We start from the raw sequence: 143,089 nt of genomic DNA on the forward strand, positions 1-143,089 counted from the left end.
CGCTACGTCGCCATATGTGACCCTCTGAGATACGCCACCATCCTCACCAACTCACGGATCGCTAAGCTAGGGCTAGTGGGTTTCATAGGAGCTGTTCTCTTGGTTCTGCCAGAACCCCTGCTACTGAGGAGACTGCCATTCTGCACCAACCGTGTTATCCCCCACACATACTGCGAGCACATTGCTGTGGTGAAGATGTCCTGTGGGGACACCACAGTCAACCGGATGTACAGCCTGGTGATATCATTAGGGGTCATTGGGTTAGACCTCACACTCATTGGCTTGTCCTACGGGCTGATCATCAGGGCCGTCCTCAGGATCTCCTCCAAAAAAGCCAACCGAAAAGCCCTCAAAACCTGCACACCCCACATCTGTGTGATGGTTATGGGTTGTACTACCAGCGTCTTTTCTATCCTGACACACAGGTTTGGTCAGGGCATCGCTGCCCATGTTCACATCCTTTTGGCCAACCTCTATCTCCTTGTGCCCCCCATGTTCAACCCTATCATTTATGGGGCCAAAACCAAAGAGCTTCGTGACAAAGTGAGAAAATACTTCTGCAGAATGTGATCGATGAGGCCATTGATGTTATGCCTGTGTCAAGAGGGGTAAAAGTTGTGGCCTCATTAATCCAGGGTGCTTTGTCCCAATTTGGCTGAGCTTTGCCTGGTGGCAATTCACAGTCTCAGAAGTTCTTCACAACTGACATCTTATCACTTCATGACTAAGCACTGCCCTCTCCAGCCATCATCTGATCTCTTTCAGAGTCGTCACCCATCATCCCCCAACCCCAAACACACTGTCACTCAGTCTTTCCATGACTCCTCGACCTCCAGCATTGGTGACGTCTCATATGCACTCAGAACTATTTGCCATCAGTATGGTTGCTGATTCTCACCATTCCTCACTCTCCTCCATCTTTCACTCTTTTGCTCCTCTCTGCCATTAAAAGTTCGCCAGCTCTGCCACCCACCACGCCCCAACAATCCCTTCCACTCTTGAGAATCCCCAAATCAGTCACCAGAAAGGATGTGGACAAATTGGAGAGACTCCAGCGGACGGTAACTAAAATGATGAAGAGGCTGGAGCACATGAATTGCAACGAAAGACTGAGGGAACTCGGCTTGTTTAGTCTGCAGAAGAGAAGAGTGAGGGGGATTCGATAACAGCCTTTAACTACATGAAAGGGGGTTCCAGGGAGGATGGAGGTAGGCTGTTCTCAATGGTAGCAGATGTCAGAGCTAGGAGCAATGGTCTCAAGTTGTAGTGGAACAGCTATAGGGAAGCGAGAACCCACCTGGTCCAGCTGGGAGGCTGATCCGGTGGTTTGTGCTCTGCTCTCTGTGTCAGGAGAGCTGGGTTCATTCCCTTGCACTGTGTGACTGTGGACAAGCTCCAGAGTGTCTCTGAGCTTATGAACAAGCAGATAATAGCCCTGCCCTGCCTCACAGAGGTTGCGGGAGGATGAATATGTTCAAGGTGCTCAGATACTCTGAGGAGGAGGCCAGCGGAGACCCTAAGATCACGTCTGTCAGGCATGCAAATAGGAACACCCCTGACATTTGTCTGTTTGTTGTTCCAATATGAGGGCCTACAGCTGCCAGTACTGATGCAATGTACTGGGAAACATTTGCAGACTATATATCCCCTAGAGATGCTGATGGACTGGTTTTGATAACACTCAGTCTGAGGCCGATAACTACAATAGTTTTCATTCCATGATTCTGTAAAGTCAGCTGGACAATAGGATCACACTCCGCACATGTCAGCTTCCAACAACAGCAGCTTCAGTGCTTCCATCTTCATCTTGATTGCAGTCCCAGGTCTCAAATCAGCCCATGTCTGGCTGGCGTTCCTTCTGTGCTCATTGTACCTGTTCTCTGTCCTCACGAATTGCGGCGCTATTCGTATCATTAAAGCCTAGCAAAGCTGGCAGGCCAGGTTTGAGTGGGTGGCTTTGCGATCCCATGAAAGAGTGGGGTTGCCAGTGGGCGCATGGAGTTTCCCCTGGCTGCTCCTCCAAGAGGCCAGCAGAGAAGGGCTGCATTGGTACAATACCCTGCTCTGGGTGACCAGAGGTATGGGTCAGATAACATGAGTGACAGCAGCTCATGGTTTGAACTAGAGCTGGGCTGGAAAAGGGAGGAATTTCCCCAATGAAACATTTTGTCCCACAGTGAAATGTTTCCTTTTCATCCATTTTTGCGGGTCGGTTTTCATAGAAAACTGATTATTTTTCATTGAAAATTCAGTTGCCATGGCCATGCCCATATCCCCTGAAGATTTTGGAGTCTTAACATCTGCCTCTTTCTCGCAACAGCAATTAATCTTCCACTGACTGAGTCTATGGCTGCTCTATGGGTATGGAAAGTGTAATACTCCCACCCAATTTATCTCTCACCAGCTACTCTAACCAGCTCCTTCCCATCTCCTTCCAGCCCCTCCATTCTCTACAACGGCCCCTTCAGCAGATCCTGAGGCCTGTGGCTACTGTGACAGGCCCCGGTAGCACATCTCCGATGAACCTGTGCTCCCAGGTAGCTGGAGATGATCTTAGAGCAGTTCTGCAGGTACAAAGAGTGTTCAGAATGTGAAAACCCCAATACCCTGAGCCCTGAGTCAGGATTTCTCAATAGGTCCCATTTCCAGAGGCGTAGTGTGCTCTGGGATGGAGAAGAGCCCATGCAATATCAGTGAGTAGCTCCTAAATCCCTTAAGGTTTATTTTCTCCTTGAAATTTAATGAGCAAATCCATGTTCAAAGCTTTTATTCTCTGGATCAATTATGAATGTAGGAATTCAGAGCTGTGTTGCTTTGTGGTAATAGGTCAGATTAGGCTCATGGAAGAGTTTTGTTTCCTGACTGGGTGAGGGCTCCAACATTTCTGCCCTGTATCAGCCACTCACAGTTACAGGGCATCCTGTATCTCCGCCCCATCTCTGGTCTCCCAATGCCAGATGTCAACCTCCTCCCATTCTCTCTCTTGGGGTGAAATCCCCCCATTCTTCCACTCTCAGACTGGGCCCTGGGCTACAACGCACAGAGAGTCAAATTGGTTTGCCCAGCAGCAGCAGGTTCTGCCCCTCTGGTTCTTCCCTTTAGAAGTCTGTGACTTGTGGTGACAAGAGGGACCAGCCTTCCTGAACCAAAGTATTGTTCACTCCGGACTGTAGGAATAAAGCATCACATGAGACAATAAAAGAGTTTTAAAACTAGTCTGTACGTGTCTCTCAAGCTGTGCAACTCAGATGGGCAGCCAGGCAGGCTCAGTGTCTTTTGATTTCCCCAGCGGTGTCTGTGTCCGTCAGTATGATGAGCTTCTCAGCACCAGCTGCCCCACCTCTGCACAGACTCCCAGCACTTGCAGAACAAGCTGTGTGACTTGGCTGGAGCCCGGAAATGGGGTCTTCACAGCATGAAACTCAGGGGTTGTCTCTCAACCTCCCTGAAGTGTTTAGTGAGCGATGGCTTTTCTTTACCTATTGTTTCCCTTCCTGCTTGTTTTCTGGTAGCCTGCTATTCAACTAAGACTAGCCATAATGGTAATATCCTGTTATTTAATCCAGTATAGCCATACAATCAACAGGCCAAGAATTGGGTTTCACATACACTTTCATAATCATGGCAGCTCAGCTCCATGTCTGTCACAATACCGTTCCAGGGAGGCGTGTATTTTATGAATACAGTACAGAGACAGTCAGAAAGTGAGCAATAGATGACTTTCACGTGTGAAATGAAGTTTGATGTCCATAAATATTCATGCACTACACCTTGAAACCCACTTCCCGCAAACCCCTTTTGTAGCTGAATAACAGGTGCTGGGGTTACTAAACCAGTGGTTTTCAAGCTGTGGTCCACAGACACCTGAGGGTTTCCAGATGATCTGTTAGATTTCCAAAGTTATTCACAACTTCATCTGAAATGTTGTAGATGTTTGGACATGAAAAAGGTTGAAAACCAGTGTACTAGAGAGTGAGAGCCCAGGGAACGAGTATTGTACCTGCCGATCCCATTCTGGATAAAGGCTGCAGACTGACATCCCAGACCCTAAGGGGAACCAGGCAGTTATTGACACAAGGATAGAGGAGCTACTAGTTGCAGAGGATTTCCCAGTCTTTTGTTTGCCGACAAGAGAATGAATGAGGGCTGAGAGGCTGCAATCTTCTCAGTTTTGGAAGGAATCCAGAAGACCCCCCCTACATTTTAGGTCCCCCTCTCACCTGAGAAATCACTACTGAAAGAAGATCCATGGGAAAAGAATGGGTTTACATATGTTTGGTAAAGAATAGATGCATCAATGTATAAATGTTATGCCAAAACGTTTCATTGTAATACAATCATTACAAACCAAATTTTCATTCCATGCATGTCTTTGGAAAGCCAGCCACGGAGTTGTTGGAATCTGAGGGAAGGTCAGAATAGCAAAATCACACAGTGCTGAAGGAGGCTATGGAACTCATAGCCACAAGATAACAATGGGGTCACGTCTGTAGTAGGATTTAAAGAGGGAATCATAGAATCATAGAATATTAGAGTTGGAAGGGACCTCAGGAGGTCATCTAGTCCAACCCCCTGCTCAAAGCAGGACTAACCTCACCTATATCATCCCAGTCAGGGCTTTGTCAAGCCTCAGCTTAAAAACCTCTAAGAATGGAGATTCCACCACCTCCCTAGGTAACCCATTCCAGTGCTTCACCACCCTCCTAGTAAAAAAACTTTTTCCTAATGTCCAACCTAGACCTCCCGCCCTGCAACTTGAGACCGTTGCTCCTTGTTCTGTCATCTGCCACCACTGAGAACAGCCTAGCCCCCTCCTCCCTGGAACCCCCTTTCAGGTAGTTAAAGGCCGCTATCAAATCCCTCCTCACTCTTCTCTTTTGCAGACTAAACAAGCCCAGTTCCCTCAGCCTCTCCTCATAAGTCCTGTGCTCCAGCCCCCTAATCATTTTGGTTGCCCTCCACTGCACTCTCTCCAACTTGTCCACATCCTTTTTGTAGTGGGGGGCCCAAAACTGGAATGGATGTTTATATGGGGAAACAGAAAATTCAATTACAGTAGTGGGGATTTTTTTATAAAAAGGTTTTGGAGTTCTATTAAGTTTCCTGATTTACACCATAAAATATGTCTAAGTCAGGAAGAGACTTTTCCTGGAAGCAGGTTATATCACAGCTGTCTACGGAAGGGCTTCTTCTACCTTCCTCTGAAGCATCTGGCTCTGGGCACTGGATACTGGGCTAGATGGACTATAGGTCTCATGCAGTCTGGTAATGCCTATCTTCCATACTAGGTCAGACCAATGGTCCAGCTAGCCCAGTATCCACTCTTCTGACATTCACCAACGGCAGGTGATTCAACGGAATGAATAGAACAAATAATCCTAAACTGTAAATCAAGGGCTATGTTTTTGCTGATGTTTTTTGAGATCCTAGAAATCTCTAGACTTGCATTCAGAGCAGAATGATGTCTCGTTCAATATCATCTAGTCTCCTGTTACTTTTCCTTTTAGGAAGTAAAGTTCAAAATTCCTCAGCCCTGCCCAGTGCATCATGTTAGCTGTCAATGACACCAAATTCCAACCGTCTTCCTTCTCACCGGAATACCTGGGCAGGAAAACATCCATGTCTGGATTTCTATCCCATTCTTCTTAATGTATGTTATTCCCTTAACAACTGTGTCTCCCATATCCGTGTCATCCTGCTTGCCTACATGCCAGGGATTGGCTTGTCCGTGATATACAGATTGATGAAGAGCTCTTCTCCCTTGCTTCAGAATGTCCTGGGCAACGTCTCTATGCTGATCCCACCGCTGATGAACCCAGTCGTGTACAGCATGGAAACCAAACACATTCGTGCCAAGATAATGAGGGTGTTCATAAAGTGAAGGGTCCTTTTGTCATCCAGCTCCATCTCTGGTGACACAAAAGATGAGCTACTGATCTCTCTCACCAAATGCTAAGGAGGACAGCGCACTGGGGGAAGGGGACTGAGGCAGGCAGCAGCATTTAAAAAATGACCGCGTTTGTGTAGAGCCAGGGGATGGGTGGGATGTTATCACATGAAGAGCTGTATCGGTGTCAGCTCACACCTCAGAATTGCTGTCTAAGTCAGGAGGAGACTTTCCTGACAGTCAGTACAGAGAAGGAACGTGCATGTTTTGTGCCATTGCCCATAACCTGTCACTGTCCCATCTCTGGTTAAACACCCCAGGGCCATGAGAAAAGCTGTAGAGCTGTCTTGCAGTCACAGTCCTGGACCTTCCTGAGCACTCTGGCTGCTGCGTGATCCATGAGAGCAGCATCAGCAATGGAAGCCAGTGGGATCAGTCAACCCCTTAAAGATCCTGGGAATTTCTGAGCTCACTGAGGCCCAGCAGAGGGTTCTATTAAGATAGGAGGAGATGGTCCCAGCTTGAGAATAGTTCATGCTTTCGGAAATCCCAGGCTACAGATTCCTTAAGGGCCTGAGACCGGGTCCTCGTAGTGCAGGGCAGGGCCTGGATCCCCTCACTCCCTGCCACCCACAGGAGCTATGGGAGACAGGGTCAGCTGCCTCTTCTCTCAGAACATGGCGACAGCAGCAGAGGAAGGACGGCTGCCCTCGCTCAGCCTGCGGGGAAGGGACTGAGTTACTGAGGGGTCCAGCTGCGGAGGAGCCAGGAAATCTGTGGCGAGCCTGAACCAATGCAGACCCCCACAAGGAGGGCGGGGGAGAGGGGCTCCTGGGCAATGGAGCAGGGTGGGGCGCAGGCTAAGAGAGCCTGTGTTTGGGAGAACAAATACAACCCCACACAGGGGGATCTTGTTTTCAGTCACACAGGGTGAGAGTAAGTCATTGCAAGGATATTACAGGGAGGGGCTGGGTGCCAGCAGGGTACCTCAGGTGCCTCAGGCTAGAAGGGACCATGTTGGGGTGGCATCCATCGCAGGGACTTGACCAGAACGTGCTGTGCTCTGTGAAGCTGTTTAAAATGTGTGGGTGTCAGCTCAGGTCCCAGGTTGTTCTACACTCCACTGAGGCTGGTGGGGAACTGACCAGAGAATCAAACCTCTGTAACTGGCTCCTTGCTACCCTACTCCCCACAGCACAGGGGGGCAGCTCTGGGGCAGCGAGACTCCAGCCATTCCAACTTGGAGGCTGATCCTGTGGTTTGGGATCTGCTCTACATGTCAGGATCTCTGGGTTCATTCCCTTGCCCTATGAGACCGTGGACAAGCCCCTGACTCTCTCTGAGTTTCTGCACAAGCAGATAATAGCCCTGCCCTGCCCTTCCGAGTCTCACAGAAATGATAGGAGGATAAATACATTCAAGGTGCACAGATACTCTGAGGAGGGGTCAAGGGAGACCCTAAGATCAGGTCTGCCAGGGATCCAAAATCTACGCCCCTGACATATGGCTCTCAGAGGTCACACAGCCTTTCCATAGCCCCCTGTGACAGCTGGCCTCTGGGAATCTCAGTGACTCCGACTCCTTTGTGTCTGGGGCAGATGTAGGGGTGCTCGGGGGTGACTGTTGATCTGCTCCCCACAGTGAGGTTTAGGTGCTGGATCTCTGAGGGGAGGGTTGCAGTGTCAAGTGGAAGTTAAGGGTTTCAGGCCACGCACCAGACTGGTGATCTCAAGCCATTGGGGTTGAATGGGTCTAACTGACAAACTATGGAGCAAAGGCCACAGGAGCATCATCTTAGATGTCCGGTCTGTGAGAAAGCAGTCTCAGGACAAAGGTCTGCTTCACCCCTTGGGTAAGTAACACAGACAGAGCTGAGCACGATGGTGACTGGGCCGAGGCTCACACAGGGAGGCTTTGAAAAAAGGCTGCTTCCTTAAGAAAAGGGTAAGCAAACGGGATGCTGCTCTCTCAGAGACACAGGGAAACCAGGCTGAGGCTTTGTCTGCTCTGGCGATTGCAAAGTTCCCGCTGTCAGATAAACTTATCTGGATTCAGTAGTCATACTAAGACCATCTTCTCAAGTGGCATAGCACAGTGCAGTAAAGATGGCACGCAGAAGAGAAGCACAGAAGTTGACAGTAGTTAACACAGTTTTTTTGCGTAACTATTCACACCATCATTTGAAATTTTGTAGCCATCTGGAAATGAAAAAAGGTTGAAAACCAGTGTACTAGAGCGTGAGAGCCCAGGGAAGGATGATCATATATGCTTATTCCAAGCACTGTACCACTCGGGATAAAGGCTACAGATTGACAACACAGACCTTACGGGGAATCAGTCAGCTATGAACCCAAGGATAGAGGAGCCAGTAGTTGCATAGGATTTCCCAGGCTATTCTTTGATGACAAGCAATTGAATGAGGGCTGAAAGGCTGCAGTCTTTTCAAGTTCTCCAGAAATCCAGACATGACATATTTGATCCCCCTCAAACCCGAGAAATCATAACTAAAAGAAGATCCGAGGGGAAAGAACAGGTTTACTTGTGTGTTCTAAAATATAGTTCTATAAATGTTATGCACACACTGGAGTCATGACAAGAGACTCAGACCCAGGGATCCCTCATCCAGGGCTTAATAATCAAACCTCGCTCTTATCTAGCACTTGTCATCAAGAGACTGGCAAATTAAACTGTAATACTTGGGCACTGTGGTTCTTCTTTTCTCTCTGGGGTTTTAGCAGTGCAGGACAACTCTAGCAAGTCTGCAAGTCTCAGTTTTCCCTGACAATCTGAGCCTCTGTTATCAGTGCATCATTTCTTCACTCCCAGGGGAGGCTCTTACACTAAAATTCTCCAGGGTCTGTTTTCGGCTCTTCCCACTGCTCATGGAGCACAGGTAATCCTTCCGTAGTCCTGGCCAACCTGAAACTCCACAGGGACTGCACAAGGTCTTCATAAAGTTCGCTCTCCCGCACTGTGACTTTCAGACGTGAAATTCGTACACTGATTTTCAGGTCCAGTAAGGAGATTTCCTCTCTGCTGCAGGGATTTTGGTGAGTTGCCTGTTTTTCCAATGTACTTAGTCCTAAGGGCTCAGGAAGAGTTCATACTGAAGAACAATCTGGGCAGGAATTCTCCAGCATGTAGAGTGGAACTGTTTAGTATTGTCAGAAACTCCATGGGATTTAAATAGGGAGCTAAAGATTTATTGTAAGTCGTTTAGACAAATATTTCTTTTAAGATCATTTCCTTGTCTCTTATAGTCTCCTCCTAACTGACTTAGTATCTTCTTTTTTTGGTCTGTGTGGTTTTTTTTCTGGGTCTCTCAAGTTTTCCAATTCAGCAACTTCACTGCCAGGTTAATACATGCAGTCAATGACTCTGCGGTGGGTACGTGTGATAGCTGAGATTTCACAACATGAATGTGTCACACAGGCCTTTACAGACTGGCCAGATTCTGCTCTCACATTCTGCCTTCAGTGGCTCACTCCAGATTGACACTAGCATCACTGAGAGAAAAATCAGGCCCACTGTCTTTTGAAATCCCCATCTTGCATGCCCGGTCTCAGAGTGCCACATAAACTGGGGATCTTCCTTCAGGCTCTTTCAGCACCGTAACAGAATAGCTCTCGTTGCTGCAGGACCTGAAGTCATGATTTTTACAACAGGGAGCTTAAAGTACCACACTTAGGGTGAAATCTTGGTCCCATTTACATCAATTCAAAACTCCCGTCAGAGCCAGGATTTCACCCCAAAACCACATTTAGGGACTTAAGTAAATGGCCAGATTTTCACCTGCCATGAGCCTCCAGTGACGCCTACTGGAGTCCTCCTACGACCTCTAAGGATGGGTGAGCTCATTTGGACCTGAGAAGAACTGAGAGGAGAGTAGCTGAAATCTTAAACTCAGAGTTTAGAGGTTCAAAACTATTAGTTTAAAAATTTGGGGGTGGTGGATCTGCTCTGTCTGTTCCCCTGCGTTTCTAGTTCCATGGAGGATGAGAAATACCACAATGCAGTAAAAATAAAAGCATGTTTCTGGCTTAGAGGAAACCAGGCAGTGTTGGAAATCTCACTGTGGGAGTTCCAGGCAGACACACTGCATGTGGGGTGGGACGTGCAGTATCCAGATCACAGTGGGACAGGGTCCTGAAACAGGGCAAAATAAAGAATGGACATCCTGCCTAATTCACACACCAAAGAGGTGTAACTAGGCCTCCTGCAATCTCCTGAGGTAGGGTGTGTCTCAGGCTGTAATGTAATGTGGACACACTGTAGTAGATTGTATCTGACACCTTCCTCCAACCAGCCCATCCCTCCTCCTGTGACCAAACTTCAGCAATTGCCAACATGGAAAAGCAACAGCAGGAAGTTGTGTCTGGGTTTCTAACTGGTGGGTATATACTAAAGCTTTGTGTCGTTTTATGGAAGAGTTACTTGCGCTGGCTCTTTTTAGTCTCCCTGTCCTCTTGTTATACTTGTAAAAGAAAAGACTGGCAGGAGCGTATTCAGGGCACAGGGCACTATGCCACGTCTATTATGCATGTAAGAATATCAAAAAGCCGTCACATTCACACACACATTCATAAAGTTCTGCAAGCTGCTGTGATACAATGACCAGTCCTTTTATGCATTGCTTGAACCAGCCCAGTGGCCGACTAGGCTGGGCACGAGGAGGGAGCCAGGCCTCTGTCAGTCAGGAATCCGATGTTCCAAGATGACAATTGCAGAATGAGACCCATAGTTTCATGTGGCTGGAAGGCATTCATATTTACATTTCACTTTTCTTTTTTTTAACAGGCTTTCAATTTTATGGGTTTTTTTTTTCCCTGGTCATCTCTTACCACCCACAAAACAAAGCCCATGACCTTTCTTTTTTTTTTTTTTTGAGTCCTTGCTATAAGATCTTCCAGCATTCAGAGGTTGTTAATCTGAAACACAAAGCAGAACAACCTTCCCCCTCCGTATATGGGAGGTATCACTAAACATTTCAGCTAATTTAATTAACTTTTATTCTCAGAGACAGCCAGGCCTCAGTCCCTTTTACCTTCCCTTTTTCCCTGGGAGAGGACTCTTGAGCTTTTAACTGTGCTTTGAGTACCCTACCCATATGGGGCTCAGCAAATTCATCACAAACAGTGGCTGGTGGTTAGCTTAAGGCTTATTGAAATTTTCAGAGTCTTCTAGGGTGTCACAGGAGGCATTTTTCATAGGACTCTGATAGCAAATTTAACTGGCACTTTTACTTCTGCCAAGACGTCTATTTTCAGGACCCCTTTTCCTTCCAAATTAATTGAACTTGATTTCCCCTTTATTTCTCCCTTTATTTTTCCTCTTTCCTACCTGATAGAGGATGTTTTTGTAAATACAGTTACAGTGCTCATTGATTTTTTTCTACTTCATGCAGTACCTCACTTTTTATTTAAACACCATATCATACACAACAATGTTAGTAACAAGAAAAGACAAACAACACATAAAACATCAAACACAATCTTTGTTGCAACAGTAGATCCATGGTTTTGTTCTTTAGCTGTTTTGCTGACGCCAGCTTTCCCTGAAGTTCTGAAAGGCAAAAAGAACATTCTTCTACCCCTTTTGAGGGGATGGCAGATTATTGTTTAAAATACCCCTTTCTTTTACAAATCTCCTTTCTGATTGCAGGCAAAACAGAGGACTTACCCTCATATTTTCCTGTGTTTTTGTTCTATAGGCAGGCCAGGTTTGTAATGGCTTATACCTTTTAAGGTTTTAGGGTGAATCTTCCTTTTTTTTTTTATTCATGAACATCATGAGGTGGTGTGCCTCAGTTTCCCTTTTTTATACAGCAGGCCAGGTTTGTAATGTTTTCTCTGCCCTGCCAACTTTTCAGATTATCTGCAGATAATAGTTGAGAAGTATCATTACCATAAGGCTTTTTAAGATGAGGTGTGTTTTCAATTACCATTTCCCCCCCCAAAAATATATCCACATTATACATTGTTACAGAGTTACTCATTAATATTAAATGTCTTTCAGAGTTTAATAATAACAATAACGTTAGCATCAAATTTCTGACAAGTATTACAAGTGGGTGTTTGTAAGTATCTTGTTATACCATGCCTTTTATTTAGACAATTTGTCTCTGGGGCCAGGGTGTTCATTATCCTTTTGGAATCTTTGAATAGGCTTTCATTTAATTACATCCTTGCAGTTCTGGTGGGGTAAGTTTGTAAGGGACTCTTGTTAGCAGGGACTTGTTTCTTACCTTTCTTTTGTGTCCATTATCTGCATATAGCCCCTTTCTGCTGCCATCTCTGGACAGTTCTCCTCTTTCCCTAGCATATCAGCTATGCAATTTGCATCAACAGACACCACTGGTTGTCATTATTTTGTCTGTTCTTAAAGCACACAGTGATCTGAAAAAGAAAACGCAACCTATCCTGGCTCCTTTATGAGCTCTTGTATGACTTTAATTAAGTAGCAAGTTTGGTTTAGATTTCTTTTATAACTTGTGCAATATACACTACATATGTCATGGGAAAATGCACATTTCTTTCATAGTTTAACATCTCTATGACGTTATATTAGCCATATCGATATTTACATAAGGTGTAAGTGTTTGTTTTGTGCTTAGAGTTTTCATGTACCCTTACCAAAGTGATAGTCTGATTACTCCAAGGAGACACTTTCCTTTTAATTTCTTAATATTTTACTGCAGCTCTGTTCTGCTATTTTGTAACCAAAAATAAAAAGAATCCAGAATCTTTTTTCATTCTCCTGTTTTTGGCTGCTCCTCCACAGCCACGGCCACATTCTTTGGTTCTTATTTAAAGAGATATTAAACCTATAAAGCATTGAGGTACCTCTCAAGGGTTAAATGCTGAATAACAAAGCCAAACAGCACTAACTTATCTGTGTCTTGAAAAAAAGTGTTTGTCAGGTTGGCAACTTTGAATAACAGATTCAAATGGAGTTTAGTGGTGTTATTTAAAAAAACAAAACAAAACCAATTCATCTTAAACTTACAAAACAGGGTTTTACAAACCAGAAATATTAGTTTAGGTCCTTAAAACCTTACAAATTTACACAATGTATTTGCACTCAATTTTTTTTTTTCCTTTTATACATTTGAAGGCAAACTTCCAAAAAAAAACCCTTTTTTTTCCTTTAGGGATTTTACCTAAATCATCCATATTCAAATTATTTCAGTCAGGATTCACAGACCATTCCTTTGGGGGAAAAGGCCCATTTTTCCTTTTGAATGGCTGCAAAGAAACCAAAAATTATTTCCCTATAACACTTTCCAGAACTTTCAACTGCAATTCTATTAACTCTTCTCTTTTCCTTTCAATCACTTACTTTTGCCTTCAATTTACTGTATCTTAGCATTATGATGATATTCTTTGCTGCCATAGCTTTTAATATTGAACTGGCAACATGGTTTTGTAATCTTAAACTCTCCATTCTCTTACTCACAGTGCTGTGTTTTTACTGAGCTGATTCAAATGTATTTTATTCATTTCTTAAGGTGGCATATTGTTCTTGTCAAACCTGAGCCACCAGGCACCAACTTTGCAACACAGCTGCCTTAGTCTATGCTTTGTCCAAAAAAAACCCAACATTTTTTTTGGACTTTGAAAATGTGTCCAAAGTTCCTTCCAACAAAATCTCAGAAAAACAGAAGTGCAGAGGTGGGGGGAGGAAGGAAGAGAGAGAGGGAGAGAGAGAAAAGCAGTAGCAGAGGAAGAAGGAAAGCCTAAGCCAAGAATAATATAGACAGTATCAAGTGGGGCTTTCTGGGCCAGAGCACCTGAACCTACACACAAGCCCCGATCCCAGCTGGTGTAGAGGGGCTGTGCCCAAACCTTAGCAAATCCTGTTGAAAGGGTGTAAGTTCTTGTACAAAAGGCAACGCTTCCTGCATTTCCTCAGGGATATTTCTAGGCTGTGTTTACTTAAACGTTTTCCCTAATAAAATACGAACAACAACTAACAATGACACTAAAACTTATATGTGTATATATATATAATATCAACTCCTGGAAGAGCAAATACAAACTCCTGGAAGAGGAATTTCTTTCATATCAATAACACCCAAACCTAAACTCCTGCATCCTTCAGAGTCTGTCTGGTTAACCGAGAAAACAAACAAACAAGAACAAACAAATTTTCAGATGTTCCTCTATACTGCCAAGCTTACTAATGCCAGCGGTGTGCACACCGGTTTTGACAATATTCGTGGGATACTGCAATGCTACACCCTTTCACAATTCTCCACCAAAATGTTATACTCGTAAAAGAAAAGACTGGCAGGTGCGTATTCAGGGGCACAAGGCACTATGCCACATTTATTGTACATGTAAGAATATTAAAAAGAAGTCACATTCACACACACATTCATAAAGTTCTGCAAGCTGGTGTGATATAATGACCAGTCCTTTCATTCGTTGCTTGACCCAGCTTAGTGGTCAAATAGGCTGAACACAAAGAGGGATCCAGGCCTCTGTCAGTCGCGAATCCGATGTTCCAGATGACAATTGCAGAACGAGACCCAAAGTTTTCATGTTTTTATCCATCTTTGATACTTGCTGGCTCTCATGTCAGTCTATGGCCTTGCTGAGTCATGCTGCCTCTGGGTTCAGTATAGTTGTTAATTACCAGCTAATTGCAAGCATGATGAGCTTCTTATTTCTGAACATTCTTTGTTCTCAGGGTGGATCCTTCTGTACTTTAGGGTCGTTAATTTGCACTTTAGGGTCGTTGATAGGTTTTCTTTGGTCTTCAGGGGCAGGATGGCAGTCCGTGTCTTTACTCCCCTTTCTGTTGTCAGAGCAGCTTAGGTCGGTGTCTTTATATGCCCTGCATGTACATTCCTCACTCACACAAAGAGAATTTATCAAGATATTTTCAGGTTCATTAGTAAAAGATTCAAGAAAGAGTTCACTTCAAGAAACTAACAAGATGGAGCCACTTATGCTCCACTAATGTCCCATTATCATAACAGGGAAGGAAAAATGTCTCTCTATCTCACTTAGGCAATAAAACAAGGAATCTACATCTGATTTGTTTGCACAGCTCCTGGGGGTGCATCACACTCTCTCCTCTCCCCTCCGGTCTGTCCTACTCTCCTTCCCTGCACACACTGAGCAACTGCTGGGGTTCCCTTCACCCCGGGACAGGCTGTGAAGGCTGCTCCTCCTCTGTCCCCACTTTCCCTGGTGCAGCCAGATGCAGAGTTTAACCCAGGCTGTGTAGATATTTGTACGAGCTGTCACTGTGGGGTGTGTCTGGCACCTGCTGTTGGTCCTGGGCTAGTGGGATCACTGTGTGGCAGGACTGCGGGTTGTGGCTGTGAGCAAGGGGGTGTACACAGACAGGCAGAGTTTATTGAGAAACATCAAACTTGGTTTAGAAATTCTCAGTGACAGAAAGTAGGCCATGACCTTGGTAAATTGCCTCAATAGTTAATGACTCTGTCTGATTACAAAGTGCACAGCTTATTTATAGTCAGCATTTGTCTAACTTCAACTTCCAGCCATTGGATGATGTTAGACCCTTCTAGGCTACCCTGAAAACCTCATTCTTCAATATTTTTTACCTATGCGGGTATTTGTAGACTGTGATCAAGTCACCCCTAAACCATCTCTCTTAGACTCAAAGAGCTCAATCTATTTAGTCTGTCATTGTAAGGCAGGATATCTAATCTTTAAAGATTCTTCTGGCTTTTCTCTGAATCCTCTTCAGTGTATCAGCATCCGACGATAATTGTGGACACCAGAACTGGACACATTAGTCCAGCAGCAGTTGCACACTGCCAAGAAAAGAGGTAAAACAACTTCCTTACCTCAACGTGAGATTCCCCTGTTTATCATCCCAGGATCACTTTAGCTCTTTTGGCCACAGGCTTACACAGGGACCTCATGTTTAGCTAATGATTCCTTCAGGATCCCAAAATCTTGTTCACACTCACTGCTTCCCACGATAGAGTCCCCTTTTGTGTAAATATCGTCTTCCTTCTTTGTTCATAGACACATACATCTACAGAGCTATATTAGAACACAGATTGTTTGCTTCGACCCAGTTTACCAACCAGTCCAGATCGCTGTGAATAAGTCAAACGTCCTCTTCGTTATTTACGATCTCTTACTTCTTGTGGGATCTGCAAACTTTATCAGTATTCAAGCATGAGAAGGGTAAGGAGTTGGGTTGCTGTCAGGTGTCTCTGCTTACCCCTGTCAGTTAACAAGGCAGAATAAAGTTTTTCCATTCAATGGACATACACGTTGCACCTGTAGACTTTGAACAACATCTCTTATCGCTACGCTTCATTAGCACTCTCTGAGGACATCTCTTGACTGGACAATGGCCTAAATAAATTGGTGCCATCTGCAAATCATAGAATCATTGATTCTTAGGGTTGGAATGTACCTCAGGAGGTATCTAGTCCAACACTCTGCTCAAAGCAGGACCAACCCCAATTAAATTATCTCTGCCAGGGCTTTGTCAATCCGAACCGTAAAAATCTCTAAGGGTAGAGATTCCACCACCTCCCTAGGTAACCCATTCCAGTGCTTCACCACCCTCCTAATGAAATTTTTTTTCCAAATATCTAAACTAGACCTCCCCCACTGCAACTTGAAACCATTGCTCCTTGTTCTGTCATTGACTACCATTGAGAACAGCCTAGCTCCATCCTTCCAGGAGCCCCCCTTTCAGACAGTTGAAGGCTGCTATCAAATCCCCCCTCATTCTTCTGTTCAGTAAAATGAACAAGCCGAGTTCCCTCAGCCTCTCCTCATAAGTCATGTGCTCAAGCTCCCTAATCATTTTCATTGCCCTCTGCTGGACTCTCTTCAATTTGTACACATCCTTTCTCCAATGGAAACTCCAAAACTGCAAACAATACTCCAAATGTGTCCCCACCAGTGCGAATAGAGGGGAATAATGTTGCCACCTCACTGCTCACCCCCTTTCCTAGATTCTTAGTAACTATAAAATATTTACTATGGTATTTGTTACCAAGGGCCTAACCCCCCTCGCTGTGTTTCTCTCCCTTCACAGGCACCCTGAGCATTACTGAGCCTGATCGGTGCCACAACCCTCTCATGGAGGCTTTGAACATAACCCCCTCCGACCCATCAACATTCATCTTAATCGGCATCCCGGGGCTGGAAGCTGCCCACATCTGGATTTCCATCCCTTTCTCTATGTTCTACATCACCAGCCTGTTGGTAAATTTCATGGTTCTCTTTATTGTTGGCAAAGAGCAGACCCTGCACAAGCCCATGTTCCTGCTGCTCTGCATGCTGGCCCTCACAGACATTGGCCAGTCGACCTGCGTTGTGCCAAAGGCACTGTGCATATTTTGGTTTCGTTCCAAAGAAATCACTGTGGATGGCTGCATCACCCAGATGTTCTTCCTTTACGTGTTTGGTGCTACGCAATCAGCCGTCCTCGTGATAATGGCCTGTGATCGCTATGTCGCCATATGTCACCCTCTGAGATACGCCACCATCCTTACCAATGCACGAATCGCTAAGCTAGGGCTAGTGGGTTTCATAGGAGCTGTTCTCATGGTTCTGCCCCAGCCCCTGTTACTGAGGAGACTGCCATTCTGCACCAACCGCGTTATCCCCCACACATACTGCGAGCACATCGCCGTGGTGAAGATGTCATGTGGGGACACCACAGTCAACCGGATGTACAGCCTGGTGATGTCATTAGGGGTCATCGGAATAGACCTGATACTCATTGGCCTGTCCTACGGGCTGATCATCAGAGCCGTCCTCAGGATCTCCTCCAAAAAAGCCAACCGAAAAGCCTTCAACACCTGCATACCCCACATCTGTGTGGTGGTTATGACTTCTACTACCAACGTCTTTTCTATCCTGACACACAGGTTCGGTCAGGGCATCGCTGCCCATGTTCACATCCTTTTGGCCAACCTATATCTCCTTCTGCCCCCCATGGTCAACCCTATCATTTATGGGGTCAAAACCAAAGAGCTTCGTGACAAAGTGAGAAAATACTTCTGCAGAATGTGATTGCTGAGGCCATTGATTTTATCCCTGTGTGACAAGAGGGGGAAAGGATGTGTCCTCATTAATCCAGGGTGCTTTGTCCCAATTTGGCTGAGTTTTGCCTGGTGGCAATTCACAGTCTCAGAAGTTCCTCACAACTGATGTCTTCTCACTTCATGATTAAGCACTGCCCTCTCCAGCCATCATCTGATCCCTTTCAGAGTCGTCACCCATCATCTCCCACCCCTACACACCCTTTCACTCAGTCTTTCCATGACTCCCCGACCACCAGCACTGGTAGCGTCTCATATGCACTCAGAACTATTTGCCATCAGTATGGTTGCTGATTCTCACCATTCCTCACTCTCCTCCATCTTTCACTCTTTTGCTCATCTCTGCCACTAAAAGGTCGCAAGGTCTGCCACCCACCAGGCCCCAACAATCCCTTCCACTCTTGAGAATCCCCAAATCAGTCACCAGAAAGGATGTGGACAAATTGGAGAGAGTCCAGCAGACTATAACAAAAATGATGAGGGGGCTGGAGCACATGAACTACAAGGAAAGGCTGAGGGAACTTGGCTTGTTTAGTCTGCAGAAGAGAAGAGTGATGGGGGATTCGATAACAGCCTTTAACTACATGAAAGGGGGTTCCAGGGAGGATGGAGGTAGGCTGTTCTCAATGGTAGCAGATGTCAGAACTAGGAGCAATGGTCTCAAGTTGCAGTGGAACAGCTCTAGGGAAGCGAGACTCCAGCTGGTCCAGCTGGGAGGCTGATCCGGTGGTTTGTGCTCTGCTCTGTGTATCAGGAGAGCTGGGTTCATTCCCTTGCCCTGTGTGATGGTGGAGAAGCCCTAGAGTGTCTCTGAGCTTATGCACAAGCTGATAATATCCCTGCCCTGCCTCACAGAGGTCGCGGGAGGATGAATATGTTCACAGTGCTCAGATACTCTGAGGAGAAGGCCAGAGGAGCCCTAAGATCACTTCTGTCAGGCATTCAAATAGCAACACCTCTGACATTTGGCTGTCTGTTGTTCCAATATGAGGGCCTACAGCTGCCAGTCCTGATGCAATACTGGGAAATATTTACAGACTATATATCCCCTAGAGACACTGAGGTACTGATTCTGATAAAACTCAATCTGATGCCGATGACTAGAATAGTTTTCATTCCATGACTCTGTAAAGGCAGCTGGACAATAGGATCACACCCCGCACATGTCAGCTTCCAACAACAGCAGCTTCAGTGCTTCCACCTTCATCTTGATTGGAGTCCCAGGTCTCAAATCAGCCCATGTCTGGCTGGCATTCCTTCTGAGCTCATTGTACCTGTTTTCTGTCCTCATGAATTGTGGTACTATTCGTATCATTAAAGCCGAGGAAAGCCGGCAGGCCAGGTTTGAGTGGGTGGTTTTGTGACCCCATGAAAGAGTGGGGTTGCCAGTGGGCGCATGTAGTTTCTCCTGGCTGCTCCTCCATGAGGCCAGAAGAGAAGGGCTGCATTGTTACAATACCCTGCTCTGGGTGACCAGAAGTGTAGGTCAGATAACATGAGTGACAGAAGCTCATGGTTTGAACTAGAGCTGGGCTGGAAAAGAGAGGAATTTCCCCAATGAAACATTTTGACCCACAGTGAAATGTTTCCTTTTCATCCATTTTTGCGGGTGGGTTTTCATAGAAAAATGATTATTCTCCACTGAAAATTCAGTTGCCATGGCCATGCCCATATACCCTGAAGAATTTGGAGTCTTATCATCTGCCTCTTTCTCGCAACAGCAATGAATCTTGCACTGACTGAGTCTATGGCTGCTCGCTGGGTATGGAAAGTGTAAAACTCCCACCCAATTTATCTCTCACCAGCTACTCTAACCAGCTTTCCCATCTCCTTCCAGCCCCCTCCATCCTCTACAACGGCCCCTTCAGCAGATCCTGAGGCCTGTGGCTACTGTGACAGGCCCCGGTAGCACATCTCTAATGGACCTGTGCTACCAGGGAGTTGGAGATGGTCCTACAGCAGTTGTGCAGGTACAAAGAGTGTTCAGAATGTGAAAACCCCAATACCCTGAGCTCTGAGTCAGGATTTCTCAATAGGTCCCATTTGCAGAGGTACACTGTGCTCTGGGATGGAGAAGAGCCCATAAAATATCAGTGAGTAGCTCCCAAATCCCTTAACGTTTATTTTCTCCTGGAACTTTAATGAGTAAATCCATGTTCAAAGCTTTTATTCTCTGGATCAATTGTGAATGTAGGAATTCAGAGCTGTGTTGCTTTGTGCTAAAAGGTCATATAAGGCACATGGAACAGTTCTGTTTCCTGACTGGGTGAGGGCTCCAACATTTATGCCCTGTATCAGCCACTCACAGTTACAGGGCATCCTGCATCTCTGCCCCTTCTCTGGTCTCCCAATGCCAGATGTCAACCTCCTCCCATTCTCTCTCTTGGGGTGAAATCCCCCCATTCTTCCACTCTCAGACTGGGCCCTGGGCTACAACGCACTGAGAATCAAATTGGTTTGCCCAGCAGCAGCAGGTTCTGCCCCTCTGGTTCTTCCCTTTGGGAGTCTGTGACCTGTGGTGACAAGAGTGACCAGCCTTCCTGAACCAAAGTGTTGTTCAGTCTGGACTGTAGGAATACAGCATCACAGGAGAGAATAAAAGAGTTTGAAAACAAGTCTGTACGTGTCTCTCAAGCCGTTCAACTCAGATGGGACAAGGCAGACTGAGTGTCTTCTGATTTCCCCAGCGGTGTCTGTGTGTCTGTCAGTCTGAAGAGCTTCTCAGCACCAGCTGCCCCACCTCTGGACAGACTCCCAGCTCTGGCAAAACAAGCTGTGTAACTTGGCTGGAGCCTGGAAATTGGGTCTTCAAAGCATGAAGCTCAGGGGTTGTTTCCCTTCCTTCTTGTTTTCCAGCAGCCTGCTATTAAACTAAGACTAGCCATTCTGGTAATATCTCAATATTTAACCCAATACTGGCAGACAATGAACAGCCCAAGAATTGGGTTTAACCTCAACATTCATACTTATGGCAGTTCAGCTCCTTGTCTGTCACAATACTGTTCCAGAATGACATGTATTTTATAAATACAGTACAGATACAGCCAGAGAGAGAGCAACAGGTGACTTTCATGTGTGAAATGCCGTTTGGTTTCCATGAATACTCATGCATTTCACTTTTAAAAGCAAGTTCACCAAACCCCCATTGTAGCACTTTCACAGAGGCTGGGGTTACTCTCTATTAGACCATTTTGGACTGCATTAATAGGAGCATTCCCAGCAGATCAAGGGAAGTGATTATTCCCATTTATTCGGCATTGGTGTGGCTGCATTTGGAGTATTATGTCCAGTTTTGGGCCCCCCATTACAAAAAGGATTTGGACCAACTGGAGAGAGTTCTGCAGAGGGCAACAAAATGATTAGGGGGCTGGAGCACAAGACTTATGAGGAGAGGCTGAGGGAACTATGTTTGTTTAGTCTGCAGAAGAGAAGAATGATGGGGGATTTGATAGCAGCCTTTAACTACCTGAAAGGGGGTTCCAGGGAGGATGGAGGTAGGCTGTTCTCAGTGGTAGAAGATGACAGAAAAAGGAACAGTGGTCTCAAGTTGCAGTGGGGAAGGTCTAGGTTGAATAATAGGAAACAGCTTTTCCCTAAGAGGGTGGTGAAGCACTGGAATGGGTTACCTAGGGAGGTGGTGGAATCTCCATCTTTAGAGTTTTTTAAGCTGTCTTGAGAAAGCCCTGGCTGGGATGATTAAACTGAGGTTAGTCCTGCTTTGAGAAGGGGTTTGGACTAGATTTAAAAATTGTCACTGATGGAGAATCTACCATGAAGCTTGGTAAATTGTTCTCACTACTCTCCCTGTTCAAAATGTATGCTTTATTTCCCGTCTGAATTTGTCTGCTTCAGCTTCCATCCTTTGGATTGTGTTATAATTTTCTCTCGTAGATTGAAGGGCCCATTGTTAAACATTTGTTCCTCGTGCAGATACTTACAGACTGTGATCAAGTCACCCCTTAACATTCTCTTTGTTCAGTTAAATAGATCGAGCACCTTGCGTCTATCAGTTTAAGGCAGGTTTTCTAATCCTTTCATCCTTCTGGTGTCTCTTCTCTGACCCCTCTCCAATGTATCAACATCCTTCTTGAAATGTGGACACCAGAAATGGACACAATATTCAAGCAGTGATTTCACCTGTGCCATATACAGAGGTAAAATAACCTCTCTATTCATAACCCAAGACTCCCCTGATTGTACATCCCGCGTCACATTCGCTTTTTTGGCTCCAGCATCGCACTGGGAGCTCATGTTTAGCTCGACCCCAAATCTTTATCAGAGTCACTGCTTCCCAGGATAGAGTCCCCCATCCTGTATTCCTTGATCCTTGATGCGTACCTTTGCATTTAGTTGTACTGAAACACATATTAGGGAGGCACAGGTGGACGGAGTGAGTTGCCCAAGGTTACAGAAGACGGCTATGGAAGAGCATGGAAGGGAAGCCATTTCAGAGTCCCAGGTGAGCACTTTAACCACTGACCCATCCTTCATCTCTAGGGGCTAGTGGCTGGGGTGCGTGCAGCTGGCAGCTCAGCATGCTACATTACCGAATACTCAGGTAATTAAACTCCTGTAAGATCACTAAGTAAACAGGAACCCACGACTAACTTCTTTCCCTGATAACAATGCCGAGTCATGCTTTTTCCTGAGTCTGTTACAGGACAAATCATCCAACAACCAGGGCACAGATCAGAAGTCAGAGTGGACAACCCACCCAACATGAGCTTCCAGTATGACACGGAATGGGCTAAAGTGACCCATAGGAACACAGGGCTGGAAGGGAGCTCCTGGGTCAGGGAGACCAGTCCCCGGCTATCGCAGGTGACCCCAGCATATCCCCCAGGGCAGAAACATGCCAACACCCACCTTAAAACTAGTTGGGTTTATTGCCCCCCACTGCTCCTTCAATAGATCTTCTTCCTCCCTGGTGTTTACCCCGAGATATTTACAGAGCAATCCAACCCCCACTCAGCCTGCGTTTTGTTAAGGTAAAGCAGCCAAAACTTCTCTGCACATGGGCTAGTCTGAATTCATCTTTCTTGAATATCAGTGACCAGATTTGCGCAGTTTTCCACAGCAGGGCTCAATCATGCCTTGTATAATTATATTAATATTTCCCTGTCTGACCTGATACATTCTAGGAGCTCGTTTGCCTTGTTCACAGCCACATCACATTGGTGGCTCACAGTCATCCTGGCACTGACTAACACACCCAGCTCGCTCTTCTCTTCTGTCCTTTCCAACTTACCCTGGGCTGTATGAACAGAGGTGTAGTGAGTAGAAGTAGGAAGGTGATTTCACTTCTGAAGAAGGCGTTGGTGAAACCAGTGCTGGAATACTGCATCCAGTTCTGGTGCCTACAATTTTTTAAAGGATTTTGAAAGATTGGAGACGGTGCAGAAAGAGCAACAAAAGTTTTTGAGGGGCTGGAGAAAATGCCTAACTGGGGCAGCCTTCAGGAGCAGAACATGCATATCTTATCCAAAGAAAGACTGAGCGCTGACTTGATTACAGTATTCAAGCACCTTCACAGGGACAAAATACCGGGTCCTAAAGGGCTCTTTAATCTAGCAGGTAAAGTTACCAGAAGAACCATTGACTGGTTAATTTAATTTGGAAATTAGTCGCACATTTTTGGGTGATTAACCAATGGAACAAACTCAGAAGGGAAATGGAGACTTCTCCTGATATCTCCAAATCAGGTCTGGATGCCTTCCTGGAAGATATGCTTTACAGATGAACACAAGTTAGGCTTTCATCAAACAGCAGCCAACAGGCCAATAGAGGTAAAAATGGGTGAATTCTGAAGCCTTGGATATAGAGGGGTCAGACTAAACTATCCTTAATATGCCTCAATTTCACAGAGCATAAACCCTCAGGAACTCTGCTGGCCCCACATAGGATCCTGATTAGCTAACAAAGCAGGCATAGCTACAACATTTAGGTGAAGACTATTTCTTTCTGCTTTCCTTGTCCGTTCAGGTCCTTGCTCTATTTTCTGAGTCCCTTGTTGTGGAGTCTTGGTTACCCCGAGGCCCTCTAGTCCTAAAGTCCCTCTTTGTCCAGCAGCCTCTTTGAATATATACATGTGTATACTTACATGACATGTGATATTCTTATATTACACCCTTTCTCCAAAATAGTCACATGTCCCCAAGCTGTGCACAATATGCTTTGCTAGCATATTATCTAACATAATAATAAATAGTCCATAATTTGGAACAGAACTAAGGGATGGGATGATATTCACCTTTTCATTAACTACTCACCTGGGCACCTAATGTCCACAGGGTCAGCTGACCAAGGCCACTTAGTCCCAGATTGACCATTACCCACCTCATGTCGGTGCCAAGTGCGAGTTTGGCCTTTTCAGTGATTTTCCACTGTCTATTCTAAGAGGCCCTGCTCCCAGAATCCTCTAGCACTCAGGATCACCAAACTTGTCCATTGCAATACTGTATAGTGGTTCAGCACCATCAGAACAATCACTACAGGCTAAGTTAGACAGGCTTTGCTCTGGAGATACAGGAATAGAACTGGCACAAAGGAAGCCAGGGAGTTTTGGGACCCAGCCTGGTTTCTGAGAGAGAACCTTCCCATTTGTTTGCCCCATTATTTGAGGAAGCAGCCTTTTCTCAAACCCTCCCTATGTGACTCTGGGTCCAGTCACTGTCGTGCTCAGCTCTGTCTGTGTGACAGGCCCAAGGAGTGAAGCTGACCTTTGCGCTGAGACTGCTTTCTCCAAGACAAGACATCTAAGATGACGCCCCCGTGGCTGTTGCTCCATTGTTTGGCAGTTAGACCCATTCATCCCCAATGGCTTGAGATCACCAGTCTGGTGCGTGGCCTGAAACCCTTGGCTTCCCCATGACACTCCAACCCTCCTTTCAGAGATCCAGCACCTAAACCTCACTGGGGGGAGGAGATCAACAGTCATCATGAGCACTCCACTTCTACCCCTGACACCCAGGGGCTGCAGTCACTGGGATTCCCAGAGGCCAGCTTTCACAGGAGGCTGTGGTAAGGCTGTGGCCTCTGACAGCCAAATGTCAGGGGCGTTGCTCTTTGGATCCCTGGCAGACCTGATCTTAGGGTCTCCCCTGGCCCCCTCCTCAGAGTATCTGAGCACCTTGAACGTATCCATCCTCCCACCAGCCCTGTGAGGCAGGGCAGGGCAGGACAGGGCTATTATCTGCTTGTGCAGAGGCTCAGAGTCTGCCAGGCCTTGGTCACAGGTGCCTGGGTGAGTGCACAGGAAATGGTGGGCAGCCCTGCCCCTGGAATAGCCCCAATCACAGCTGGTGCCCCTCCTATGGATCATGCAGCAGCCAGAGTGCTCAGGAAGGGCCAGGACTGTGACTGCAAAACAGCTCTGCAGCTTTTCTCATGGCCCCGGGGTGTTTAACCAGAGACGGGACAGTGACAGGTCATGACAATGGGAGAAAACATCCACGTTCCGTCTCTGTGCCAACTGTATCCACAGCAGTTCTGAGGTCTGAGATGACACTGATACAGCTCTTTATGTGATAACATCCCACCCATCAAATGGCTCTACATAAACACAGAGTCGTTGTAAATACTGCTGCCTGACTCGCTCCCGTTCCCCCAGTGTGCTGTCCTTCCTTATCAGCAAGTGATGGGGATCAGTAGCTCATCTCCTCTCATGTCCTCTGAAAGTCTCTAGAATGGAAAAGGTTTCTCATGTTTTTCATCTCCTGCATTATCAATGCTGGCGCCGGGCGATGAACTGACCCTTCACTTTACGAACACCCTGATTATCCTCGCACGAATGGCTTTGGTTTTCACGCTGTACACAATTGGGTTCATCAAAGACGGGACCAACAAATGGACGTTACCCATGACAGTCTGAACCAAGGGAGAAAAGTTCTTCACGAATCTGTATCACAGACAAGCCAATCTCTGGGGTGTAGAAGAGCAGGACGACACAGACATGGGAGATGCAGGTGTTCAGGGCCTTGAGATGATTCGCATGGGATGTGATGCTCAGCACTGTTTTGAGGATCATCACATAAGATAGGAGGATGAGCAGGACGTCCAACCCCAGTGAAGCGAGTGTTCCAAAGAAGCTGTAGATGCTGTGGATTCTTGTAGCTGAACAAGCCTTCGTCATGACTTCCTGGTTCAGGCAATAGGAATGGGAGAGGACATTGGCGTGACAGTATCAGTACTGTTTCAGGAGAATGGGGAGTGGGAATAGAAGGACCATCCCACTTAGCAGAGACCCCAGTCCCATATTGGCTATTCTGGATGGTGTTAAGATGGAATCCTATCTCAGCGGGTTACAGATCGCAACAAAGTGGTCAAAGGCCATCGACAAGAGCATGGAGGATTCAATTAATGTAAGCGAGTGGATGAAGAACAACTGGGCAAAGCAGGCATCGTGGCTGATCTCCCTAGAGTTGAACTAAAATATGCCCAGTGTTGTTGGCATGGTGAATATGGATAAGTGAAGGTCTGTGACAGCCAACATGGAAAGGAAAATGTACATGGGCTCATGGCGTGATGGATCTGTTTTTATAATGAACACAATTACTGAATTTCCTAATATGGAAAAAACGTACATTAAAAAGAAGGGAATAGAAATCCAGACATGGACGTCTTCCTGCCCAGGTATTCCTGTGAGAAGGAACACCGCAGGTTGGAATTTGGTGTCATTGACAGCTGACATGTTGCACTGGGCAGGTCCGAGGAGTGTTGAACTTTACTTCCTGAAAGGAAAAATAACAGGAGACTTGATGATATTAAACAAGAATTTATTCTGCTCTCAATGCAAGTCTAGAGACTTCTAGGATCTCAGAGAAAATAAAAAAAAACACAGTCTTGGATTTACACTTGACAATTACCTGTTCCATTCATTCCCTCTGAAGCATCTGGCATTGGCCACTGTTGGAACAAGATACTGGGCTTGATGGACCATTGATCCAACCCGGTATGGCCGTTCTTATATTCTTATGTACACCACCGTTCAGAAGATAGGCACTGTCAGACTTCATCAGACCTGTAGTCTATCTAGCCCAGTATTCAGTGGCCGGTAAGAGATGCTTTTTCTGCAAAGGGCCTGATGGAGGGGGGGAATTCGGCTGAGTGTCCGCCGCTGAAAAGGTGTAAACAGCGGCCGTGTTTCGGCGGCGGGCACTGCCCCCTCCCCCGGAACCCCGCCGCGGCGCAATTGCGCCACCGCCGAATTCCCCCCCGCCGCTAAATTCGCCGCCGAATTCCCCTCCACCGCCAGGGCTGGACCAAATGGTCCCGCGGGCCGGACCAAATGCTTTCCCCACCCCTGCTTTAGAGAAAGGTAGAGGAAGCCCGGCAATAGACAGCTGTGAGATAACCTGCCCCCAAGGAAAGTTTCCTCCTGACACCCACTGGTTAGACATACTTTATAATGTAAAACTTTATAGCTCTTTCAAACCTTTTTTAAAAAAAGTCCCCACTATAATAATTGGATTTTATGGTTCCCCATATAAATAACCAGTCCCTCTTTGTATCCCACTAAGTTCTTCGTGCAGTTGATATCTTTTGGTTGTGAGTTCCACAGCCTGCTTGAGCACTGTGTGATTTTACATTTGTGACCTTTCCTCAAACACACTCTCTGGCTCTCCACTTTTGAATGTGTCCCATTGTATAATGTTTATACACATGGGAAGCACGTGGTGAAAATGGTCATTGTATTGATCTTGCCTCCCTTGATGTTATTTAAGTGTGTTTCATTGCCTCCACCCCAAGAGCCCAAATAACACCACTGCCTCTTTGCAGGACATATGATAAATTCTAAGGCCAGGTTCTGAGTTCAGGAACATTGACTTCAACAGTGTCACTCCAGATTTACATGTGTAAATTTGATTGGAACTGATCTCTATTTTCCTTTACTTTGCAAACACTCCCAGTAATACACTCTGAACCCCAAAAATCGCTCCAAGAAAAGTTAAAAGGAAAATTGAAACTTTTCCTGGCCAGTGTTGATTGAATCCAGAGAGGTTGATCATCCTACAGACTTCTATTTACCCTTACAGGACCCCATCCTCTCCCCAGACAAGGGTTCTGTAGTTATTTGGCACGTTACAAGCTAACACAGACAGTTACTTCATCTCAGTGGGAGAGTCATTGGTGTCACAATGAACAATGCAAACGTTAGATTTCACTCATATGCAGCTGAATGTCCAAGTAGTTTAGCCGTATTCGTGTAACAGGTCATGGGTGTAAATTACAGATAGCCACTATATAATCCCCTTATCTGCACCTCATCTCTACTCTTTGCTGAAACACAGACCAGCGGTTCTGTTGGCTCATGACTTTTGGAAAGTCTCACACAAGTATTGTAGAGTTATTGTTTACAGGACCCTGAATTTAAGTGTTAGGAAAAACTTTTGGTCAATTACCAGGAGACAGTGTCATGCAACTGCTCAGTGAGGAAAAAATTAAAACAATAATCCATTGCAAAGAGTAGTTGAAATACCACTGGAATACTTTCTAAACAAAGGCCATTAAGTAGTAAAGTTACCCCTGCTTCTTCCCGTACAGATTCCAACAACTCTGCTGGTGGCTTTTGATAGACATGCATGTAATGAAAGTTTGGTTTCTAATAATTGTATTACGATGAAAAGTTTTGGCATTACATTTAAAGTACTATCTTTTAAGGACCATGTAAGGCCATTCTTTCCCCTCCGTTCTTCATTCAGTGATGATTTCTCAGGTTAGAGGGGGACCTAAAATGTAGCGTGGGTCATCTGAATTTCTGGAGAATTTGAAAAAATTGCAGCCTTCAGCCCGAATTCATTCGCTTGTCATCAAAGATTAGTCTGGGAAATCCTAAACAACTAGTAGCTCTTCTGTCCTTGGGTTAATATCTGACTGGTTCCCATTAGAGTCTTTTTTGTCAATCTGCAGCCTTTATCCAGAGTGGTGCAAGCTTTGGGATCAACATATACAATATTCGTTCCCTGGGCTCTCACTCTCTGGTACACTGGTTTTCAACTGTTTTTCATTTCCGGACATCTACAAAATTTCAAATGATGGTGTGAATCTAACACATACTCTGCAGACCCCCAGGGGAACAAGGACCACAGGTCTAGTACAGAGTAACCCCAGCCCTTGTTCTAGTGCTACAATGGGGGTTTGCAAAAAGTGGTTTTAAAAGTGAAATGCATGATTGATTTGATTTGATTCATGGAAATCAAACTTCATTTCACACATGAAAGTCACCTATTACTCTATCTCTCTCTGACTGTCTCTGTACTGTATTGATAAAATACATGCTATCCTGAAACGGTATTGTGACAGAGAAGGAGCTGAGCTGCCATAATGATGAATGTGTATGTGAAACCCAATTCTTGGGATGTTCATTGTCTGGGTATATTGGGTTAAATATCGGGATATGACCAGTATGGCTAGTCTTAGTTTAATAGCAGGCTACTGGAAAACAAGCAGGAAAGGAAACAGTAGCTCATGAAAAGCCATCCCTCACTAAACACTTCAGGGAGGTTAAGAAACAACCCCTGAGCTTCACGCTGTGAAGACCCCATTTCTGAGCTTCAGCCAGGTTACACGGCTTGTTTTGCCAGTGCTGGGAGTCTGTCCAGAGGTGGGGCAGCTGGTGCTGAGAAGCTCGTCAGACTGACAGGCACACAGACAATGCTGGGGAAATCAGAAGACACTCAGCCTGCCTCGTCCCCATCTGACTTGAACAGTTTCAGAGACACGTACAGACTTGTTTTAAAACTCTTTAATTCTCTCATGTGATGTTTTATTCCTACAGTCCAGACTGAACAACACTTTGGTTGAGGAAGGCTGGTCACTCTTGTCACCACAGGTCACAGATTCCCAAAAAGAAGAACCTGCTGCTGCTGGGCAAACCAATTTGACTCTCACTGTGTTGTAGCCCAGGGCCCAGTCTGAGAGTGGGAGAATGTTGGGATTTCACCCCAGGAGACGGAAAGAGGCTGACATCTGGCATTCAGAGACCAGAGAGGGGGCAGAGATGCAGGATGCCCTGTAGCTCTGAGGGGCTGATACAGGGCAGAAATGTTGGAGCCCTCACTCAGTCTGGGTGGAGATGGGAAGGCTGGTTAGAGTAGCTCCTGAGGCATAGACTAGGTGGGAGGTTTACACCTTTCCAAACACAGAGTGCAGCCATAGACTGAGTTATTGAAGATTCATTGCTGTTATGAGAAAGAGTCAGAGGATGAGACTCCAGCTTCTCTAGGGGATATTGGTAGGGTCATGGCAACTGAATTTTCAGTGGGAAATTATCAGTTTAATATGAAAACTCACCCACAAAAATGGATGAAAAGGAAACATTTTACTGTCAGTAAAAACTTTTCAGAGGGAAAAATTATCTGTTTTCCAGTCCAGTGCTAGCTCAAACAGAAACTGTGAGCTTCTGTCACTCATGTTACCAGACTACACACCTCTGGTCACCCAGAGCAGGTGTTGTAACAGTGGAGCCCTTCTCAGCTGGCCTCATGGAGGAGTAGCCAGGACAAACTTGAGCGGTGTTGCAACCCCATGCACCCACTGAAACTCTACTCACTCATGGGGTTCCAAAGCCACCCACTCAAACTTGGCGTGCCGGCTTTGCTCAGCTTTAATGATACAAACACTGCTACAATTCGTGAGGACAGAGAACAGGTACAATGAGCACAGAAGGAACGCCGGCCAGACATGGGCTGATTCTTGACCTGGGACTACAAACAAGATGAAGGTGGAAGCACTGAAGTTGCAGTTGTTGGAAGCTGACATGGGTGGGGCGTGATGCTAGTGTCCAGCTGCCTTTATAAAATCATGGAGTGAAAATTATTGTTGTTATCGGCATCAGATTGAGTGTTATCAGAATCAGTCCCTCAGTGTCTCTAGGGGGTTTATAGTCTGTAAATATTTCTCAGTAAATTGCATCAGTTGGTCTGCATATTGGAACAACAGACAGACAAATGTTAGGGGTGTTGCTATTTGCATGCCTAAAAGATGTGATCTTAGGGTCTACCCCAGCCCTCTCCTCAGTGTATCTGAGCACTGTGAACGTATTCATCTTCCTGCCTCCTCTGTGAGGCACTGCAGGGCGACTATTTGCTTGCGCATAGGCTCAGAGACACTCTGGGGCTTGCCCATAGTCACACAGGGCAAGGGAATCAAACTCAGCTCTCCTGAGTAGCAGAGCAATGCCCAAACCACAGAACCAGCCTCCCAGCTAGATTCTCACTCACCCAGAGCTGCCCCACTGCAACTTGAGACCATTGATCTTAGTTCTGACATCTACTACAATTGAGAACAGCCTATCTCCATCCTTCCTGGAACTCCATTTCAGGTAGTTGAAGGCTGCTATCAAATCCTCCCTCATTCTTCTCTTCTGAAGACTAAAAAAGTGCAGTTCCCTCAGCATCTCCTCATAATTCATGTGCTCAGGACTAGAAGGGATTGTTGGGGCCTCGTTGGTGGCAGAGTTGGTGACCTTGTGGTGGCAGAGAGGGGCAAAAGAGTCAATGATGGAGAAGAATAAGGAATGGTGAGAATCAACAATCATAGTGGTGGAAAATAAGTCTGAGAGCATATGAGATGCCACCAGTGCTGGTGGTTGGGAAGTCATGGAAAGGCTGAGTTACAAGGTGTGTGGGGGTGGGGGAAGATGGGTGATGACGCTAAAAGAAATCAGGTGATGGTCTGAGGGAGCAGTGCTTTGTGATGGAGTGATAAGACATTGTGTGTGAGGAACTTCTCAGACTGTGAACATCAACACGGCTGAGCTCAGCCAAATAGGGGCAGAGCACCCTGGATTAATGAGGACACATCCTTTCGCCCTCCTGTCACACAGATTTGAAGTCAGTGGCTGCAGGCAATCACATTCTGCAGGTGTATTTTCCCAGTTTGTCACGAAGCTCTTTGATTTTGACCCCATAAATGATAGGATTGAACGTGGGTGAAACAAGGAGATAGAGGTTGGCCAAGAGTACATGAACATGGGCAGCGATGCCCTGACCAAACCTATGTGTCACGGTGGAGAAGAGGCTGGTAGTACAAGCTATAACCATAACACAGATGTGGGGTGTGCAGGTGTTGAGAGCTTTTCGGTGGGCTTTTTTGGAGGAGATCCTGAGGACGGCCCTGATGATCAGCCCGTAGGACAGGCCAATGAGTGTCTGGTCTAACCCGATGACCACTAATAATATCACCAGGCTGTACATCCGGCTGACTGTGGTGTCCCCACACGACATCTTCACCACAGCGATGTGCTCGCAGTACGTGTGGGGGATAACGCGGTTGGTGCAGAATGGCAGCCTCTGCAGTAGCAGGGGCTCTGGCAGATTCAAGAGAACAGCTCGTATCAAACCCACTAACCCTAGCTTAGCGATTCGTGCATTGGTGAGGATGGTGGCGTATCTCAGAGGGTTACATATGGCGACATAGCGATCGAAGGCCATTATCACGAGGACGGCTGATTGTGTTGTACCAATCATGTAAAGGAAGAAAATCTGGGTGAGGCAGCCATCCACAGTGATGACTTTGGAACTGAACCAAAATATGCTCAGTGCCTTCGGCACAATGCAGGTAGACATGCCAATGTCTGTGAGCGCCAGCATGCAGAGCAGCAGGAACATGGGCTTGTGCAGGGTCTGCTCTTTGCTTACAACAAACAGAACCATAACATTTCCCAATAGGCAAATGATGTACAACACAAAAAAAGGGATGGAAATCCAGATGTGGCCATCTTCCAGCCCTGGGATGCCGCTGAGGATGAATGTTGACGAGTCAGAGGGCGTGAGGTTGAAAGCCTCCATGAGAGGGTTGTGGCACCAATCATGCTCAGAAACGCTCAAGGTGCCTGTGAAGGGAGAGAAACACAGCGAGGGGGGTTAGGCACTTGGTAACAAATAGCACAGTAAATATTTTATAGTTACTAACAATCTAGAAAGGGGGTGAGTAGTGAGGTGGCAACATTATTCCCCTCTATTCGGCACTGGTGGGGCCACATTTGGAGTATTGTTTCCAGTTTTGGGCCCCCCAAAAACAGGAAGGATATTCACAAATTGGAGAGAATCGAGCAGAGGGCAATGAAAATGATTAGGGGACTGGAGCACAAGACTTATGAGGAGAAGCTGAGGGAACAAGGCTTGTTCAGTTTACCGAAGAGAAGAACGAGGTGGGATTTGATAGCAGCCTTTAACTGCATTAAGCGGGGCACCTAGAAAGATGAACCTAGGCTGTTCTCAGTGGTGCGAGATGTAAGAACTAGAAGAAATGGTCTTAAGTTGTTTTGGGAGATGTCTGGGTTGCATATTAGGAAAACGTTTTTCACTAAGAGAGTGGTGAAGCACAGGAATGGCTTATCTAGGGAGGTGGTGGAATCTCCACCCTTAGAGATTTTTAAGGCCCGGCTTGACAAAACCATGGCTGGGATGATTTAATTGGGGTTGGTCCTGCTTTGAGCAGGGTGTTGATCTAGATGATCTCCTGAGGTCCATTCCAACCCTAATTTTCTATGATTCTATGATTAGCAGATGGCACCAAATTATTTAGGCCATAGTCCGGTCAAGAGATGTCCTCACAGGCAGCTAACGAAGTGTATTGATAAGAGATGATGTCCAAAGCCAAGAAGTGCAACAGTTATGTCCATTGGAGGAAACATCTTTATTCTGCCTTGCTAACTGACAAGGGTAAGTGGAGGCACTCAACAGCAACCCAGCTCCTTACCCTTCTCATGAATGCATACTGATAAAGTTTGCAGATTCCACAAAAATTGGGAGATTATGAATAATGAAGAGAACAGGTCACTGATTCACAGCGATATGGACTGGTTGGTAAACTGGGTTGAAGCAAACAATCTGTGTTCTAATATAGCTCTGTAGATGTATGCATCTATGAACAAAGAAGGAAGACGATAGTTACACAATGGGGGACTATCATGGGAAGCAGTGGCTGTGAACAAAATTTTGGGAGCGTGAAGGAATAATTATCTAAATATGAGCTCGCTGTGCGAGCCCGTGTCCAAAAGAGCTAAAGTGATCCTGGGATGATAAACAGGGGAATCTCACGTTGAGGTAGAAAAGTTGTTTTACCTCTTTCCTTGGCATTGGTGCAACTGCTGCTGGAATAATGTGTCCAGTTCTGGTGTCCACAATTAAAGTTGTATGTTGATACACTGAAGAGGATTCAGAGAAGGGGTAGAAGAATCTTTAAAAATTGTAAATCCTGCCTTACAGTGATAGACTAAATAGATTGAGCTCTTTGGTCTAAGAAAGATGGTTTAAGGGTGACTTGATAACAGTCTACAAATACACACAGAGGGAGGAAATATGAATAAGGGGCTTTTCAGGGTGGCATAGAAAGGTCTAACACCTCTAGTGCCTGGAAGTTGAAGTTAAACAAATTCTGCCGATAAATAAGGTGTGCACTTTTTAAACAGAGAGAGTAATTAACCACTGGAGCAATTTACCATGACAGATTTTCTGAGAATTTCTAAACCAAGTTTGATGTTTCTCTATAATCTCTGCTCTAGGAATTCCTTTGAGCAGGTCTCTGGCTGTGCTATACTGGAGGTCAGACTAGATGATCACAGTGGTGACTTCTGGCCTAGGAAATCGTGAAGACATCCCTGCAGCACATGCAGGATTCAGCTGGAGGTATTTTGCCTGCAAGCTGGTGCCTGGCTCTACTGAAGGCATTTTTTTACTTATGACAATGCTGAATTTAGCCCCAGGAGGAAAAAGTCTCATGTGACATTGGAGCCTTGAAAACGATACTCTGGTGTCTTTTTCACAGGGCTGAGGGATCCCGTGAGACACGGCATGGATGAATATTTCATATGAGAAAAATATTGACATGACCCCATAAAATCTCGGCCCTGAGGAATGTATGTACAACTGTCCCCATTAATGGCTAACAGAGCTGGCTAACAAATGATCCTAAAAAGTGCTGGCATCTGTGTCCCAGTGGTTTACTATGTCAACCAATGGCCAGGGGCTGCTTCATGTAGCAGCTGTATTTACCTAACACTAACATGATGCAGAATTCCTAGCTCTCATTATATACTGAGCACACTTCTCAGCTTGCTCGTTGTTGTTGAAGCCCCACAGTGTGTGTGTGAGAAACAAGAGCAGCAGCACAGCACAGGTGCCTTGGCATCTGTTACTCAGGGTGTGACTTTCTCACCGGAGAGAAACTGTCACTGATCCCCCCTAGACAAGGGAGAGGAGAGATGGGGGCTCCAGCCCTGCAGAGGAAGAGCTGTGGGGAGTTTGGGGCGGTTCGGAGGCTGTGGGGGCAACAGGTATCTGGGAAGACTTGAGAAGACACTGGAGCCCAGTGTAGTGTTTGAATCAGGGCAGCCTGGGAGTGGGAAGGAGATTATTGACGGGGTCAGATCCAATGGGAGATGGAACCAGGTGCAGAGCAAAGATCAATGAGGAAACCCCTGAAGTTGTGTAATTAACATTCAACAACCATAAAAAAAATGGGAAAAAAAATGAGGAAAGGTTGTGACACCCAGGCTGCAATTCTCTGGCTCGCCAGGGAAAGGAGGCTCTGAGACCTGCCCAGACACACTTATGGCCAGGAAAGCTCCCAGCACTGATCTGGGACCAACAATCAGAAGAAAAATTGAATTTGAGCAGTGCTGCCCGCCTGTCTGTCTACACCCCCCCTAATCACCCCCACAGCCCTTTGCCCTGCCGCACTGTGATCTCACTCACCCAGGACCAACACCAGGTGCCGGACTCACAACACAGAGACAGATCACAGAAATATCAGCATAGACTAAGTTAAATTCAGGGTCTGTCTGCGCTGGGGAAAGGGGAATGGAGGAGGAGCAGCCTGCACAGCCAGTCCGGGGGTGGAGGCAATCCCAGGAGCAGCTCAGTGTGTACAGGGAAGAGGAGAGGGACAGACCAGAGGGGAAGGGAGAGGGGAGGTAGAGACTAAAAGAAGCCAGCGCGAGTAACTCTTCCTCAAAACGACACAAAGTTTTAGCATATTCCCGCCAGTTATAAACCGAGACACAACTTTCTGATGTTTTCCATGTTGGGAATAGCTGAAATTGCCACGTGGCTATTGTAGGATCGGTCACAGGAGGAGGGATGGGTTGGATGGAGGAAGGTGTCAGAGACAATCTACTGCAGTGTGTCCACATTACATTACAGTCTGGAGATTGCAGGAGGCCCAGTTACACCTCTTTGGTGTGTGAATTAGGCAGGATGTCCAATCCCTATTTTGCCCTGTTTCAGGACTCTGTGCCACTGCGATCTGGATAGAGGACGTCCCGCCCCCCACTACACACACTGTGTGTGCCTGGATATCCCGCAGTGAGATTTCCAACACTGTCTGTTCTCCTCTAAACCAGAAACACCCTTTAATTTTTACTGTATTTTGTTTTTTCTCATCCTTTATGGAACCAGAGACACAGGGGAACAGACAGAGAAGACCCCCTCCAAAATTTTTACTCTAATTGTTTTGAACCTCTAAACTGTGAGTTTAAGATTTCAGCTACTCTCCCGGCTTCAGATCCAGCAGCAGTGAGAGCTATTCTGATAAGGTGCTGAAAGAGTCTGAAGGAAGATCCCCAGTTTATGTGGCATCCTGAGACCAGGCATGAAAGATGGGGATTTCAAAACACAGGGGCCCTGATTTTGCTCTCAGTGATGCCAGTGTCAATCTGGAGTGAGCCACTGAAGGCAGAATGTGAGAGCAGAATCTGGACAGTCTGTAAAGCCCTGTGTGACCCATTCGTTTTGTGAAATCTCAGCTCTCACACATACCCACTGCAGAGGCTTCGGCTGCATGTATTAACCTGGCAATGAAAGTGCTGAATTGGAACATCTGGAAAATTTGAGCGAACCAGAAAAAAAACCACACAAACCAAAAAATTGAAGACACTGAGACAGATAGAAGAAGACTGTAAGAGACAAGGAAATGATCTTAAAAGAAATATTTGTCTAAGCGACTTACAATAAATCTTTAGCTCCCTATTTAAATGCATGGAGTTTCTGACAACATTAAACAGTTCCAGTCTACATGCTGGAGAATTCCTGCCCAGATTATTCTTGATTTGAACACTTCCTGAGCCCTTAGCACTAAGGTTATTGGAAAAAACAGGCAACTCACCGAAATCCCTGCAGCAGAGAGGAAATCTCCTTACTGCGACCTGAAAATCAGTGTACGAATCTCACGTCTGAAAGTCACAGTGCTGGGCAGGGACCTTTATGAAGCCGCAGTGCAGTCCCTGCGGAGTCTCAGATTGGCCAGGACTCCAGGAGGATTCCCTGAGCTCCGTGAGCAGTGGGAAGAGCTGAAAATAGACCCTGGAGAATTTTAGTGTAAGAACCTCCCCTGGGAGTGAAGAAATGATTCACCGATAACAGAGGCTCAGATTGTGCATGTGGACAGGCTCTTGCGCATCCTTGTTTCAAACGTAGGATTTCCACACTGAGTAACAGTCCCTCTCATCCGCTAGCCTGTCTGACAGAGGGCAGCAGAGATTGCCCCAGCTTAGTCATCAATCCCTTGGTGCAATATCCTGCCATGGGGAACAAGTTCCCTGTAGCCTGTGGACTGACGGCCTGTGTATTTTTAGCCCACCTACAGTGACTGCACAGGCTTTGATCAGGGTGCAGGGAGATGTTCAGATGTGAGTTAGGTGCAAATTGTCCATCCGCATTCAAATGAACTTCTTTGTTAAACCAAGTTGGTTACCTGCCATATTTGCTATTCTCTTTGCACATCGGGATGGTTTGTTCCTGTGACCTCAATATGATTTATTTAAAATACAGCCCTTTTCTCCCTCATATGAGCCTCCCAGGGGTTCCCGCCCATCAGCTCCCTAAGGGAGTCAAAGTCTGCTATTCTGAAGTCCAGGGGCCGTATCCAGGGGCTGTTCTCCTTTCTTCCTTTTGTCAGGATACTGAACTCGACCATCTCATGGTCAATGCTACCCAGGTTACCGTCCACTTCTACTTCCCCTACCAAATCTTCCCGATTAGTCACACATGATTTCCCTTTACATAAACCATGTTGACTCTTCCCCAAGCAATCATGTTCATTAATCTCTCTGATAATTCTGTTCTTTACTACAGTTTCAAATATTGTGCCTGGTACCAAAGTTGGGCTTCGTGGTATGTAATTATCAGGATCGCCTCTGGAGCATTTTAAAAAAATTGCAATCACATTAACTCTCCCGAAGTCATCTGGTACAAAAGCTGATTTAGATGATAAGTTACATACCACACTCAGCGGTTCTACAATGTTATGTATGAGTGAAACTTCAGAACTCTTGGGTGAATCCCATGTGGTCCTGTACCCACGTATTACTGTTTAATTTGCCAGTCTCTTGATGACAAGTGCTAGATAAGAGCTAGGTTTGATTATTAAGCCCTGGATGAGAGATCCCTGGGCCTGAGTCTCTTGTCATGACTCCTGTGTGTGCGGCTCTCACTCACACACGCAGCTGTGCTTTGCCTTGGGGCAACACGGTGCAATTGGGGGCTTCACAGCTGTGTTGTGTGCAAAGCCATGCACTGGGCGGGAGCTGTCTAAATGGTTTCTCTTTGGACTCCTGCTTTAATCCAGTGTCCCAACACATGCTATATAAGAACTAGGTTTTATTATTAAGCCCTGGGTGAGGGATCCCTGTATAGCCAACTGCTTGGTCCCATCCCACACCAGGCCCATCTAACTGGGGCATGGCTTTGATGCTGCTAAATGCACCAGATTCCAGATCCAGGTACCTATTTTTGCCTGTAAGTGTCCAGGGATAATGTCGGCTGTTTGTGCTTCACGTCCCAGGCAGACTCCTGGCCTTGGCGAAGACTGAAAAATAATCATAAATTCTGCTCTAAACCCAGAACCCAGGACAATTGAGTGAGTTTGATCTTTTCTTATTTTATTTAAACTATGCATAATGAATGTGAGGAGATCCTGGCCACCGGCTGCTGTGGCTTAAGAGATGGGAAGATTCAGCAAAAGGACTGGACGTTTTTACATCTGAGAGCAACATGCAGAGCTTTGTGCAACAGGAGCACAAAAAGGAGAAGAGTTTTGATCTTTTACTTCCGGGTTGTGACTTTCTGCTCCCCTCCTGTGGCTGGGGAAAGGAAGGAGGATCTTGTGGCTAAGGCAGGGCACTAGGATTTAGGCAACTCACATTTAATTTGAGCTCTGGCACAGACTCCCTCTGTCACCTTGGAACATGACCTGCAGAACACAGCCCAAACCACAGGACCAAAATTCCATCTGGACCGGCTGGATTCTCTGCTGCCCCAGAGCTGCCTCCTGCACTGTGGGGAGCAGGGATCGCAAGGAGCCAGTTAAATGGTTTGATTCTCTGGACTGTTCCCCACCAGACTCAGTGGAGTTTAGAGGAGCCTGGGGGCTGAGATGACCTGTGCCTGTTTGTTACAGCTTCAATGTGCACAGAACAGTCAGGCCAAGCCCCTGCAGACGGGTGCCATGCCAGCGTGCCCCCTTGCAGCCTGAGGTACCCTGCAGGCACCCTGCCCCTCCCTCTAAGGTCCATGCAGAGACTTACTCTCAGCCTGTGTGACTGGAAACAAGATCCCCCTGTGTGGGGTCGTATTTGTTCTACAATACACAGGTTCTCTTAGTCTGCGCTCTGCCCTCCTCCATTGCGCAGGAGCCCCCCCGCCCTCCTTGCTGTGGTCTGCGTTGGCTCAGGCTCACCGCAGCTTTCCTGGATCCTCACCAGCTGGCCCCCTCGGTAGCTAAGTCCCTTCCCCGCAGGCTGAGCGAGGGCAGCCGTCCTTCCTCTGCTGCTGTCACCATGTTATGAGTAAAGAGGCAGCCGGCCCTGCCTCCCACGGCTCTTGCAGGTGGCAGGGAGTGAGGGGTCCAGGCACTGCCCTGCACGTCAAGGCCCCAGTCTCAGACCCTTAAAGAATCTGTAGGCTGGGATTTCCCAAAGCATGAACTATTGCCCAGCCGGGACCATCTTCCTTTACTCTAGTAAAACCCTCTGCTAGGCCTCGGTTAGCTCCAAAACTCCCGAGAACTTTAAGGGGCTGACTGATTCTATTGGCCTCCAAAGCTGGTGCCGCTCTCATGGATCATGCAGCAGCCAGAATGCTCATAAAGGGCCTGGACTGCAATTGCAAAACAGCTCTGCAGCTTTTCTCATGGCTGCTGGGTGTTTAACCAGAAATGGGACAGAGACAGGTCATTTAGAATTGGACAAAACTTCCATGTTCCTTCTCTGAACTGACTGTATCCACAGCAATTCTGAGGTGTGAGCTGCAACCGCTACAGCTCTTTCTGCGATAACATCCCACCCATCCCCTGGCTGTACACAAACACAGTCATTTTGTAAATACTGCTGCGTGCCTCCATCCCGTTCCCCCAGTGCGCTGTCCTCCCTTAGCAGCTGTTGAGCGAGATCAGTTGATCATCTCCCGTGTCACCAACGATGGAGCTGGGTGGCGAAAGGACCCTTCACTTTATGAACACCCTAATTATCCCGGCACGAATGGGTTTGGTTTTCATGCTGTACACGATTGGGTTCGTCAGTGATGGGATCAGCAAAGGGACGTTTCCCAAGACATTCTGAACCAAGGGAGAAGAGATCTTCATGAATCTGTATATCACGGACAAGCCAATCCATGGTATGTAGAAGAGCAGGACAATACAGACATTGGGGACGCATGTGTTCAGGCCTTGAGGCGCTCCACGTGCGACGTGATGCTCAGAACTGTTTTGAGGATTATAACATAAGATACGAGAATAAGCAGGAAGTCAAACCCTGCTGAAGAAATTGTTACAAAGAATCCATAGATGACGTTAACTCTGATATCAGAACAAGCCATCGTCATGACTTCCTGGTTCAGGCAGTAGGAATGGGAGAGGACGTTGGCTTGACAGTATCGGTACTGTTTCAGGAGAATGGGGACTGGGAATATTGGGATCACTCCTCTTAGCAAACACACCAGTCCCATCTTGACTATTCTGGGCGGTGTTAAGATGGAAGCATATCTCAGTGGGTTGCAGATCGCAACAAAGCGGTCAAAGGCCATTGACAAGAGCACGGTGGATTCAATAAAGGAAAGCAAAAGGATGAAGAACAGATGTGCAAAACAGGCATCGAAGCTGATCTCCCCAGAGTTAAACCAGAATATGCTCAGTACGGTTTATAGGGTGGATAGCGATATGCCAAGGTCTGTGACGGCCAACATGGAAAGGAGACTGTACATGGGCTCATGGAGGGTCGGATCTGTTTTTATAATGAACAGAGTGACTGAATTTCCTAATATGGAAATAATGTACATTAAGTAAAAGGTGATAGAAATCCAGACATGAATGTTTTCCTGCCAAAGTATTCCAGTGAGAAGAATCACTGCAGGTTGGAAGTTGATGTCATTGACAGCTAGCATGATGCACTGGGGAGCCCCGAGGAATTTAGATCTTTACTTCCTGATAGGAAAAGTAACAGGAGATTAGATGATATTGAACACGACATCATTCTGCTCTCCATGCAAGCCTAGAGACTTCTTGGAGCACAAGAAACAGCAGCAAAAACATAGCCTTGAATTTACACTTTAGGATTATATGTTCTATTCATTCCCACTGAATCACCTGCCATTGGTAAATGTCAGAAAGGAGGACACTGGGCTAGCTAGACCATTGGTATGACCCAGTATGGAAGATAGGCATGACTGATAGGAAGATAGGCATTACCAGAATTCATCAGATCTATAGTCCATCTAGCCCAGTATCCTGTGCCCAGTGCCATATGCTTCCGAGGAAGGTAGAAGAAGCCCTGCAGTAGACAGCTGTGAGATAACCTACTCCCAGGGAAAGTTTCCTCCTGACTTAAACTTCCTGATTTACACCATAAAATATGTCTAATAGCACTCCCAAACCTTTTCTAAAAAATCCCCACTACTGTAATTGAATTTTCTCTTTCCCCATATAAACATCCATTCCATCTTTGAATCCTACTGAAGACTTGACCCCATTGATATCTTGTGGCTATGAGTTCCGTAGCCTCCTTCAGCACAGTGTGATTCTACAATTCTGACCTTCCCACAAACACCCTCTCTGGGCCTCCACTTCTGAGTGGTGCCCATTGTATCTTAATGCTCTGCCTGGCCAGCCTTGATTGATTCCAGACAGGTCGCTCATCCGTCAGGCTTCTCTTTAGCCTCACAGGACCCCCATACTCCCCCACTTAAAAGGTTCTGTAGATATTTGGCAAGTTACAAGCTAACACAGACAGTTCCTTCAGTAGGGTGGAGGGGGACTGATGATGTCCCAAATAGTGAATAATGCAAACACTAGTTTTGCACTAAAATATAGTTGAGTTGCAAGTTACTTCAGCCACGCTCGTGTAACAGGTGATGCATGTAAATTACGTACAGACACTATTATAATCTGTTTTCCTTCACCTCGTGTCTATGCTTCACTGAAACACAGACTGCTGCTCCGGTGTCTCATGACTTTTTGGAAAGTCTGGCACAAGTGTAGCAGAGTTGTATGCTCAATACTGAATGTAAGTGCTAGAAACAGCTTCTGGTCAGTTAGCAGGAGACAGTATCATACAACTGCTCACTGAACAAAGAGTTAACAGCACAAACCCATTGAAAAGTGTATTTGGAATACCTCTGCAATACTTTCTACAGCTAAAGTCATTAAGTAGTAAAGTTACCCCTGCTCCTTCCTGTATGGATTCCAACACGTCTGTGGCTGGCTTTGCATAGACATGCATGGAATGAAAGTTTGGTTTGTAATAATTGTATGACAATGAAAAGTTTTGGCATAACATTTATACTTTAGGAGAGTAAAGAGTTAAAAGCTGGACAAGTAGCCAGGCCTAAATTACAGGGAACGGGTCAAGGCAAGGGCAAATCTTGTTTCTGTGAATTTTAGTTTGAGTCTGTTATCTCTCTTCTCCTCTCCTTTTCTGGCCATCTGTGCTGGGAATGAGGCACTATCACTGCTTCTAAGTAAGGTCTTGGGGGGAAAGAAGCATTATCTGCCTTCTCCCCCTGGCATGCCTTTACTTCAAAGATTGTTAGTGTAAAATGTATAGGTTTTAAGGTGATGTGCCTGACTTCTGTATGGTAATGCCTGACCTCTCAGGTAATCCTGTAAACAACAAACAGGGGTGGGTATAATTATATTCATTATGTAGTTGTTAAAAATTCGCAGGGATGAAAATCTATAATGACCCTTGGTAAAAGATGTTCTCACTACTCTCCCTGTTCAAAATTGATGCTTTATTTCCAGCTTCCAGCCATTAAACTGTGTTATAACTTTCTCTGCTAGACTGAAGGGCTGGTGGAGTCTCCATCCCTGACAATGTCTAAATCAAGACTGGATTTTTTTCTAAAAGCTCTGCTTTAGGCATTATTTTGGGGCCGTTCTCTGGCCGGTGCTATACAGGCTGTCAGACCAGAGCCTCACAACGCTGCCATCTGGCCTTGGGCTCTGTGCATTTCTGAATTTGTACAATGGTGTAAATAGCACTGCCTGACCGCACAGGGTGTTGTATTGTAAACAGGTTAATGGTTGTGAGGTGCTCGCATGCTATGGTAATTGGGGCCATAGCTCAGTGCCTTTGATAGATGTCAGCTCTGTGTGCCCTCTAAGGCTGATTCGGACCATTAGCTGGAGAACCTGACGTCTTTCCAACACCCCTTGGTGATGAGAACTGTTATTAGCACAATGTCCTTTTACGAAAGGTTCTGAGCTCCTCCCACAGCTCTGCATTCAGAGGGGGAATCGGATGTGCTGTCATAGAGCAAAGGATCTGGAGTGTGTTTCTGGGCAGCTGCTGAGTCTGATCTTGATCCCCCCACCCACTCCCGGAACAAGGAGAGTCTCTCTCGCCATGGAGACAGACCTGAGACCCTCGGTCCAAATTTCCTACATCACAAAGATTGTGGGGAGCTGATCTGGTGTTGAGGTGGATTTTGCTTGAGTCCAATATGGCCTTTATTCCTCAGGGAAAAGGGAAGTGACGTCCCCTACTGGAACTATCTGAGGGAAATTTCCAGGTAGGAGCTGTGTGTAATCTTCCCTCCCAGCCTGCACCCGAAGTTTGTAATACAGGAAAGGGGGCTGCCCGGGAGAAAATCTGACCCTACATAACTATTATTATTAGTCTATTTTACTGAACTGCAGCGAGATTACAGCTGTAACAGCATCATCGGTACCACTCGGCACACACTGAACCAATCAGCTGAGGGTCCCAGGTATCCAAGTGGCCCACAAGGAAACAGGCAAAGACGCTTCATAAGGACAGTTGCAGCCTGTCTGAGCAGACACTGCCTGCTGCCTGTGCAAGCTCTCCTGTGCCTCCTTCTCCGTTAGGGTGTAGATCTCTGCTGGCAGCTGCTCCCCTTCTCACAGGCATTGGGTACGTTGGCAGGTTCCTCCGTCTTTAAATTGTTCAAACGCCAAGGGAAGGGTAAAGGCTGCCAGCTGTTGAGATGGGCAGATGTTTTGTGCAGCGGCAGCTGATTTTGCTGACAGTGTCAGGACAGTGTCAGACAGGCAGTGTCTGCTCAGACAGGGTGCAACGGTCCTTATGAAGCGTCTTTCCCTGTTTCTTTGGGGGCCACTGGGGGTGTGACTCAGTGACAGGGGCTGTAAAGTAGGCAGTGACAATATTGAATTCAATGTTCCTGAACTCAAAAGTTAGCCAATTACAGTGGTGAGGATTTTTTAAAAAGTCTTGGGAGGGCTATAAACCTTTCTGATTTACACCACAAAATTTGTCTAACTAGTGCATGTCAGGAGGAAACTTCCTCTGGGAGCAGGTTGTCTCACGTCTCTTGATTGCAGGGCTTCTTCTACCTTCCTCGGAAGCAACTGGTACTGGCCATTAGATATTGGGATAGATGAACTATGGGTCCGATCAAGTCTGGCAATGCCTATCTTCCTATCGGTGGTGTAAATCCAAGCCTGTTTTTTCTGATCTTTTGTAGTTTGGCTCCTGGAAGTCTTGCAATGACACCAGAATGATGTCTTGTTCAATATCCTCTATTCTCCTGTTATTTTTCTTTTCAGGAAGCAATGTTCAGAACTCCTTGTACATGCCCGGTGCATTATGTCAGCTGTCAATGACACCAAATTCCAACCTGCAGTCTTCTTTCTCAGCAGAATACTTGGCCAGGAAAACATCCACGTCTGGATTTCTATCCCCTTCTTCCTAATGTATGTTACTTCAATATTAGGAAATTCACTCTAGGGAGATCAGACACAATGCCTGTTTTGCCCAGCTGTTCTTCATCCACTCACTTACATTCACAGAATCCTCTGTGCTCTTGTCCATGGCCTTTGACCACTTTGTTGCGATTTGTAGCCCGCTGAGATCTGCTTCCATCTTAACCCTACAGAGAATAGCCAAGATGGGACTGGTGTCTCTGCCAAGAGGGGTAGCCCAAATATTCCCACTCCCCATTCTCCTGAAACAGTACCGATACTGTCAAGTCAACATCCTTTCCCGTTCCTACTGCCTCCACCAGGAGATCATGACGGTGGCTTGTTCAGATATCAGAGTAAACATCATCTATTGCTTCTTTCTAACAGTCTTTTCATTGGGGTTGGACTTGCTGTTCATCCTCCTATCCTATGAGATAATCCTCAAAACAGTGCTGAGTATCTCATCCCACACGGAGCGCCTGAAGGTCCTGAACACCTGCCTCTCCCATGTCTGCATTATCCTGCTTTCCTACATACCAGGGATTTACTTGTCAGTGATATACAGATTTGTAAACTGCTCTTCTCCCTTCTTTCAGACTGTCCTGGGCAATGTATATTTGCTGATCCTGCCCCTGATGAACCCAATCATGTACAGAATGAAAACCAAACCCGTTCAGGCAAAGATTATTAGGGTTTTTCATCAAGTATTTACAAAGACTCTGTGTCTGAGAGTCAAGGGATGGGTGGGATGTTATTGCATAAAGAGCTGTCTCCGTGTCAGCTCATACCTCAGAATTGCTGTGGATACAGTCAGTACAGAAGGAAGGTGGATGTTTTGTCCCATTCTCCATGACTTGTCACTGTCCTGTCTCTAGTTAAACACCCAGGGGCCATGAGAAAAGCTGCAGAGCTGTTTTGCAGTCACAGTCCTGGCCCTTCCTGAGCACTCAGGCTGCTGCGTGATCCATGAGATCGGCACCAGCTGTGGGAGGGGCTATTCCATGGGCAGGGCCACCCACCCTTCCCCTGCGCCCTCACCCACATGGTTGTGACTGAGTCTTTTCCAAGACAGGATTCAAGCGGGAGCCCCAAGAGAAGCCATTCGGGCAGCACCCGCCCTGCCCATGGCTTTGCACACAACACATCTGTGGAGCCCCCTCATCCACCGTGCTGCCCCAAGACAGAGCACAGCTGGGTGTGTGAGTGAGAGTCGCACACACAGGAGTCATGACAAGAGACTCAGGCTCAGGGATCCCTCATCCAGGGCTTAATAATCAAACCTAGCTTTTATCTAGCACTTGTCATCAAGAGATTGGCAAATTAAACAGTAATACGTGGGCACAGGACCACATGGGATTCACCCAAGAGTTCTGCAGTTTCATTCAAACATAAAATTGTAGAACCACTGACTGTGGTATGTAACTTATCCTTTAAATCAGCTTTTGTACCAGATGACTTGGGGAGAGTTAATGTGATGGCAATTTTTTATAAATGCTCCAGAGGTGATCCTGATAATTACATACCACCAAGCCCGACTTCGGTACCAGGCACATTGTTTGAAACTGTAGTAAAGAACAGAACTAGCAGACAGATAGATGAACATGATTGCTTGGGGAAGAGTCAGCAAGGTTTATGTAAAGGGAAGTTATGCCTGACTAATCAGGAAGAATTAGTAGGGGAAGTAGAAGTGGATGGTAACCTGGGCAGCGGTGACCATGAGATGGTTGAGCTCAGGATCCTGGCAGAAGGAAGAAAGGAGAACAGCAGGATACAGACCCTGGACTTCAGAAAAGCAGACTTTGATTCCCTCAGGGAGCTGATGGGCAGGATCCCCTGGGATGCTCATATGAGGGGGAAAGGAGTCCAAGAGAGCTGGCTGTATTTAAAAAAAAATCATACTAAGGTCACAGGAACAAACCATCCCGATGTGCAGAGAATAGCAAATATGGCAAGTAACCAGCTTTTCTGAACAAAGAAGTCCATTTGAATGTGGATGGACAATGGGCACCTCACTCGCCTCTGAACATCTCCCTCCATCCTCCCTACTCCAATGACAGCCTGTGCAGTTACTCTAACTGGGCTAAAAAGACACAGACCGTCAGTCCACAGGCTACAGGGAACTTGTTCCCCATGGCAGGATATTGCACCAAGGGGTTTATGACTAAGCTGCGGCAATCTGTGCTGCCCTCTGTCCGGGAGAGGCTAGCGGATAGGACGGACTGTTACTCAGTGTAGAAATCCTACGTTTGAAACAAGGATGTGCAAGAGCCTGTCCACGTGCACATCGTGGTCTCAGGGATACCTCATGTTGTCATGAGCCGAAAGCAGCAGCAGATGCTCAGGTTCTATGACAATGAGCAGCAGCACAGAAATGCTGATAGAGAAATGAGCACGTCTAACCCTTGGCTCTTCTTTTCTCTCTGGGATTTTAGCAGTGCAGGACAACTCTAGCAAGTCTGCAAGTCTCAGTTTGCTGTGACAATCTGAGCCTCTGTTATCGGTAAATCATTTCTTCACTCCCAGGGGAGGCACTTACACTAAAATTCTCCAAAGTCTGTTTTCAGCTCTTCCCACTGCTCACAGAGCGCAGGGAATCCTCCCAGAGTCCTGGCCAATCTGAGACTCCAGCAGGGACTGCACAGGGGCTTCATAAAGGTCTCTGTCCAGCACTGTGACTTTCAGATGTGAGATTCGTACACTGATTTTCAGGTCGCAGTTAGGAGATTTCCTCTCTGCTGCAGGGATTTCGGTGAGTTGCCTGTTTTTTCCAATAACCTTAGTGCTAAGGGCTCAGGAAGAGTTCCAATGAAAAACAATCTGGGCCGGAATTCCCCAGCATGTAGACTGGAACTGTTTAGTGTTGTCAGAAACTCCATGGGATTTAAATAGGGAGCTAAAGATTTATTGTAAGTCATTGAGACAAATTTTTGTTTTAAGATAATTTCCTTGTCTCTTTCAGTCTCCTTCTATCTGTCTCAGTATCTTCCTTTTTTTGGTCTGTGTGGTTTTTTTTCTGGTTCTCTGAAATTTTCCAATTCAGCAACTTCACTGCCAGGTTAATACATGCAGTCAAAGACTCTGCAGTGGGTATGTGTGAGAGCTGAGATTTCACAACACAAATGGGTCACACAGGGCTTTACAGACTGGCCAGATTCTGCTCTCACATTCTGCCTTCAGTGGCTCACTCCAGATTGACACTGGTATCACTGAGAGCAAAATCAGAGCCCCTGTATTTTGAAATCCCCCTCTTTCATGCCCTGTCTCAGGATGCCACATAAACTGGGGATCTTCCTTTCAGCACCTTAACAGAATAGCTCTTGCTGCTGCAGGACCTGAAGCCAGGATCTCCACAGCAGGGAGCCTAAAGTTCTACAGTAAGGGTGAAATCTTGGTCTCATTCACATCAAAGGCAAATCTCCCATCAGAGACAGGATTTCACCCTAAACCCATATTTAGGGACATAAATAAAAGGCCTGATTTTCACCCACCAGTCATGAGCCTTCAGTGACTCCTACTGGAATCATCCTGCGACCCCTAAGGATGGGTGAGCTCATCTGGATGAGAGAAGAACTGAGAGGAGAGTAGCTGAAATCTTAAACTCACAGCTTAGAGCTCAAAACAATTACAGTATAAATTTTGGAGGGGGTCTGTTCTGTCTGTTCCCCTGCGTCTCTGGTTCCATAGAGGATGAGAAGCACCAAAATACAGTAAAAATAAAAGCATGTTTCTGGCTTAGAGGAAACAAGGCAGTGTCAGAAATCTCACTGTGGTAGATCCAGGCACACATCCTGCCTAATTCACACACCAAAGAAGTGTAACTAGGCCTCCCGCAATCTCCTGAGGTACGGTGTGTCTCAGGCTGTAATGTAATGTGGACACACTGTAGTAGATTGTATCTGACACCTTCCTCCAACCAGCCCATCCCTCCTCCTGTGACCAAACTTCAGCAATTGCCAACATGGAAAAGCAACAGCAGGAAGTTGTGTCTGGGTTTCTAACTGGCAGGTATATACTAAAGCTTGTGTCGTTTTGAGGAAGAGTTACTTGTGCTGGCTCCTTTTAGTCTCCACGTCCTCTTGTTATACCTGTAAAAGAAAAGACTGGCAGAATCATATTCAGGGGGACAAGGCAGTATGCCACATTTATTGTCCATGTAAGAATATCAAAAAGCTGTCACGTTCACACACACATTCATAAAGTTCTGCAAGCTGCTGTGATATAATGACCAGTCCTTTTATGCAATGCTTGAGTTGCCCAAGTGGCCAACTAGGCAGGGCAGGAGGAGGGAACTGGGCCTCTGTCAGTCACAAATCTGATGCTCCAAATGACAATTGCAGAACGAGACCCAAAGTGTCCATGTTTTTACCCATCTTTGATACTTGCTGGCTCTCATGTCAGTCTATGGCCTTGCCGTGTCATGATGCCTTTGGGTTCAGTATAGTTGTTAATTACCAGCTAATTGCAAGCATGACAAGCTTCTTATTTCTGAACTTTCTTTGTTCCCAGGGTGGAACCTTCTGTACTTAGGTCGTTAATTTGCACTTTAGGGTCGTTGATAGGTTTTCTTCGGCCTTCAGGGACAGGATGGCAGTTCGTGTCTTTACTCCCCTTTCTGTTGTCAGAGCAGTTTAGGTCGGTGTCTTTTTATGCCCTGCACATACATTCCTCACTCACACAAAGAGAATTTATCAAGATATTTTCAGGTTCATTAGTACAAGATTCAGTAAAGAGCTCACTTCAAGAAACTAACAGGATGGAGTCCACTTATGCCCCACTAAACAGCGCTGTACCATTATCATAACCGGGAAGGAAAAAATTCTCTCTATCTCACTTATGCAATAAAACAAGGAATCTACATCTGATTTGTTTGCACAGCTTCTGGGGGTGGGTCACACTCTCTCCTCTTCCCTCAGGTCTGTCCCACTCTCTTTCCCTGCACACCCTGAGCAGCTGCTGGGGTCCCCTTCACCCCTGGACAGGCTGTGAAGGCTGCTTCTCCTCTATCCCCACTTTCCCTGGTGCAGCCAGACCCAGAGTTTAACCCAGGCTATGTAAATATTTGTACGAGCTGTCACTGAGTGGTGTGTCTGGCACCTGGTTTTGGTCCTGGGTTAGTGGGATCACTGTGGGGCAGGATTGGGGGTTTTGGCTGTGAGGAGGGGGGTGTACACGGACAGGGAGAGCTTAAAGAGAAACATCAAACTTGGTTTAAAAATTCTCAGTGCCATGACCTTGGTAAATTGCTCCAATAGTTAATTACTCTCTCTGCTTAAAAAGTTCACACCTTTTTTATACTCAGAATTTGTCTAACTTCAACTTACAAGCACTGGATGTTGTTAGACCTTTCTATGCTAGCCTGAAAACCTCATCCTTCAATATTTCTTACCTATGTGGGTATTTGTAGACTGTTATCAAGTCATCCCTAAACCATCTCTGTTAGACTCAAAAAGCTCAATCTATTTAGTCTATCGCTGTAAGGCAGGATATCTAATCTTTAAAGATTCTTCTGGCTTTTCTCTGAATCCTCTTCAGTGAATCAACATCTAACTTTAATTGCGGACACCAGAACTGGACACATTAGTCCAGCAGCAGTTGCACACTGCAAGAAAAGAAGTAAAACAACTTCTCTGCCTCAATGTGAGATTCCCCTGTTTATCATCCCAAGATCACTTTAGCTCTTTTGGCCACAGGCTCACACAGGGACCTCATGATTAGCTAATTATTCCATCACACTCCCAAAATCTTGTTCACACTCACTGCTTCCCATGATAGAGTCCCCCACTGTGTAAGTATTGTCTTCCTTCTTTGTTCATAGACATATACATCTACAGAAATATATTAGAACACATATTGTTTGCTTCGACCCAGTTTACCAACCACTGCAGATCACTGTGAATAAATCACCCGTCCTCTTTTTATTTACAATCTCCCACTTTTTGTGGGATCTGCCACCTCACTGCTCACCCGCCTTCCTAGATTGTTAGTAACTATAAAATATTTACCATAGTATTTGTTACCAAGGGCTTAAACCCCCTCACTGTGTTTCTCTCCCTTCACAGGCACCTTGAGCGTTTCTGAGCGTGATTGGTGCCACAACCCTCTCATGTCAGCTTTCAACTTCACCCCCTCTGACCCATCAACATTCATTCTAAACGGCATCCCGGGGCTGGAAGATGCCCACATCTGGATTTCCATCCCTTTCTCTACGTGCTACATCATCGCCCTATTGGGAAATTTCACGGTTCTGTTTGTAGTTGGCAAAGAGCAGACTCTGCAAAAGCCCATGTACCTGCTGCTCTGCATGCTGGCGCTCACAGACATCGGCATGTCTACCTGCATTGTGCCAAAGACATTGTGCATATTTTTGTTCCGTTCCAAAGGCATCACTGTGGACGGCTGCCTCACCCAGATATTCTTCCTTAACGTGTTTGGTGTTATGCACTCAGCCATCCTCGTGATAATGGCCTTCGATCGCTACATCGCCATATGTCACCCTCTGAGATACGCCATCATCCTCACCAACGCGCGAATCGCTAAGCTAGGGCTAGTGAGTTTCATAGGAGCTGTTCTTTTGATTCTGCCAGAGCCCCTGCTACTGCGGAGGCTGCCATTCTGCGCCAACCGCGTTATCCCCCACACGTACTGCGAGCACATTGCTGTGGTGAAGATCTCGTGTGGGGACACTACAGTCAGCCGGATGTACAGCCTGGTGATATCATTAGTGATCATCGGGTTAGACATGACACTCATTGGCCTGTCCTACGGGCTGATCATCAGGGCCATCCTCAGGATCTCCTCCAAAAAAGCCAACCGAAAAGCCCTCAACACCTGCACACCCCACCTCTGTGTGATTGTTATGACTTGTACTACTGGCCTCTTCTCCACCCTGACACATAGGTTCGGTCAGGGCATCGCTGCCCATGTTCATGTCCTTTTGGCCAACCTCTATCTCCTCGTGCCCCCCATGTTCAACCCTATCATTTATGGGGTCAAAACCAAAGAGCTTCGTGACAAAGTGAGAAAATACACCTGCAGAATGTGATCTCTGAGGCCACTGACTTTATACCTGTGTGACAAGAGGGGGAAAGGATGTGTCTTCATTAATCCAGGGTGCTTTGACCCAATTTGGCTGAGCTGAGACGTGTGGCAATTCACAGTCTCAGAAGTTCCTCACAACTGATGTCTTATCATTCCATGACCAAGCACTGCCCTCTCCAACCATCACCTGATCCCTTTCAGCGTCCTCACCCATCATCCCCCACTCCCACACACCCTGTCACTCAGCCATTCCATGACTTCCCGACCACCAGCACTGGTGGCGTCTCATATGCACTCAGACCTATTTGCCATCAGTATGGTTGCTGATTCTCACCATTCCTCACTCTCCTCCATCTTTCACTCTTTTGCCCCTCTCTGCCATCAAAAGTTCGCCAGCTCTGCCGCCCACCAGGCCCCAAAAATCCCTTCCACTCCTGAGTATCCCCAAATCAGTCATCAGAAAGCATGTGGACAAATTGGAGAGAATCCAGCGGACGGTACAAAAAATGATGAGGGGGATGGAGCACATGAATTACAAGGAGAGGCTGAGGTAACTGTCCTTGTTTAGTCTGCAGAAGAGAAGAGTGAGGGGGGATTTCATAACAGCCTTTAACTATCTGAAAGGGGGTTTCAGGGAGGATGGAAGTAGGCTGTTCTCAGTGGTAGCATATGTCAGAACTAGGAGCAATGGTCTCAAGTTGCAGTGGGACAGCTCTAAGGAAGCAAGAATCCAGCTGGTCCAGCTGGGAGGCTGGTCCTGTGGTTTGGTCTCTGTTCTGTGTGTCAGGAGAGCTGGGTTCATTCCCTTGCCCTGTCTGACTGTGGACAAGCCCTAGAGTGTCTCTGAGCTTATGCACAAGCAGTTAATAGCCCTGCCCTGCCTCACAGAGGTCGCAGGAGGATGAATATGTTCACGATGCTCAGATACTCTGAGGAGGAGGCCAGGGGAGACCCTAAGATCACATCTGTCAGGTATGAAAATAGCAACACCCCTGACATTTGGCTGTCTGTTGTTCCAATATGAGGGCCTACAGCTGCCAGTACTGATGCAATGTACTGGGAAATATTTGCAGATTATAAAACCCCTAGAGACACTGAGGTACTGGTTTTGATAACACTCAGTCTGAGGCCGATAACTAGAATAGTTTTCATTCCATGATTCTGTAAAGGCAGCTGGACAATAGGATCACACCCCGCACATGTCAGCTTCCAACAACAGCAGCTTCAGTGCTTCCACTTTCATCTTGATTGGAGTCCCAGGTCTCAAATCAGCCCATGTCTGGCTGGCGTTCCTTCTGTGCTCATTGTACCTGTTCTCTGTCCTCACGAATTGTGGCACTGTTTGTATCATGAAAGCTGAGCAAAGCTGGCAGGCCAGGTTTGAGTGGGTGGTTTTGTGACCCCATGAAAGAGTGGGGGTGCCAGTGGGCGTATGAAGTTTCTTCTGTCTGCTCCTTCATGAGGCCAGCAGAGAAGGGCTGCATTGTTACAATACCCTCCTCTAGGAGACCAGAGGTGTGGGTCAGATAACATGAGTGACAGCAGCTCATGGTTTGAACTAGAGCTGGGCTGGAAAAGAGAGGAATTTCCCCAATGAAACATTTTGACCCACAGTGAAATGTTTCCCTTTCATTCATTCTCGCGGGTGGATTTTCATAGAAAACTGATCATTTTCCACTGAAAATTCAGTTGCCATGGCCATGCCCATATCCCCTGAACAATTTGGAGTCTTATCATCGGCCTCTTTCTCGTAACAGCAATGAATCTTGCAATTACTGAGTCTATGGCTGCACTCTGGGTATGGAAAGTGTAAAACTCCCACCCAATTTATCTCTCACCAGCTACTCTTACCAACCTTCCCATCTCCATCCAGCCCCCTCCATCCTCTATAACGGCCCCTTCAGCAGATCCTGTGGGTAGCGGCTACTGTGACAGGCCCCGGTAGCACATCACCGATGAACCTGTGCTCCCAGGTAGCTGCAGATGGTCCTAGAGTAGTTGTGTGGATACAAAGAGAGTCCGGAATGTGAAAACCCCTATACCCTGAGCCCTGAGTCAGGATTTCTCAGTAGGTCCCATTTCCAGAGGTACACTGTGCTCTGGGATGGAGAAGAGACCATTCAATATCACTGAGTAGCTCCCAAATCCCTTAAGAATTGGGTTTAACCTAAACATTCATAATTATGGCAGCTCAGCTCCTTGTCTGTCACAATACCTTTCCAGAGTGGCGTGTATTTTATCAATACAGTACAGAGACAGCCAGAAAGAGAGCAATAGGTGACTTTCATGTGTGAAATGCCATTTGATTTCCATGAATACTCATGCATTTCACTTTTAAAACCACGTTCACCAAGCCCCCATTGTAGCACTATAACAGGGGCTGAGGTTACTCTCTACTAGACCATATTGGGCTGCATTAATAGGAGCATTCCCAGCAGATTGAGGGAATTGATTATTCCCCTCTATTCGGCATTGGTGTGGCTGCATTTGGAGTATTGTGTCCAGTTTTGGGCCCCCCCACTACTAAAAGGATGTGGACAAGTTGGAGACAGTCCAGTGGGTGGCGACAAAAATGATTAGGGGGCACATGACTTATGAGGAGAGGCTGAGGGAACTAGGCTTGTTTATTCTGAAGAAAGGAAGAATGAGGTGGGATTTGATAGCAGCCTTTAACTACCTGAAAGGGGGTTCGAGGGAGGATGGAGCTAGGCTGTTCTCAGTGGTAGTAGATGACAGAAAAAGGAACAAAGATCTTAAGTTGCAGTGGGGAAGGTCTAGGTTGAATAATAGGAAACAGTTTTTCCCTAGGAGGGTGGTGAAGCACTGGAATGGGTTATCTAGGGAGGTGGTGGAATCTCCATCTTTAGAGGTGTTTAAGCTGCAGCTTCAGAAATCCCTGGCTAGGATGATTTAGCTGAGGTTAGTCCTGCTTTGAGAAGGGGGTTGGACTAGATTTAAAAATTATCAGTGATGGAGAATCTACCATGACGCTTGGTAAATTGTTCTCACTACTCTCCCTGTTCAAAATTTACGCTTTTTTTCTCGTCTGAATTTGTCTGTTTCAGCTTCCATCCATTGGATCGTGTTATAATTTTCTCTCATAGATTGAAGGACCCATTGTTAAACATTTGCTTCTCGTGCAGATACTTACAGATTGTGATCAAGTCACCCCTTAACCTTCTCTTTATTCAGTTAAATAGATCGAGCACCTTGCGTCTATCAGTTTGAGGCAGGTTTTCTAATCCTTTCATCCTTCTGGTGTCTCTTCTCTGACCCCTCTCCAATGTATCAACATCCTTCTTGAAATGTGGACACCAGAAATGGACACAATATTCAAGCAGTGATATCACCTGTGCCATGTACAGAGGTAAAATAACCTCTCTATTCATAACCCAAGACTCCCCTGATTGTACATCCCGCGTCACATTAGCTTTTCTGGCTCCAGCATCGCACTGGGAGCTCATGTTCAGCTCGACCCCAAATCTTTATCAGAGTCACTGCTTCCCGGGATAGAGTCCCCCATCCTGTATTCCTTGATCCTTGATGTGTACCTTTGCATTTAGTTGTACTGAAACGCATATTAGGGAGGCACAGGTGAGCGGAGTGAGTTGCCCAAGGTTACAGAAGACGGCTGTGGAAGAGCATGGAAGGGAAGCCAGTTCAGAGTCCCAGGCGAGCACTTTAACCTCTGACCCATCCTTCATCTCTAGGGGCTAGTGGCTGGGGTGTGGGCAGCTTGGAGCTCTGCATGCTACATTACCGAATACTCAGGGAATTAAACTCCTGTCACATCACTAAGTAAACAGGAACCCATGACCAACTCCTTTCTGAGATAATAATGCCGAGTCATGCTTTTTCCTGAGTCTATTACAGGACAAATCGTCCAACAGCCAGGGCACAGATCAGAGGTCAGAGTGGACAACCCACCCAACATGAACTTCCAGTGTGACACGGAATGGGCTAAAGTGACCCATAGGAACACAGGGCTGGAAGGGAGCTCCTGGGACAGGGAGACCGGCCCCCGGATATGGCAGGCGACCCCAGGATATCCCCCAGGGCAGAAACATGCCAAGGCCCATCTTAAAACTAGTCGGTTTTATTGCCCCCCACTGCTCCTTCAATAGCTCTTCTTCCTCCCTGGTGTTTACCCCGAGTTATTTATAGAGCAATCCAGCCCCCGCTCGGCCTGCGTTTTGTTCAGCTAAAGCAGCCAAAACTTCTCTGCACTTGGGTCAGTCTGACCAGATTTTCACAGAGTTTTCACAGAGTTTTCCACAGAGTTCCACAGAGTTTTCCACAGAGTTTTCCACAGCAGGGCTCACGCATGCCTTGTATCATTATATTGATACTTCCCTGTCTCACCTGATACATTCTAGGAGCTCGTTTGCCTTGTTCACAGCCACATCACATTGGTGGCTCACAGTCACCCTGGCACTGACTGACACACCCAGCTCTTTCTTCTCCTCTGTCATTTCCAACTTACCCTGGGCTGTATGAACAGAGGTGTAGTGAGTAGAAGTAGGAAGGTGATTTCACTTCTCTAGACAGCATTGGTGAAACCAATGTTGGAATACTACATCCAGTTCCGGTGCCTACAATTTTTAAAGGATTTTGAAAGATTGGAGATGGTGCAGAAAGAGTCACAAAAGTTTTTGAGGGGCTGGAGAAAATGCCTACCTGGGACAGGCTTCAGGAGCAGAACTTGCATATCTTATCCAAAGAAAGACTGAGCGCTGACTTGATTACAGTATTCAAGCACCTTCACAGGGCTTTTTAATCTAGCAGGGAAAGGTATCTGAAGAACCATTGACTGGAAAATTAAATTTGTAAATTAGTCGCACATTTTTGGGTGATTAATCAATGGAACGATCTCAAAAGGGAAATGGTGACTTCTCCTGATATCTCCAGATCAAGTCTGGATGCCTTCCTGGAAGATATGCTTTACAGATGAACACAAGTTAGGCTTTCATCAAACAGCAGCCAACAGGGGTAAATGAGTGAATTCTGTAGCCTCTGATATAGAGGGGGTCAGACTAGACTATCCTTAAAAAGCCTCAATTCCCCAAACCATAAACCTTCAGGAACTCTGCTGGCCCCACATAGTATCCTGATTAGCTAAAAAAACAGGCATAGCTACAACATCTAGGTGAAGACTATTTCTTTCTGCTTTCCTTGTCCGTTCAGGTCCTTACTCTATTTTCTGAGTCCCTCGAGGTGGGGTCTTGGTTACCCCGAGGCCCTCTGGTCCTAAAGTCCCTCTTTGTCCAGCAGCCTCTTTGAATACATACATGTGTATATGTAAGCAAGGTCTGAGTGTCTGAGTAAAGGGGGGCACATTATTTGCATGGGCTTTGTATCTGCATTAGTACAATTAAGTACTTAGCATAATTTACCTAGGTGCTGAGCATAATGGGAAATGGTTAGCAGGGCTGGGTTTGGGTTACAAACCACTTTTGTGTTAACTGCTGGGGTAATTAAATGTTGTCCTTCAATTGTATGAACAGATGTCAGCACAACTGTGCTTAGTCTGTTATGATAGAACACTTTGCCCCAAACTAGACAGAGCTCCCCAAGGATGGCAGGCCGACGTTTCAGCCTGGAAAAGGTGGAGGTGGAGGAGTCTCCTATTGGGATTTGCAGGGGCCAAGCAAAAGGGCTACCCCCAGGCAGGGAGTGATTCTTGCCTCCCATTGTTAAAAGATAGACTTAATGACTCACCTTGGAGTCTTTTGTTTCTTGAAAGCAGGGACATTTCCTGTATGACATCAGAAGTTTACCTAAGAGCTGGAATCATTAAGAGCTGAAATCACTAAGAGCTGAACCAGTAGAGGAACTGGAAAACTTTGCCTGACCACTAACAGAGCTGAGTGGGCAACAGGCAACTCTGGTGGGAGGCTAGCACAGTCGGTGCCAGCCCAGTCAACGGAGGGGCCGGCACAGTCGGTGCCAGCCCAGGGCGGCCAGCGGTTGGCGGAGGGGCCGGCACAGTCGGTGCCAGCCCAGGGCGCCCAGCGGTCGGCGGGAGCCAGGCGCGGTTGGTGCCAGCAGTCGGTGGGAGATCGGCGTGGTCATTGCCAGTGGTGGGGGACTCAGTGAGGCCCACAGGCGATAGGAGACAGCAGCAGAGGGGGCCTGGACAAGCCTGTGTTGGACCGGTGCGGCATACGGGGCGGAGCCACACCTGAGAGGTGGATATTGCAACTAGGACGGTCAGTACTGGGGCAAGAAGGAAGGGAGAGGCGAAGGACATGACCTGTACTCTGGGATGGGTTTGGCTCATTGAGTTCATGAACTCTGTTTGCACTGTTTCCCAAACCAGTGCGGTGTTATCTGTTTTGCTATTAAAAGGTTTCTTTCTACACTCAGACTCTGTGCTTGCGAGAGGGGAAGTATTGCCCTTTGGAGGGCGCCCAGGGGATAGTGTGTAATTTCCCAGGTGACTGGGTGGGGGCTCGAGCCAGTTTGGTGTTGTATCATTTACAGGGACCCCTAGATATAGAACCCGGCCCTTGCTGCTGCCGACTTGGTCTGGCAGAAGGGTTACATATAGATATATGACATGTGATATTCCTAATATTACACCCTTTCTCCAAAGGAGTCACATGTCCCCAAGATGTGCACAATATGCTTTGCTAGCATATCATCTCACATATCATAATTAGTCCATAATTTGGAAGGGAACTAAAGAGATGGGATGATATTCACCTTTTCATTAACTACTCACCAGGCACCTAATTTCACGTTGCTCTACAGGGTTAGCTGACCTAGCTCACTTAGTCCCAGACTCACCATTACCCACCTCCATGTGTACACACTAGGCGAACTGGCCATTGGCTGACTATCACCACTGGTCTTCCACATCAGCACAGCTGTGTATGTCGGGCTGGGACAAACATGCAGGGCTCATGTCAGTGTCAAGTGCAAGTTTGGCCTTTTCAGTGATTTTCCACTGTCTAGTGCTAAAACGCCCTTCTCCCAGAATTCTCTAGCACTCAGGCTCACCAAACTTGTCCATTGCAATACTGTATAGTGGTTCAGCACCATCACAACAATCATTACAGGCTAAGTTAGACAGGCTTTGCTCTGGAGATACAGGAACAGAACCGGCCTAAGGGATGTGAAGGACCTTGTGGGAGCCAGCCTGGTTTCCCTGTGTCTCTGAGAGAGCACCATTCCATTTGTTTGCCCCTTTCTTGAGGAAGCAGCCTTTTCTGAAAGCCTCCCTGTGTAAGCCTGGGCCCAGTCAACATCGTGCTCAGCTCTGTCTGTGTGACAGGCCCAAGGGGTGAAGCTGACCTTTACCCATAGGCTGCTTTCTCCCAGCCAGGCCATCTAAGATGATGCCCTGCGTGGCCGTTGCTCTATTTTTTGGCAGTTAGACCCATTCAGCCCCAATGGCTTGAGAACACCAGTCTGGTGCGTGGCCTGAAACCCTTGGCTTCCCCGTGACACTCCAACCCTCCCCTCAGAGATCCAGCACCTAAACCTCCCTGTGGGGAGCAGATCAACAGTCACCCCAGAGCACCCCCAGATCTGCCCCAGACACAGAAGGGCTGGAGTCACTGGGATTCCCAGAGGCCAGCTGTCACAGGAAGTTGTGGTAAGGCTGTGGCCTCTGACAGCCAAATGTCAGTGGCCTTCCTCTTTGGATCCCTGGCAGGCCTGATCTTAGGGTCTCCCCTGGCCCCCTCTTCAGAGTATCTGAGCACCTTGAACATATTCATCCTCCCGCCACCTCTGTGAGGCAGGGCAGGGCACGGCTATTATCCGCTTGTGTAGAGGCTCAGAGTCTGCCAGGCCTCGGTCACCAGCTCTCTCTCACACAATTCAGTCACAGGTGCCTGGGTGAGAACACAGGGAAAGGGGGGGCAGCCCTGCATCTGAAATAGCCCCACTCACAGTTGGTGCTGCTCTCATGGATCATGCAGCAGCCAGAGTGCAGAGGAAGGGCCAGGTCTGTGACTGCAAAACAGCTCTGCAGCTTTTCTCATGGCCCCTGGGTGTTTAACCAGAAATGAGACAGTGACAGGTCATGGATAATGGGACAAAACATCCATGTCCATTCTCTGTACTGACGTATCCACAACAATTCTGAGGTCTGAGCTGACACCAATACAGCTCTTTATGTGATAACATCCCACCCATCCCCTGTCTCTACATAAACACCGAGACTTTGTAAATACTGCTGCCTGCCTCGGTCACGTTCCTCCAGTGCGCTGTCCTTCCTTATCAGCAGGTGATGGGGATCAGTAGCTCATGTCCTCTCATGTCCTCTGGAAGTCTCTAGGATAGAAAAGGGGGCTCATGATTTTCATCTCCCGCATCATCAGTTCTGGAGCCAGGTGATGAACTGACCCTTCACTTGACGAACACCTTGATTATCCTCGCACGAATGGCTTCGGTTTTCACGCTGTACATGATTGGGTTCATTAGAGGCGAGACCAGCAAATAGACGTTGCCCATGACAGTCTGAACCAATGGAGAAAAGTTCTTCACGAATCTGTGTATCACAGACAAGCCAATCTTTAGAGTGTAGAAGAGCAGGACGACACAGACATGGGAGACGCAGGTGTTCAGGGCCTTGAGACGCTTCACATGGGATGTGATATTCAGCACTGTTTTGAGGATCATCACATAAGATAGGAGGATGAGCAGGACGTCCAACCCCAGTGAAGCGAGCATAACATAGAAGCTGTAGATGCTGTGGGCTCTGATATCCAAACAAGCCATCTTCATGACTTCCTGGTTCAGGCAGTAGGAATGGGAGAGGACATTGGCATGACGGTATCGGTACTGTTTCAGGAGAATGGGGAGTGGGAATATGAGGACCACCCCTCTTAGCAGAGACCCCAGTTCCATCTTGGCTATTCTGGGTGGTGTTAAGATGGAATCATATCTCAGTGGGTTACAGATCGCAACAAAGCGGTCAAAGGCCATCGACAAGAGCACGGTGGATTCAATAAATGTAAGCGAGAGGATGAAGACCAGCTGGGCAAAACAGGCATCGAAGCAGACCTCCCTAGAGTTAAACCAGAATATGCTCAGTACGGTTGGTAGGATGTATAGTGGTTGGTAGGGTGTATGCCAATGTCTGTGATGGCCAACATGGAAAGGAGACTGTACATGGGCTCATGGAGGGTCGGATCCGTTTTTATAATGAACTGAATGACTGAATTTCCTAATATGGAAATTAAGTACATTAAGAAGAAGGGGATAGAAATCCAGACATGAATGTTTTCCTGCCCAGGTATTCCGGTGAGAAGAATCACTGCAAGTTGGAATTTGGTGTCATTGACAGCTGACATGATGCACTTGGGAGACCCGAGGAATTTAGATCTTTACTTCCTGATAGGAAAAGTAACAGGAGATTAGATGATATTGAACACGACATCATTCTGATCTCCATGCAAGCCTAGAGACTTCTTGGAGCACAAGAAACAGCAGCAAAAACATAGCCTTGAATTTACACTTTAGGATTATATGTTCTATTCATTCCCACTGAATCACCTGCTGTTGGTAAATGTCGGAAAAGAGGATACAGGGCTAGCTGGACCATTGGTCTGACCCGGTATGGAAGATAGGCATGACTGATAGGAAGATAGACATTACCAGACTGCATCAGACCTATAGTCCATGTATCCCAGTATCCTGTGTCCAGTGCCATATGCTTCCGAGGAAGGTAGAAGAAGCCCTGCAGTAGACAGCTGTGAGATAACCTACTCCCAGGGAAAGTTTCCTCCTGATTTAAACTTCCTGATTTACACCATAAAATATGTCTAATAGCACTCCCAAACCTTTTCTAAAAAATCCCCACTACTGTAATTGAATTTTCTCTTTCCCCATATAAACATCCATTCCATCTTTGAATCCTACTAAAGACTTGACCCCATTGATATCTTGTGGCTATGAGTTCTGTAGCCTGTGTGATTCTGCAATTCTGACCTTCCGACAAACACCCTCTCTGGGCCTCCACATCTGAGCGGGGCCCATTGTATCTTAAAGCTCTGCCTGGCCAGTCTTGATTGGCTCCAGACAGGTCGCTCATCCCTCAGGGTTCTCTTTAGCCTCACAGGACACCCATACTCCCCCAGTGAAAGGGTTCTGTAGATATTTGGCTAGTTACAAGCTAACACAGACAGTTACTTCAGTGGGGTGGAGAGGGACTGATGTCCCAAAGAGTGACTAGTGCACACACTAGTTTTCCACTAATATCCAGTTGAGTTGGAAGTTACTTTAGCCATGCTCGTGTAACCGGTGATGCATGTAAATTACGTACAGACACTATTATAATCTGTTTTCCTTCACCTTGTGTCTATGCTTCACTGAAACACAGACTGCTGCTCTGGTGTCTCATGACTTTTTGGAAAGTCTGGCACAAGTGTAGCAGAGTTGTGTGCACAATTCTGAATGTAAGAGCTCGAAAAAGCTTCTGGTCAGTTGGCAGGAGACAGTATCATACAACTGCTCACTGAACAAAGAGTTAATAGCACAAACCTATTGCAAAGTGTATTTGGAATATCTCTGCAATACTTTCTACAGCTAAAGTCATTAAGTAGTAAAGTTACCCCTGCTCCTTCCTGTACAGATTCCAACACGTCTGTGGCTGGCTTTGCATAGACATGCATGGAATGAAAGTTTGGTTTGTAATAATTGTATGACAATGAAAAGTTTTGGCATAACATTTATACTGTAGGAGAGTAAAGAGTTAAAAGCTGAACACGTAGCCAGCCCTAAATTACAGGGAACGGGTGAAGGCTAGGGCAAATCTTGTTTCTTTGAATTTTAGTTTGAGTCTGTTATCTCTCTTCTCCTCTCCCTTTCTGGCCATCTGTGCTGCAATGAGGCACTATCACCACTTCTAAGTAAGGTCTTGGGGGGAAAGAAGCATTATCTGCCTTCTCCCCTGGCATGCCTTTACTTCAAAGATTGTTAGTGTAAAATGAATAGGTTTTAAGGTGATGTGCCTGACCTCTGTATGGTAATGCCTGACCTCTCAGGTAATCCTGTAAACAACAAACAGGGGTGGGTATAATTATATTCATTACGTAGTTGTTAATATTCATTTTATAGGTGTCAATGTAACCAATAAGGGTCTATGGGGAGTGTAGTAAGAAGTGAGAGATTAAGGCCTGTAAAACAGGCTAAGGCCTAAATGGAAAAAGCCGAGTGAACAGAAGTATAAGGGGTCACTCAAGTTAACTGAAATTGGCACAGGAAAGTGCTGATACTGCAAGATTGCCAAAATATTACTAAAATATGTAGCAGGTATAGGAGGTACCAAGATACTAACTCTCTAAAATGACACTTTTATGGATAGAAATGACAAAATGTGATACATGGAGTTGTTTTGCCCAAATCAGCCAATGAACGGAAAAAGGTGGTATTAGACTACGTCAAGAGGGTGGCAACTACCTACGTCAAAGGGGGCAGAACGAAAGTGTATGTAACAATCTATAAAAAGAGGGTGTCAGAAGGAATACTGGCGTCCGGTCTAGGGGATAACAGAAAGTCCCGCCGTTGGGCCGTGGCCATTGTAACGCCGCCTATACGAAACTGACCCAGAGATACTCTGTAAGTCACTTCTCATTGTGCCGCACGCAATAAACTTGGCTTGGGTGCCTTCGTTGCTCAGCTAATCCATGGTCGTGTCGATTCGTTCGATCGTGAGAGCCGTCTTGGTTTCCTAATCAGAGCTGGGACAGCATCTGCACAGGGGCACATGCACGCAGCCTATACTAATTAACACCAGTGGCCAACACACCGTACCACAGAATCCAGGGTCTCAGGTCTGTCTCCATCACTAGAGCCAGTCTACTTGTTCCTGGAGCATGTGGGGGATCAAGATCAGACACAGCAACTGTCCAGCGACACACTCCACATCTTTTTCTCTCTTACAGGACGTCCCGATTTCCCCTCTGAATGCAGAGCTGTGGGAGGAGCCCAGAACACCTCGTAAAAGGACATTGTGCTAATGACTGTCCTCATCACCAAGGGGTGTTGGAAAGAAGTCAGTTTCAACAGCTAATGCCCAAATCAGTCTTAAAGGGCACACAGAGCTGACATCTATCAAAGGCACTGAGCTATGGCCCCAATTATCGTAGCACGCGAGCGCCTCACAACCTTTAACCTGTTTACAATACAACACCCTGTGCAGTCAGGAAGTGCTATTAACACCACTGTACAAATTTAGAAATGCACAGAGCCCAAGGCCAAACGGCAGCATTGTGACGCTCTGGTCTGACAGCCTGTATAGCACCGGCCAGAGAACGGCCCCAAAATAAAGCCTAGAGCAGAGCTTTTAGAAAATCAGCCAGTCTTGATTTAAAAATTCGCAGAGATGAAAATCTATAATGACCCTTGGTAAAAGATGTTCTCACCACTCTCCCTGTTCAAAATTGATGCTTTATTTCCAGCTTCCAGACATTAGACTATGTTATAACTTTCTGTGCTAGATTGAAGGGCCCATTTTCTAGACCTTTAATCGTTTTTGTTGCTCTTTTCTGGACTTTTTCCAATTTTAGCTTCTGATTCTGCCTCATTTTTACTGGCATTTGCTAAATTAGACATTGAATTGCCACCAACCTTCTTGGTGAAAACCAAAACTAAGAAGTCATTTAGCACCGCAGCCATTTCCACCTTTTCTGTTATTGTTTTTCCCCCCTCATTGAGTATTGAGCCTACCCTGTCCTTGGTCTTCCTCTTGCTTCTAATTTATTTGTAGAATGTTTTTTTGTTACCCTCTATGTCTCTAGCTTGTTTAAGTTCGTTTTGTGCCTTGGCCTTTCTAATTTTCTCCCTGCATACTTGTGTTATTTGTTTATATTCATCCTTTGTAGTTTGACCGAGGTTCCACTTTTTGTAGGACTCTCTTTTGACTTTTAGATCACTTAAGATCTCCTGGTTAAGCCAGGGTGGTCTCTTGCCATACTTCCTATCTTTCTTACGCAATGGGACAGTTTGCTCTTGTGAAATGTCTCTTTGAAAAACTGCCAGCTCTCTTCAGTTGTGTTTTCTCTTTGACTTACTTAACAATGGGATCTTACCTATCAACTCCCTGGGTTTGCTAAAGTCTGCCTTCTTGAAATCTATTGTCTTTATTTTGATCTTCTCCCTTCTACCATTCCTTCTATGCCAATATTCCAGTCATGTGTATTATCCCACCAAATCTGCAGTGACAACATTGTAGTCAATGTTCCTGAACTCAAAAGTTATCCAATTACAGTAGTGAGGATTTTTTAAAAAGTCTTGGGAGGGCTATAAACCTTTCTGATTTACACCACAAAATTTGTCTAACTAGTGCATGTCAGGAGGAAACTTCCTCTGGGAGCAGGTTATCTGACGACTCTTGATTGCAGGGCTTCTTCTACCTTCCTCGGAAGCAACTGGCACTGGCCATTAGATACTGGGATAGATGAACTATGGGTCCGATCAAGTCTGGCAATGCCTATCTTCCTATCGGTGGTGTAAATCCAAGCCTGTTTTTTCTGATCTTTTGTAGTTTGGCTCCTGGAAGTCTTGCAATGACACCAGAATGATGTCTTGTTCAATATCATCTATTCTCTTGTTATTTTTCTTTTCAGGAAGCAATGTTCAGAACTCCTTATACATGCCTGGTGCATTATGTCAGCTGTCAATGACACCAAATTCCAACCTGCAGTGTTCTTTCTCAGCAGAAAACATCCACGTCTGGATTTCTATCCCCTTCTTCCTAATATATGTTAATTCAATATTAGGAGATTCAGTCATTCTGTTCATTCTAAAAACAGATCAAACCCTCCATGCGCCCATGTACATTTTCCTTTCCATGTTGGCCGTCACAGATGTTGGCTTATTGATATCCACCATGCCGACAACACTGGGCATATTCTGGTTTAGCTCTAGGGAAATCAGCCACGATGCCTGTTTTGCCTAGGTGTTCTTCATCCACTCACTTACATTCACAGAATCCTATGTGCTCTTGTCCATGGCCTTTGACCACTTTGTTGCGATTTGTAGCCCGCCGAGATATGCTTCCATCTTAACCCTACAGAGAATAGCCAAGATGGGACTGGGGTCTCTGCTAAGAGGGGTGGTCCTCATATTCCCACTCCCCATTCTCCTGAAACAGTACCGATACTGTCATGCCAATGTCCTCTCCTATTCCTACTGGCTGAACCAGGAAGTCATGAAGATGGCTTGTTTGGATATCAGAGCCCACAGCATCTACAGCTTCTATGTTACGCTCGCTTCACTGGGGTTGGACGTCCTGCTCATCCTCCTATCTTATGTGATGATCCTCAAAACAGTGCTGAGTATCTCATCCCACATGGAGCGCCTGAAGGTCCTGAACACCTGCCTCTGCATTATCCTGCTTTCCTACATACCAGGGATTTACTTGTCAGTGATATACAGATTTGTAAACAGCTCTTCTCCCTTCTTTCAGACTGTCCTGGGCAATGTATATTTGCTGATCCTGCCCCTGATGAACCCAATCATGTACAGAGTGAAAACCAAATCCGTTCATGCAAAGATTATTAGGGTTTTTCATCAAGTATTTACAAAGATTCTGTGTCTGAGAGTCAAGGGATGGGTGGGATGTTATTGCATAAAGAGCTGTCTCAGTGTCAGCTCATACCTCAGAACTGCTGTGGATACAGTCAGTACAGAGAAGGAACGTGGATGTTTTGCCCCATTGTCCATGACCTCTCACTGTCCCGTCTCTGATTAAAAACCCAGGGGCCATGAGAAAAGCTGCAGAGCTATTTTGCAGTTGCAGTCCTGGCCCTTCCTGAGCATTCTGGCTGCTGCATGATCCATGAGATCGGCACCAGCTGTGGGAGGGGCTATTCCAGGGGCAGGGCTGCCCACCCTTCCCCTGCAGACTCACCCAGGCGCTTGTGACTGAGTCTTTTCCAAGACAGGATTAAAGCGGGAGACCCAAGAGAAGCCATTCAGGCAGTCCCCCACCCCCTGCATGGCTTGCACAGAACTCATCCGTGGAGCCCCCCCGCCTATCCACCTTGCTGCCCCGAGGCAGAGCACAGCTGGGTATGTGAGTGAGAGTTGCACACACAGGAGTCATGCCAAGAGACTCAGGCCCAGGGATCTCTCATCCAGGGCTTAATAATCAAACCTAGCTCTTATCTAGCACTTGTCATCAAGAGACTGGCAAATTAAACAGTAATACGTGGGCACAGGACCACATGGGATTCAACCAAGAGTTCTGAAGTTTCACTCAAACATAAAATTGTAGAACCACTGACTGTGATATGTAACTTATGCTTTAAATCAGCTTTTGTACCAGATGACTTGGGGATAGTTAATGTGATGGCAATTTTTTATAAATGCTCCAGAGGCGATCCTGATAATTACATACCACGAAGCCCGACTTCAGTAGCAGGCACATTGTTTGAAACTGTAGTAAAGAACAGAATTATCAGAGAGATAGATGAACATGATTGCTTGGGGAAGAGTCAACATGGTTTATGTAAAGGGAAATCATGGCTGACTAATTGGGAATATTTGGTAGGGGAAGTAGAAGTGGACGGTAACCTGGGCAGCAGTAACTATGAGATGGTCGAGTTCAGTATCCTGACAAAAGGAAGAAAGGAGAACAGCAGGATATGGCCCCTGGACTTCAGAAAAGCAGACTTTGACTCCCTCAGGGAGCTGATGGGCAGGAACCCCTGGGAGGCTCATATGAGGGGGAAAGAGGCTGTATTTGAAAGAAATCATATTGAGGTCACAGGAACGAACCATCCCGATGTGCAAAGAGAATAGCAAAAATGGAGGGTAACCAACTTGGCTTAACAAAGAAGTCCATTTGAATGTGGATGGACAATGGGCACCTAACTCACATCTGAACATCACCCTGCACCCTGATCATAGCCTGTGCAGTCACTGTAGCTGGGCTAAAAATACACAGGCCATCAGTCCATAAGCTACAGGGCAGGATATTGCACGAAGGGATTGATGACTAAGCTGGGGCAATCTGTGCTGCCCTCTGTCAGACAGGCTAGCGGATGAGAGGGACTGTTACTCAGTGTGGAAATCCTACGTTTGAAACAAGGATGCGCAAGAGCCTGTCCACATGCTCAATCTGAGCCTCTGTTATCGGTGAATCATTTCTTCACTCCCAGAGGAGGCTCTTACACTAAAATTCTCCAGGGTCTCTTTTCGGCTCTTCCTACTGCTCACGTAGCGCAGGGAATTCTCCCATAGCCCTGGCCAACCTGAGACTCCACAGGGACTGCACAGGGGCTTCATAAAGGTCCCTGTCCAGCACTGTGACTTTCAGATGTGAGATTTGTACACTGATTTTGAGGTCCCAGTAAGGAGATTTCCTTTCTGCTGCAGGGATTTCGGTGAGTTGCCTGTTTTTCTAATGAACTTAGTGCTAAGGGCTTAGGAAGAGTTCAAATGAAGAACAATCTGGGCAGGAATTCTCCAGCATGTAGACTGGAACTGTTCAGTGTTGTGAGAAACATTGAGATCAATGGCAAAACTCCCGTTAGAGCCAGGATTTCACTCTAAACCCGTATTTAGGGACTTAAATAAAAGGCCTGATTTTCACCGGCCATGAGCCTCCAGTGACCCCTACCGGAGTCATCCTATGGCCACTCAGGAAGGGTGAGCTCATTTGGACCAGAGAAGAACTGAGAGGATAGTAGCTAAAATCTTAAACTCACAGCTTAGACATTCAAAACAATGAGAGTAAACATTTGTGGGGGGTCTGCTCTGTGTGTTCCCCTGTGTCTCTGGTTACATAGAGGATGAGAAACACCACAAAGCAGTAAAAATAAAAGCATGTTTCTGGATTTGAGGAAACCAGGCAGTGACTAATCCCAGCTTTGTGGCAACTTCAGCAATTCCCAACATGGAAAAGCAACAGCAGGAAGTTGTGTCTGGGTTTCTAATTGGCGGGTATATACTAAAGGTTTGTGTCATTTTGAGGAAGAGTTACTTGCGCTGGCTCCTTTTAGTCTTCATGTCCTCTTGTTATACTTGAAAATAAAAGACTGGCAGGAGCATATTCAGGGGGACAAGGCTTTCTGCAATGTTTATTGTGCATGTAAGAATATCAAATAGCAGTCACATTCACACACACATTCAAAAAGTTCTGCAAGCTGGTGTGATATAATGACCAGTCCTTTTATGTGTTGCTTGACCCAGCCTAGTGGTCAAATAAGCTGAACACAAAGAGGGAGCCAGGCCTCTCTCAGTCATGAATCCGATGTTCCAGATGACAATTGCAGAATGAGACCCAAAGTTTCCATGTTTTTATCCATCTTTGATACTTGCTGGCTCTCATGTCAGTCTATGGCCTTGCTGTGTCATGCTGCCTCTGAGTTCAGTATAGTTGTTAATTACCAGCTATTTCTGAACTTTCTTTGTTCCCAGGGTGGATCCTTCTGTACTTTAGGGTCGTTAATTTGCACTTTAGGGTCGTTGATAGGTTTTCTTCGGCCTTCAGGGACAGGATGGCAGTTCGTGTCTTTACTCCCCTTTCTGTTGTCAGAGCAGTTTAGGTCAGTGTCTTTATATGCCCCGCACGTACATTCCTCACTCACACAAAGAGAATTTATCAAGATATTTTCAGGTTCATTAGTAAAAGATTCAATAAAGAGCTCACTTCAAGAAACTAACAGGATGGAGTCCACTTATGCCCCACTAAACAGCCCTGTACCGTTATCATAACAGGGAAGGAAAAATGTCTCTATCTCACTTATGCAATAAAACAAGGAATCTACATCTGATTTCTTTGCACAGCTCCTGGGGGTGGGTGACGCTCTTTCCTCTCCCATCATGTCTGTCCTACTCTCCTTCCCTGCACACACTGAGCAGCTGCTGGGGTCCCCTTCACCTCTGGACAGGCTGTGAAGGCTGCTCCTCCTCTGTCCCCACTTTCCCTGGTGCAGCCAGACCCAGAGTTTAACCCAGGCTGTATAGATGTTTGTACGAGTTGTCACTGAGTGGTGTGTCCAGCACCTGGTTTTGGTCCTGGTCTAGTGGGATCACTGTGTGGCAGGACTGTGGGTTGTGGCTGTGAGCAGGGGGGTATACACAGACAGGTAGAGCTTATAGAGAAACTTCAAACTTGGTTTAGAAATTCTCAGTGACAGAAAGTAGGCCATGATCTTGGTAAATTGGCCCAATAGTTAATGACTCTGTCTGATTACAAAGTGCACAACTTATTTATAGTCAGCATTTGTCTAACTTCAACTTCCAGCCATTGGATGGTGTTAGACCCTTCTAGGCTAGCCTGAAAACCTCATTCTTCAATATTTCTTACCTATGTGGGTATTTGTAGACTGTGATTAAGTCACCCCTAACCATCTCTCTTAGACTCAAAGATCTCAATCTATTTAGTCTATCACTGTAAGGCAGGATTTACAATCTTTAAAGATTCTTCTGACTTTTCTCTGAATCCTCTTCAGTGTATCAACATCCAATGTTAATTATGGACACCAGAACTGGACACATTAGTCCAGCAGCAGTTGCACACTGCCAAGGAAAGAGGTAAAAAACTTCTCTACCTCAATGTGAGATTCCCCTGTTTATCATCCCAGGATCACTTTAGCTCTTTTGGCCACAGGCTCACACAGGGACCTCATGTTTAGCTAATTATTCCTTCAGGATCCCAAAATCTTGTTCACAGTCACTGCTTCCCACGATAGAGTCCCCCATTGTGTAAGTATCATCTTCCTTCTTTGTTCATAGACATAGACATCTACAGAAATATATTAGAACACAGATTGTTTGCTTCAACCCAGTTTACCAACAGTCCAGATCGCTGAGCATAAGTCAAACGTCCTGAATAAAGTTTTTCCCCCCAATGGACATACACATTGCACCTGTTGACTTTGAACATCATCTCTTATCTCCACACTTCGTTAGCACCCTCTGAGGACATCTCTTGACTGGACTATGGCCTAAATAAATTGGTGCCATCTGCAAATCATAGAATCATGGAATCTTAGGGTTGGAATGCACCTCAGGAGGTATCTAGCCCAACACTCTGCTCAAAGCAGGACCAACCCTAATTAAATTATCTCTTCCAGGACTTTGTCAATCCGAGCCATAAAAATCTCTAAGGGTGGAGATTCCACCACCTCCCTACGTAACCCATTCCAGTGCTTCACCACTCTCCTAATGAAATTTTTTTCCAAATATCTAACCTAGACCTCCCCCACTGCAACTTGAAACCATTGCTCCTTGTTCTGTCATTGACTACCATTGAGAAAAGCCTAGCTCCATCCTTCCAGGAGCCCCCTTTCAAGTAGTTGAAGGCTGCTATCAAATCCCCCCTCGTTCTTCTGTTCAGTAAACTGAGCAAGCCGAGTTCCCTCAGCCTCTCCTCATAAGTCATGTGCTCCAGCCCCCTAATCATTTTCATTGCCCTCTGCTGGACTCTCTTCAATTTGTCCACATCCTTCCTCCAATGGAAACTGCAAAACTGGAAACAATATTCCAAATGTGTCCCCACCAGTGCGAATAAAGGGGAATAATGTTGCCACCTCACTGCTCACCCCCTTTCCTAGATTATTAATAACTGTAAAATATTTACCATGGTATTTGTTGCCTAGTGCCTACCCCCCCCTCACTGTGTTTCTCTCCCTTCACAGGCACCCTGAGCATTTCTGAGCCTGATCGGTGCCACGACTCTCTCATGGAGGCTTTGAACATAACCCCCTCCGACCCATCAATATTCATCTTAATCGGCATCCCGGGGCTGGAAGCTGCCCACATCTGGATTTCCATCCCTTTCTCTATGTTCTACATCACCAACCTGTTGGGAAATTTCACGGTTCTCTTTGTTGTTGGCAAAGAGCAGACCCTGCACAAGCCCATGTTCCTGCTGCTCTGCATGCTGGCGCTTACAGACATCGGCATGTCGACCTGCCTTGTGCCAAAGGCACTGTGCATATTTTGGTTTAGTTCCAAAGGTGTCACTGTGGACGGCTGCTTCACACAAATATTCTTCCTTAACGTGTTTGGTGCTATGCACTTAGCCATCCTCGTGATAATGGCCTGTGATCGCTATGTCGTCATATGTCACCCTCTGAGGTACGCCACCATCCTCACCAATGCACTAATCGCTAAGCTAGGGCTAGTGGGTTTGATACGAGCTGTTCTCTTGGTTCTGCCAGAACCCCTGCTACTGCGGAGGCTGCCATTCTGCGCCAACCGTGTTATCCCCCACACGTACTGCGAGCACATCGCTGTGGTGAAGATGTCGTGTGGGGATACCACAGTCAGCCGGATGTACAGCCTGGTGATATCATTAGTGGTCATCGGGTTAGACCTGATACTCATTGGCCTGTCCTATGGGCTGATCATCAGAGCCGTCCTCAGGATCTCCTCCAAAAAAGCCAACCGAAAAGCCTTCAACACCTGCACACCCCACATCTGTGTGGTGGTTATGGGTTGTACTACCAGCCTCTTTTCTATCCTGACACACAGGTTCGGTCAGGGCATCGCTGCCCATGTTCACATCCTTTTGGCCAACCTCTATCTCCTTGTGCCCCCCATGCTCAACCCTATCATTTATGGGGTCAAAACCAAAGAGCTTCGTGACAAAGTGATAAAATACATCTGCAGAATGTGATAGCTGAGGCCATTCACGTTATCCCTGTGTGACAAGAGGGGAAAAGGATGTGTCCTCATTAATCCAGGGTATTGCACCATATGATTGATAACTAAACTAGGGCAATCTGTGCTGCCCTCTGTCAGACAGGCTAGCGGTTGAGAGGGACTGTTACTCAGTGTGGAAATCCTACATTTGAAACAAGGATGCGCAAGAGCCTGTCCATGTGCACAATCTGAGCCTCTGTTATCGGTGAATCATTTCTTCACTCCCAGGGGAGGATCTTACACTAAAATTCTCCAGGGTCTGTTTTCATCTCTTCCCACTGCTCACGGAGCTCAGGGAATCCTCCCGGAGTCCTGGCCAATCTGAGATTCCACAGGGACTGCACTGCGGCTTCATAAAGGTCCCTGCCCAGCACTGTGACTTTCAGACGTGAGATTCGTACACTGATTTTCAGGTCGCAGTAAGGAGATTTCCTCTCTGCTGCAGGGATTTCGGTGAGTTGCCTGTTTTTTCCAATAACCTTAGTGCTAAGGGCTCAGGAAGAGTTCAAATGAAGAACAATCTGGGCAGGAATTCTTCAGGATGTAGACTGGAACTGTTTAATGTTGTGAGAAACTCCATGGATTTAAATAGGGAGCTAAAGATTTATTGTAAGTCGTTTAGACAAATATTTGTTTTAAGATCATTTCCTTGTCTCTTACAGTCTTCTTCTATCTGTCTCAGTATCTTCAATTTTTTGGTTTGTGTGGTGTTTTTTATGGTTCGCTCAAATTTTCCAGATGTTCCAATTCAGCAATTTCACTGTCAGGTTAATACATGCAGCCAAAGCCTCTGCAGTGGGTACGTGTGATAGCTGAGATTTCACAACACAAATGGGTCACACAGGGCTTTACAGACTGGCCAGATTCTGCTCTCACATTCTGCCTTCAATGGCTCACTCCAGATTGACGCTGGCATCACTGAGAGCAAAATCAGAGCCCCTGTGTTTTGAAATCCCCCTCTTTCATGTCTGGTCTCAGGATGCCACATAAACTGGGGATCTTCCTTCACACTCTTTCAGCACTTTAACAGAATAGCTCTCGCTGCTGCAGGACCTGAAGCCAGGATCTAAACAGCAGGGAGCCTAAAGTTCCACAGTAAGGGTGAAATCTTGGTCCATTCACATCAAAGGCAAATCTCCCATCAGGGCCAGGATTTTACCCTAAACCCACAATTACGGACTTAAATAAATGGCCTGATTTTCACCAGCCATGAGCCTCCAGTGACGCCTACTGGAGCCCTCCTGCGGCCTGTAAGGATGGGTGAGCTCATCTAGACCAGAGAAGAACTGAGAGGAGAGTTGCTGAAATCTTAAACTCACAGCTTAGAGGTTCAAAACAATTAGAGTAAAAATTTTGGAGGGGGTCTGCTCTGTCTGTTCCCCTGCGTCTCTGGTTCCATAAAGGATGAGAAACAACAAAATACAGTAAAAATTAAAGGGTGTTTCTGGTTTAGAGGAGAACAGTGTTGGAAATCTCACTGCAGGATATCCAGGCACACACAGTGTGTGTAGTGGGGGGCGGGACGTGCTCTATCCAGATTGCAGTGGCACAGAGTCCTGAAACAGGGCGAAATAGGGATTGGACATCCTGCCTAATTCACACACCAAAGAGGTGTAACTGGGCCTCCTGCAATCTCCAGACTGTAATGTAATGTGGACACACTGCAGTAGATTGTCTCTGACACCTTCCTCCATCCAGCCCATCCCTCCCCGTGTGACCAATCTTACAATAGCCACGTGGCAATTTCAGCTATTTCCAACATGGAAAACATCAGAAAGTTGTGTCTCGGTTTATAACGGTGGGAATTCGCTAAAACTTTGTGTCGTTTTGAGGAAGAGTTACTCGCGCTGGCTTCTTTTAGTCTCTACGTCCTCCCTCCCTTCCCCTCTGGTCTGTCCCTCTCCTCTTCCCTGTACACATTGAGCTGCTCCTGGGATTCCCTCCACCTCCGGACAGGCTGTGCAGGCTGCTCCTCCTCCATTCCCCTTTCCCCAGCGCAGACAGACCCTGAATTTAACTTAGTCTGTGCTGATATTTCTGTGATCTGTCTCTGTGTGGTGGGTCCGGCACCTGGTGTTGGTCCTGGGTGAGTGAGATCACAGTGCGGCAGGGCAAAGGGCTGTGAGGGTGATTAGGGGGGTGTAGACAGACAGGCGGGCAGCACTGCTCAAATTCAATTTTTCTTCTGATTGTTGGTCCCAGATCAGTGCTGGGAGCTTTCCTGGCCATAAGTGTGTCTGGGCAGGTCTCAGAGCCTCCTTTCCCTGGCGAGCCAGAGAATTGCAGCCTGGGTGTCACAACCTTTCCTCATTTTTTTTTCCATTTTTTTTATGGTTGTTCAGTGTTAATTACACAACTTCAGGGGTTTCCTCATTGATCTTTGCTCTGCACCTGGTTCCATCTCCCATCGTATCTGACCCCGTCAATAATCTCCTTCCCACTCCCAGGCTGCCCTGATTCAAACACTACACTGGGCTCCAGTGTCTTCTCCAGTCTTCCCAGATACCTGTTGCCCCCACAGCCTCCGAACTGCCCCAAACTCCCCACAGCTCTTCCTCTGCAGGGCTGAGGAGCCCCCATCTCCCCTCTCCCTTGTCTAGGGGGGATCAGTGACAGTTTCTCTCCGGTGAGAAAGTCACACCCTGAGTAGCAGATGCCAAGGCACCTGTGCTGTGCTGCTGCTCTTGTTTCTCACACACACACTGTGGGGCTTCAGCAACAACGAGCAAGCTGAGAAGTGTGCTCAGTATATAATGAGAGCTAGGAATTCTGCATCATGTTAGTGTTAGGTAAATACAGCTGCTATATGAAGCAGCCCCTGGCCATTGGTTGACACAGTAAACCACTGGGACACAGATGCCAGCACTTTTTAGGATCATTTGTTAGCCAGCTCTGTTAGCCATTAATGGGGACAGTTGTACATACATTCCTCAGGGCCGAGATTTTATGGGGTCCTGTCAATATTTTTCACATCTGAAATATTCATCCATGCCGTGTCTCACGGGATCCCTCAGCCCTGTGAAAAAGACACCAGAGAATCGTTTTCAAGGCTCCAAAGTCACATGAGACTTTTTCCTCCTGGGGCTAAATTCAGCATTGTCATAAGTAAAAAAATGCCTTCAGTAGAGCCAGGCATCAGCTTGCAGGCAAAATACCTCCAGCTGAATCCTGCATGTGCTGCAGGGACGTGTGCACAATTAGTTAGGCCAGAAGTCACCACTGTGATCATCTAGTCTGACCTCCAGTATAGCACAGCCAGAGACCTGCTCAAAGGAATTCCCAGAGGAGAGATTATAGAGAAACATCAAACTTGGTTTAGAAATTCTCAGTAATGGAGAATCTTTCATGACCCTTGGTAAATTGCTCCAACAGTTAATTACTCTCTCTGTTTAAAAAGTGCACACCTTATTTATAGTCAGAATTTGTTTAACTTCAGCTTCCAGGCACAGGAGGTGTTAGACCTTTCTATGCCACCCTGAAAAGCCCCTTATTCAATATTTCCTCCCTCTTTGGGTATTTGTAGACTGTTATCAAGTCACCCTTAAACCATCTTTCTTAGACGCAAAGAGCTCAGCCTATTTAGTCTATCACTGTAAGGCAGGATTTACAATCTTTAAAGATTCTTCTACCCCTTCTCTGAATCCTCTTCAGTGTATCAACATACAACTTTAATTGTGGACACCAGAACTGGACATATTATTCCAGCAGCAGTTGCACCAATGCCAAGGAAAGAGGTAAAACAACCTCTCTGCCTCAACGTGAGATTCCCCTGTTTATCATCCCAGGATCACTTTAGCTCTTTTGCCACAGTCTCGCACAGGGAGCTCGTGTTTAGCTAATTATTCCTTCACGCTCCCAAAATTTTGTTCACAACCACTGCTTCCCACGATAGAGTCCCCCATTGTGTAAGTATCGTCTTCCTTCTTTGTTCATAGATGCATACATCTACAGAGCTATATTAAAACACAGATTATTTGCTTCAACCCAGTTTACCAACCAGTCCATATCACTGTGAATCAGTGACCTGTTCTCTTCATTATTCATAATCTCCCAATTTTTGTGGAATCTGCAAACTTTATCAGTATGCATTCATGAGAAGGGTAAGGAGCTGGGTTGCTGTTGAGTGCCTCCACTTACCCTTGTCAGTTAGCAAGGCAGAATAAAGATATTTCCTCCAATGGACATAAATGTTGCATTTCTTGGCTTTGGACATCATCTCTTATCAATACACTTCGTTAGCTGCCTGTGAGGACATCTCTTGACCGGACTATGGCCTAAATAATTTGGTGCCATCTGCTAATCATAGAATCATAGAAAATTAGGGTTGGAATGGACCTCAGGAGATCATCTAGATCAACACCCTGCTCAAAGCAGGACCAACCCCAATTAAATCATCCCAGCCATGGTTTTGTCAAGCCGGGCCTTAAAAATCTCTAAGGGTGGAGATTCCACCACCTCCCTAGATAAGCCATTCCTGTGCTTCACCACTCTCTTAGTGAAAAACGTTTTCCTAATATGCAACCCAGACATCTCCCACTACAACTTGAGACCATTTCTTCTAGTTCTTACATCTCACACCACTGAGAACAGCCTAGGTCCGTCTTTCTAGGTGCCCCGCTTAATGCAGTTGAAGGCTGCTACCAAATCCCACCTCGTTCTTCTCTTCGGTAAACTGAAGAAGCCTAATTCCCTCAGCTTCTCCTCATAAGTCTTGTGCTCTAGTCCCCTAATAATTTTCATTGCCCTCTGCTCGATTCTCTCCAATTTGTGAATATCCTTCCTGTTTTTGGGGGGCCCAAAACTGGAAACAATACTCCAAATGTGGCCCCACCAGTGCCGAATAGAGAGGAATAATGTTGCCACCTCACTGCTCACCCCCCCTTTCTAGATTGTTAGTAACTATAAAATATTTACTGTGCTATTTGTTACCAAGTGCCTAACCCCCCTCGCTGTGTTTCTCTCCCTTCACAGGCACCTTGAGCGATTCTGAGCGTGATCGGTGCCACAACTCTCTCATGGAGGCTTTCAACCTCACGCCTTCTGACTCGTCAACATTCATCCTCAGCGGCATCCCAGGGCTGGAAGATGGCCACATCTGGATTTCCATCCCTTTCTTTGTGTTGTACATCATTTGCCTATTGGGAAATGTCACGATTCTGTTTGTTGTAAGCAAAGAGCAGACCCTGCACAAGCCCATGTTCCTGCTGCTCTGCATGCTGGCGCTCACAGACATTGGCATACCTACCTGCATTGTGCCGAAGGCATTGAGCATATTTTGGTTCCATTCCAAAATCATCACTGTGGAGCGCTGCCTCACCCAGATTTTCTTCCTTTACATGATTGGTACAACACAATCAGCCGTCCTCGTGATAATGGCCTTCGATCGCTATGTCGCCATATGTCACCCTCTGAGATACGCCACCATCCTCACCAACGCACGAATTGCTAAGCTAGGGCTAGTGGGTTTGATACGAGCTGTTCTCTTGAATCTGCCAGAGCCCCTGCTACTGCGGAGGCTGCTATTCTGTACCAACCGCGTTATCCCCCACACATACTGCAAGCACATCGCTGTGGTGAAGATGTCTTGTGGGGACACCACAGTCAGCCGGATGTACAGCCTGGTGATATTATTAGTGGTCATCGGGTTAGACCAGACACTCATTGGCCTGTCTTACGGGCTGATCATCAGGGCCGTCCTCAGGATCTCCTCCAAAAAAGCCAACCAAAAAGCTCTCAACACCTGCACACCCCACATCTGTGTGATGGTTATAGCTTGTACTACCAGCCTCTTCTCCACCCTGACACATAGGTTCAGTCAGGGCATTGCTGCCCATGTTCATGTCCTGTTGGCCAACCTCTATCTCCTTGTGCCCCCCATGTTCAACCCTATCATTTATGGGGTCAAAATCAAAGAGCTTCGTGACAAAGTGGGAAAATACACCTGCAGAATGTGATCACCTGCGGCCACTGACTTCAAATCTGTGTGACAGGAGGGCGAAAGGATGTGTCCTCATTAATCCAGGGTTCTCTGCCCCTATTTGGCTGAGCTCAGCCGTGTTGATGTTCACAGTCTGAGAAGTTCCTTACACCCGATGTCTTATCACTCCATCACAAAGCACTGTTCCCTCAGACCATCACCTGATTTCTTTTAGCGTCATCACCCATCTTCCCCCACCCCCACACACCTTGTAACTCAGCCTTTCCATGACTTCCCAACCACCAGCACTGGTGGCATCTCATATGCTCTCAGACTTATTTTCCACCACTATGATTGTTGATTCTCACCATTCCTTATTCTTCTCCATCTTTGACTCTTTTTCCCCCTCTCTGCCACTACAAGGTCACCAACTCTGCCACCCACAAGGCCCCAACAATCCCTTCTAGTCCTGAGCACATGAATTATGAGGAGATGCTGAGGAAACTGCACTTTTTTAGTCTTCAGAAGAGAAGAATGAGGGAGGATTTGATAGCAGCCTTCAACTACCTGAAACGGAGTTCCAGGAAGGATGGAGATAGGCTGTTCTCAATTGTAGTAGATGTCAGAACTAAGATCAATGGTTTCAAGTTGCAGTGGGGCAGCTCTGGGGGAGTGAGAATCCAGCCGGTCAAGCTGGGAGGCTGGTTCTGTGGTTTGGGCATTGCTCTGCTACTCAGGAGAGCTGATTTTGATTCCCTTGCTCTGTGTGACTATGGGCAAGCCCCAGAGTGTCTCTGAGCCTATGCACAAGCAAATAGAAGCCCTGCAGTGCCTCACAGAGGAGGCAGGAAGATGAATATGTTCAAAGTGCTCAGATACTCTGAGGAAAGGGCCAGGGGAGGCCCTAAGATCACATCTTTAAGGCATGCAAATAGCAACACCCCTAACATTTGTCTGTCTGTTATTCCAATATGCAGGCCAACTGATGCAATTTACTGAGAAATATTTGCAGATTATAAACCCCCTAGAGACATTGAGGGACTGATTCTGATAACACTCAGTCTGATGCCGATAACAACAATAATTTTCATTCCATGATTCTGTAAAGGCAGCTGGACACTAGCATCACACCCCACCCACGTCAGCTTCCAACAACTGCAACTTCAGTGCTTCCACCTTCATCTTGTTTGTAGTCCCAGGTCAAGAATCAGCCCATGTCTGGCCGGCGTTCCTTCTGTGCTCATTGTACCTGTTCTCTGTCCTCACGAATTGTAGCAGTGTTTGTATCATTAAAGCTGAGCAAAGCCGGCACGCCAAGTTTGAGTGGGTGGCTTTGGAACCCCATGAGTGAGTAGAGTTTCAGTGGGTGCATGGGGTTGCAACACCGCTCAAGTTTGTCCTGGCTACTCCTCCATGAGGCCAGCTGAGAAGGGCTCCACTGTTACAACACCTGCTCTGGGTGACCAGAGGTGTGTAGTCTGGTAACATGCGTGACAGAAGCTCACAGTTTCAGTTTGAGCTAGCGCTGGACTGGAAAACAGAGAATTTCCCCCCCTGAAAAATTTTTACCGACAGTAAAATGTTTCCTTTTCATCCATTTTTGTGGGTGAGTTTTCATATTAAACTGATAATTTCCCACTGAAAATTCAGTTGCCATGACCCTATCCATATCCCCTAGAGAAGCTGGAGTCTCATCCTCTGCCTCTTTCTCATAACAGCAATGAATCTTCAATAACTCAGTCTATGGCTGCACTCTGTGTTTGGAAAGGTGTAAACCTCCCACCTAGTCTATGCCTCAGGAGCTACTCTAACCAGCCTTCCCATCTCCACCCAGACTGAGTGAGGGCTCCAACATTTCTGCCCTGTATCAGCCCCTCAGAGCTACAGGGCATCCTGCATCTCTGCCCCCTCTCTGGTCTCTGAATGCCAGATGTCAGCCTCTTTCCGTCTCCTGGGGTGAAATCCCAACATTCTCCCACTCTCAGACTGGGCCCTGGGCTACAACACAGTGAGAGTCAAATTGGTTTGCCCAGCAGCAGCAGGTTCTTCTTTTTGGGAATCTGTGACCTGTGGTGACAAGAGTGACCAGCCTTCCTCAACCAAAGTGTTGTTCAGTCTGGACTGTAGGAATAAAACATCACATGAGAGAATTAAAGAGTTTTAAAACAAGTCTGTACGTGTCTCTGAAACTGTTCAAGTCAGATGGGGACGAGGCAGGCTGAGTGTCTTCTGATTTCCCCAGCATTGTCTGTGTGCCTGTCAGTCTGACGAGCTTCTCAGCACCAGCTGCCCCACCTCTGGACAGACTCCCAGCACTGGCAAAACAAGCCGTGTAACCTGGCTGAAGCTCAGAAATGGGGTCTTCACAGCGTGAAGCTCAGGGGTTGTTTCTTAACCTCCCTGAAGTGTTTAGTGAGGGATGGCTTTTCATGAGCTACTGTTTCCTTTCCTGCTTGTTTTCCAGTAGCCTGCTATTAAACTAAGACTAGCCATACTGGTCATATCCCGATATTTAACCCAATATACCCAGACAATGAACATCCCAAGAATTGGGTTTCACATACACATTCATCATTATGGCAGCTCAGCTCCTTCTCTGTCACAATACCATTCCAGGATGGCATGTATTTTATCAATACAGTACAGAGACAGTCAGAGAGAGAGAGCAATAGGTGACTTTCATGTGTGAAATGAAGTTTGATTTCCATGAACACTCATGCATTTCACTTTTAAAACCACTTTTTGCAAACCCCATTGTAGCACTAGAACAAGGGCTGGGGTTACTCTGTACTAGACCTGTGGTCCTGGTTCCCCTGGGGGTCTGCAGAGTATGTGTTAGATTCACACCATTTGAAATTTTGTAGATGTCCGGAAATGAAAAACGGTTGAAAACCAGTGTACTAGAGAGTGAGAGCCCAGGGAACGAATATTGTATATGTTGATCCCAAAGCCTGTACAACTCCGGATAAAGGCTGCAGATTGACAACAAAGACTCAAATGGGAACCAGTCAGATATTAACCCAAGGACAGAAGAGCTACTAGTTGCATTGGATTTCCCAGACTAATCTTTGATAACAAGCGAATGAATTCGGGCTGAAGGCTGCAATTTTTTCAAATTTTCAATTTTTTTCAAACAGTACCGATACTGTCATGACAATGTCCTCTCCCATTCCTATTGCCTGACCCAGGAGGACATGATGATGGCTTGTTCAGATACAAGAGCCCACAGCATCTACAGCTTCTTTGGAACACTCACTTCACTGGGGTTGGACGTCCTTCTCATCCTCCTATCTTATGTGATGATCCTCAAAACAGTGTTGAGCAATGTGTCCCACCTGTGTCTCCCACGTCTGTTTTGTCCTGATATTCTATACCCCAGATATTGTCTTGTCTGTGATACACAGATTCATGAAGAGGTCTTCTCCGTTGGTTCAGCCTGTCATGAGCAACATCTATTTGCTGGTCCCACCCCTGATGAACCCAATTGTGTACAGCATGAAAAGCAAAGCCATTCAGGAGAGGATAATCAGGGGATTTTTCAAGTGAAGGGTCATTTCATCACCGGGCTCCAGCGCTGATGATACGGGAGATGAAAAACACAAGCCACCTATTCCATCCTAGATGCTTCCAGAGGACATGAGAGGACAAGAGCTACTGATCCATGTCACCAGCTGCTAGGGAAGGACAGCGCACTGGGAGAATGGGGCCGAGGCAGGCAGCAGTATTTACAAAGACTCTGTGTTTGCGGAGCTGTTTTGCAGTTGCAATCCTGGCCCTTCCTTTGTAATCTGGCTGCTGCGTGATCCATCAGGGAGGCACCGGCTGTGAGCAGGGCTATTCCATGGGCGTGGACACTCACCCTTCTCCTGCGCCCTCACCCAGGCTCTTGTGACTGAGTCATTTCAGACACTGGATTAAAGCAGGAGCCTTCAGACAAGCCATTCAGGCCCACTCCTGAACCCATGGATGTCTCTGCACAAATAACCCCCCAACCCACCATCCTGCCACCAGGCTGAGCAGAGCTGTGTGTGTGAGTGAGGATCGTACACACAGCAATCTGACAAGAGACTCATCCCCACATTCCCTTCCCATCCCCTCCAGTTGTACTGCCCCAACCATACAAAAGGGACGGAAATGGGCCTCAGCTCCCCAGGAACTCAAAAGTGAAATTGCAGAACTACTAACTCCGGTATGGAACTTAAGATTTAAATCAGCTTCTGTACCAGAGAAAAGCCTGCCGGCCAAGTCTGAATGGGTTAGTGGACTTTCCAGTGGGCACAAGGGTTTCCAAGACCACTCCAGTTTGGACTGGCTGCTCCTCCATCAGGCCAGCAGAGAAGGGCTCTGCCATTATGATACGCATCTCTGGGTGCCCAGAGGTGTGTGGTCCGGTAACACGAGTGAGAGAGGTTCACGGTTTAAGCAAAGCTGGGCTGGAAAAAAGAGGATTTTAGTCCATGAAAAATTTTGACCCACAGTAAAATGTTTCCTTTTCATCCATTTCTGGGGGTGGCTTTTCATAGAAAGCTGATTATTTCTCGCTGAAATTTCAGTTGCCATGGCCCTCCCCAGATGCAGCTGCCTGGATCCCCAAGAGAAATTGGAGGCTTTTCGTTTCCCTTTCTTCATAAATGAAGGTTGCACTGACTGAGTCTATGGCTGCATTCTGGGTTTGGAAAGGTCTAAACCTCCCGCCCAGTCTATACCTCACCAGCTACTAAAGCCAGCCTTCCCATCTCCATGCAGCTCCTTCATCCCTACAACGGCCCATTCAGCAGATCCTGTGGGCAGTGGTTACTGTGACAGGCCCCGGTAGTACATCTCCGATGAACCTGTGCTCTCAGGGAGCTGGAGAGGGTCCAAGAGCAGTTGTGGAGGCACAGAGATTGTGGGTGGGAGGGCCTGGCTATCAGAGGATCACTGAGATCTGTGCGTAACTTTGGGGATCCATGGATGCTGGGTCCCACCCTTTATCCCTCAGGGAGAAGGGAAGGGACATCCCCTACTGGAACAATCTGAGGGAAAATTCCATATTGGGAGCTCTGTGGAATCTTCCTTCCTCAGCCGGCACCCTGGGTTAGTAATGAAAGAAAGGGTGCTTCCGGGGAGAAATCTGGCCCTACATAACTATTATTGTATTGCAGTGCATCAAGATTACAGCTGTAACAGCATCATCGGTACCACTCGGCTGCCCTTGAGGGAGCCCTGTGATTCCTCTTAGCCATACGCACAGCACTGACAGCCTGGATTGCAGGCATAGAGCCTGTGGCAGGGCTGGTGCTGCTGTCCAGTCTGGTGGCATGACCGAGCATCCCCTGGGATTGGGCTTCCTGCAGTTTGCCATTGGACATAATGGGGTTAAAGCTGACACTCTCTGAACCAATTAGCTGAGGGTCCCAGGTGGCCAAGTTGCCCCCAAGGAAATGGGCAAACATGCTTCATAAGGACAGTTGCAGCCTGTCTGAGCAGACACTGCCTGCTGCCCGTGCAAGCTCTCCCCTGCCTCCTTCTCTGTTAGGGTGCAGATCTCTGTTGGCAGCTGCTCCCCTTCTTGCAGGCATTGGGTACGTTGGCAGGTTTCTCTGTCGTTAAATCTTTCAAATGCCAAGGGAAGGTTGAAGGCTGCCTGCTGTTGACATGGGCGGATGTTCTGTACAGCGGCAGCTGACTCTGCTGGGTTGTGGGTGTGACTCAGTGACAGGGGCTGGAGAGCAGGTAGCACTAGGTAGCTGGGGGACCCTCCACTTCATGTGCCCGTGGTCTATGGGGGATCATTCCAGGTAAACAGAAACCCCAGATTAAAAGGGAGCTCAGAGTGTGAAAACCCCGATGCTCTGAGTCAAGTCCCAATTGCAGAGGTGCTGTTTGCTCTGGTGTGGAGAATAGGCCATGCAATATCAGTGAGTAATTTGCAAATCACCTAAGGTTCATTTGCTTCTGGAAATTTAATGAGCAAATCCATGTTCAAAGCTTTTATTCTCTGGCTCAGTTGTGAACACAGGAATTCAGAGCTGTGTTGCTTTGTCGTAAAAAATCATATAAGGCACATGGAATATTTCTGTTTCCTGTCTGGATGAAGGATGCAGCATTTCTGCCCTGTAGAACCCACTCAAAGTTACATCTCTGTCTCCTTTCTGGTTTCTGAGTGCCAGATGTCAGCCTTGTCCCTTTCCCTCTCCTGTGGTGGAATCCCACCATTCTCCCACACTGAGGCTGGGCCCTGGGCTAAAGCACACTACGAGTCAAATTGGTCTGCCCAGCAGCACCAGGTTCCATCTCTCTGGTTCTTCTGTTTGGGAGTCTGTGACCTGTGGTGAGCAGTGACCAGCCAGTCTTCCTGAACCAAACTCGAGGGAAATCTGCCACGATGCGTGTTTTGCCCAGCTGTTCTTCATCCACTCACTTACATTCACAGAATCCTCTCGGCTCTTGTGCATGGCCTTTGACCGCTTTGTTGCGATCTGTAACCCACTGAGATATGCTTCCATCTTAACACCGCCCAGAATAGTCAAGATGGGACTGGTGTGTTTGCTAAGAGGAGTGATCCCAATATTCCCAGTCCCCATTCTCCTGAAACAGTACCGATACTGTCAAGCCAACGTCCTCTCCCATTCCTACTGCCTGAACCAGGAAGTCATGACGATGGCTTGTTCTGATATCAGAGTTAACGTCATCTATGGCTTCTTTGTAACAGTCTCTTCAGCAGGGTTTGACTTCCTGCTTATTCTCGTATCGCATGTTATAATCCTCAAAACAGTGCTGAGCATCATGTCGCACGTGGAGCGCCTCAAGGCCCTGAACACCTGCGTCTCCCACATCTGTATTGTCCTGCTCTTCTACATACCATGGATTGGCTTGTCCGTGATATACAGATTCATGAAGATCTCTTCTCCTTTGGTTCAGAATGTCTTGGGAAACGTCCCTTTGCTGATCCCACCGCTGATGAACCCAATCGTGTACAGCGTGAAAACCAAACCCATTCATGCCAGGATAATTAGGGTGTTCATAAAGTGAAGGGTCCTTTCGCCACTCTGCTCCATCGCTGGTGACATGGGAGATGATCAATTGATCTCGCTCAACAGCTGCTAAGGGAGGACAGCGCACTGGGGGAACGGGATGGAGGCAGGCAGCAGCATTTACAAAATGACTGTGTTTGTGTACAGCCAGGGGATGGGTGGGATGTTATCGCAGAAAGAGCTGTAGCTCAAAATTGCTGTGGATACAGTCAGTTCAGAGAAGGAACATGGAAGTTTTGTCCAATTCTAAATGACCTGTCTCTGTCCCGTCTCTGGTTAAACACCCAGCAGCCATGAGAAAAGCTGCAGAGCTGTTTTGCAATTGCAGTCCAGGCCCTTTATGAGCACTCTGGCTGCTGCATGATCCATGAGAGCGGCACCAGCTTTGGAGGCCAATAGGATCAGTCAGCCCCTTAAAGTTCCCGGGACTTTTGGAGCTAACTGAGGCCTAGCAGAGGGTTCTACTAGAGTAAAGGAAGATGGTCCCGGCTGGGGAATAGTTCATGCTTTGGGAAATCCCAGCCTACAGATTCTTTAAGGGTCTGAGACTGGGGCCTTGAAGTGCAGGGCAGTGCCTGGACCCCTCACTCCCTTCCACCCGCAAGAGCCGTGGAAGGCAGGGCTGGCTGCCTCTTTTCTCAGAACTTGGCGACAGCAAAAGGGGAAGGATGGCTGCCTCTCTCAGCCTGTGGGGAAGGGACTTAGCTACCGAGGGGGCCAGCTGGTGAGGAGCCAGGAAGGCTGCAGGGAGCCTGAGCCAATGCAGACCCCAGCAATGAGGGCGGGGGGACTCCGGCGCAATGGAGGAGGGCAGAGCGCAGGCTAAGAGAACCTGTGTATTGTAGAACAAATACGACCCCACACAGGGGGATCTTGTTTCCAGTCACACAGGCTGAGAGTAAGTCACTGCAGGGACCTTAGAGGGAGGGGCAGGGTGCCTGCAGGGTACCTCAGGCTGCAAGGGGGCACTCTGGGATGGCATCCGTCTGCAGGGGATTGGCCTGACTGTTCTGTGCACTTTGAAGCTGTAACAAACAGGCACAGGTCATCTCAGCCCCCAGGCTCCTCTAAACTCCACTGAGGCTGGTGGGGAACAGTCCAGAGAATCAAACCATTTAACTGGCTCCTTGCGATCCCTGATCCCCACAGTGCAGGAGGCAGCTCTGGGGCAGCAGAGAATCCAGCCGGTCCTGATAAGATTTTGGTCCTGTGGTTTGGGCTGTGTTCTGCGGGTCAAGGTCCAAGGTGACAGAGGGAGTCTGTGCCAGAGCTCGGAATTAAACGTGAGTTGCCTTAATCCTGGTGCCCTGCCTTAGCCAGAAGACTCTCCTTCCTTTCCCCAGCCACAGGAGGGGAGCAGAAGGTCACAACCCGGAAGTAAAAGAGATCAAAACTCTTCTCCTTTTTGTGCTCCTGTTGCACACAGCTCTGCGTGTTCCTCTCAGATGTAAAAACGTCCAGTCCTTTTGCTGAATCTTCCCATCTCTTAAGCCACAGAAGCTGGTGGCCAGGATCTCCTCACATTCATTATGCATAGTTTAAATAAATTATGAAAAGATCAAACTCACTCGATTGTCCTGGGTTCTGGGTTTAGAGCAGAATTTATTATTATTTTTCAGTCTTCGCCAAGGCCAGGAGTCTGCTTGGGATGTGAAGCACAAACAGCCGACATTATCCCTGGGCACTTACAGGCAAAAATAGGTACCTGGATCTGGAATCTGGTGCATTTAGCAGCATCAAAGCCATGCCCCAGTTAGATGGGCCTGGTGTGGGATGGGACCAAGCAGTTGGCTATACAGGGATCCCTCACCCAGGGCTTAATAATAAAACCTAGTTCTTATATAGCATGTGTTGGGACACTGGATTAAAGCAGGAGCCCCAAGAGAAACCATTCAAACAGCCCCCGCCCAGTGCATGGCTTTGCACACAACACACATGTGAAGACCCCAATTCCACCGTGTTGCCCAGAGGCAGAGCAGAGCTGCGTGTGTGAGTGAGAGCCGGAGACACAGGAGTCATGCCAAGAGACTCAGGCCCAGGGATCCCTCATGCAGGGCTTAATAATCAAAACTAGCTCTTATCTAGCACTTGTCATCAAGAGACTGGTAAATTAAACAGTAATACGTGGGTACAGGACCACATGGGATTCACCCAAGAGTTCTGAAGTTTCACTCATACGTAACATTGTAGAACCGCTGAGTGTGGTATGTAACTTATCATCTAAATCAGCTTTTGTACCTTTTTGATGACTTGGGGAGAGCTAATGTGATGGCAATTTTTTATAAATGCTCCAGAGGCGATCCTGATAATTATATACCACGAAGCCCAACTTCGGTACCAGGCAAATTGTTTGAAACTGTAGTAAAGAACAGAATTATCAGACACACAGATGAATACGATATCTTGGGGAAGACTCAACATGGTTTATGTAAAGGGAACTCATGGCTGACTAGTCAGGAAAAATTGGTAGGGGAAGTAGAAGTGAATGGTAACTTGGGCAGCAGTGATCATGAGATGGTTCAGTTCAGGATCCTGATGGGCAGGATCCCCTGGGAGGCTCATATGAGGGGGAAAGGAGTCCAAGAGAGCTGGCTGTATTCTAAAAAAACCTTATTGAAAGTGCAGGAACAAACAATTCTGATGTGCAGAGAGAATAGCAAATATGGCAGGTAACCAACTTGGCTTAACAACGAAGTCCATTTGAATGTGGATGGACATTGGGCAGCTAACTCGCCTCTGAACATCTCCCTCCATCCTCCCTACCCCAATGACAGCCTGTGCAGGTACTGTAGCTGGTCTAAAAAGACACAGACCGTCAGTGCTCAGCTTACTGGGAACGTGCTTCCCCATGGCAGGATATTGCACCATGTGAGGTTGATGACTAAGCTGGGGCAATCTGTATTGCCCTCTGTCAGAGAGAGGCTGGCGGATGGGAGGGACAGTTACTCTGTGTAGAAATCCTACATTTGAAACAAGGATGTGCAAGAGCCTGTCCACGTGTATGTCACGGCCTCAGTGATTCAGCATGTTGTTCATCAGCCGGGAGTAGCAGCAGATGCTCAAGTTCTATGACAATGAGCAGCAGCACAGAAATGCTGATAGAGAAATGAGCACATCTAACCCTTGGCTCTTCTTTTCTCTTTGGGGTTTTAGCAGTGCAGGACAACTCTAGCAAGTCTGCAAGTCTTAGTTTGCCCTGACAATCTGACGCTCTGTTATTGGTGAATCATTTCTTCACTCTCAAGGGAGGCTCGTATTCTGAATTTCTTCAGGGTCTGTTTTCTGCTGTTCCCACTGCTCACTGAGCGCAGGGAATTGTCCTGGAGTCCTGGCCAACCTGAGACTCCACAGGGACTGCACAGGAGCTTCATAAAGGTCCCTGTCCAGCACTGTGACTTTCAGATGTGAGATTCGTACACTGATTTTCAGGTCACAGTAAGGAGATTTCCTCTCTGCTGCAGAGATTTCGGTGAGTTGCCTGTTTTTCCAATAAACTTAGTGCTAAGGGCTCAGAAACAGTTCAAATGAAGAACAATCTGGGCAGGAATTCTCCAGCATGTAGACTGGAAATGCTTAGTGTTGTCAGAAACTCCATGGGACTTAAATAGGGAGCTAAAGAATCACTGCAAGTCATTTAGACAACTTTTTCTTTTAAGATCATTTCTCTATCTTGTCCTGTCTCCTTCTAACTGACTTAATATCGTCCTTTTTTTTTTTGGTGTGTCTGATGTTTTTTCTGGTTCGCTCAAATTTTCCAATTCAGCAACTTCACTGCCAGGTTAATACGTGCAGTCAAAGACTCTGCAGTGGGTACGTGTGATAGCTGAGATTTCACAACACGAATGGGTCACACAGGGCTTTACAGACTGGCCAGATTCTGCTCTCACATTCTGCCTTCAGTGGCTCACTCCAGTTTGACACTGGTATCACTGAGAGCAAAATCAGAGCCCCCATGTTTTGAAATCCCCATCTATCATGCTTGGTCTCGGGATGCCACATAAACTGCAGATCTTCCTTCAGACACTTTCAGCACTTTAGCAGAATAGCTCTCGCTGCTGCAGGACTTGAAGCCAGGATCTTCACAGCAGGGAGCCTAAAGTTCCACAGGAAGGGTGAAATCTTTGTCCCATTCACATCAATGTCAAAACTCCCGTCAGACTAGCAGGAGCATATTCAGGGCACAAGGCACTATGCCACGTTTATTGTGCATGTAAGAATATAAAAAATCTGTCACATTCACATTCATAAAGCTCTGCAAGTTGCTGTGATATAATGGCCAGTCCTTTTATGCATTGTTCAAACCAGCCTAGTAGCCAACAAGTCTGGGCACGATGAGGCAGCCGGGCCTCTGTCAGTCATGAATCCGATTCTCCAAGATGACTATTGCAGAATGAGTCCCATAGTTTCCTGTGGCTGGAGGGCATTCATATTTACATTTCACTTTTTTTTTTTAACAGGCTTTCAATTTTACTGGTGGTTTTTTTTTCCTTGTCATCTCTTACCACCCACAAAACAAAGATCGTGATCTTTTTTTTTTTCTTTTGACTCCTTGCTATAAGTGCTTCAAGATCTTCCATCATTCACAGGTTGTAAATCTGAAACACAAAGCAGAACAACCTTCCCCCTTCCTATCTGGGAAGTATCACTAAACATTTCAGCTAATTTAATTAATTTTTATTCTCAGACACAGCCAGGCCTCAGTCCCTTTTCTCCCTTCCCTTTTTCGCCAGGAGAGGACTCTTGAGCTTTTAACTGTGCTTTGAACACTCTTCCCATATGGGGCTCAGCAAATTCATCACAAACTCTGGCTGGTGGTTTGCTTAGGGATTACTGAAATTTTCAGAGGCTTCCACTGTGTCACAGGAGATATTTTTCATAGGACTCTGTTAGCAAAGTTAACCGGCACTTTTACTTCTCCCAAGACGTCTATTTTCGGGACCCCTTTTCTTTCCAAATTAATTGAACTTGATTTCTCCTTTATTTCTCTCTTTATTTCTCCTCTTTCCTACCTGATAGAGGATGATTTTGTAAATACAGTTACAGTGCTCATTGATTTTTTTCTGCTTCATGCAGTACTTCACTTTTTATTTAAACACGATACCATATACAACAATGTTAGTAACAAGACAAACAACACAAAATCATAAAACACAAAACACAATCTTTGTTGCAACAGTAGATACATGGTTTTGTTCTTTAGCTGTTTTGCTAACGCCAGCTTTTCCTGAAGTTCTGAAAGGCAAAAAGAACATTCTTCTACCCCCTTTGCAGGGATGGCAGATTACTGTTTAAAATACCCCTTTCTTTTACAGATCTCCTTTCTGATTGCAGGCAAAACAGGAATTACCCTCATATTTTCCTGTGTTTTTGTTCTATAGGCAGGCCAGGTTTGTAATGGCTTCTACCTTTGAAGGTTTTGGGGTGAATGTTCTTTTTTTTAATTCATGAATATCATGAGGTGGTGTACCTCAGTTTCCCTTTTTATACAGCGGGCCAGGTTTGTAATGTTTTCTCTGCCCTGCCAACTTTTAAGATTATCTACAGGTAATAGTTGAGAAGTATCATTACCATAAGGCTTTTTAAGATGAGGTGTGTTTTCAGTTACCATTTTTCCCCCAAAAAAACTATCCACATTATACATTGTTACGGAGTTACTCATTAATATTAAATGTCTTTCAGGCTTTAATAATAACAATAACATTAGCATCAATTTTCTCACAAATATTACAAGTGGGTGTTTGTAAGTATCTTGTTATACCGTGCCTTTATTTAGAGAATTTGTCTCTGACGCCAGGGTGTTCATTATCCTTTTGGAATCTTTGCACAGGCTTTAATTTAATTACATCCTTGCAGTTCTGGTGGGGTAAGTTTGTAAGGGACTCTTGTTAGCAGGGACTTGTTTCTTACCTTTCTTTTGTGTCCATTATCTGCATGCAGACCTTTTCTGCTACCATCTCTGGACAGTTCTCCTCTTTCCCTAGCATATCAGCTATGTAATTTGCATCAACAGACACCACCGGTTGTCAGTTTTTTGTTTGTTCTTAAAGCACACAGTGATCTGAAAAAAAATAAAAAACTTATCCTGGCTCCTTTATGAGCCCTTGTAGGATTTTAATTAAGTAGCAAGTTTGGTTAACATTTCTTTTAAACCTTCTACAATACATACTGCATATGTCATGGGAAAATGCACATTTCTTTCATAATTTCACTTCCCTATAACATTATATTAACCATGTCAATATTTACATAAGGTGTAAGTGTTTGTTTTGTGCTTAGAGTTTTCATATACCCTTACCAAAGTGATAGTGTGATTACTCCGAGGAGACACTTTCCTTTTAATTTCTTAATATTTTACTGCAGCTCTGATCTCCTCTTTTGTTACCAAAAATAAAAAGAATCCAGAATCTTTTTTCATTCTCCTGTTTTTGGCTGCTCCTCCACAGCCATGGCCACATTCTTTGGTTCTTATTTAAAAAGATATTAAATCTATAAAGCACTGAGGTACCTCTCAAGGGTTAAATGCTGAATAACAAAGCCAAACAGCACTAATTTATCTGTGTCTTGCAAATAAGTGTTTGTCAGTTTAGCAACTTTAAATGAAAGATTCAAATGGAGTTTAGTGGTGTTATTTAAAAAGACAAAACAAAACCAGTTCATCTTAAGCTTAGAAAACAGGGTTTTACAAACCAGAAATATTAGTTTAGGTCCTTAAAACGTCACAGATTTACACAATATATTTGCACACACAGTTTTTTTCCCCTTGCACCGATCTAATTATATTTACACAGCTGTACTCACATTACTTTTCCTTTTATACATTTGGAGGCAGTTAAGTTCCAAAGAAACCCTTTTTTTAACTTTAGGCATTTTAACTAAATCATCCATATTCAAATTATTTCAGTCAGGATTCACAGACCATTCCTTTGGGGGAAATGGCCCATTTTTCCTTCAGAATGGCTGCAAAGAAAGCAAGAATTTTTTTCTATAACACTTTCCACAACTTTCAACTGCAATTCTCTTAAGTCTTCTCTTTTCCTTTAAATCACTTACTTTTGCCTTCAATTTACTTTATTTTAGCATGGTGATGATATTCTTTGCTGCCATAGCTTTTAATATTTCACTGGCATCATGGTTTTGTGATCTTAAACTCTCCATTCTCTTACACAGAGTGCTGTGTTTATCAATCACTGTTTTTACTGAGCTGATTCTAATGTATTTTATTCATTTCTTAAGGTGGCATATTGTTCTTGTCAAACCTGAGCCACCAAGTGCCAACTTTGCAACACAGCTGCCTTAGTCTATGTTTTGTCAAAAAAAAAAATGTTTTACATTCAAAGTGTGTCCAAAGTTGCTTCCATCATAATCTCAGAAAAAAAGAGAAGTGCAGAGGCGGGGGGCAGGAAGGAAGGGGAGAGAGTGAGAGAGAAAAGCAGTAGGAGAGGAAGAAGGAAAGCCTAAACCAAGAAAAATATAGACAGTAACAAGTGGGGCTCCGTGGGCCAGAGCATCTGAACCCACACCCCAGCCCCTATCCCGTCTTGAATGACAGTGGCTCTGATATCCAGGGGCTGTGCCCAAACCTTTTCAAATCCTGCTTAAAGGCTGTAAGTTCTTGTACAAAAAACAGCGCTTCCTGCTTTTCCTTGGGGATATTTCTAGGCTGTGTTTTCTTAAACATTTCCCACAATAAAACATGAACAACAACTAACAATGACATTAAAACTTATATGTACATATATATAATAGCAACTCTTGGAAGAGCAACAACAAACTCCTGGAAGAGCAATTTCTTTCATATCAATAACATCTAAACCTAAACTCCTACATCCTTCAGAGTCTGTTCTTTTTTGTTTGTTTTCCCGGATAACCGAACAAACACATTTTCAGATCTTCCTCTATCCTGCCAAGCTCACTAATGCCAGTGGTGTGCACACCTGTTTTTACAATAATCATGGGATACTGCAATGCTTCCCGCTATCGCAATTCTCCACCAAAATGTTATACTTGTAAAAAAAAAAGTCTGGCAGGATCTGATTCAGGGGAACAAGGCACTATGCCATATTTATTGTACATGTAAGAATATCAGAAAACAGTCACATACATTCACATATTCATAACGTTCTGCACTGTTGTAATATAATGACCAGTCCTTTTATGCGTTGCTCGACCCTGCCTAGTGGCCAACTAGGCAAGGCACATGGAGGGAGCCAAGCCTCCGTCAGTCGCGAATCCTATGCTCCAGATGACAACTGCAGAACGAGACCCAAAGTTTCCATGTTTTTACCCATCTTTGGTACTTGCTGGCTCTCATGTCAGTCTATGGCCTTGCTGTGTCATGCTGCCTCTAGATTCAGTATAGTTGTTAATTACCAGCTAATTGCAAGCATGACGAGCTTCTTATTGCTGAACTTTCTTTGTTTCCAGGGTGGATCCTTCTGTACTTTAGGGTCATTAATTTGCACTTTAGGGTTGTTGATAGGTATTCTTCATCCTTCAGGGACAGGATGGCAGTCGGTGTCTTTATTCCCCTTTCCGTTGTCAGAGCAGTTTAGGTTGGTGTCTTTTTATGCCCTGCACGTACATTCCTCACTCACACAAAGGGAATTTATCAAGAAATTTTCAGGTTCAATAGTACAAGTTTCAGGAAAGAGCTCACTTCAAGAAACTAACACGATGGAGTCCACTTATGCCCCACTAAACAGCATTGTACCATTATCATAACAGGAAAGGAAAAATGTATCTCTATCTCACTTATATAATAGAACTAGGAATCTACATCTGATTTGTTTGCACAGCTCCCGGGGGTGGGTCACACTCTCTCCTCCCCTGGGGTCTGTCCCTCTCTCCTTCCCTGCACACGCTGAGCAGCTGCTGAGGTTCCCTTTACCTCCAGACAGGCTGTGCAGCCTGCTCCTCCTCCATCCTCCCTTTCCCCGGCGCAGCCAGACCCAGAATTTAACCCAGGCTGTGTAGATATTTGTACGAGCTGTCAATGTGTGGTGTGTCCGGCACCTGGTATTGGTCCTGGGCTAGTGGGATCACTGTGTGACAGGGCTGGAGGTTGTGGCTGTGAGAAGGGGGGGTGTACACGGACAGGCAGAGCTTATAGAGAAGCATCAAACTTGGTTTAGAAATTCTCAGTGACGGAAAGTATGCCATGACCCTTGGTAAATTGATTCAATAGTTAATTGCTCTCTCTGCTTAAAAAGTGCACACCTTATTTATAGTCAGAATCTGTCTAACTTCAACTTCCAAACACTGGATGGTGTTAGACCTTTCAAGGCTAGCCTGAAAAGCCCATTCTTCAATATTTCATACCTATGTGGGTATTTGTAGACTGTGATCAAGTCACCCTTAAACCATCTCTCTTAGATGCAAAGAGCTCAATCTATTTAGTCTATCACTGTAAGGCAGGATTTACAATCTTTAAAGATTCTTCTGGCTCTCCTCTGAATCTTCTTCATTGTATCAACATCCAACTTTAATTGTGGACACCAGAACTGGACACATTATTCCAGCAGCAGTTGCACACTGCCTAAACAAACTGGAGGATTGGGCCAAAAGAAATCTAATGAGGTTCAACAAGGACAAGTGCAGAGTCCTCCACTTAGGAAGGAAGAATCCCATGCACAGCTATAGACTGGGGACCGACGAGCTGGGCAGCAGCTCTGCAGAAAAGGACCTGGGGGTAACGGTGGATAAAAAGCTGGATATGAGTCAGCAGTGTGCCCTGGTTGTCAAGAAGGCTAATGGAATATTGGGCTGCATTAGGAGGGGCATTGCCAGCAGGTCACGGGAAGTGATTATTCCCCTCTATTCGGCATTGGTGAGGCCGCATTTAGAATACTGTGTCCAGTTTTGGGCCCCCCACTACAAAAAAGATGTGGACAATTTAGAGAGAGTGCAGCGGAGGGCAACCAAAATGATTAGGGGGCTGGAGCACAGGACTTATGAGGAGAGGCTGAGGGAACTGGGCTTGTTTAGTCTGCAAAAGAGAAGAGTGAGGGGGGATTTGATAGTGGCTTTTAACTACCTGAAAGGGGGTTCCAGGGAGGATGGGGCTAGGCTGTTCTCGGTGGTGGCAGATGACAGAACAAGGAGCAACGGTCTCAAGTTGCAGGGGGAGGTCTAGGTTGGACATTAGGAAAAAGTTTTTTACTAGGAGGGTGGTGAAGCATTGGAATGGGTTACCTAGGGAGGTGGTGGAATCTCCATCCTTACAGGTTTTTAAGCTGAGGCTTGACAAAGCCCTGGTTGGGATGATATAGCTGAGGTTAGTCCTGCTTTGAGCAGGGGGTTGGACTAGATGACCTCCTGAGGTCCCTTCCAACTCTAATATTCTATGATTCTATGATTCTATGAAAGAGGTAAATCAACTTTTCTACCTCAACATGAGATTTCCCTGTTTATCATCCGAGGATCACTTTAGCTCTTTTGCCAAAGGCTCACACAGGGACCTTATGTTTAGCTAATGATTCCATCACACTCCCAAAATCTTGTTCACAGCCACTACTTCCCACGATAGAGTCCCCCACTGCGTAAGTATCATCTTCCTTCTTTGTTCATAGACACATACAGCTACAGAGCTATATTAGAACACAGATTGTTTGCTTCGACCCAGTTTACCGACCAGTCCAGATCGCTGTGAATAAGTCACGCGTACTCTTCATTATTTACGATCTCCCAATTTTTGTGGGATCTGCAAACTTTATCAGTATTCAAGCATGAGAAGGGTAAGGAGCTGGGTTGCTGTCGGGTGTCTCTGCTTATCCTTGTCAGTTACAAAGGCAGAATAAAGCTTTTCCCTCCAATGGACATACATGTTGCATTTATTGACTTTGAACATCATCTCTTATTACTATGTTTCATTACCTCCCTCTGAGGACATCTCTTGACCGGATTTTGGCCCACAAAATTTGGTGCCATCTGCAAATCATAGAATCATCGAAAATTAGGGTTGGAATGGACCTCAGGAGGTCATCTAGTCCAAGCCCCTGCTCAAAGCAGGAAGAACCCCAATTAAATCATCCCAGCCAGGGCTTTGTCAAGCTGGACCTTAAAAATCTCTAAAGATGGAGATTCCACTACCTCCCTAGGTAACCCATTCCAGTGCTTCACCACCCTCCTAGTGAAAAGCTTTTTCCTAATCTCCAACCTAGACCTCCTCCACTGCAACTTGAGACCGTTTCTCTTTGTTCTGTCACCTGCCACAGAGAACAGCGTAGCTCCATCCTCCCTGGAACAACCCTTTAGGCAGTTAAAGGCTGCTGTCAAATCCCCCCTGGTTCTTTTCTTCGGAAAACTGAACAAGCCGAGTTCCCTCAGCCTCTCCTCATAAGTCATGTGCTCCAGCCCCCTAATCATTTTCATTACCCCCTGTTGGACTCTCTCCTATTTGTCCACATCCCTCCTCTAATGCGGGGCCCAAAACTGGAAACAATACTCCAAATGTGGCCCCACCAGTGCCAAATACAGGGCAATAATATTGCCATCTCACTGCTCACCACCGTTCCTAGATTGTTAGTAACTATAAAATATTTACCATGGTATTTGTTACCAAGTGCCTAACCCCCTCGCTATGTTTCTCTCCCTTCACAGGAACCCTCAGCATTTCTGAGCATGATCAGTGCCTCGACCCTCTCATGGAGGCTTTCAACCTCACCCCCTCTGACCCGTCAACATTCATCCTAAACGGCATCCCAGGGCTGGAAGATGGCCACATCTGGATTTCCATCCCTTTCTCTATGTTCTACATCATCTGCCTATTGGGAACTTTCATGGTTCTCTTTGTTGTTGGCAAAGAGCAGACCCTGCACAAGCCCATGTTCCTGCTGATCTGCATGCTGTCGCTCACAGGCATCGGCATGCCTACCTGCATTGTGCCGAAGGCACTAAGCATATTTTGGTTCCGTTCCAAAGGCATCACTGTGGATGGCTGCCTCACCCAGATTTTCTTCCTTTACATGATAGGTGCTACGCAATCAGCCGTCCTCGTGCTAATGGCCTTCGATCGCTACATCTCCATATGTCACCCTCTGAGATATGCCACCATCCTCACCAACTCACGAATTGCTAAGCTAGGGCTAGTGGGTTTGATACGATCTGTTCTCTTGATTCTGCCCGAGACCCTGCTATTGCGGCGGCTGCCATTCTGTGCCAACCGCGTTATCCCCCACACGTACTGTGAGACCATTGCTGTGACGAACATCTCATGTGGGGAGACCATAATCAATCGGATGTACGGCCTGGTGATTTTATTACTTATCATCGGGTTAGACCAGACACTCATTGGCCTGTCCTACGGGTTGATCATCAGAGCTGTCCTCAGGATCTCCTCCAAAAAAGCCAACCGAAAAGCCCTCAACACCTGCACACCCCACATCTGTGTGACAGTGATGTCTTGTACGATTATCCTCTTCTCTACTCTGATACACAGGTTTGGTCAGGGCATCACTGCCTACGTTCATGTCCTCTTGGCCAACCTCTATCTCCTTGTGCCCCCCATGTTCAACCCTATCATTTATGGGGTCAAAATCAAAGAGCTTCGTGACAAACTGGGAAAATACACCTGCAGAATGTGATCACCTGGGGCCGCTGACTTCAAACCTCTGTGACAGAAGGAGGAAAGGATGTTTCCTCATTAATCAAGGGTGCTCTGCTTCTATTTGGCTGAGCTCATCCATGTGGAGGTTCACAGTCTGAGAAGTTCCTCACACCTGATGTCTTATCACTCCATCACGAAGCACTGCTCCCTCAGACCATCACCTGATCTCTTTCAGCGTCGTCACCCCTCATCCCCCAAACCCACACACTCTTTTACTCAGCCTTTCCAAGACTTCCCGACCTCCAGTACTCGTGGCATCTCATATTCTCTCAGACCTATTTTCACAGAATCATTGAATCATAGAATATTAGAATTGGAAGGGACCTTAGGAGGTCATCTAGTCCAACCCCCTGCTCAAAACAGGACTAACCTCAGCTATATAATCCCAGCCAGGGCTTTGTCAAGCCTCAGCTTAAAAACCTCTAAAGATGGAGATTTCACCACCTCCCTAGGTAACCCATTCTAGCGCTTCACCACCCTCCTAGTGAAAAACTTTTTCCTAATGTCCAACCTAGAACTCCCGCCCTGTAACTTGAGACCATTACTCCTTGTTCTTTCATCTGCCACCACCAAGAACAGCCTAGCCCCATCCTCCCTGGAACCACCTTTCAGGTAGTTAAAGGCTGCTATCAAATCCCCCCTCATTCTCTTTTGCAGACTAAACAAGCCCTTAGCCTCTCCTCATAAGTCCTGTGCTCCAGCCCCCTAAACATTTTTGTTCCCTCCGCTGTACTCTCTCCAACTTGTCTACATCCTTTTTGTAGTGAGGAGCCCAAAACTGGACACAATACTCTAAATGCGGCCTCACCAATCCAGAATAGAGCGGAATAATCACTTCCCGCGACCTGCTGGCAATGCTCCTCCTAATGCAGCCCAATATGCTATTAGCCTTCTTGACAGCCAGGGCACACTGCTGACTCATATCCAGCTTTTTATCCACTGTTACCCCCAGGTCCTTTTCTGCAGAACTGCTGCCTAGCTCTTCGGTCCCCAGTGTATAGCTGTGCATGGGATTCTTCCTTCCTCAGTGGAGGACTCTGCACTTTTCTTTGTTGAACCTCATTAGATTTCTTTTGGCCCAATCTTCCAGTTTGTTTAGGTTCTTCTGTATCCTATCCCTACCTTCCAGGGTATCAACCACTCCCCGCAGCTTAGTGTCATCTGCAAACTTTCTGAGGGTGCAATCTACCCCATCTTCCAGATCATTAATGAAGATGTTGAACAAAACTGGCCCCAGGACCAACCCCTGTGGCACTCAACTTGTGACCGGCTGCCAGCTAGACATGGAGCCATTGATCACTACTCATGGAGCCCTATGATCTAGCCAGTTCTCTATCCATTTTATAGTCCATTCATCCAACCCATACTTCTTTAACTTGCTGATAAGAATACTGTGAGAGACAGTATCAAAAGCTTTGCTAAAGTCAAGGTATATCACATCCACCACCTTCCCTACATCCACAAAGCCAGTCACCTCATCATAGAAAGCAATCAGATTGGTCAGGCTTGACTTTCCCTTGGTGAATGCGTGTTGACTGTTCCTGATCACCTTCCTCTCTTCCAAGTGCCTTAAAATGGATTCCTTAAGGACCTGCTCCATGATTTTTCCAGGGATTGAAGTGAGGCTGACCGGTCTGTAGTTCCCTGGATCCTCTTTCCTTCCTTTTTTGAAGATGGGCACTATATTTGCTTTTTTCCAGTCATCAGGGACCTCCATCTTTTGCCACGAGCTTTCAAAGATAATAGCCAATGGTTCTGGAGTCACCTCAGCCAACTCCCTCAGCACCCTCGGGTGCATTCCATCCGGCCCCATGGACTTGTGTATGTCAATCCTTCTAAATAGTCTTGGGCCTGTTCCTTCAGCACTGAGGGATGTTCACCTCCTTCCCATTCTGTGCCACCCAGTGAAGCAGTCTGGGAGCTGATCTTGTCTGTGAAGGCAAAGGCAAAAAAGGCATTGAGTACCTCAGCTTTCTCCACATCCTCTGTCACTAGGTTGCCTCCCTCATTCTCTAAGAGGCCCACACTTTCCCTAATCTTCCTCTTGTTGGCAACATGCCTGTAGAAACTTTCTTGTTCCCCTTCACGTCCCTTGCTAGCTGCAACTCCAATTGTGCTTTGGCCTTCCTGATTTCATTTCTGCATGTTTGAGCAGTATTTTTATAATCCTCCCTAGTCATCTGATCAAGCTTCCACTTCTTCTAAGCTTCTTTTTTGTGTTTAAGTTCGCCAAATACTTCTTTGTTAAGCCAAGCTGGACACCTACCATATTTGCTATTCTTTCTGCACATCTGGATGGTTTGTTCCTGTGCCCTCAATAAGGTTTCTTTAAAATACAGCCAGCTCTCTTGGATTCCTTTCCCCCTCATATTAGCCTCCCAGGGAATCCTGCCCATCAGTTCCCTGAGGGAGTCAAAGTCCGCTTTTCTGAAGTCCATGGTCTGTATCCTGCTGTTCTCCTTTCTTCCTTTTGTCAGGATCCCAAACTTGACTATCTCATGGTCACTTCTGCCTAGGTTGCCATCCACTTCTACTTTCCCTACCAAATCTTCCCTGTTTGTGAGCAGCAGGTCAAGAGAAGCATGGCCCCTAGTTGGTTGCTCCATCATTTGCACCAGGAAATTGTCTGTGACACTCTCCAAAAACTTCCTACATATTTTGTGCTCTGCTGTATTGCTCTTCCAGCAGATGTCAGAGTGATTGAAGTCCCCCATGAGAATCAGGTCCTATGAACTGGAAACTTTCCCTAGTTGAGTAAAAAAAGCCTCATCTACCTCATCCTCTTGGTCTGGTGGTCTATAACAGACACCCACCACAACATCACCCTTATTGTTCTTGCTTCTAAGCTTAACCCAGAGACACTCAACTGGCTTATCTCCAGTTTCATACTAGAGCTCAGAGCAATCATAGTGCTCTCTTACATACACTGCAACTCCTCCACCCTTTCGCCCCTGCCTGTCCTTCCTGAACAGTTTATACCCATCCATGACAGTGCTCCAGTCGTGTGAGTTACTCCAGCAAGTCTCAGTTATTCCAATCATGTTGTAGTTTCTTGATTGTGCCAGGACTTCCAGTTCCTCCTGCTGGTTTCCCAGGCTTCTTGCTTTTGTGTACAGGCACTTGAGATAAGTAGCCGATTGGCCTACTTTCACAGTATGAATCGGGAGGCCTCCCCTGCTGCACCCTCCTCCTTCTGCTTCCTTGTGGTGTCCCTCTTCCCCACTTACCTTCGGGCTTAGGTCTCCATCCCCCGTCAAACCTAGTTTAAAGCCCTCCTCACTAGGTTAGCCAGCCTGTCTGTGAAGATACTCTTTCCTCTCTTCATTAGGTGAATCCCGTCTCTTCCTAGTAATCCTTCTTCCTGGAACAACATCCCATGATCGAAGAATCCAAAGTCCTCTCTTCGACACCACCTGCATAACCATGGATTTACTTCCGCAATGCGACGGTCCTTACCTGGGCCTTTTCCCTGAACAGGGAGGATGGATGAGAACACCACTTGCACTTCAAACTCCTTTATCTATTTTCCCAGAGCCACATAGTCTGCAGTGATTCACTCAAGATCATTCTTGGTAGTGTCATTGGTGGCCACGTGGAGAAGTAGGAAGGGGTAGTGGTCTAGGACTTGATAAGTAATGGCAGTCTCTTCGTCACATTCCTAATCCTAGCTCTAGGCAAGCAGCACACTTCTCTAGTTTCCCGGTCCAGACGGCAGATGGATGACTCCGTCCCCCTTGGGAGGGAGTCCCCGACCACCATCACCCTTCTCTTCCTCTTGGGAATGGTCATCGTGGAACCCCTGTCCCTAGGACAATGCATCCCTTGCCTTCTGATCAAACGGGTCTCCTTCTGATCCATTCCCTCTGATGGGTCCTCCAAATCGTTCTCCGCCGTAGTACTTGTGCAGAGAGGATGAAAACAATTCCTTACTTCTATCTGCATGGTGGGCATATAGGTTCTCTTTCTTCAGGAGGTCACATGCTGCCAATTTTCTTCCCTGTTTTTCAGTTTCGCCTGCCCGGCCTTCTCTGAATCTTCCTTACACTGTGCCTGTGCCTGATCAAGAAAGACTTCATTTTCTTTAATGCAACGCAGGGTTGATATTTGGGCCCCTAGTCCTTTAACCTTCTCTTCCAATATGGAACCAGCTTGCAGTTGGTACAGATGAAGTCAGCTCTATCCCGTGGGAGGAAGACAAACATAGCACATCCAGTGCAGGTGACAACAACAGATCACTCACTCTCCATATCTTTCCTCTGAGAGCCTCCTCAGATGCTGTATTTCCTGCTCAGCAATGTCTGAAAGGCGAAAACCCGCTGTGGGCTCTCTCCTCAGGCGAACTCCCAGGCAACTCCCTCCTTCTGTTCGCCGCTCAGCTGGTTCGCAGCTAGCTGCTATTTATAAGGCTGGGGCAGTTGTTGTTGATTCTCACAATTCCTCACTCTCCTCCATCTTTGACTCTTTTCCCCTCTCTTCCATCACAAGGTCACCAACTCTGACACTCACCAGGCCACAATAATCCCTCCAAGTCCTGAGCCTCCCCCAAATCGGTCATCAGAAAGGATTTGGACAAATTGGAGAGAGTCCAGCGGAGAGTAGAAAAAATGATGAGGGGGCTGGAGCACATGACTTAAGAGGAGAGGCTGAGGGAACTGGGCTTGTTTAGTCTACAGAAGAGAAAAATGAGGGGGGATTTGATAGCAGCCTTCAACTACCTAAAAGTGGGTTCCAGGGAGGATGGAGCTAGGCTATTCTCAATGGTAATAGATGTCAGAATTAGGATCAATGGTCTCAAGTTGCAGTGGGGCAGCTCTGGGACAGTGAAAATCCAGCCAGTCCAGCTGGGAGGCTGGTCCTGTGGTTTGGGCACTGCTCTGTGTGTCAGGAGAGCTGGGTTGATTCCCTTGCCCTGTGTGACTGTGGGCAATCCCCAGAGTGTCTTTGAGCCTATGTACAAGCAGATAATAGCCCTGCCCTGCCTCACAGAGGTGGCAGGAAGATGAATACATTCAAGGTGCTCAGATACTCTGAGGAGGGGACCAGGGGAGACCCTAAGATCACGTCTGTTATGCATCCAAATAGCAACACCCGTGACATTTGGCTGTATGTTGTTACAATATGAGGACCTACAGGTGCCAGTACTGATGCAATGTACTGGGAAATATCTGCAGATTATAAACCCCCTAGAGACACTGATGGACTGATTCTGATAACACTCAGTTTGATGCCGATAACTACGATAGTTTTCATTCCATGATTCTGTAAAGGCAGCTGCACAATAGCCTCACACCCCATCCATGTCAGCTTCTAACAACAGCAGCTTCAGTGCTTCCACCTTCATCTTGATTGTAGTCCCAGGTCTTAAAGCAGCCCATGTCTGGCTGGCGTTACTTCTGAGCTCATGGTATCTGTTATCTGTCCGCACAAATTGCGGCACTGTTTGTATCATTAAAGCCTAGCAAAGCCAGCAGGCCAGGTTTGAGTGGGTGGCTTTGCGATCCCATGAGTGAGTGGGCTTGCCAGTGGGCGCATGGGGTTGCAACACCGCTCAGGTTGTCCTTGCTGCTCCTCCATTAGGCCAGCAGAGAAGGGCTCTGTTGTTACAATACCCTGCTCTGGGTGACCAGAGGTGTGTGGTCCCGTAACATGCCCATATCCCCTGAAGAAATTGGAGTCCTATCATCTGCCTCTTTCTCGTAACAGCAATGAATCTTGCACTGACTTAGACTATGTGGCTGCACTCAGGGTATGGAAAGGTGTAAACCTCCCATCCAGTCTATGCCTCACCAGCTACTCTAACCAGCTTTCCCATCTCCTTCCAGGCCCCTCCATCCTCTACAACGGCCCCTTCAGCAGATTCTGAGGCCTGTGGCTACTGTGACAGTCCCCGGTAGCACATCTCTAATGGATTTGTGCTACTAGGGAGCTGGAGCTGGTCCTAGAGCAGTTGTGCAGGTACAAAGAGAGTTCGGAATGTGAAAACCCCAATACCCTGAGCCCTGAGTCAGGATTTCTCAATTGGTCCCATTTCCAGAGGTGCAATGTGCTCTGGGATGGAGAAGAGCCCATGCAATATTAGTGAGTAGCTCCCAAATCCCTTAAGGTTTATTTGCTTCTGGAAGTTTAATGAGCAAATCCCTGTTCAAAGCTTTTATTCTCTGGATCGATTGTGAATGTAGGAATTCAGAGCTGTGTTGCTTTGTGGTAAAAGGTCATATAAGGCACATGGAATAGTTTTGTTTCCTGACTGGGTGAGGGCTGCAGCATTTCTGCCTGGTATCAGCCCCTCACAGTTACAGGGCATCCTGCATCTCTGCCCCCTCTCTGGTCTCCGAATGCCAGATTTCAGCCTCATCCCCTTCCTTCTCTCGGGGTGAAATCCCATCACTCTCCCACTCTCAGACTGGGCCCTGGGCTACAACACACTGAGAGTCAAATTGGTTTGCCCAGCAGCTGCAGGTTCTGCCCCTGTGGCTCTTCCCTTTGGAAGTCTGTGACCTGTGGTGACAAGAGTGACCAGCCTTCCTGTTCACTCTGGACTGTAGGAATACAGCATCACAGGAGAGAATAAAAGAGTTTTAAAACAAGTCTGTACGTGTCTCTCAAGCCATTCAACTCACATGGGGACGAGGCAGACTGAGTGTCTTCTGATTTCCCCAGCGGTGTCTGTGTGTCTGTCAGTCTGAAGAGCTTCTCAGCACCAGCTGCCCCACCTCTGGACAGACTCCCAGCACTGGCAAAACAAGCTGTGTGACTTGGCTGGAGCCTGGAAATTGGGTCTTCACAGAGTGAAGCTCAGGGGTTGTCTCTCAACCTCCCTGAATGTTTAGTGAGAGATGGCTTTTCTTTACCTATTGTTTCCCTTCCTGCTTGTTTTCCAGCAGCCTGCTATTAAACTAAGACTAGCCATACTGGTCATATCCCGATATTTAACCCAATATACCCAGACAATGAACAGCCCAAGAATTGGGTTTCACATACACATTCATCATTATGGCAGCTCAGCTCCATGTCTGTCACAATACAGTTCCAGGGTGGCATGCATTTTATCAATACAGTACAGAGACAGCCAGAGAGAGAGAGAGATCAATAGGCGACTTTCATGTGTGAAATGCAGTTTGATTTCCATGAATACTCATGCATTTCACTTTTAAAACCATTTTCCGCAAAGCCTCATTGTAGCACTATAACATGGGCTAGGGTTACTCTGTACTAGACCAGTGGTTTTCAACTTTTTCATTCACACCATCATTTTTAATTCTGTAGATATCTGGAAATGAAAAAAGGTTGAAAACTAAGGAGTGAGAGCCCAGGGAAAGAATATTGTATATACTGATTCCAAACCCTGCACCACTCCGGAAAAAGGCTAGTTGGTCCCAGGCCAGTGCTGGGAGCTTTCCTGGCCCCGAGTGTGTCTTGGCAGGTCTCAGGGTCTCCTTCCCCTGGCGATCCAGAGAATTGCACACTGGGTATCACAACCTTTACTCCTTTTTTCCCAATTTTTTTATGGTTGTTGAATATTAACCAACTTCAGGCATTTCCCCAGTGGAAAGAACCATTGATCTTTGCTCCTCAGCTGGTTCCATTTCCTATCGGATCTGACACCCTGTGTATAATCGCCTTCCCCCTCCCAGGCTGCCCTGATTCCAACACTATGCTGGGTCCCAGCATCTTCTCCAGTCTTCCCAGTTACCCGCGATCCTCACAGCCTCAGAACCACCCCAAGCTTCCCACAGCTCTTCATGTGTAGGGGTCAGGTGCCCCCGTCCCTTCTGTACCTTGTCTAGGGGGATCAGCGATGGTTTCTCTCCAATGAGAATGTCATACCCCAAGTAGAAGATGTCAAGGCACCTGTGCTGTGCTGCTGCTCTTGTTGCTCCCACACACACCGTGTGGGGCTTCGGGGGCCGCTACATAGCAACAACGAGCAAGCTGAGAAGTGTGCACAGTATATAATGAGAGCTGGCTATTCTGGGTCATGTCAATGCCTAGGTAAATACAGCTGCCATGTGCAGGAGCCTCTGGCCGTTGGCTGACACAGTGAAACACTGGGACACAGACGCTAAATCTGGGACTCTCTGGGATCATTTGTTAGCCAGCTCTGTTGGCCATTAATGGGACAGTTGTACATAAATTTCTTAGGGCGGAGATTTTATGGGGTCATGTCAGTATTTTTCTCATCAGAAATGTTCATCCATGCTGTGTCTCACGGGATGCCTAAAGCATGTGAAAGTCATGGTATATCACTTCCACCTCTTTTCCCACATCCACAGAGCCAGTCACCTCTTCATAGAAAGCAATCAGGTTAGTCAGGCATGACTTGCCCTTGGTGAATCCATGTTGACTGTTCTGATCACCTTCTTCTTTTCCAAGTGGCTTAAAATGGATTCCTTGAGGACCTGCTCCATATATTTTCCAGGGATTGAGATCATGCTGACTGATCTATTGTTCCCTGGATCCTCTTTCTTCCCTTTCTTAAAGATGGGCACTATATTTGCCTTTTTCCAATCATCAGGGACTTCCCCTAACTGCCACAAGCTTTCAAAGATAATAGCCAATTGCTCTGAAATCACATCAGCCAACTTCCTCAGCACCCTCAGATGCATTGCATCTGACCCATGGACTTGTATATGTTCAATGTGTTTAAATAGTCCTGAACCTTTTCCTTCAGCACTGAGGGATATTCACCTCCTCCCCATTCTGTGCTGCCCAGTGCAGTAGTCTGGGAGCTGACCTTGTCTGTGAAGACAGAGGCAAAAAAGGCATTGTGTACCTCAGCTTTCTCTTGTTCCCTTTCACGTCCCTTGCTTGCTGCAACTCCAATTGCGCTTTGGCCTTCCTGATTTCATTCCTGCATGTTCGAGCAGTATTTTTATAATCCTCCTGTGGACGGACCCCTGTGAGAGGGGGGCAGCATCCGGGATTCTCCCTCTGGGTCCTTCTCAGAGGGGGACCACCCCTCCTGGCTATTTCCTAATGGAAGCAGTCTCAAGCCCTTTTCCCGGGCAAGCAATCTTTCACCCGGCCCTTAGGCAGGGCTGGCAAAGGAGCAGGCCTGCTCTCTGGAGCGGTATGGAGGGTGAGGCTCTCTCGGGGCTGCTAGGGGAGGGGGACGCAGGCCCACCCGTCTCCACTGCATCCCAGCCCAGGGCCCTCGCAGTGGCAAAAGGCGTTTGCCACGGGGTCGGCGGGGCTCCTGCCGCAACATGCCGCCCGGGTTGCCCCCGACTCAGCCACGGTCTTATGGCTGTCCCTGGGCTTCTTCCTCCCTGAAACCCCAGTACCTGTTTCTCTCGGGTCTCTAGGGTGTGTTAGTCCTTTGAGGACCTCCTCATCAATGGGTGACAGCTCTGGCTACTCCATGGGTTCCTCCACGGAGGGCAGCTCTTCCAGGTCCTCCGACTCCCAGGCCACGGGTAGGGCTGGTAGGTTCTCCGGGTCCCAGGCTCTGTACTGCTCAGGTCGGCCGACCAACCACTCCCTGGCGGCGTGGGTCTCTGGCCTGGTCTTAGCTGAGAGCCTCAGGGAAGAGGCGTCCTTCTTCCTTGGATGTCTTTCCCTGACTGGGCCCGCAGGCCAGGATTTTAAAGGCCTGGCTCTGACCCCCTGCTTCCGGTCAGGTGGTGTCCCTGGAGCTTCTAAATGCCTGGACCAGCTCACCTGCTTCCAGTCAGGGGTTTTCCTTCAGGGCTCTACCAGCCAGGGTGGGTCTGGCTCCCCCTCTGGGTCCTCTGAGGGGAACCACCCCTTCCGGCTACACCTCCCTAATCATCTGATCAAGCTTCCATTTCTTGTAAGCTTCTTTTTTGTGTTTAAGCTCACCAAAGACTTCTTTGTTAAGCCAAGCTGGGCGCCTACCGTAGTTGCTATTCTTTCTACACATTGGGATGGTTTTTTCCTGTGCCCTCAATAAGGTTTCTCTAAAATACAGCCAGCTCTCTTGGACTCCTTTCCCCCTCATATTAGCCTCCCAGGGGATCCTGCCCATCAGCTACCTGAGGGAGTCAAAGTCTGCTTTTCTGAAGTCCAGGGGCCGTATCCTGCTGTTCTCCTTTCTTCCTTTTGTCAGGATCCTGAACTCAACCATCTCATGATCACTGCTGCCTAGGTTGCCACCCACTTCTACTTCCCCTACCAAATCTTCCCTGTTTGTGAGCAGCAGGTCAAGAGGAGCAGGGCCCCTTAGCTGGTTGCTCCAGTACTTGCATCAGGAAGTTATCCGCAAAACTCTGCAAAAAATTCCTGGATTGTCTATGCTCTGCTGTATTGCTCTTCCAGCAGATGTCAGGATTAATTAAGTCCCTCATGAGAACCAGGTCCTGTGAACTGGAAACTTTCCCTAGTTGACTGAAGAAACCCTCATCTACCTCGTCCTCCTGGTCTGGTGGTCTATAACAGACACTCACCACGACATCACCCCCCTTATAGATTGTTAGTAGCTATAAAATATTTACCGTGTTATTTGTTATCACATGCATAACCAACTCACTGGGCTTCTCTCCCTTCACAGGCACCCTGAGCATTTCTGAGCCTGATTGGCACCTCGACCACCTTATGGCGTCTTTCAACCTCACCCCCTCCGACCTGTCAACATTCATCCTAAACGGCATCCTGGGGCTGGAAGATGCCCACATCTGGATTTCAATCCCTTTCTCTACGTGCTACATCATCTGTTTGTTGTGAGCTAAGAGCAGACCCTGCACAAGCCCATGTTCCTGCTGCTCTGCATGCTGGCGCTCACAGACATCGGCCAGTCTACCTGCATTGTGCCAAAGGCACTGAGCATATTTTGGTTCCAATTCAAAGACATCACTGTGGATGGCTGCCTCACCCAGATGTTCTTCATTCACACATTTGCTGCTATGCACTCAGCCATCCTTGTGATGATAGCCTTCGATCACTACGTCGCCATATGAGACCCTCTGAGACACGCCACCATCCTCACCAATGCACGAATCACTAAGCTAGGGCTAGTGGGTTTGATACGAGCTGTAATCTTGATTCTGCCCATGATCCTGCTACTGTGGAGGCTGCCATTCTGCACCAACCACGTTATCCCGCACATGTACTGCGAGCACCTCGCGTGGTGAAAATGTCGTGAGGGGAGACAACAGTCAACCGGATGTACAGCCTGGTGATATTATTATTTATCATCGTGTTAGACCAGACACTCATTGGCCTGTCCTACGGGCTGATCATCAGGGCTGTCCTCAGGATCTCCTCCAAAAAAGCCAACCGAAAAGCCCTCAACATGTGCACAATGCACATCTTTGTGATGCTGATGTCTTGTACTCCCTTCCTCTTCTCTACCCTGACACACAGGTTCGGTCAGGGCATCGCTGCCCACGTTCACATCCTCTCGGCCAACCTCTATCTCCTTGTGCCCCCTATGATCAGCCCGATCATTTATGGGGTCAAAACCCAACAGCTTCATGACAAAGTAGGAAATACACCTGCAGAATGTGGTTGCCTGGGGCCACTGACTTTAAACCTGGGTGACAGGAGGGTGAAAGGATGTTTCCTCATTAATCAAGGGTGCTCTGCCCCTATTTGGCTGACCTCAGACGTGTGGCAGTTCACAGTCTGAGAAGTTCCTCACACCCAGAGTCTTATCACTCCATGACCAAGCACTGCTCTCTCTGACCATCACCAGATCTCTTTCAGAGTCGTCACCCATCATCCCCCACCCCCACACATCCTGTCACTCGGCCTTTCCATGACTTCCTGACCACCAGCACTGGTGGCATCTCATGTATGTTCAGACCTATTTTCCATCTGTCTGTTTGTTGATCTCACCATTCCTCACTATCTTTGACTCTTTTGCCCCTCTCTGCCATCAAAAGGTCGCCAGCTATGACACCCACCACGCCCCAACAATCCCTTCCAGTCCTGAGTCTCCCCAAATCGGTCATCAGAAAGGATGAGGACAAATTGGAGAGAGTCCAGTGGAGGGCAACAAAAATGAGTCAGGATTTCTCAATTTGTCCCATTTCCCGAGGTACACTGTGCTCTGGGATGGAGAATAGCACATGCAATTTCAGTGATTAGTTCCCAAATCCCTTAAAACTTCTTTGCTCCTGGAAATTTAATGAGCAAATCCATGTTCAAAGGTTGTCTTCTCTAGATAGATTGTGAATGCAGGAATTCAGAGCTGTGTTGCTTTGTGGTAAAAGGACATATAAGGCACATGGAATAGTTTTCTTTCCTGACTGGATGAGGGCTCCAACATTTCTGCACTGTATCAGCCCCTCACAGTTACAGGGCATCCTGCATCTTTGCCCCCTCTCTGGTCTCCGAATGCCAGATGTCAGCCACTTCTCATTCCCTCTCTTGGGGTAAAATTCCGCCATTTTACGCAGCAGCAGCAGGTTCTGCCCCTGTGGTTCTTCCCTTTGGCAGTCTGTGACCTGTGATTAGAAGAGTGACCAGCCTTCCTGAACCAAAGTGTTGTACAATCTGGACTGTAAGAATAAAGTATAACATTAGAGAATAAAAGAGTTTTAAAACAAATCTGTACATGTCTTTCAAGCCGTTCAACTCAGATGGGGACGAGGCAGGCTGAGTGTCTTCTGATTTCCCCAGCGGTGTCTGTCAGTCTGACAAGCTTCTCAGCACCAGCTGCCCCACCTTTGGACAGACTACCAGCACTGGCAGAACAAGCTGTGTAACTTGGCTGGAGCCTGGAAATGGGATATTCAGATTGTGAAGCTCAGGCGTTGTATATCAGACACAGCCAGAGAGAGAGTGAGGAATAGATGACTTTCATGTGTGAAACGCAGTTTGATTTTCATGAATAGTCATGCATTTCACTTTTAAAACCACGTTCTGCAAACACCCCATTGTAGCACTATAACAGGTTCTGGGTTTACTCTGTACTATACTAGTGGTTATCAACCTGCGGTCCTTGGACTCCTGGGGGTCTGCAGACTACGTGTTTGATTCACACCATCATTTGAAATTTTGTAAATGAAAAAAGGTTGAAAACCAGTGTACTAGAGAGTGAGAGCCCTGGGAACGAATATTGTATATGCTGATTCCAAAGCCTGTACCACTCTGGATAAAGGCTGCAGATTGACAACAAAGACTCTAATGGGAACCAGTCAGATATTAACCCAAGGATAGAAGAGCTTCTGTTGCATAGGCTGTCCCAGACTAATCTTTGATGACAAGCAAATGAATGTGGGCGGAGAGGCTGCAATCTTTTCAAATTCTCCAGAAATGCAGATGACCCACACTACATTTTAGGTCCCCCTCTAACCTGAGAAATCATCACTGAAAGAAGATCGGAGGGGAAAGAATGGCCTTACATGGTCCTTAAAAGATAGTACTTTAAATGTAATGGCAAAACTTTTCATCGTAATACAATTATTACAAACCAAACTTTCATTACATGCATGATTATCAAAAGCCACCAGCAAAGTTGTTGGAATCTGTACAGGAAGGAGCAGGGGTAACTTTACTACTTAATGGCCTTTGTTTAGAAAGTATTTCAGTGGTATTTCAATTACTCTTTGCAATGGATTATTCTTTTAATTTTTTCTTCACTGAGCAGTTGTATGACACTGTCTCCTGGTAATTGACCAGAATTTTTTCCTAACCCTTAAATTCAGGGTCCTGCAAACAATAACTCTGCAATACTTGTCTGAGACTTTCCAAAAGTCATGAGCCAACAGAACCACTGGTCTGTGTTTCAGCAAAGAGTAGAGATGAGGTGCAGGTAAGGGGATTATATAGTGGCTATCTGTAATTTACACGCATCACCGGTTACATGAATACGGCTACATTGACTTGGACACTCAGCTGCATATCAGTGAAATCTAACGTTTGCACTGTTCATTGCGACACCAATGACTGTCCCACTGAGATGAATTAACTGTCTGTGTTAGCTTGTAACGTGCCAAATAACTACAGAACCCTTATCTGGGGAGAGGATGGGGTCCTGTAAGGGTAAATAGAAGTCTGTAGGATGATCAACCTCTCTGGATTCAATCAACACTGGCTAGGAAAAGTACTTCAACTTTTCTTGGAGAGATTTTTGGGGTTCATAGTGTATCACTGGGAGTGTTTGCTAAGTGTAAGTAAATAGAGATCAGTTCCAATCAAATTTACACATGTAAATCTGGAGCAACACTGTTGAAGTTAATGTTCCTGAACTCAGAACCTGGCCTTAGAATTTATCATCTGTCCTGCAAAGAGGCAGTGGTGTAATTTGGGCTCTTGGGATGGATAATTTTTTTTTTAAAATGAGGCAATGAAACACACTTATAAATAACATCAATACAATGACCATTTTCACCACGTGCTTCCTATGTGTATAAACATTATATAATGGGACACATTCAAAAGTGGAGAGCCAGAGAGTGTGTTTGAGGTAAGGTCACAAATGTAAAATCACACAGTGCTCAAGCAGGCTGTGGAACTCACAACCAAAATATATCAATTGCACCAAGAACTTAGTAGGATACAAAGAGGAACTGGTTATTTATATGGGGAACCATAAAATCCAATTACCGTAGTGGGGACTTTTTTTAAAAAAGGTTTGGAAGAGCTATAAAGTTTTACATTATAAAGTATGTCTAACCAGTGGGTGTCAGGAGGAAACTTTCCCTGGGGCAGGTTATCTCACAGCTGTCTATTGCCAGGCTTCCTCTTCCTTTCTCTAAAGCATCTCTTACTGGCCACTGAATACTGGGCTAGATAGTCTACAGGTCTGATGAAGACTGGCAGTGCCTATCTTCTGAACGGTGGTGTACATAAGAATATAAGAACGGCCATACAGGGTTGGACCAATGGTCCATGTAGCCCAGTATCTTGTTCCAACAGTGGCCAATGCCAGATGCTTCAGAAGGAATGAATGGAACAGATAATTATCAAGTGTAAATCCAAGACTGTGTTTTTGTTGATTTTCCTTGAGCTCCTAAAAGTCTCTAGACTTGCATTGAGAGCAGAATACATTCTTGTTTAATATCATCTAGTCTCCTGTTATTTTTCCTTTCAGGAAGTAAAGTTCAACACTCCTCGGACCTGCCCAGTGCATCATGACAGCTGTCAATGACACCAAATTCCAACCTGCGGTGTTCCTTCTCACAGGAATACCTGGGCAGGAAGACGTCCATGTCTGGATTTCTATTCCCTTCTTTTTAATGTACGTTTTTTCCATATTCGGAAATTCAGTAATTGTGTTCATTATAAAAACAGATCCATCACGCCATGAGCCCATGTACATTTTCCTTTCCGTGTTGGCCGTCACAGACCTTGACTTAGCCATATCCACCATGCCAACAACACTGGGCATATTCTGATTCAACTCTAGGGAGATCAGCCACGATACCTGTTTTGCCCAGCTGTTCTTCCCCCCCTCGCTTCCGTTAACTGAATCCTCCATGATCTTGTCGATGGCCTTTGACCGCTTTGTTGTGATCTGTAACCTGCTGAGATTTGATTCCATCTTATCCCTACCGAGAATAACCAAGATGGGACTGGGGTCTCTGCTAAGCGGGGTGGTCCTCATATTTCCACTCCCCATTCTCCTGAAACAGTTCCGAGACTGTCATGACAATGTCCTCTCCCATTCCTATTGCCTGAACCAGGAAGTCATGAAGATGTCTTGTTCAGATACAAGAGTCCACAGCATCTACAGCTTCTTTGGAACACTCGCTTCACTGGGGTTGGACGATCTGCTCATCCTCCTATCTTATGTGATGATCCTCAAAACAGTGTTGAGCAACACGTCTCACTGCGTCTCCCACATCTATGTCGTCCTGATCTTCCATACCCCAGAGACTGGCTTGTCTGTGATACACAGATTCATGAAGAGGTCTTCTCCGTTGGTTCAGCCTGTCATGAGCAACAGCTATTTGCTGGTCCCACCCTGATGAACCTAATTGTGTACAGCATGAAAAGCAAAGCCATTCATGCGAGGATAATCAGGGGATTTGTCAAGTGAAGGGTCATTTCATCACCCGGTCCAACGCTGATGATATGGGAGATGAAAAACACAAGCCACCTATTCCATCCTAGATGCTTCCAGAGGACATGAGAGGACAAGAGCTACTGATCCATGGCACCAGCTGCTAAGGAAGGGCAGCACACTGGGAGAATGGGGCCGAGACAGGCAGCAGTATTTACAAAGACTCTGTTTTTGCAGAGCTGTTTTGCAGTTGCAATCCTGGCCCTTCCTTTGTAATCTGGCTGCTGCGTGATCCATCAGAGAGGCACCGGCTGTGAGCAGGGCTATTCCATGGGCATGGACACTCACCCTTCTCCTGCGCCCTCACCCAGGCTCTTGTGACTGAGTCATTTCAGACACTGGATTAAAGCAGGCGCCTTCAGAGAAGCCATTCAGGCCGACTCCTGAACCCATGGATGTCTCTGCACAAATAACCCCCCAACCCACCGTCCTGCCATCAGGCTGAGCAGAGCTGTGTGTGTGAGTGAGGATTGCACACACAGCAATCTGACAAGAGACTCATCCCCACATTCCCTTCCCGTCCCCTCCAGTTGTACTGCCCCAGCCATGCAAAGGGACAGAAATGGGCCTCAGCTCCCGAGGAACTCAAAAGTGAAATTGCAGAACTACTAACTCTGGTATGGAACATATCATTTAAATCAGCTTCTGTACCAGAGAAAAGCCAGCCGGCCAAGTCTGAATGGGTTAGTGGACTTTCCAGTGGGCACAAGGGTTTCCAAGACCACTCCAGTTTGGACTGGCTGCTCCTCCATCAGGCCAGCAGAGAAGGGCTCTGCTGTTACGATACCCAGCTCTGGGTGCCCAGAGGTGTGTGGTCCGGTAACATGAGTGAGAGAGGTTCACGGTTTGAGCAAAGCTGGTCTGGAAAACAGAGGATTTTACCCCATGAAAAATTTTGACCCACAGTAAAATGTTTCCTTTTCATCCATTTTTGGGGGTGGCTTTTCATCGAAAACTGATTATTTCTCGCTGAAATTTCAGTTGCCATGGCCCTCCCCAGATGCAGCTGCCTGGATCCCCAAGAGAAATTGGAGGCTTTTTGTTTCCCTCTCCTCATAAATGAAGGTGGCACTGACTGAGTCTATGGCTGCATTCTGGGTTTGGAAAGGTCTAAACCTCCCGCCCAGTCTATACCTCACCAGCTACTATAGCCAGCCTTCAGATCTCCATGCAGCTCCTTCATCCCTACAATGGCCCATTCAGCAGATCCTGTAGGAAGTGACTACTGTGACAGGCCCCGGTAGTACATCTCCGATGAACCTGTGCTCTCAGGGAGCTGGAGAGGGTTCAAGAGCAGTTGTGGAGGCACAGAGATTGTGGGTGGGAGGGCCTGGCTGTACGGGGGTCACTGAGATCTGTGCTTAACTTTGGGGATCCATGGATGCTGGGTCCCATCCTTTATCCCTCAGGGAGAAGGGAAGGGACGTCCCCTACTGGAACAATCTGAGGGAAAATTCCAGATTGGGAGCTGTGTGGAAACTTCCTTCCTCAGCCGGCACCCTGGATTAGTCATGAAGGAAAGGGGGCTGCCAGGGAGAAATCTGACCCTACATAACTATTATTAGCTTGATTTACTTCACTGCAGCAATATTACATCTGTAAGAGCATCATCGGTACCATTCGACTGCTATCGAGGGAGCCCTGTGACTCCTCTGAGCCATACGCACAGCGCTGACAGCCTGGATTGCAGGAATAGAGCCTGTGGCAGGGCTTGTGCTGCTGTTCAGTGTGGTGGCATCACCGCGCATCCCCTGGGATTGGGCTTCCTGCAGTATGCCATTGGCCGTGACGGGGTTAAAGCTAGCACACATTGAACCAATCAGCTGAGGGTCTCAGGTGGCCAAGTGGTCACCAAGGAAATGGGCAAACATGCTTCATAAGGACAGTTGCAGCCTGTCTGAGCAGACACTGCCTGCTGCCCGTGCAAACTCTCCGCTGATTCCTTCTCCGTTAGGGTGAAGATCTCTGATGGCAGCTGCTCCCCTTCTTGCAGGCATTGGGTACGTTGGCAGGTTTCTCTGTCTTTAAATCTTTCAAACGCCAAGGGAAGTGTAAAGGCTGCCAGCTGTTGACATGGGCAGATGTTCTGTGCAGTGGCAGCTGACTCTGCTGGGATGTGGGTGTGACTCCGTGACAGGGGCTGGAGAGCAGGTAGCACTGGGTAGCTGGGGGACCCTTCACTCCGTGTGCCCGTGGTCTATGGGGGATCATTCGAGGGAAACAGAAACCCCAGATTAAAAGGGAGCTTGGAGTGTGAAAACCCCGTTGCTCTTAGTCAAGTCCCAATTGCAGAGGTGCCCTTTGCTCTGCGATGGAGAATAGCCCATGCAATATCAGTGAGTAATTCGCAAATCACCTAAGGTTCATTTGTTCCTGGAAATTTAATGAGCAAATCCGTGTTCAAAGCTTTTATTCTCTGGCTTGATTGTGAACACAGGAATTCAGAGCTGTGTTGCTTTGTGGCAAAAAATCATATAAGGCACATGGAATATTTCTGTTTCCTGACTGGATGTATGCTGCAGCATTTCTGCCCTGTAGAACCCACTCAAAGTTACATCTCTCTCCCCTCTCTGGTCTCTGAGTGCCAGATGTCAACCTCGTCCCTTTCCCTCTCCTGGGGTGGAATCCCACCATTCTCGCACCCTGAGGCTGGGCCCTGGGCCAAAACACACTACGAGTCAAATTGGTCTGCCCAGCAGCAGCAGGTTCCATCTCTCTGGTTCTTCCATCTGGGAGTCTGTGACCTGTGGTGGGCAGTGACCAGCCAGCCTTCCTGAACCAAAGTGTTGTTTAATCTGAACGTAGGAATAAAGCATCACATGAGAGAATAAAAGAGTTTTAAAATAACAGCCTCTACGTAGAATCATAGAATCATAGGGCTGGAGGGGTCCTTGAGAGGTCATCTAGTCCAGTCCCCTGCACTCATGGCAGGAATAAGTAATATCTAGACCATCTCTGACAGGTGTTTGTTTAACCTGCTTTTAATAATCTCCAATGATGGAGATTCAAAAATCTCCCTAGGCAATTTATTTCAGTGATTAACGACCCTGACAGTTAGAAAGTTTTTCCTAATGTCCATCCTAAACCTCCCATGCTGCAGTTCAAGCCCATTGCTTCTTGTCCTGTCCTCAGATGCTAAGAACAATTTTTCTCCCTCCTGCTTCTAACAAACTTTTATGTACTTGAAAGCTGTTACCATGTCCCCTCTCAGTCTTCTCTTCTCCAGGCTAAACAAACCCAGTTCTTTCAGTCTTGCCTCATAGGTCATGTTTTCTAGACCTTTCATCATTTTTGTTGCTCTTCTCTGGACTTTCTCCAATTTTAGCTTTTGATTCTGCCTCATTTTCACTGGCATTCACTAAGTTAGACATTCAATTGCCACCCACCTTCTTGATGATAACCGAAATTAAGAAGTCATTTAGCACCTCTGCCATTTTCACCTTTTCTATTATTGTCCCCCCCTCCCTTCCACATTGAGTAACGAACCTACCCTGTCCTTGGTTTTCCTCTTGTTTCTTATTTATTTGTAGAATGGTTTCTTGTTACCCTTTATATCTCTAGCTAATTTAATCTTGCTTTGTGCCTTGGCCTTTCTAATTTTCTCCCTGCATACTTTTGTTATTTGTTTATATTCATCCCTTGTAATTTGACCTACTTTCCACTTTTTGTAGGACTCTTTTTTGACTTTTAGATCACTTAAGATCTCCTGGTTAAGCCAGTGTGGTCTCTTGTCATACTTCCTATCTTTCTTACGCAATGGGACAGTTTGCTTTTGTGCCCTTAATAACGTCTCTTTGAAAAACTGCCAGCTGTCTTCAACTGCTTTTTCTCTGAGACTTCCGTCCCATGGGATCTTACCTACCAACTCCCTGAGTTTGCTAAAGTCTGCCTTCTTGAAATCCATTGTCTTTATTTTGCTGTTCTCCCTCCTACCATTCCTTAGAATCAAGAACTCTCTTTTATCCTTACTCAGAGACTTTCAACAAGCCTGTCTCCTATTTCCATCTTACCCTCAGTCCAAGTGTATACATTTTTAATATATAAGGCAACACCCACTCCCTTTTCTCCCTGCCTGTCCCTCCTGAGCAAGCTGTGCCCTTCTATACCAATATTCCAGTCATGTGTATTATCCAACCAGGTCCCTGTCATGCCAAATACGTCACAGCTGTGTTTATTTACTAGCATCTCGAGTTCGTCCTGTTTATTCAACATACTTCTCACATTCATTTACAAACATCTAAGATACTGATTTGATTTCCCCCCCGAGTTTTGTCCTGTCTCTCCCCTACCCCTGCTATAACAGCCCATGCTTCCCCCAAATTCCAGCCCTTCTCCCAGGTCTTTTTGACTTACCTCTGGCCTTTGGTCTCCTACCCTCTTCAAACCTCATTTAAAGCCTTCCTCACTGGGTTAGCCAGTCTGTATCCCAATATGCTCTGCCCCTTCTTTGATAGGTGGACCCCATCCCTGCTCAGCCATCCTTCTTCCTGGGACAGCATCCCATGGTCAAGGATGTTGCTCATCCATGCCTCTCAAGCCCTCCCACTCTGATGGGGACCCAGGCAGGTTGAGCATCCTCTGATTTCCCCAGTAGTGTCTGTGTGTCTGTCAATCTGATGAACTTCTCAGCATCAGCTGCCCCGCCTCTGGACAGACTCCAACCACTGGCAGAACAAGCTGTGTGACTTGGCTGGAGCCTGCAAATGGGATCTTCACAGCCTGAAGCTCAGGGGTTGTCTCGTAACCTCCCTGAAGAGTTTAGTGAGAGATGGATTTTCCTGAGCTCTCATTTCCCTTCCTGCTTGTTTTCCAGCAGCCTGCTATTAAACTAAGACTAGCCCTATGGGTAATATCCTAATATTTAACCCAATATACCCATACAATCAACAGCCCCAAAATTGGGTCTTATATACACATTCATAATTATGGCAGCTCAGATCCACGTCTGTCACAACACCGTTCCAAGGACTTTATGAATACAAGACAGAGACAGGCAGAGAGAGAGAGGAATAGATGACTTTGATGTGTGAAATGAAGTTTGATTTCCATCAATAGTCATGCATTTCACTTTGAAACCCACTTCCCGCAAACTCCTATTGTAGGTGATTAACAGGTGCTGGGGTTACTCTGCACTAGAGTAGTGGTTTTCAACCTGTGGTCCTTGGACCTCTAGGGGTTTGAAAACTGTGTGTTAGATTTCCAAAGGTATTCACACCTTCATTTGAAATTTAAAAAGTTAAAAACCAGTGTACTAGAGAGTGAAGCCCAGGGAATGAATATCGTTTATGCTGATCCTAAAGCCTGTACCACTCCAGATAAAGGCTGCAGATTGACATCACAGATCCCGAAGGGAACCAGTTAGCTATGAACCCAAGGATAGAGGAGTTAGTAGTTGCAGAGGATTTCACAGAGTATTCTTGGATGAAAAGGTATTGAATGAGGGCTGAGAGGTTGCAATCTTTTCAAGTTTTCCAGAATCCAGATGACACACGCTATGTTTTAGGTTTCCCTCTAACCTGAGAAATCATAACTAAAGAAGATTCGAGGGGAAAGAATGGGTTTATGTGTGTGTGCGTACGGATAGTTCTATAAATGTAATGCCAAATCTTTTCATCATAATACAATTATTACAAACCAAACTTTCCTTCCATGTACGTCAATGAAAGCCAGCCACAGAGTTGTTGGTATTTTACAGGAAAGAGCAGGGGTAACTTTACTACTTAATAGCCTTTGCTTCAGAAAGTATTCCAAATACTTTTTGCAATGGGTTTGTGCCATTAATTCTTTCTTCAGTGATCAGTTGCATGATACTGTCTCATGGTAAATTTCCAGAAGCTGTTCCTAACACTTAAAGTCAAGGTCATTCACAAAATAACTCTGCAACACTAGTGTCAGACTTTCCAAAAAGTCATGAGGCAACAGAACCGCCGGTCTGGGATTCAGCAGAGTAGACATGAGGTGTAGGAAAGGGGATTATATAATGCTTCTATGTAATTTTCGCCCATCACCTGTTACAAGAATGTGGCTGAACTAACTTGCACACTCAACTGTATATAAATAAAATCTAACGTTTGCACTATTCATTTTTTTTTACGCCAACTCATCTCCTGCCGAGATGTCTGTGTTAGGTTGGACCTTGTCAAATATCTACAGAACCCTTGTCTGGGTAGAGGATGGGGTCCTGTGAGGGTAAATAGAAGCCAGTAGGATGAACGACCTCTCTGGCTATGGTCAACACTGGCCAGGCAAAGCACTTTAGCTTTTCTTGGAGCAATTCATAAGGGTCAGAGTGTATCACCGGGACCGTTTGGGTAAGCGAAAGTTAATAAAGCCCGGTTACCAACAAATGTGCACGTGTAAATCAGGAGTGAAAATGTTGAGGTCAATGTTCCTGAACTCAGAAGTTAGCCAATTACAGTACTGAGAATTTTTTTTTAAATTCTTGGGAAGGCTATAAACCTTCCTGATTTATATCACAAAATTTGTCTGACAGGTGAGTGTCAGGAGGAAACTTTCTATGGGTGTAGGTTGTCTCATGGCTCTTGACTGCAGGGCTTCGTCTACCTTCCTCGGAAGCATCTGGTACTGGCCATTAGATACTGGGCTTGATGAGCTACGGGCCCGATCAAGTCTGGCAATGCCTATCTTCCCATCGGTGGTATAAATCCTATCGGTTGTGTAAATCCCAGACTGTTTTTTCTGATCTTCTGTAGTTTGGCTCCTGGAAGTCTTGCAATGAGACCGGAATGATGTCTCGTTAAATATTATCTATTCTCCTGTTATTTTTCTTTTCAGGAAGTAATGTTCAAAACTCCTTGGACATGCCCAGTGAATTATGTCAGCTGTCAATGACACCAAATTCCAACCTGCAGTGTTCTTTCTCAGCGGAGTATCTGGGCAGGAAGATGTCCATGTCTGGATTTCTATCCCCTTCTTCTTAATATATTTTGCTTCGATACTAGGAAATTCAGTCATTCTCTTCATTATAAAATCAGATCCAAACTTCCATGAGCCCATGTACATTTTCCTTTCCATGTTGGCCGTCACAGACGTTGGCTTAATGATATCCATCACGCCGACAACACTGGCTATATTCTGGTTTAACTCGAGGGAAATCAGCCACGATGCGTGTTTTGCCCAGCTGTTCTTCATCCACTCACTTACATTCACAGAATCCTCTCTGCTCTTGTGCATGGCCTTTGACCGCTTTGTTGCGATCTGTAACCCACTGAGATATGCTTCCATCTTAACACCGCCCAGAATAGTCAAGATGGGACTGGTCTGTTTGCTAAGAGGAGTGATCCCAATATTCCCAGTCCCCATTCTCCTGAAACAGTACCGATACTGTCAAGCCAACGTCCTCTCCCATTCCTACTGCCTGAACCAGGCAGTTATGACGATGGCTTGTTCTGATATCAGAGTTAACGTCATCTATGGCTTCTTTGTAACAATTTCTTCAGTGGGGATTGACTTCCTGCTTATTCTCGTATCTTATGTTATAATCCTCAAAACAGTGCTGAGCATTGCGTCCCACGTGGAGCGCCTCAAGGCCCTGAACACCTGCGTCTCCCACGTCTGTATTGTCCTGCTCTTCTACATACCATGGATTGGCTTGTCCGTGATATACAGATTCGTGAAGATCTCTTCTCCCTTGGTTCAGAATGTCTTGGGAAACGTCCCTTTGCTGATCCCACCGCTGATGAACCCAATCGTGTACAGCATGAAAACCAAACCCATTCGTGCCAGGATAATTAGGGTGTTCATAAAGTGAAGGGTCCTTTCGCCACTCTGCTCCATCGCTGGTGACATGGGAGATGATCAACTGATCTCGCTCAACAGCTGCTAAGGGAGGACAGAGCACTGGGGGAACGGGATGGAGGCAGGCAGCAGCATTTACAAAATGACTGTGTTTGTGTACAGCCAGGGGATGTGTGGGATGTTATTGCAGAAAGAGCTGTAGTGGTTTCAGCTTACACCTCAGAATTGCTGTGGAGACAGTCAGTTCAGAGAAGGAACATGGAAGTTTTGTCCAATTCTAAATGACCTGTCTCTGTCCCATCTCTGGTTAAACACCCAGCAGCCATGAGAAAAGCTGCAGAGCTGTTTTGCAATTGCAGTCCAGGCCCTTTATGAGCACTCTGGGTACTGCATGATCCATGAGAGCGGCATCAGCTTTGGAGGCCAATAGGATCAGTCAGCCCCTTAAAGTTCCCGGGACTTTTGGAGCTAACCGAGGCCTAGCAGAGAGTTTTACTAGAGAAAAGGAAGATGGTCCTGGCTGGGCAATAGTTCATACTTTGGGAAATCCCAGCCTACAGATTCTTTAAGGGCCTGAGACTGGGGCCTTGAAGTGCAGGGCAGGGCGTGGACCCCTCACTCCCTGCCACCCGCAAGAGCCGTGGGAGGCAGGGACGGCTTCATCTTCTCTCAGAACATGGCCACAGCAGCAGGGGAAGGACGGCTGCCCTCGCTCAGCCTGTGGGGAAGGGACTTAGCTACCGAGGGGGCCAGCTGGTGAGGAGCCAGGAAAGCTACGGCGAGCCTGAACCAATGCAGACCCCAGCAAGGAGGGTGGGGGGACTCCTGCGCAATGGAGGAGGGCAGAGCGCAGGCTAAGAGAACCTGTGTATTGTAGAACAAATACGACCCCACACAGGGGGATCTTGTTTCCAGTCACACAGGCTGAGAGTAAGTCACTGCAGGGACCTTAGAGGGAGGGGCAGGGTGCCTGCAGGGTACCTCAGGCTGCAAGGGGGCACTCTGGGATGGCATCCGTCTGCAGGGGATTGGCCTGACTGTTCTGTGCACTTTGAAGCTGTAACAAACAGGCACAGGTCATCTCAGCCCCCAGGCTCCTCTAAACTCCACTGAGGCTGGTGGGGAACAGTCCAGAGAATCAAACCATTTAACTGGCTCCTTGTGATCCCTGATCCCCACAGTGCAGGAGGCAGCTCTGGGGCAGCAGAGAATCCAGCCGGTCCTGATAAGATTTTGGTCCTGTGGTTTGGGCTGTGTTCTGCGGGTCAAGGTCCAAGGTGACAGAGGGAGTCTGTGCCAGAGCTCGAATTAAATGTGAGTTGCCTAAATCCTAGTGCCCTGCCTTAGCCAGAAGATCCTCCTTCCTTTCCCCAGCCACAGGAGGGGAGTAGACGGTCACAACCTGGAAGTAAAAGATCAAAACTCCTCTCCTTTTTGTTGCACACAGCTCTGCGTGTTCCTCTCAGATGTAAAAACGTCCAGTCCTTTTGCTGAATCTTCCCATCTCTTAAGCCACAGCAGCCGGTGGCCAGGATCTCCTCACATTCATTATGCATAGTTTAAATAAAATAAGAAAAGATCAAACTCACTCGATTGTCCTGGGTTCTGGGTTTAGAGCAGAATTTATGATTATTTTTCAGTCTTCGCCAAGGCCAGGAGTCTGCCTGGGACGTGAAGCACAAACAGCCGACATTATCCCTGGGCACTTACAGGCTAAAATAGGCACCTGGATCTGGAATCTGGTGCATTTAGCAGCATCAAAGCCATGCCCCAGTTAGATGGGCCTGGTGTGGGATGGGACCAAGCAGTTGGCTATACAGGGATCCTTCACCCAGGGCTTAATAATAAAACCTAGTTCTTATATAGCATGTGTTGGGACACTGGATTAAAGCAGGACCCCAAGAGAAACCATTCAAACAGCCCCCGCCCAGTGCATGGCTTTGCACACAACACACCTGTGAAGCCCCCAATTGCACCGTGTTGCCCCGAGGCAGAGCAGAGCTGCGTGTATGAGTGAGAGCCGCACACACAGGAGTCATGCCAAGAGACTCAGGCCCAGGGATCCCTCATGCAGGGCTTAATAATAAAACCTAGTTCTTATCTAGCACTTGTCATCAAGAGACTGGCAAATTAAACAGTAATACGTGGGTACAGGACCACATGGGATTCACCCAAGAGTTCTGAAGTTTCACTCATACATAACATTGTAGAACCGTTGACTGTGGTATGTAACTTATCATCTAAATCAGCTTTTGTACCTTTTTGATGACTTGGGGAGAGCTAATGTGATGGCAATTTTTTAAAAATGCTCCAGAGGCGATCCTGATAATTACATACCATGAAGCCCAACTTCAGTACAAGGCAAATTGTTTGAAACTGTAGTAAAGAACATTATTATCGGACATACAGATGAACACGATATCTAGGGGAAGAGTCAACATGGTTTATGTAAAATTAAATCATGCCTGACTAATCAGGAAGAATTGGAGGACTTAAACAAACTGGAGGATTGGGCCAAAAGAAATCTAATGAGGTTCAACAAAGAAAAGTGCAGAGTCCTGCACTTAGGAAGGAAGAATCCCATGCACAGCTACAGACTGGGGACCGACGGGCTAGGCAGCAGTTCGGCAGAAAAGGAGCTGTGGGTAACAGGGGATAAAAAGCTGGACATGAGTCAGCAGTGTGCCCTGGTTGTCAAGAAGGCTAATAGCATATTGGGCTGAATTAGGAGGGGCATTGCCAGCAGGACGCGGGAAGTGATTATTCCTCTCTATTAGGCATTGGTGAGGCCACATTTAGAATATTATGTCCAGTTTTGGGCCCCCCACTACAAAAAGGATGTGGACAACTTGGAGACAGTCCAGCGAAGGGCAACAAAAATGATTAGGGGGCTGGAGCACAGGACTTATGAGGAGAGGCTGAGGGAACTGGGCTTGTTTAGTCTGCAAAAGAGAAGAATGAGGGGGATTTGATAGCGGCCTTTAACTACCTGAAAGGGGGTTCCAGGAGGATGGGGCTAGGCTATTCTCGGTGGTGGCAGATGACAGAACAAGGAGCAACGGTCTCAAGTTGCAGGGTGGGAGGTCTAGGTTGGACATTAGGAAAAAGCTTTTCACTAGGAGGGTGGTGAAGCACTGGAATGGGTTACCTAGGGAGGTGGTGGAATCTCCATCCTTAGAGGTTTTTAAGCTGAGGCTTGACAAAGCCCTAGCTGGGATGATATAGCTGAGGTTAGTCCTGCTTCGAGCAGGGGGTTGGACTAGATGACCTCCTGAGGTCCCTTCCAACTCTAATATTCTATGATTCTATGATTCTAGAAGTGGATGGCAACCTGGGCAGCAGTGATCATGACATGTTTGAGTTCAGAATCCTGATGGGCAGGTTCCCCTGGGAGGCTCATATGAGAGGGAAAAGGAGTCCAAGAGAGCTGAATGTATTTTAAAGAAACCTTATTGAAAGTGCAGGAACAAACAATTCCGATGTGCAGAGAGAATAGCAAATATGGCAGGTAACCAACTTGGCTTAACAATGAAATCCATTTGAATGTGGATGGACATTGGGCAGCTAACTCGCCTCTGAACATGTCCCTCCACCCTCCCTACCCCAATGACAGTCTGCGCAGTTACTGTAGCTGGTCTAAAAAGACACAGGCCGTCAGTCCTGAGGTTACTGGGAACATGCTTCCCCATGGCGGGATATTGCACCAAGAGGGGTTGATGACTAAGCTGGGACAATCTGTATTGCCCTCTGTTAGACAGGCTAGAAGATGGGAGTGACTGCTACTCTGTGTGGAAATCCTACATTTGAAACAAGGATGTGCAAGAGCCTGTCCACATGCATGTCACGGCCTCAGTGATTCAGCACGTTGTTCATCAGCCGGGAGTAGAAGCAGATGCTCAGGTTCTATGACAATAAGCAGCAGCATACAAATGCTGATAGAGAAATGAGCACGTCTAACCCTTGGCTCTTCCTTTCTCTCTGGGGTTTTAGCAGTGCAGGACAACTCTAGAGAGTCTGCAAGTCTCAGTTTGCTCTGACAATCTGACGCTCTGTTATCGGTGAATCATTTCTTCACTCTCGGTGGAGGCTCTTAGGCTGAAATTCTCCAGGGTCTCTTTTCTGCTGTTCCCACTGCTCACTGAGCGCAGGGAATCCTCCCGGAGTCCTGGCCAATCTGAGACTCCGCAGGGACTGCACAGGGGCTTCATAAAGGTCCCTGTCCAGCACTGTGACTTTCAGATGTGAGATTCGTACACTGATTTTCAGGTCGCAGTAAGGAGATTTCCTCTCTGCTGCAGAGATTCCGGTGAGTTGCCTGTTTTTCCAATAAACTTAGTGCTAAGGACTCAGGAACAGTTCAAATGAAGAAAAATCTGGGCAGGAATTCTCCAGCATGTAGACTAGAACTGTTTAGTGTTGTCAGAAACATGAAGGGATGTAAAATTGGAACTCAAGATTTGTTGTAAGTCGTTTAGACAAACATTTGTTTTAAGATAATTTCTTTGTCTCTATCTGTGTTCTTCTAACTGACTTAGTATCTTCCTTTTTTTTTTGCTCTGTGTGGTTTTTTTTCTGGTTCTCTCAAGTTTTCCAATTCAGCAATTTCACTGCCAGGTCAATACATGTAGCCAAAGACTCTGCAGTGGGTACGTGTGATAGCCGAGTTTTCAGAACACGAATGGGTCACACAAGGTTTCACACACTGGTTAAATTCTGCTCTCACATTCTGCCTTCAGCGGCTCACTCCACATTGATACTGGCTTCACAGAAAGCAAAATCAGGGCCCCTGTGTTTTGAAATCCCCATCTATCATGCCCGGCCTCAGAGCACCACATAAACTGGGGATCTTCCTTCAGATTCTTTCAGCACCTTAACAGAATAGCTCTCGCTTCTGCGGGACCTGAAGCCAGGATCTTCACAGCAGGGAGCCAAAAGTTCCACACTGTGGGTGCGGTGACAAAGGATGTCAGTGCTGGGCCACATTCCTGGAGGGCTGGGAATTGGGCCCAAGCTTTGGACATGAATTGTGCTCCGTGGGACCCCTGACTTGGGCTGAGAAGGCCATGTACTACACAAGCAAGAATCATGTGCAAACCACAGCACTTTTCTAGCCTTGAAGTTAGGGAAGAAGAGAGCAAATCAGAGCAACTTTCTAGCAATGTTCAGAACAGGGAAAACCTGCCCAATAGGCACCATGGCAACGGGCAGGCTATGTTCCCCCCTCCTCCAGACCATTCCTCCCTTCACCACCTGGACAAAGAATGTGGTCAGAGGCTGTTCTCTCTTCTTTCCCAGGCAGTATGCCTGTTAGAGAAGGCTTGGGATCTCTCCCCCTAGTTCTTCTCTTGTACCTAATTATTAAGGGACTTCATGGTCATTCCTGCTGTTGATAAATGTATCTGCTATGCAAGTTTTGTGGGAAATAACAAATAGGGGTGGGTATAATTATACACCTCCCCGAGCCATTAATATTCATTTTATAACCATTTATATCATCCGGCACAATTTCTCTCTTTTCAGCCAACCTGCAACACACACTAGAAGTGAAATCTTGGTCCCATTGAGATCAATGGCAAAACTCCCGTTAGAGCCAGGATTTCACTCTAAACCCATATTTAGGGACTTAAATAAAAGGCCTGATTTTCACCGGCCCTGAGCCTCCAGTGACTGGAGTCATCCTATGGCCACTCAGGAAGGGTGAGCACATCTGGACCAGAGAAGAACTGAGAGGAGAGTAGCTGAAATCTTAAACTCAGAGTTTACAGGTTCAAAACAATGAGAGTAAAAATTTGTGTGTTCCCCTGCATCTTTAGTTCCATAGAGGATGAGAAACACCAAAATGCAGTAAAAATAAAAGCATGTTTCTGGATTTGAGGAAACCAGGCAGTGACCAATCCCACAACAGCTTCGTGGCAACTTCAGCAATTGCCAACATGGAAAAGCAACAGCAGGAAGTTGTGTCTGGGTTTCTAACTGGCAGGTATATACTAAAGCTTGTGTCATTTTGAGGAAGAGTTTCTTGCGCTCGCTCCTTTTAGTCTTCATGTCTTCTTGTTATACTTGTAAAATAAAAGACTGGCAGGAACATATTCAGGGGGACAAGGCTATTTGCAATGTTTAATGTGCATGTAAGAATATCAAATAGCAGTCACATTCACACACACATTCAAAAAGTTCTGCAAGCTGGTGTGATATAATGACCAGTCCTTTTATGTGTTGCCTGAACCAGCCCAGTGGCCAACTATGCTGGGCACGAGGAAGCAGCCGGGCCTCTGTCAGTCGTGAATCCAATACTCCAAGATGACAATTGCAGAATGAGACCCATAGTTTCATGTGGCTGGAGGGCATTCATATTTACATTTCACCTTTTTTTTTATCAGGCTTTCAATTTTACTGGTGTTTTTTTTTTCCTGGTCATCTCCTACCACCCACAATTTTTTTTTGACTCCTTGCTTAAAGTGTTTCAAGATCTTCCAACAGTCACAGATTGTTAATCTGAAAAACAAAGGAGAGCAACCTTCCCCCTCCCTATCTGGGAAGTATCACTAAAACATTTCAGCTAATTTAATTAACTTTTATTCTCAGAGACAGCCAGGCCTCAGTCCCTTTTCTCCCTTCCCTTTTCCCTGGGAGAGGACTCTTGAGCTTTTAACTGTGCTTTGAGCACCCCTCCCACATGGGACTCAGGAAATACATCACAAACCCTGGCTGGTGGTTTGCTTAAGGCTTACTGAAATGTTCAGAGGCTTCCAGGGTGTCACAGGAGATATTTTTCATAGGACTCTGTTAGCAAATTTAACCGGCACTTTTACTTCTGCCAATGCATCTATTTTCAGGACCCCTTTTCCTTGCAAATTCATTGAACTTGATTTCCCTTTTATTTCTCCCTTTATTTTTCCTCTTTCCTACCTGATAGAGGATGTTTTTGTAAATACAGTTACAATGCTTATTGATTTTTTCTGCTTCATGCAGTACCTCACTTTTTTTTAAACACAATACCATACACAACAACGTTAGTAACAAGACAAACAACATAAAACACAAAACACAATCTTTGTTGCAACAGTAGATCCATGGTTTTATTCTTTAGCTGTTTTGCTAATGCCAGCCTTTCCTAAAGTTCTGAAAGGCAAAAAGAACATTTTTATACCCCTTTGAAGGGATGGCAGATTATTGTTTAAAATACCCCTTTCTTTTACAAATCTCCTTTCTAACTGCAGACAAAACAGAGGAATTATCCTCATATTTTCCTGTGTTTTTGTTCTATAGGCAGGCCAGGTTTGTAATAACTTCTACCTTTTAAGGTTTTAGGATGAATGTTCCTTTTTTTATTATTCATGAATATCATGAGGTGATGTACCTCAGTTTCCCTTTTTATACAGCAGGTCAGCTTTGTAATGTTTTCTCTGCTGTGCCAAGTTTAAAGATTATCTACAGGTAATAGTTGAGAAGTATCATTACCATGAGGCTTTTTAAGATGAGGTGTGTTTTCAGTTACCATTGCCCCCTTCCCCCCAATATATCCACATTATTCATTGTCACAGAGTTACTCATTAATATTAAATTTCTTTCAGGATTTAATAATAACAATAACGTTAGCATCAAATCTCTGACAAGTATTACAAGGGGGTGTTTGTAAGTATCTTGTTATACCGTGCCTTTTATTTAGACAATTTGTCTCTGGGGCTAGGGTGCTCATTATCCTTTTGGAATCTTTGCATAGGCTTTCATTTAATTACATCCTTGCAGTTCTGGTGGGGTAAGTTTGTAAGGGACTCTTGTTAGCAGGGACTTGTTTCTTATCTTTCTTTTGTGTCCATTATCTGCATGCAGCCCCTTAGTGCTGCCATCTCTGGACAGTTCTCCTCTTTCCCTAGCATATCAGCTATGTAATTTGCATCAACAGACACCACCGGTTGTCAGTTTTTCGTTTGTTCTTAAAGCACACAGTGATCTGAAACAGAAAACAAACCTTATCCTGGTTCTTTATGAGCCCTTGAAGGATTTTAATTAAGTAGCAAGTTTGGTTTACATTTCTTTCAATCCTTCTACAATATACACTGTATATGTCATGGAAAAATGCACATTTCTTTCTTAATTTAACATCTGTATAACGTTATATTAACCATATCAATATTTTCATAAGGTGTAAGTATTTGTTTTGTGCTTAGAGTTTTCAGGTACTCTTACCAAGTAACAGTCTGATTTCTCCATGGAGATGCTTTCCTTTTAATTTCTTATTCTTTTACTGCAGCTCTGATCTGCTATTTTGTTACCAAAAATAAAAAGAATCCAGAATCTTTTTCCATTCTCCTGTTTTTGGCTGCTCCTCCACAGCCATGGGCACATTCTTTGGTTCTTATTTAAAAATATATTAACCTGTAAAGCACTGAGGTACCTCTCAAGGGTTAAATACTGAATAACAGAGCCAAACAGCACTAATTTATCTGTGTCTGGCAAAAAAGTGTTTGCCAGTTTCGCAACTTTGAATGAAAAATTCAAATGGAGTTTAGTGGCGTTATTTAAAAAATTGAAAACAAAACCAATTTATCTTAAACTTACAAAACAGGGTTTTACAAACCAGAAATATTAGTTTAGGTTCTTAAGACCTTACAGATTTACACAATATATTTGCACACACATTTTTTTCCCCTTGCACCGAACTAATTATATTTAACCAGCTGTACACACATTACCTTTCCTTTTATTCATTTGGAGGCTGTTCAGTTCCAAAGAAACCCTTTTTTTCCTTTAGGGATTTTAACTAAATCATCCATATTCAAATTATTTCAGTCAGGATTCACAGACTATTCCTTTGGGGGAAAAGGCCCATTTTTCCTTCAGAATGGCTGCAAAGAAACCAAGAATTCTTTTCCTATAACACTTTCCAGAACTTTCAACTGCAATTCTATTAACTCTTCTCTTTTCCTTTCAATCACTTACTTTTGCCTTCAATTTACTATATTTTAGCATTATGATGTTATTCTTTGCTGCCGTAGCTTTTAATAGTTCACTGGCAACACGGTTTTGTGATCTTAACCTCTCCATTCTCTTACTCACAGCGCTGTGTTTATCAGCCACTGTTTTTACTGAAAAAAGAAGGAGAGTCCTGTAGGACTTTAAAGACTAGCAAATTTGTGCAGGCATAAATTTTCGTGGGCTGTAACCCACTTCGTCAGAAGCAGGAAACAGAAATCAGATAGGAGGTATAAATATACATCCAAGGGTAAGAATTTACTGATTTGATTCTAATGTATTTTATTCATTTCTTAAGGTGGCATTTTGTTCTTGTCAAACCTGAGCCACCAGGTACCATCTTTGCAACACAGCTGCCTTAGTCTATGCTTTGTCAAAAAAACAAACAAACCACTCTTTACATTCAAAGTGTGTTTAAAGTTCTTTCCATCAAAATCTCAGAGAAACAGAAGTGCTGAGCTGGGGGTGAGAGGTTGGGGCTGGGAGAGGGGGAGCGCGGGAGAGTAAGAGAGACAGAGAGAAGCAGTAGCAGAGGAAGAAGGAAAGCCTAAGCCAAGATTAATATAGACAGTAAGAAGTGGGGCTCCATGGGCCAGAGCATCTGATCCCGCACCCCAGCCCCTATCCCAGCTTGAATGACAATGGCTCTGCTGTCCTGGGGCTGTGCCCAAACCTTTGCAAAACCTGTTGAAAGAGTGTAAGTTCTTGTGGAAAAGGCAGCACTTCCTGCTTCTCCTTGGCGATATTTCTAGGCTGTGTTTTCTTAAACATTTTCCCCAATAGAACATGAACAACAACTAACAATGACACTAAAACTTATATGTACATATATATAATACCAACTCCTGGAACAGCAACTTTTTTAATATCAATAACACCCAAAACTAAATGCCTACATCCTTCAGAGTCTGTTCTTGTTTGTTTGTTTTCTCGGATAACCAGACAAACAAATTTTCAGATCTTCCTCTATACTGTCAATCTTACTAACGCCGGTGGTGTGCACCCCAGTTTTTACAATAATCGTGGGATACTGCAATGCTCCCCGCTTTCGCAATTCTCCACCAACATGTTATACTTGTAAAAGAAAAGTCTGGCAGGATGTGATTTAGGGGGACAAGGCACTATGCCACGTTTATTGTGCGTGTAAGAATATCAGAAAACAGTCACATTCACAGTCACATTCATAAAGTTCTGCAAGCTGGTGTGATATAATGACCAGTCCTTTTATGCATTGCTCGAGCTGGCCCAGTGGCCAACTAAGCAGGGGACGAAGAGGGAGCGGGGCTCCGTCAGTCACGAATCCGATGCTCCAGATGACAATTGCAGAACGAGACCCAAAGTTTCCATGTTTTTACCCATCTTTGATACTTGCTGGCTCTCATGTCAGTCTATGGGCCTTGCTGTGTCATGCTGCCTCTAGGTTCAGTATAGTTGTTAATTACCAGCTAATTGCAAGCATGACGAGCTTCTTATTTCTGAACTTTCTTTGTTCCCAGGGTGGAACCTTCTGTACTTTAGGGTCGTTGATAAGTTTTCTTCGCCCTACAGGGGCAGGATGGCAGTTGGTGTCTTTACTCACCTTTCTGTTGTCAGAGCAGTTTCGGTTGGTGTCTTTTTATGCCCTGCACATACATTCCTCACTCTCACACAAAGGGAATTTATCAAGAAATTTTCAGGTTCAATAGTACAAGTTTCAAGATAGAGCTCACTTCAAGAAACTAACAGGATGGAGTCCACTTATGCCTCACTAAACAGCACTGTACCATTATCATAACAGGGAAGGAAAAATTTCTCTCTCTCTCTATCTCACTTATACAATAGAACAAGGAATCTACATCTGATTTGTTTGTACAGCTCCTGGGAATGGTTCACACTCTCTCCTCTCCCCTCGGGTCTGTCCCTCTCTCCTTCCCTGCACACGCTGAGCAACTGCTCGGGTTCCCTTCACCTCTGGACAGGCTGTGCAGGCTGCTCCTCCTCCATCCCCCCTTTCCCCACCGCAGCCAGACCCAGAGTTTAACCCAGGCTGTGTAGATATTTGTACGAGCTGTCACTGTGTGGTGTGTCCGGCACCTGGTGTTGGTCCTGGGTGAGTGGGATCAGTGTGTGGCAGGACGGGGGTTGTGGCTGTACGGAAGGTGGTGTTCATGGACATGCAAGCAGCGCTGGGGGATTTGCAGGCAGGCAGTGGGGGATACACGGACAGGTGGGAAGCACTGCTGAAATTCAATTTTTCTTCCTGATTGTTGGTCCCAGGCCAGTGCTAGGAGCTTTCCTGGCCCTGAGTGTGTCTGGGCAGCTCTCAGGGCCTCTTTCCCCTGGAGAGCCACAGAACTGCAAGCTTTACTCATTTTTTCCCAATTTTCTTTTACGGTTGTTGAATATTAACCAATTTCAGGCGTTTCCCCAGTGGAAAGAACCATTGATCTTTGCTCCTCAGCTGGGTCTGTCTCCCATCGGATCTGACCCCGTCTATACTCATTTTCCCCGTCCCAGGCTGCTTTGATTCCAACACTACGCTGGGTGTCAGTGTCTTCTCCAGGCTTCCCAGTCACCCGTGATCCCAAGAGCCTCCGAGCCACCCCAAGCTCCCCACAACTCTTCCTGTGCAGGGGTGAGATGCCCCCGTTCCCTCTGTCCCTTGTCTAGCGGGATCAGTGATGGTTTCTCTCCAATGAGAATGTCATACCCCAAGTAGAAGATTCCAAGGCACCTGTGCTGTGCTGCTGCTCTTGTTGCTCCCACAGACACTGTGTGGGGCTTCGGGGGCCGCTACACAGCAACAACGAGCAAGCTGAGAAGTGTGCACAGTATATAATGAGAGCTGGCAATTCTGGGTCATGTCAATGCCTAGGTAAATACAGCTGCCAGGTGCAGGAGCCTCTGGGCACTGGCTGACACAGTGAGCCACAGGGACACAGGTGCTAAAGACAGCACTCTCTGGGATCATTTTTTAGCCAGCTCTGTTGGCCATTAATGGGACAGTTGTACATACATTTCTCAGGGCGGAGATTTTATGGGGTCACGTCAGTATTTTTCTCATCCGAAATGTTCATCCATGTCATGTCTCATGGGAAGTGTGTGAAAAACCGACCAGAATATCGATTTCCAGGCTCCAAAATCTGAGACTTTTCCCCCTGGGGCTAAATTCAGCAATGTCATAATTAAAACAAAATATTTTTAAATGCCTTCAGTAAACTCAGCGTGCAGGGAAAATAACTCCAACAGACTCCTGCATGTGCTGCAGGGACGTGTTCACATTTTCCCAGGCCAGAAGGTGCCACTGTGATCATCTAGTCTGGCCTCCGATACAGCACAGCCAGAGACCTGCCCAAGGGAATTCCTAGAGCAGAGCTTATAGAGAAACATTCAACCTTGGTTTAAAAATTCTCAGTGATGGAGACTCTGCCATGACCCTTGGTAAACTGCTCCAACGGTTAATGACTCTCTCTGTTTAAGAAGTGTACACCTCATTTATAGTCAGAAATTGTCTAACTTCAACTTCCAGCCATCGGATGGAGTTAGACCTTTCTAGGCTAACCTGAAAAGCCCATTATTCATCATTTGTTCTCTGTGTGGGTACATGTAGACAGTTATCAATTCACCCCTTAACCATCTCTGTTAAATTAACTGGACTGAGCCGTTAAGTCTATCACTGTGAGGCAGGATTGCTAATCTTTAAAGATTCTTTTGGCTTTTCTCTGATTCCTCTTAAGTGTATCAGCATCCAACGTTAATTGTGGATGCCAGAAATAGACACATTAGTCCAGCATCAGTTGCACAGTACCAAGGAAAGAGATAAAACAACTTCTCTACCTTAACGTGAGATTCCCCTGCTTATCATCCAAGGATCACATTAGCTCTTTTGGCCACAGGCTCACACTGGGAGCTCATGTTTAGCTAATTATTCCTTCACGCTCCCAAAATCTTGTTCAGAGTCACTGTTTCTCCCACCAATTAAATCATACCAGCCAGAGCTTTTTCAAGCTGGGCCTTAAAAATCTCTAAGGGTGGAGATTCGACCACCTCCCTAGGTAACCCATTCCAGTGCTTCACCACCCTCCAAGGGAAAAAGTTTTTCCTAATATCCGACTTAGATCTCCCCCACTGCAACTTGAGACCGTTGCTTCTAGTTTTTACATCTGGGACCACTGAGAACAGTCTAGTTTCAAACTTCCAGGAGCTCCCTTCAGGCAGTTGAAGGCTGCTATCAAATACCCTCTCCTTCTTTTCTTTGGTAAACTAAACAAACCTAGTTCCTTCAGCCTCTTCTCATGTCATGTGTTCCCGCCCCCTCAACATTTTCATTGCCCTCTGCAGCACTCTCTTCAATTTGTCTACATCCTTCCTCTAATGGGGGCCCAAAACTGGAAACAATACTCCAAATGTGGCCCCAGCAGTGCTAAATAGAGGGGAATAATGTTGCCACCTCACTGCTCACCCCCCTTCCTAGATTGTTAGTAAATATAAAATATTTACCATGGTATTTGTTACCAAGTGCCTAATCCCCTCGCTGTGATTCTCTCCCTTCACAGGCACCCTGAGCGTTTCTGAGCGTGATCGGTGCCTCGACCCTCTCATGGAGGCTTTCAACCTCACTCCCTCCGACCTGTCAACATTCATCTTAAACGGCATCCCGGGTCTGGAAGATGCCCACATCTGGATTTCCATCCCTTTCTCTATGTTCTACATCATCTGCCTGTTGGGAAATTTCATGGTTCTCTTTGTTGTTTGCAAAGAGCAGACCCTGCACAAGCCCATGTTCCTGCTGATCTGCATGCTGGCGCTCACAGACATCTGCCAGTGTACCTGCATTGTACCGAAGGCACTGTGCATATTTTGGTTTCATTCAAAAGTCATCACTGTGGACGGCTGCTTCACCCAGATTTTCTTCCTTTACATGCTTGGTGGTATGCAATCAGCCGTCCTCGTGATAATGGCCTTCGATCGCTACGTCGCCATATGTCACCCTCTGAGGTATGCCACCATCCTCACCAACGCACGAATCGCTGAGCTAGGGCTAGTGGGTTTGATACGAGCTGTTCTTTTGATTCTGCCCATGCCCCTGCTGCTGCGGAAGGTACCATTTTGCACTAACCGCGTTATCCCCCACACGTACTGCGAGTACCTCACTGTGGTGAAGTTTTCATGTGGGGAGACCACAGTCAACCAGATGTACAGTTTGTTGGTATTATTAGTGATCATCGGGTCAGACCTGATACTCGGTGGCCTATCCTACGGGATGATCATCAGAGCCGTCCTCAGGATCTCCTCCAAAAAAGCCAGCCAAAAAGCCCTCAACACCTGCACAGCCCACATCTGTGTGATACTGATGGCTTTTACTCCCTTGGTCTTCTCTGCCCTGACACGCAGGTTCAGTCAGGGCATTGCTACCCACATTGACGTCCTCTTGGCCAACCTCTATCTCATTCTTCCTCCCATGCTCAACCCTATCATTTATGGGGTCAAAACCAAAGAGCTTCGTGAGAAATTAAGAATATACACCTGCAGAATGTGAGCGCCTGGTGCCAGTGACTTTAAACCTGCATGACAGGGGGGCGAAAGGATGTGTCCTCATTAATCAAGTGTGCTCTGCCCCTTTTTGGCTGAGCTCAGACGTGTGGCAGTTCACAGTCTGAGAAGTTCCTCACACCCGATGTCTTATCAATCCATGACCAAGCACTGCTCCCTCAGACCATCACCTGATCTCTTTCAGCATCGTCACCCATCATCCCCCACCCCCACACACTCTGTGAGTCAGCCTTTTCATGACTTCCTGACCACCAGCACTGATGGTGTCTCACATTCCCTCAGCCCTATTTTCAATCAATATGGTTGTTGCCTCTCACCATTCCTCACTCTACTCCATCTTTCATTCTTTTGCCCTTCTGTGCCATCGCAAGGTCGCCAACTCTGCCACCCACTAGGTCCGAACAATACCTTCCAGTCCTGAGTCTCCCCATCATCAGAAAGGATATGAACAAATTGGAGTGAGTCCAGCAGAGGGCAGAGGGCAACAAAAATGATGAAGGGGCTGGAGCACATGAATTATGAGGAGAGGCTGAGGAACTGGGCTTGTTTAGTCTTCAGAAGAGAAGAGTGAGGGGGGATTTGATAGCAGCCTTCAACTACCTGAAAGAGGGTCCAGGGAGTATGGAGCTAGGCTGTTCTCAGTGATAGCAGATGGCTGATCTAGGAGCAATGGTCTCAAGTTGCACTGGGGCCGCTCTGGGGGAGCGAGAATCCAGCCAGTCTATCTGGGAGGTTGGTCCTATGGTTTGGGCACTGTTCTGCCACTCAGGAGAGCTGGGTTTGGTTCCCTTTCCCTGTGTGACTGTGGGAAAGCCCCAGAGTGTGTCTGAGCCTATGCACAGGCAGATAATAGACCTGTCCAGCCTCACAGAAGTGGCAGGAAGATCAATATGTTCAAGGGTTCAGATACTCTGAGGAGGGAGACCTAAGATCACGTCTGACAGGCATCAAAATAGCAACACCCCTGACATTTCACTGTCTGTTGTTCCAATATGATGGCCTACATTTGCCGGTACTGATGCAATATTGGGAAATATTTGCAAACTATATATCCCCTAGAGACACTGAGGGACTGATTCTGATAACACTCAATCTGATACAGATAACTACAAGTGTTTTCATTCCCTGATTCTGTAAAGGCAGCTGGACAATAGCATCACACCCCACCCATGTCAGTTTCCAACAACAGTAGCTTCAGTGCTTCCACCTTCATCTGGATTGGAGTCCCAGGTCTCAAAGCAGCTCATGTCTGGCTGGCGTTCCTTCTGTGCTTGTTGTACCTCTTCTCTGTCCTCACGAATTGTGGCACTGTGTGAATCATTAAAGCCAAGCAAAGCCAGCAGTTTTATTAGGTGGCTTTGTGACCCCATGAGTGAGTGGGGTCGCCAATGGGCCCATTGAGTTGCAACACCACTCATGTTTGTCCTGACTGCTCCTACGTGAGGCCAGCTGAGAAGGGCTCCGCTATTACAACACCCTGCTCCAGCTGTCCAGAGCTGTGTGGTCCGGTAACACAAGTGACAGAAGCTTACGGTTTGAGCTAGAGCTGTGCTGGAAAACAGAGGAATTTCCCCCATGAAAAATTTTGATCCACAGTAAAATTTTCCTTTTCATACACTTTTGGGGGATGGGTTTTCATAAAAGACTGATCATTTTCCACTGAAAATTCAGTTGCCATGGCCCTGCCCATATCCCCTGAAGAAACTGGAGTCTTATCATCTGCCTCTTTCTCGTAACAGCAATGAAACTTGTATTGACTGAGTCTCTGGCTGCACTCTGAAGGGTGTATGGAAGGGTGTAAGCCTCCACCCAGACTATGCCACACCAGCTACTCTAACGAGCCTTCCCATCTCAATGCAGCTCCCTACAGCCCCTTCAGCAGATCCTGTGGGCAGCGGCCACTGTGACAGGCCCTGGTAGAACATAACCGATGAACCTGTGCTCTCAGGGAGTTGGAGAGGGTCCTAGAGCAGTAGTGGAGGCACAGAGATTGTGGGTGGGATGGCCTGGCTATCAGGGGATCATTGAGATCTGTGCATAGCTTTTGGGATCCATGGATGCTGGGGCACCCTGTTTATATGTCAGGGAGAAGGGAAGGGATCTGCCCTACTGGAACAATCTGAGGGAATTTTCCAGGTAGGAGCTGTGTGGAATCTTCCTCCCCCAGCCTGCACCCTGCATTTGTAATGCAGGGAAGGGGGCTGCCCGGGAGAAAACTGACCCTACATAATTATTATTAGTTTGATTTACTGCACTGCAGCAAGTTTACACCTGTAACAGCATCATCGGTACCAATCGGCTGCCATTGAGGGAGCCCTGTGTCCCCTCTGAGCCATAAGCACAACGCTGCCAGCCTGGATTGCAGGAATAGAGCCTGCGGCAGGGCTTGTGGTGCTGTCCAGTGCGGTGGCATCACTGAGCATCCCCTGGGATTGGGCTTCCTGCAGTTTGCCATTGGCCATGATGGGGTTAAAGCTGGCACACTCTGAACCAATCAGCTGAGGGTCTCAGGTGGCCAAGTGGCCCCCAAGGAAATGGGGAAACATGATTCATAAGGACAGTTGCAGCCTGTTCCTTTCCCTCTCCTGGGCCAGAATCCCACCATTCTCCCACGCTCAGACTGGGCCCTGGGCTGCAGCAAACTGTGGGTCAATTGGGCTAGAATACTCATGCATTTCACTTTGAAATTGAGTTCCCACGAACCTCCATTGTAGATGAATAACAGGTGCTGGGGTTACTGTGTACTAAGCCTGTGGTTTTCAACCTGTGGTCCACGGACCTCTAGAGCTTTTCGGATTATCTGTTAGATTTCCAAAGGTATTCACACCTTCATTTGAAATTTGGTAGGGGTCTGGAAATGAAAACAGTTGAAAGCCACTGTACTATAGAGTGAGAGCCCAGGGAATGAAGATTGTATATGCTGATCCCATTTCCTGTACCATTCGGAATAAAGGCTGCAGATTGATATCACAGAACCTGAGGAGAACTTGTCAGCCACTAACCCAAGGATAAAGGAGTGACTAGCTGCAAAGAATTCCCCAGAGTTTTGTTTCCTGACAAGCGATTGAATGAGTGTGAAAAGGTTTATATGTGTGTGGTACAGAATAGATGTATAAATGTTGTGCCAAAACTTTTCATTGTCATACAATTATTACAAATCAAACATTCATTCCATGCATGTCTATGGAAAGCCAATGACGTGTTGGAATCTGTGCAGGAAGGAGCAGGGGTAAGTTTACTACTTAATGACTTTTGCATTAGATAGTATGTCAGAGGTATTCCAAATACTCTCTGCAATGGGTTTGTGCTATTAACTTTTTGTTCAGTGAGCAGTTGTATGATACTGTCTCCTGCTAACTGACCTGAAGCTGTTTCTAGCACTTACATTCAGAATAGCGCACACAGTAACTCTGCTACACTTGTGTCAGACTTTCCAAAAAGAGAACTGCTGTCTGTGTTTCAGTGAAGCACAGACACGAGGTGAAGGAGAACAGATTATAATAGTGGCTGTATGTAATTTACCTCCATCACCTGTTACACAAGCGTGACTGAATCAAATCCCTGTAACTGGATTCTTGCTATCCCTGCTCTACATGGCACAGGGGGCAGCTCTGGGACACCAGGGAAGCCAGCCTGTCCAGCTGGGATTTTGGTCCTGTGGTTTGGACTCTGTTCTTCCTGTCAAGGTCCCAGGTCACACAGGGAGTCTGTGCCAGAGCTTGGAATTAAATGTGAGTTGCCTAAATGCTGATGCTCTGCCTTACTCACAAGACCCTCCTTCCTTTCCCCACCCACAGGACGGGAGCAGAAGGTCACAATCAGAAACTCTAAGAGGTAAAAACTCTTCTAACTATTCTGCTTCTTTGCACACAGCAGTGCATGTTCCTGTCACACGTAAAAACTTCTACTTCCTTTGTTGAATCCTCCTAATCTCCTAAGCAACAGCACCTGGTGGTCAGGATTTTCACGTGTTAAATATGCATAGTTTAAATAAAATATTAGTGATCAAACTCACTCGATTGTCCAGGGTTCTGGATTTAGAGCACAATTTATTATTATGTTTCAGTCTTTGCTAGGGCCGGGAGTGTGCCTGGGGTTGTGAAGCGCACAAAGCAGGATGTCATCCCTGAACACCTACAGGCTAAAACAGGCACTTGGATCTGGTATCTGAGCCATTTAGCAGCACCAAAGCTGTGCCCCAGCTGGCTGGGCCTGCAGTGCGATGGGATGCAGTAGTTGGCTGTACAGGGATTCCTCAGCTGGGGCTTAATAATAAAACCTAGGTCTTATATAACACATGTCATCAGGAGATTGATAAATCGAACTGTAATAAGTCACCAGGACCAGATGGGATTCACCCAAGATTTCTGAAGGAACTCAAACATGAAATAGCAGAGCTACTAACTCTGGTATGTAGCTTATCATTTAAATCAGCTTCTGTACCAGATAAGTGGGAGACAGCTAATGTGACACCAGTTTTTTAAAAAGACTCCATTGTAGATCCGTAAACCTAACTTCATTACCAGACAAATCGGTTGAAACTATTCTAAAGAACTGAATTTTTACACTGATAGATGAACATAATTTCTTGGGAAGAGCCAACATTGGTTTGTAAAGGGAAATCATGCCTCACTAATCCATCAGAATTCTTTCTGGGGGTCGACAATTGTGTGGACTAAGGTGATCCAGTGGATACAGTGTACTTAGATTTTCAGAAAGCCTTTGACAAGGTCCCTCACCGAAGGCTCTTAAGCAAAGTGAACTGTCCTGGGATAACAGGGAAGGTCCTTTCCTGGACCAGTAACTAGTTAAAAGTTAGCAAACAAAGGGTAGGAATAAACAGTCACTTTTGAGACTGGAGATAAGTAAATAGTGGTGTCCCCCGGGGTCTGTACTGGGACCAGCATAGTTCAATATATTGATAACTGATATGGAAAAAGGCTGATAATTATCTTGAGTAATTTTGTGTCATTTTTTGTAAGACCAAAGCAGACTGCGAAGAGTTACAAAGGGATCTCACAAAACTGGGTGACTGGGCAACAAAATGGCAGATGAAATTGAATGTTGATAAATGCAAAGTGATGCATATTGGAAAAAATAATCCCAGTTCTGCATATAAAATGATGGGGTCTAAATTAACTGTTACCACTCAGGAAGGAGATCTTGGAGCCATTGTAGAAAGTTCCTTGAAAGCACCTGCTCAGTGTGCAGCTAGGGGCAAAAAAGCTAACAGAATGTTGGCGATTGTTAGAAAAGAGATAGATAATAAGGAAATCGAGTCACAGGAAGGTGAAGTCACTTTGCTCTCGTTACCGCATAGGCCAGTGGCAGAGCTGGGATTAGAAGTCATGGACTTATCCACTGCTCTATCCACTAGGACACATTGTCTCTCTATACGCAGGCACCTCTGGGTGGGAATCCTGTTGCAAGTGTTTCACTGCACTCACTATTTCTGCACATGAGTTTGACACAAGTCAGTGCAGTTGAATAGTGTGAGGCGCTCAGCAGCTGGGCTCTGTCTATCGCAAGCAGTAGCCATCCAGTGTTAACCTCTGTGGGAAATCCTTGCGTTGTTTCTCCCATTTTGCTGGGATGTAGAATCCCATTGGATGATGGGCCTGACTCTTCCACAGCCACAGCCTTTGTGTTGCCTTATAAACCTGTACAAAATGGGCACAAATGTTACCTAGAGCAAGGGATGCATTTTACAGAGGGTTGGTGGGGAGCAGGCCAGAGAATCCAACCCTTGCAACTGCCTCCGTGCAAGGGGTAGCTCTGGGGCAGCGAGAATAAAGCCAGTCCAGCTGGGAGGCTTGTCCAGTGGTTTGGGCTCTGCTCTGTGTGTCAGGAGAGCTGGGTTTCATTCCCTTGCCCTGTGTCACCAAGGAGAACCCCCAACTGTCTCTGAGCCTCTGCACAAGTGGATAATAGCCCTGTCCTGCCCTGCCTCACAGCAGTGGTGGGAGATAAATACATGCAAGGTGCTCAGATACTCTGAGAAGGAGGCCAGGGGAGACCCTAAGCTCAGGTCTGCCAGGGATCCAAGGAGCAACACCCCTGACATTTGGATCTCAGAGGCCACAGCCTTACCACAGTCTCCTGTGACCGCTGACCTCTGGGAATCCCAGTGACTCCAGCCCCTGGGTGTCTGTGGCAGATGTGGGGGTGCTCGGGGGTGACTGTTGATCTGCTCCCCACAGTGAGGTTTAGGTGCTGGATCTCTGAGGGGAGGGTTGCAGTGTCACGGGGAAGCCAAGGGTTTCAGGCTATGCACCAGACTGGTGATCTCAAGCCATTGGGACTGAATGTGTCTAACTGCCAAACAATGGAGCAACGGCCATGGGTGCGTCATCTTAGATGGCCTGGCTGGGAGAAAACAGTGTCAGGGCAAAGGTCAGCTTCACCCCTGGGCCTGTCACACAGACAGAGCTGAGCACGATGGTGACTGGGCCCAGGCTCACACAGGGAGGGTTTGAGAAAAGGCTGCTTCCCCAAGAAAGGGGCAAAGGAATGGGAAGGTGCTCTCTCAGAGACACAGGGAAACCAGGCTGGCTCCCAAGAGCTCCTTGTCTT

General features: G+C 46.4%; 8 protein-coding genes and 3 pseudogenes across 8 annotated transcripts; 7 read left to right on the forward strand and 4 right to left on the reverse strand.

The window, feature by feature from the left end:
* Positions 1 to 195: 195 nt before the first annotated feature.
* On the forward strand, positions 196 to 17,910 carry LOC137151529 (olfactory receptor 52P1-like). The gene is made up of 2 exons (XM_067545785.1): positions 196 to 430; positions 16,928 to 17,910. Exons 1-2 carry the CDS (start codon positions 196 to 198, stop codon positions 17,908 to 17,910), a joined length of 1,218 nt encoding a protein of 405 aa, XP_067401886.1.
* Positions 17,911 to 25,694: 7,784 nt separating this feature from the next.
* Positions 25,695 to 26,628, reverse strand: LOC137151512 (olfactory receptor 51G2-like; annotated as a pseudogene).
* Positions 26,629 to 31,789: 5,161 nt separating this feature from the next.
* Positions 31,790 to 32,728, reverse strand: LOC137151513 (olfactory receptor 52P1-like). The gene is made up of 2 exons (XM_067545774.1): positions 32,344 to 32,728; positions 31,790 to 32,142 (listed from the first exon to the last, which is right to left on the reverse strand). The coding sequence occupies exons 1-2, from the start codon at positions 32,726 to 32,728 to the stop codon at positions 31,790 to 31,792; spliced, it is 738 nt and encodes a 245-aa protein (XP_067401875.1).
* A 7,654-nt stretch (positions 32,729 to 40,382) lies between these two features.
* On the reverse strand, positions 40,383 to 40,960 carry LOC137151514 (olfactory receptor 51G2-like; annotated as a pseudogene).
* A 7,672-nt stretch (positions 40,961 to 48,632) lies between these two features.
* On the forward strand, positions 48,633 to 56,907 carry LOC137151515 (olfactory receptor 52P1-like). The gene is made up of 3 exons (XM_067545775.1): positions 48,633 to 48,636; positions 51,152 to 52,094; positions 56,817 to 56,907. Exons 1-3 carry the CDS (start codon positions 48,633 to 48,635, stop codon positions 56,905 to 56,907), a joined length of 1,038 nt encoding a protein of 345 aa, XP_067401876.1.
* Positions 56,908 to 60,488: 3,581 nt separating this feature from the next.
* On the reverse strand, positions 60,489 to 64,697 carry LOC137151516 (olfactory receptor 51G2-like; annotated as a pseudogene).
* Positions 64,698 to 85,095: 20,398 nt separating this feature from the next.
* Positions 85,096 to 85,674, forward strand: LOC137151517 (olfactory receptor 51G2-like). Its single transcript, XM_067545776.1, has one exon. It carries the CDS (start codon positions 85,096 to 85,098, stop codon positions 85,672 to 85,674), a length of 579 nt encoding a protein of 192 aa, XP_067401877.1.
* Positions 85,675 to 97,318: 11,644 nt separating this feature from the next.
* Positions 97,319 to 98,257, forward strand: LOC137151518 (olfactory receptor 52N4-like). The gene has a single exon (XM_067545777.1). The coding sequence runs from the start codon at positions 97,319 to 97,321 to the stop codon at positions 98,255 to 98,257; it is 939 nt and encodes a 312-aa protein (XP_067401878.1).
* An 11,145-nt stretch (positions 98,258 to 109,402) lies between these two features.
* Positions 109,403 to 114,155, forward strand: LOC137151519 (olfactory receptor 51G2-like). Its single transcript, XM_067545778.1, has 2 exons — positions 109,403 to 109,720; positions 113,820 to 114,155. Exons 1-2 carry the CDS (start codon positions 109,403 to 109,405, stop codon positions 114,153 to 114,155), a joined length of 654 nt encoding a protein of 217 aa, XP_067401879.1.
* A 6,930-nt stretch (positions 114,156 to 121,085) lies between these two features.
* On the forward strand, positions 121,086 to 122,021 carry LOC137151530 (olfactory receptor 51G2-like). The gene has a single exon (XM_067545786.1). It carries the CDS (start codon positions 121,086 to 121,088, stop codon positions 122,019 to 122,021), a length of 936 nt encoding a protein of 311 aa, XP_067401887.1.
* Positions 122,022 to 135,563: 13,542 nt separating this feature from the next.
* LOC137151520 (olfactory receptor 52N4-like) lies at positions 135,564 to 136,502 on the forward strand. Its single transcript, XM_067545779.1, has one exon. The coding sequence runs from the start codon at positions 135,564 to 135,566 to the stop codon at positions 136,500 to 136,502; it is 939 nt and encodes a 312-aa protein (XP_067401880.1).
* The last annotated feature ends 6,587 nt before the right edge of the window (positions 136,503 to 143,089 follow it).

This window comes from Emydura macquarii, unplaced genomic scaffold, assembly GCF_026122565.2.
Source record: "Emydura macquarii macquarii isolate MOO-44397 ecotype Brisbane River unplaced genomic scaffold, CSIRO-AGI_Emac_v2 contig_1096, whole genome shotgun sequence".
Taxonomy (NCBI): domain Eukaryota; kingdom Metazoa; phylum Chordata; order Testudines; family Chelidae; genus Emydura; species Emydura macquarii.

Excerpts from the sequence above, each read along its gene's own strand:
- LOC137151529 (XM_067545785.1), top strand. The coding sequence starts at position 196 with ATGTCCTGTGGGGACACCACAGTCAACCGGATGTACAGCCTGGTGATA. Across the intron at positions 431-16,927 it reads TATCCTGACACACAGGTTTG|GCACCCTGAGCATTACTGAG; the intron begins GTCAGGGCATCG and ends CTCCCTTCACAG.
- LOC137151513 (XM_067545774.1), bottom strand. The coding sequence starts at position 32,728 with ATGGAGGCTTTCAACCTCACGCCCTCTGACTCGTCAACATTCATCCTC. Across the intron at positions 32,143-32,343 it reads CGATCGCTATGTCGCCATAT|TCAGCCGGATGTACAGCCTG; the intron begins GTAACCCTCTGA and ends GGGACACCACAG.
- LOC137151515 (XM_067545775.1), top strand. Across the intron at positions 52,095-56,816 it reads TATGGGGTCAAAACCAAAGA|GCTTCAGGAGCAGAACTTGC; the intron begins GCTTCGTGACAA and ends TACCTGGGACAG.
- LOC137151517 (XM_067545776.1), top strand. The coding sequence starts at position 85,096 with ATGGCCTTTGACCGCTTTGTTGCGATCTGTAACCCACTGAGATATGCT.
- LOC137151518 (XM_067545777.1), top strand. The coding sequence starts at position 97,319 with ATGGAGGCTTTCAACCTCACCCCCTCTGACCCGTCAACATTCATCCTA.
- LOC137151519 (XM_067545778.1), top strand. The coding sequence starts at position 109,403 with ATGTACAGCCTGGTGATATTATTATTTATCATCGTGTTAGACCAGACA. Across the intron at positions 109,721-113,819 it reads CCCAACAGCTTCATGACAAA|TTCCGAGACTGTCATGACAA; the intron begins GTAGGAAATACA and ends CTCCTGAAACAG.
- LOC137151530 (XM_067545786.1), top strand. The coding sequence starts at position 121,086 with ATGTCAGCTGTCAATGACACCAAATTCCAACCTGCAGTGTTCTTTCTC.
- LOC137151520 (XM_067545779.1), top strand. The coding sequence starts at position 135,564 with ATGGAGGCTTTCAACCTCACTCCCTCCGACCTGTCAACATTCATCTTA.